Here is a 144179-nt window from a genome sequence, read left to right as displayed (position 1 = left end):
TGGCCTAGTGCTTGTGTGATGGAGAGCAACCTATTTTTCATTTATATGGACATCGTGATCACTGGTTTGGTTGCCAGGAAGACTGGAGATGCAACTCTCACGCATCTGCTCAAAGCTGTGGGTTTTATTTACCATTTTCTAAGATACTTATATGGATTCTAACAGCATCAGTATTATAACAGCACTGTATATCTCTGGAAGAGTGCTAGCCAGGAGTACAGATGAGTTCCCAGCCGCTCCGTGCATGCACCATCTCGGCCGTTGCAGTGGAAGAAGTCACACCAACAGGAACTGTCCAGGCAAGCGGTTTCCAGCCTTGTCCATAACAGCCATGTTGGTAGGCTAACATCATCAGCGACCATTTTCCTGCACCAGAGAAGCAAGAGGCTCACGTACTCAACAGCTGTTTTAAACATCTACATAAGGCAATCACGCTTAGCTTAGGCATGCATCCTGTCAGATTGCCCAAGTCTTTGTCAAATGGAACTCTTGACAAAGAAGGGTGCCAGCCAGAAGAGGAAGAGAAGCTGTATTCCAAGATCAGAGCTATTGTATAGATCGGGTGTCACCTTAGGTTTCAATTTGACTTTCTATTGTCCCTTTTTAGATAAATTTGAGTAGATTATGTTAATCCCCTCCACTCAGGACTCACTCATTTCTTGCCCAAACTGTCACTTCTGGAGCCTCCCCTTTTCTAAGGTAATGTACCATGTGTTATAGCATCATGTCCCACCTGACCCAGTGTCATAATCCCTGGACCTCCTACCCCCTAAGGGTTCAAGGTAGTCCTTATAACTTCTGACCCATGCCCCCACACGTGTGTCTCTGACAGTACCCCTACCCTGCTGTTTAAATACACCCCCAATACCTGATCAGTTGAGGGCCATCTCCCCCATTCCCTTTTTTGTCGCCATTGTAGCCTTCCTCGAAGACTACGATAGGTAATTATCACCCTGTTTGTCTACCCATGTGTTTACCCATCTATTTAAATCCTGTTTTTCATATAGCTGTATGTATGTTGTATGATTTTATTCTCTTGTATGTTTGCTTGTATTTTATAATAACCCCCCCTATTATTATTAGACCAAATCTCCTCGTTATTAAGAGGGTAACTCTCAAAGAAGACGCCTTCTGTATAAAAAGGTTTTACATCTCGCTAAAAGGCTGATTGCCCACCAATCCAAATTCCCCAAACCTCTTTTGAGGGCAATTTGCCTAACACTAGGGGGGGCAACAGTGCTTGGGGGGGTTTCTAGTGTCCTGATTCCACTGATGGACCTCCTGATGGCACTTGGGTTTCGTTGGCCACTGCGTGATAGAGACCAATTCTCCACTAGGCTTGTTCTGGTGTCGGAGCTCTTCCCCCAACCCCCGACACTTCCGTCTGATTTTGGACAAGCTGCCCCAGGGCTGTGACTTGTCCCACCTCTTTCCCGTGGCAAGCAAGATCCTCTGAAAACCAGTTTCTGCTTGCCCCAGGAAAGATGTGAGGCACGTTGCAGCGTTGGGGCAGCTTGTTCAAAATCAGATGGAAGAGTAGGGGGGAAAAGAGCTCTGATGCTGGAACAAGCCTAGTGGGGAATTTGTCAGAGTGTTGGACTGGATGGGTTACTGGCCTGATCCAACATGGTATCTCTTATGTCAGCCTCCTGTTTACTTCCTTTGGGGGGGGGGGGAATTATTTGTTTTGTCTTCACATCATTATCCCAGATAATCAGCAATGGCACTGAAAGCAAGAGAAATGACACCATGAAGTTATGTAGCCGATTGAGTATGGCTACATTGCATTATAACATCACAAAGACAATTCAGGTTAGGAAGCCTTGTCTTCATTCAAAATGGGCAGGGAATCATGGCTGCAGTCTGAATGTCTGGAAAAACATTGGAGAATGTCATTGCTGTAATTAAATGATACAGATTCTTTCTTGCCTTCCATTTTTATTTATTTATTTATTTATTTATTTATTTATTTATTTATTTATTTATTTATTTATTTATTTATTTATTTCCTGCCCTTCCCACCGAGGTGGCTCAGGGCGGCTTACAACATATAAAACTTACATAGGTTTGGCTTAAAAACAATTACATGGCAACAGTTAAAACAATAAATTAATAAAACATAGGACATAAAAACCAGCGGTCTGTCAGAATGCACTCTAGCTCCATCCAAAAATTCTCAGTGTCAATTAGTTATAGGCCAGCCGGAAGAGGACTGTCTTGCAGGCCCTGTGGAACTGCCCTAGGTCCCACAGAGCCCTCACCTCTTCCGGCAGCTGGTTCCACCAGTAAGGTGCCATTACCAAGAAGGCCCAATCCCTGGTGGATTTCAGACGGGCCTCCTTTGGCCCGGGGATTACTAGCAGGTTTTGCGAACCCGATCTCAGTACTCTCTGGGGAACATGTGGGGAGAGACGGTCCCTAAGGTAGGCAGGTCCTAGGCCATATAGGGCTTTAAAGGTAATGACCAGCACCTTGTACCGGACTCGGAATATTATTGGCAGCAAGTGCAGATCCCGAAGCCCTGGCCGAATGTGCTCCCATCTTGGGAGCCCTAATAACAGCCGGGCAGCGGCATTCTGCACTAACTGCAATTTCCAGGTTTGGCACAAGGGCAGCCCCATGTAGAGGGCATTACAGTAGTCCAACCTTGAGGTGACCGTAGCATGAATCACCGTTGCTAGGTCATCGTGCTCCAGGAAAGGAGCCAGCTGCCTCGCCCGCCTAAGATGAAAAAATGCAGACTTGGCAGTGGTTGCTATCTGAGCCTCCATTGTTACAATAATGGCAACATCTTCCTGCCTCCTTAAGACCTCTCCCTGCCTGATATTACATTTGGTGTCTATCCCCCAATTTATAAGGAGTGAAAGTTTTAACCCATTTTCAAGGCTATACCCATATGTATTATTGCCTCACAGTGCATCCCAGACTTACCCAGGCCTCCTGACAGACAGTGGGATCCCAGCCATGACTGTAGGAACATAGAAGGCAACCCCGTTGCTGGCACAGTCCTGCCTGAGGACTGGTGACACTGGATGACATCAGAGGCAGAAATGACAACTGGGGTGAGGAAAGTCTGGGCTGATCTGGCCAGAGCAGTGGAGGGGAACCTGCAGCTCAGTAAATGGCCAGACTCTCAGCTGTCATAACCACTGCCAGCCAGAGAGGTAGGTGAGCCTAGAGAAGGCATTTCCTGACAGGTATCATGTCCCAGTTGACATGCCTCCACTGAGGGTAGGCTTGGGAATCTAGAAGAGGGCTTAGAGTCAGGGAGAGACTTTTGGGAGGTCCATATAAAAAGTACCCACACAGGCCAAGAAGGAGAAAGGACCTGGTTTTGACCAGAAAGAGGCTGGTGTACATAGAGAACAGGAGGAACAAAGTGAAACAATCCCCTCCTCTCTCAGATCTGAGGCCTGGAGGGCCCTCCATTTCACAAGTAGTGATGACCAAGGGAAAGGCTCAGGGGTGCCTCACATGCTTACAGTGGGTAGACGTGTTTGCCACATATGTTCCCCATATTGGCTTGGCTCCGACCTGAATAGGCCATTGATTGGAATAGTATAAAACAGCTTCATGTTTCAGGTTTTTATCAAGTAATTTAAGACTGAGTCATTCATTCTTCCTTCCCACCCACCCCATCCTTCACAGAAAAACTTTCTAAAATTATTAAAAGAATCAATACATCCACTTTCCTCCAGAGTTGGGTTGTTTTTTTTTTTTAAAAAAAATCAGTTTTGCAATGAGAATGATCTCTCTGCATGACCTAATATGTGCCTGGTTCATGAAAACTCTTAAATGGCATTTAGCCTGCTAAAGTTCTCTCTCCTCCCTCCCTCCATTACACCAGTATTTCAGGAAAGAAGATTCCACTGCCCTCACCAGGCAGACTGAAAAGGAACAGTGGCCTGTAAAGGTTTCATTTTAGATAAGACATGATGAAGTTTAATGGAGTATACCATCAGAAAAAAACTTAAGGGGACTTGCTTTTTAACTCACAGGGCAATCCTAAGAAGAGGTATTCCTGTCTTAGTCTATCTGATGTCAACGGTTTATGCTGAAGTTACTCTGCATATAATTATATTGCTCAATAGTTGGATTGTTTTGAATTTGCTTTGGATGTTGCTTTTTGCTCTGTCTAGAATTAGTCTTTACGCCAAAATTCAAATTATAATACCCAAAAGAGATTGGCCAAATAGGCCGTCAGTCTATCCACTTGCACTTGCTTGAATGAACATCTCAAAACAGGTACAAATTAAAATAGGAGCTAGAGAAGGAAGAGGGAAAAATGCATACATATCATTTGGCTCCTCTGCAGACACACTGTCCTCCTTCAATAACCCTTTCACACCTTCATTATCCTGTAGTCCAGTCTTTTCCCCAGCTATTTTTCTTTTCTGATATATTTAAAGAAATTTTATTATTTCTTTTAATGAATTTAACAAATCTTCTGTATGAGTGTGTGTGCATGTGTGCACACATGTGCATGCCTCATTCTCAACTTTAGGGCTTGTCCTACATCAGGGGTGGCCAAACTGCAGATCAGGAGCCACTTGCGGCTCTTTCACACAAAATGTGCAGCTCCTGGAGGTCTGGGAGGAGCTCAATGCAGGCTTATTCTCATGTAAGTGTTCTTAACATCAGGACCTCAGTCAGTCTCTGAATGCTGGCCTTTAGGTAGGCAATTATTTCTGCAGTGCGTAAATCAGGGAAGGAGGGGGAAATAGGCAGGCTTGCAGGCTCTTCTTCTCCACCACAGAGGTTGCCTGAAGACCTAGTGAGAGGAAAGAGAGCTCAAAAACTGAGGGAGCCACTGGAAGGAGGGATGGAATTAAGAGGGCAGAGCAGGATTCTCCCTTAGTTTCATAGCTCTTTTAGGAGCTGTATTTACTAACCTTGGTGTCAAGTCAAAGAGAGATGCATAATGATGCAAATGGTGGTCAGTGATTTATATAGTACATGTGTGTTTCCTTCTCCCACAGGTGCCCCCAAAATTTATTTATTTATTTATTTATTTATTTATTTATTTATTTATTTATTTATTTATTTATTTATTTATATCCCGCCCTCTCTGCAAGCAGACTCAGGGCGGCTCACAACATTATACAATACAATACAAAAATAATTCCCCACCTTTCCCTATGCTGATTTTATGGGGACTGTTATTCCCATCTTCCTTTCAACCCCACTGGCATGTGCAAGTGGCGCTTGAAGGGGCATGTGCTGTCTTATTTCCTACTGTGCACTCCTCCATGCTGAAAATGGGAGATTGCTACCAAGGGCTTGTAGTGTTGCTAAGGCCTCTGGGATAATTTCCCAGCTAGGAGATCTGCTCAGAGTGAAGCATTGGAATGCATGATTCTTACATTTCCTCCCCAACCTGCTAGTCAGGGATCAGCTGTGAGGCCTCATACCCTAGCAGTTGAAGGTCAGAGGCAGGCCTTCTTGGAACCCAGCCTCTAGCTACTGGGATCCTAGCAACTACCTAGCCATGACATCCCCTGACTGTCAACTGATTTGTACTTTGCCAGAGTTTTTGTTTTTCACATTTGGAAACATGACACTGATGACTGTCTTGTCAAGATCAGTACTGTCTACTTTGACTGGCAGCAGCTCTTCACAATCTCAGTGGAGATCTTCTCCATCACTTCCTGCCAGAGACTGAACATGAGACCTCCTAGGTGCCAAGTAAATGGCAAGTAGTGTGTGTGTGTTTGTGTGTGATAGAGAGATAATTTCCACATGTTAAAGGAATCCTTATTGGCTTTTACATCTTCCTTCCTGCTGATTGTTAACCAGGCAGGCATCCTCTTGGAACTTGTTTGTACATTTCCTAATCTATGATGTACATTCTACCTTAGCTCCTATTATAGTGGTTTTAAATAACCCTCAAGCATGCTGAACCCTCCTTAGTCAGCTGTGTAAATGTCTGGCAAGAGTTTGAGATTAGCAGTATGTACTAATACTCCTGCCATTAAGCCAGACAGCCTGACTGTCACAGATGCATTGGTTTCCTAGTGAGAAAATAAAACAGAGCTGAAGTACACAAAAGACTTCAATATGAGGTGGAGTGTCACTACTGTTGCTATGAAGTAAAGAAGACAATTGCAATATATCAAGGGCTTGAGTGTGACTTTTCCTTTCATGCAGAGAATGGACTGATTTGTTCTTCCCAATCAATGGAAATGTCTTGTGGTCTCCAGAAGAGATTGCTCTGTTTGGTCCATTACTCACTGATATCTGTTTGCTGTGTTCAGACATAAGTGACAGGGTTAAACTCATCTTCTGTAGTGTCCACAATTTATGAAAAGATAATCAAGCTCTTAGGAAATGAGGTGGTGCAAGCATTTTGTTTCAGGGAAAACGTTTCTATGTCAGCATGGATGCAGCTTGAAATGTGTTTCATACAGATCTGGGGACTATTTTATCCCATGTTCTGCAGCAATAGAACAAAGTTAGATTTAAATGGCACCTTTAAGATCAACCCTGAATAAAACTTTGTTGGTCTTAAAGGTGCCATTGGAATCTAACTTTGTTCTATAGTTCAGTTGTGCAAGTTGTGAGATAGCAAGTTGCCTGTTGGTTACCACCAGGCCTGGATAATCCTTCCTCCATCAGGGGATGGAGCAGGGCTCCTTACAGGGCTCTTTTGGCCTCCCAGTCCGCTCGTGTTCACCTACTTTTGATTGACAGAAACCAAGGTAACCTTGCCTAGCAACCTACAAAAATGGCTGCAGATCTCAGAACATAATAATAATAACTTTATAATAATAACTTTATATTTCTATCCCGCCCTCCCCGCCAAGGCAGGCTCAGGGCGGCTCACAACATAAAAATACATTATACATCGAGTTATACTTATAAAATCATGGTTAAAACAAATTACAGATTATATTAAAATTAACATTAACAATATGGTGCTATAAACATTAGATCTTCAATAGAATTCAGTAACTAAAAGGATTTTCAACAGCACTTCCTAGCTTGTCGTTAGTTGAAGGCTATTTTGAAGAGGTGGGTCTTACAGGCCCTACGGAATTGATCTAAGCATCGTAGGGCCCGTACCTCCTCTGGGAGTTGATTCCACAGCAGTGGAGCTGCAATAGAGAAGGCCCGATCCCGGGTAGCTTTCAATCTGGCCTCCCTTGGCCCAGGGATATTCAGCTGGTTTTTTCCAGCTTACCTCAGTGCTCTCTGGGGCTCATATGGGGAGAGATGGTCCCTCAGGTAGGCAGGTCCTCGACCATATAGGGCTTTAAAGGTGATAACCAGCACTTTGTAACGAACTCGGTATACCACTGGCAGCCAGTGCAGTCCGCGTAGTCCCGGCTGTATGTGCTCCCACCTTGGGAACCCCAACAACAGCCTAGCCGCCGCATTCTGCACCAGCTGCAGCTGCCGAGTTCGGCACAAGGGCAGCCCCATGTAGAGGGCGTTGCAGTAATCCAGTCTCGAGGTGACCGTAGCATGGATCACCATTGCTAGGTCACGGCGCTCCAGGAAGGGGGCCAACTGCTTCACCCGTCGAAGATGAAAGAACGCGGACTTGGCAGCAGCCGCTATCTGTGCCTCCATTGATAATGAAGGCTCCAGAAGAACCCCCAAGCTATCAGAAGAACCCCCAAGCTATCAGAAGCACATTTATTTCTTAAATGGAAATAATGTTTCCATTATTTGGGCAGTTTTAATCTAATATATTTTATCTAGATTTCAAACTTTTCTGCAAATCAGAGTCTTTCTTTATTTGGTATAGAAATCCTCCATGTCTATCTCTTATCGCCAATGTATAGATTTTTTGATCCATCCTCTATGCCACATGTCAAAATTAAATATATGGCAGTGGCAAGGAGGAGACCCACAAAGACTTTGTGTGTGTGGGGGGGTCTAATTTTCCTCTCCCAGTGTATTTCTTCTTCTCCTTCCTTGAAAGCCCCCCAGCCTCTCACCTTTTTATGCTTCCTTCTTTCCTTCTCACCCACCAGCCAACCTACCTTTATCAGCCCCTCACCTTCAACTTTCCCTTCTCTCCCTTTTGGCATCCTGCCTCTGGCCCAGTTGCATGGTGCCAACCCAACCTCAATTGGGGCCAATTTGTGTAGTGCCAGCCAAGCTGGGATAGGGTTACCAGGTCTCCCACCATAGTGGGCGATCTCCCACTGGAAACCCTCACTTCCTGCTACTGCTCCATTAGCTGGCAGAAGAAAAAATAATTAAAAAATTGTCAATGGCATGACAGCATGAAACATGAAAGTGATGCCACATTGCTGTAGAAATAGCTGGAAGCCCCATGGTTTTATTATAGAGTTTCCAGAAATTCAGAGTTGCACAACATCACTTTCCCCTGGAAGTGCTATCACACCATCACACCTACAGCACCCCACCCCAGATCCCCATCCAGACTCCTGCTGGATGCCAGTCATTGACTGGTAACACTAGATTGAGCCCAGTTGTATGACAGCCCAAGTAGCCTCAACTTTCTCATTTCTATGCGCCAACCAATCAGCCTTTTATCTGCCACCCATCTATATTTATTATTTATTTACTTCAATTATCTCCCATCTTTCCCTCAATGGAGACCCAAAGCAGCTTACATCATTCTCCTCTCCTCCACTTTATCCTCACAACAACTCTGTGAAGTAGATTAGGCTGTGTGCTACTGGCCTAAAGTCACCCAGTGAGCTTCCATGGGAGCATCGGGATTTGCATGTGGGTTTCGCAAATCCTAATCTAAAACTCTAACCATGGCACCACAATGGCTTTTATGGAGTAGCTGCTGTTGAAGAGTAGCAAGCTGCTGGGCCTAGGTGCGTCATGGAAATCATACAGTAGCAAGTCACCTGGTGTTTGTTCCTGGGCTTGGCTCTAATGAATCATCCCTCATAAATCAAAGGAAAACCCTGGAAAAGGGCCCTGCCCCCACACGTTGGAATTTCCTGACAGAAACCAAGGTTTGAAGAAGAGGAGATTAGATTTATACCCTGTCTTCACTCAGTCTCAGAGCAGCTTACAATCTCCTTCCCTTCCTCTTTGCACAACAGACACCCTGCGAGGTAGGTGGGGCTGAGAGAGCTCCAAGATAACTGCTCTGAGAGAATTGTGACTGGCCCAAGGTCACTCGGCAGCCGCATGTGGAGGTGCAAAGAAATCAAACCTATTTCTCCCAGATTAAAGTCCCTAATAAGAACATAAGAACATAAGAGAAGCCATGTTAGATCAGGCCAATGGCCCATCCAGTCCAACATTCTGTGTCACACAGCGGCCAAATATATATATATATACACACACACACACACTGTGGCTAATAGCCACTGAACTTAACCATTATACCAAACTGGAAATATTGTTGTGGTTGCCTAGCAACAGTCACTATTTGTTTCTCAAAGCTATGTTATCATTTTGAAGGGTTTTAATCCTTTACTGGTAGGTTTTTTTTAAAATTCAGATTTTGCTGCAAGCCTATGGGCTTTTCTCAGGTGTGTAAAAAGATATGTCTTTCCTGTCCATGACCCCAGCATCTGGATTTAAGTATCTACAGATAAGGCCATGTTAACAGAGATACTGAGTATGTGTATTAAATGTAAGCAAGTAATTTCCCTCCTCATGTGTCCTATTTTTCTAAGAAATAGCAGTCTTACAGCAAGCAATAGAGATGGAGACTCTGGTCTTCAGTACCATGATATAATCCCACCCCCCATGGAAAAATTCACAAGGCTTATCACCTAAAGATGTAACAGAATTCCAGAATGACACATGATGGGAAAATAAACCCAGGAAAACAATAAAGACAGAAAAGTGTTAGTCCTTCCTTCTTTAAATGTTGTCCTTATCAGAAAACTACCTTGAATGTTCCTTCCACTGTGTACCTATATACACTTTTATGGACTAACAATGGAAATGTCAAAATCAGGAAGTCAATCCAGAAATGGATGGTTGTATCAGTCACTGTCCTAATGTTTTATTTCTAATATTATTTTTTTCTGTATTTAACTGTTCAGCAGCATGGCATGAAGACTGTGAGCCATGGATCATGCCTGTGGCCATGCCCAGGCTTTGAAATACTCCACATGGGAAGGGAGACAAAATGTTCCTACTTGCTCTTCTACATCCAGCTGCTATGTTCCCTCAAACCCTCGCCCTATTATCCTTTGAATGGTTTTATGACTATTACAAATGCTTTACTAATGACTGACTAACTTTGCAGTTAGTTTAGTTTATTTATCTGGTGCATCACATTTGATATTTTAAAAACCCTTCCATTGTTTTCTTTTTGATTCAATAAAAGAAAAGAAATAAAAATGAATGACTATACAGCTGTGCCACAGTTAGTACATGAGGTAAATCCACCCCAAACCATTATGTCTGGAAGTGGTGCAAGGAGAAAGGAGTACCCTAGATGTGGTGATGAATTTGTTAATAGTTTATATTTGCACCAACTCATAACCTCATCAATCCTAGGGCTGTCAAGAAGTATAAAGCCATATACCTCATACTTGTTTCCCCCCAAGTACATTTTAACTTCTGTCTCTGGATGACATAAATACTTTTGTGTGTGTATATGAAGTTTGCCTCCTTCATAGATTCTAAAGCAGAACTGCTTTGCATGTTGTCTCCAGCTGGCATTTGCTAGGCTTAGTTCTTTTAATCTGCCAATACTAAATCAGCTTGCATTCTTGCACAATGGTTAAGAAACTCAGGTCTGCCAATAAAGAGTTTAATTTCCTTCCATATTGATTCATTAGGTTTCTTCATACACCAGTAATAAAACTCAGAACTCAAAATCTGGAGAAAGGGCCTGCATCCCAAGATCGTGTCTCATATGTACCAAGCCATCATTTTGGGTTCACAGAAGTTTGCTCTCTGGTGTTTGCTGTAAGAATGGTAAATCCTATGTCAAATATTCAGAATAGGCCAGGCCAAAAATGCAAAAGGACAGTGAAATAGAGGAAAAAATGGTTTTCAGAGATCTGTGTTTATCTTTAAACAATTCATTTGCTTGTCACCAAATTGATGCTGCCAGTGTGTGATTCTCTATTTGATTTATATTCCATGAAGACAATCTCTAAAAAAAACACAACTCTGGTGTTCTTTTGCCTTTACATAAAACTCAGGATAGTTTGAAATGTTATCAAATATCCATAAAGCAGGACTGCAATTTTATCATTTATTGTATTTTATTAAACTGTTATAACGTCACTTTTGCACAATGGTAGGGGCTTGACTTTGATAGCCCAGATTAGCCAGATCTGGTAAACAAGGTTGGCCCTGGCTAGACTTTGAATGGGAAGCCACCAAGGAATACCAGGGTAATGATGCGGAGGCTGGCAATGGTGAAATGGTTCCTTTTCTGGAAGGATTCTCTTTCCTCCAAGGAAAAGAGCTTGTGAAGTCTGAAAAAGCTATTTCTGCTATCCAGAGAAATTTCCTCAGCCTTCTCTGTTCAGCTCCAAACCCAAGTGCTTTCTTTTTCTTTCATCAGGCTCAGATCCACAAGGAAAAATTGTTCCTTTTGATCTCAATACAGGCAGATGGCATGTGATACAATTCCAGCAAGGAATAGCCAGTGGGCATCATAAATTAAGACAGTGTTGGTAGAGTTGCCAACCTTCAGGTCCCACTATTAAAACTGATCTCTAGGCAACAGAGATCAGTTCACCTGGAGAAAATGGCCATTTTGGAAGGTGGACTCTATACCATTATACTCCATTGAAGTTCTTCTCTTCCTCAAACCCAACTTTCCTCAGGGTCCACCCCCAAAATCTCCAAGTATTTCCCAAGTCAGAGCTGGCAGCCCTAAGTATCATCCACACTGGAAAACAGAGTATACAGAAGCCTAAGGAAAGGGAGGTGCTTTGTCCAACAGGAGAACATGGGTTGAATCCAACTAGATTTTTTGCTAGCGAAAGAGGGAGGAAGTATACCCCAAGATCTATAGTGTTGGGGGTGAAGTCATAGGAACTGCATGGGTAAAATCTATGTGAGATGGGGACTGCAGAATGGAGGGGATTTACATGAGATTGAGTCAAATTGTCTGGATTGGCCTCATTGTCTGGCACCTGATGCAGGGCCAGACTCTTGCGAGTGCCCCCCCAAGACCACACCAGCAATTGACTCTGGGAGCCACAAGGAAGAGACTGGTCTTTGTCCTCCCCCACAATCAAGCTGCAGATGCCTTGGCCTTGATGTGTCTCCTGGGCAGGAGCCCGGGCAAGAGGTGAATGCCACCGCCAAAGGAGGAAAATCTAGGGAAAGCCAACCCACTGGCGCAAGCAGAGAGGAACTGGGGAACACCTGTGTTGTCCTTGGCTTGACCTGGGTGTGCATGGTGCGGAAACACCTGGGGAGGGGAATGGAAGCCACCTGGGGGCACAGAGAGGAGGCACTGGGTATATAGAATGGGCGAGGAGCCCCAGCCAAGGAGGAACTATGCAACACTCACTAGCTGAGGGAGCCCAGTCATGGATGAGCCCAGAAAGAGGTGACTGGAGTGAGTTAGTGCAGAGAGAGGAGGAGAAATGGTGATTTAACCACCTCCCTCTCTACTAGTGAGACCAGAGGGGATGCCTCACTGTTCCTTGGTTAGATTCCCTCATCCTGGATTATGGACAACCTTCAGGGCTACCCCAGAGGGCCCTGGTCATGACACTCTTGTTTGCAACAATTCTGTTTAGTGATATTAGAATCACTTTAATGCAAAAATGAAGAGCAAGTTGGGCCAGTCTACACAACTTCTCAATATTGTTTGTTTTTCCTTAAGAGCCCTCCAGTGCTATTAAAACAAGCTACAGCCTGAGTAAAGCTGGGTGATATTGCTGGCATTAACTCATGCTTTGCTTTCCTAATCTTTTTTGTTGCCACTTCTGTCAAAAAAGCAGAGATGCAGAAAGGGTGAATTCTAGCTGAAAAGCCCATTTTCATTGCTAAAGCAAGTATTATCCTTTAGGTCAAGGATTGTCTGAATCAATAACACCAGTCTCATTGGACTCATATAAATGGTGACTCAGTTAATCTAATCCAGCAGCACATCATCTGGAAAAAAATGCAATATTCAACACCCTCACCTTGTCTGATTTTAAGGAGTGATTATTAGTAAATTAATGACTCTTGGTTTACCATTGTGCCTGTAGAACTTTATGCACTGGCAATTTTTAAGGCATTTGTATATAGTGCTGCTTATCAAGTACTTTTTGATACCCATATATTTACTTTCAAGAGCCATTTGGAAAATATTAATGAGAATAGCTGCTTATACAGAAATTTTTAAGCCACTTATTCCATTTCCAATTAAGAAATGCATTTCAAAGGTGGTGAAAACTGATTAGAAAAACCTGCAACACAGCTCCTTTGTAACACAAGATAATTTATCTCAGAGAGAATCCTAAATTTAAAAATAGACATTGTTTACCATGCAGATAGTAGTTAATAAAATTTAAGATTTTTTTTGCCTATACAGACAGATTTTTAATAAATGCTCTCATCAGTAAAATATAACATTTCAATAGCAAACAACATATTATGTGGTCCTTGATGCACAAACATTACAACTGGGGGAAATATAGTATACAAAGTATGTCACAAAATTGTTGCAAGAATTCTTACATCAGCCTTTCAAGGTAGGTAAGCATCAGTATGCCTGTAATCTCACTAGTAGGAAATGGTAATCTCACTAGTGGTTAGATTTGGGTAGGAAATGGTGAAATAGAATTGTGTTAGGTATCTGAGCAACTGTTAACATCTAAGTTTTCTCTTATGGAGACTTGAATGGAATATGCAGCATTTGAAATTAAACCACTGAAGATCTCTCTCTCCCTCCCCCTCTCCCTCCCCCCCCCTCTCCCTCTATCTATCTATCTATCTATCTATCTATCTATCTATCTATCTATCTATCTATCTATCTATCTATCTATCTATCTATCTATCTATCTATCATCTCCAAAGGCACAGAATAAAAGCTCTCCTCCAGTGTAAAAGCCTTCCTCTGACACAAGCCTTCAGTAGAATGCTCTTTCACTGGAGGAATGTGCCACTTCTAGTGGAATGAATCTGCAGGATCCAAACCGTTTAGTATTATGGTAATATCTAAACAGAGCCCCGTGGCGCAGAGTGGTAAAGCTGCAGTACTGCAGTCCTAAGCTCTGCTCACAACCTGAGTTTGATCCCAGTGGAAACTGGGTTCAGGTAGCTGGCTCGAGGTTGACACAGCCTTCATCCTTCTGAGGTCAGTAAAATGAGTACCCAGCTTGCTGAGGGAAAGTGTAGATGACCGGGGAAGGCAATGGCAAACCACCCTGTAAAAAGTCTGCTGTGATAATGTTGTGAAAGCAACGTAACCCCAGAGTTGGAAACAATGACTACCTTTACCTTTTATAAGAGCCCTGTGGCACAGAGTGGTAAAGCTGCAGTACTGCAGTCCTAAACTCTGCTCACGACCTGAGTTCGATCCTGGTGGAAACTGGGTTCAGGTAGCCAGTTCGAGGTTGACTCAGCCTTCCATCCTTCCGAGGTTGGTAAAATGAGTACCCAGCTTTCTGGGGGGAAGTGTAGATGACTGGAGAAGGCAATGGCAAACCACCCCATAAAAAAATCTGCCATGAAAACATTGTGAAAGCAATGTCACTCCAGAGTTGGAAACGATTGCTTCTTGCACAGGGGATTACCTTTACCTTTAATCTCTAATACTGCAGATATTATTTCAAGATTCTTCACTAAATTAAGGGAATGGGAGAAAGATTCACTTCAATGATATGAGGCACCTATCTAATAGGATCAAGACAAAGAATAGTAATTTAGCAGATTTATACAAAACTGACACAGAAAGATGTTAGCAAAAGATGAGGCCATTAATTAACTTACATAGCAAAGCAAAGCCAGCAGTACAACTTCATTCCATGTTAGAAAAAAAATGTGAAACAAAACAACACTACCTAGAACATGAGATTACACAGAGATGATTGAAGAACTATGGATGAAATGAATAAACCCAATGAGATATATCTAGAGTCACGCTTGATTTTGCTTAAAAACAGTTTTATTACTTTAAATTTTGCCCTCTAATGCATACAACATGGTCCCATTTTATCCCCATAACACATCCAGTGAAGTAGGTTAGGCTGCCAGAGAGGAGGAGAGAGGGACAGTGACCCCAGTATTTGAATCCTGGCCCTACTATGGTTCTCTGATCAGTACACCACACTGGATAAGATTTGCTAGTGATGATGAAACAATTTTGGTTAGCAATTCCACTCAGTACAAAAATCAAGGTAAATTCAAGGATCCCATTTATACAAAATATATTTCAGAATTTCATGAGATGTGACTTCCGGGGAGGAAAATGGCGAGCTGAGTTGTCTCTCGTAACGGGAGCAAGCTGAAGGTCTTGTTCGGGGTAGTGGAGGGCAAACTAAAGCCCACTGCCTACCTTTCTCAGTGAGAGAAAGGTCCAAGACTTGCACTAAAAACTTTAGAAGAGATTTACCTTGGCTGAAAAGGAGCTTTGGAGAAGGGTCCTTTGAGGCTTTGAGGAGTCTCAGAAGTTTGCAAAATTATCGTCTGCAAGATCTCTCAGAGCCATTGATTTGGCATAAGCTCGTCACGATCCTAACCTTCTGGGACATTTTTAAACAACTAAAGTCTTGGAAGACCAGTGGAACTTGGATAAACAGAGGAAAAAAGGTACAGAAACTCTTCTTTCACTCCGGAGCTATTTACAGACTAAAGAGACGTTTTAAAGGTGGAAATAAGGGGAAAATATAAAACTTGCAAGTAGAAGAAGGGAAGGGTGAAGTTTGGACTATTTTGACATAAAAGACAGTGTTAAAAACTGCTAAAAATTGAAGAGAAATCATTGTTGTGTCTACTTACGATTTGTGGAATGTAAACAACCATACTGCGCAGGAATATACTGGAACAGTCCTCTAACTCTACTGAGCAAGACAGGAAGTGCGTCAAGCAATCTATAAGGTTGAAGGTGACAGAGACAGGAAGCAGTAAAGAAAAAAGCCTACTCTACATCATAGAGAAACATCGGCAGCCATTGCTGGGAGGTCCAATTTAAAACATCGTTTTAAAAAGATTTGGGACTTTAAAAAGTGACAGAAACGACAGGGAAAAGGGTAAGAAGATAAGAACTATTGACTACATTATTGGTGGGCTCCTGGGGTGATTTTAAAAGGGGAAAAAAAATCTTTAAAAGGAGAAAAAATCGCGGCCGCCATTTTGGATTTCTTAAAGACTTTTTTGTTAAATATCTTTGCTTTGGGGGCTCAGAAACCAGCGAAATTGGACTTGCTGGAAAGGGCAAGCCCTGCTCTATTGAACCTGACTGTCAGATTTTAAATTGGTGAGGTCAAAAATTTCGTCATTTTTTTAAAGGGGAAAAATTCTTCAAAAATTTATATCTGGGCCTGGGAAGCTCAGAAGAAAACAGAACAAAGTTTAATTGAGAGAGAAAATTTAGACCTTCTGAACTTGGTAGTCAAACTTGCAAATTGTGCGACGGAAATTTTTGGTATTTTAATTGCATCCCCCTTGCTCTTTGCTTAAATGTCAGAGCCCAGGCAGCCCCGAACAAGAGCCCTTTCATTAGATAAAATGCAAGACCAAATGGAGGCTATGGAAGCCAGGATTATGAAAGGAGTTAAGAAAATGATGGAAGAGTTGAAGGAAGAACTTACTACAGTGATTAAAAAAGAAGTGGATGACCTCAAAAACCAAATTGGGAAAATAGACAAGAAAGTACAGGAGGTGGAGGAGAAAGTTAAAATACATGATACCACCTTGCTGAAAGTACAAGAAAAAGTGACGATTCACGACTGCAAATTAATGGAAAATCAGCTACGTTTGAGAGGAGTACCTGAGGAAGAGAATGATGATTTGAAAGGATATATAACAAACATAATCGCAGAATTCTTAGAAGAAGACCCTGATAAGACTAAAAGCATGTATGATCACATGTATAGAGTCAACTCGCTATATGCCAAAAAAAATAACTTACCAAGAGATGTGGTTGTAAGATTCATGACAAAGGAAATGGTGGGAAGGATTATGAAGAGAAACTTTGAACAATCATTGATAGTAAGAGGTAGCAGAGTGAGAATTATGAAGGAGCTACCGAAAGAAGTGATAAATGACAGGAGAACATATAAAAAGTTGACAGAAAAATTGAAAGACAATGGCACAAGGTATAGATGGATAATCCCCGAGCGTGTGAGCTTTGAACTTCAGGGGAAGAGAGTCACGATCACAAATGCCTGAGAACTGAGGAGATTTTTTGAAGAAAATAAAGAATTTGCACTATGATGGATTACAAACTATTGTCTTGGAATGTTAATGGACTAAATTCACCACAAAAAAGAAGGGCAACTTTTCATTGGATTAAAAAGCAAAATTGTAATATAATTTGTTTGCAAGAAGTCCACATTAAACAAAAGGATTATAAATTTTTATGGAACAAACAATTGGGAAGGGAATTTTTTTCGTTAGCTGACCAGAAAAAAAGGGGAGTAGTTTTTTATATTAAACAAGACCTGGAGCCAAAATTGGTATTTAAAGATAAGGATGGAAGATTTGTAGCAGTGGAAATAACATCAAATGGGAAAAAAACGCTGTTATTGGGACTATATGCACCTAATGGTGCAAAAGATGTTTTTTTTAAAGACATTACACAACAACTAGATGAGTTGACCTACGATCAAATACTCTTAATGGGAGATTTTAATGGAACAGTTGAGAACTCATTGGATAGATCCGGAGGGAAAAAAAATAGTGGAAAAGAAGGAAAATTGCCAAAGTCTTTTTTTGAATTAGTAAAACAGGAAAATTTGGAGGACATATGGAGAAAGTTTAACCCTGAAGTGCGGGACTATACTTTTTTTTCTGCAAGACATAAGACATTTTCTAGAATTGACATGCTATGGGGAACCAGAGATTTAGGCCTCATAACAAGAAAGATAGAGATTTTGCCTAAAATTGGCACTGACCATAACCCAATAATGTGGATTACAAAACTGTCCAAAAGATTGAGAAGATGGAGATTGAATGAAGACTTGCTACAGAACAAAGAAACAGTGACTTTCCTAGGAAAAGAAACTAAAGAATTTTTCCAAGTGAATGATAAAGAAGATATCGATTTTCAGACGGTCTGGGATGCTTATAAAGCAGTAATGAGAGGGTTGCTGATTACTTTGAACAATAAAGATAAAAGGGAAAAAGAAAAACAACTACTGGATATTCAAAATGAAATAAAGAAAAAAGAAGGAGAGCTGAGGAAAAGACCAGGGAAAAAGAAAATTCTAAGGGAAATTTCAATATTGCAAACTCAACTAAGACATTTATTAAACAAAGAAGTAGAATGGAATTTGAAAAGGCTCCAGCAAAAATCGTTTGAAGGAGCAAATAAGACGGGGAAATACTTGGCGTGGCAGCTGAAAAAAAAGAGGGAAAATAAAATAATTAATAGAATTGTGATAGATGAAAGAGACGTAGTTACTCAAGAGGGAATAAAAAGAGAATTTTTTAAGTATTATGCCAAGCTGTTTAAAGGTGCTGAAGTAAAGAGAAAAAAGATAGATGAATATCTACAGAAAATAAAAATTGAGCCATTAACTGAGAATATGAGAAAAATTTTGAATGACCCAATTGAAAAAATAGAAATTGAGGCAGCAATCAACGTGATGAAAAATGATAAAGCTCCCGGGCCAGACGGTTATACAGCCAAGTATTTTAAAATGTTTAAAGATGAATTAATACCAAAATTACAGAAGCTGATGAATGCAATAAGAGTCAAAGGGAAGGTACCAAATACATGGAAAGAAGCTGTTATTTCTTTGATACCTAAAGAAGAAAGAGATGTTACAAATGTGAAAAATTACAGACCAATTTCACTTTTGAACAATGATTATAAAATATTTACAAGAATTCTGGCAGAACGTCTTAAGCAATATTTGATAAATTTTATAAAAGAGGACCAAGCCGGTTTTCTTCCCAAAAGACAAATAAGAGACAATATTAGAACTGTTGTAAATATTGTAGAATATTATGAAAGACATCCAGAAAAGGAAGTAGCGCTATTCTTTGCGGATGCAGAAAAAGCATTTGACAATTTAAATTGGGACTTTATGTTTGCAGTGATGGAAAAAATGGAGCTTGGAGAAAGTTTTATAAGAATGATAAAGGCAATATATTCTGAACAAAGTGCAAGGCTGTGCATCAACGCAGATCTTACAGATGAAATGAAAATTAGTAAAGGTACCAGACAAGGCTGCCCGCTTTCGCCATTGCTGTTTATAATGACTCTTGAAATTTTACTAATGCAGATTCAAGAAGAAAAAGATTTAGAAGGACTACAAATAAAAGGATTTACCTATAAATACAGAGCATTTGCAGATGATATAATGTTTATAAATGAAAATCCTTTACAAGTTACACCTTTGTTGTTAATGAGAATACAAGAGTTTGGGGAGTTGGCGGGACTTTATATAAACAAAGAAAAATCAAAAATCTTATGTAAGAATATGCAGAAAAATAGACAACAAGAACTACAAAGACTAACGGGTTGTGAAGTTACCTCTAAGGTAAAATACCTAGGGGTAGAGATAACAATGAAAAATATTGATTTGTTTAAGAACAATTATGAAAAGCTATGGCGTAAAATAGAAGAAGATATGCTAAAGTGGAACAAGCTCAATTTGTCACTGTTGGGTAGAATAGCTGCAGTAAAAATGAATATTTTACCAAGGATTATGTATCTGTTTCAAACCATCCCCATTGTGAAAGATGCTAAGCAATTTGATAAATGGCGAAGAAAAATTTCGGAATTCGTGTGGGCCGGGAGGAAACCTAGAATTAAAATGAAAGTCCTGATAGATGCGAAAGAGAGAGGTGGATTCCAATTACCAGATTTGAAACTGTATCATGAAGCAATTTGTTTAGTATGGTTAAAAGAATGGATAACGTTATTAAATAAAAAACTTCTAATGTTAGAAGGCCATGGAAAAAAATTCGGCTGGCATGCATATTTGTACTATGGAAAAAAGAAGATGGACGGTCTTTTCTCTCACCATTATATAAGGAGTAGCTTATTAAATGTGTGGATAAAGTACAAGAAATATGGTGATGAGAGGAGACCTTTATGGATAGTGCCGGCTGAAGTGATAAAGTTAACGGCCAAAACAGTCAAGGAAAAACAACTATCATACAACCAGTTACTAAAAATACAAAGCGGGAAAATAGAATTGAAAACTGCAGAAGAACTAAACTATAAATATGATTGGTTTCAAATGCAACAAATAAAAAGTTTGATGGAGAATGATATCAAAGCTGAAGGAATAAGGAAAGAACAAACAGAAATGGAAAGAGTTCTGCTTGGAGATAATGAGAAATTAATTTCAAAAGTGTACAAATTACTTTTACAATGGGCTACAGAAGATGAAGTAGTGAAATCTCAAATGATAAAATGGGCAATTAATGTAAATAAAGAAATAAAGATGGAATCTTGGGAATATCTGTGGAAAAATTCCATGAAACTCGCAACATGTCATAGTATTAAAGAGAACTGTTTTAAGATGATGTATAGATGGTATATGACTCCAAAAAAATTAGCAAAGATGAACAATAAGATGCCAGATAGGTGCTGGAAATGTAAAAAGCATGAAGGTTCTTTCTACCATATGTGGTGGACTTGTGAAAGAGCTAAAATGTTTTGGCAAATGATTCAACAAGAGATATCTAAGATCCTGGGATATGAATTCAATAAAGAGGCAGAGACTTTTCTGCTGGGATTACAAATGGAAAAATTTCCAAAAGAAGATAGAACATTAATATGGTACTTGCTATCAGCTGCTAGGACATTGTATGCGCAGTTGTGGAAGCAAGAAAAAATACCAGAAAAATGGGACTGGATTATGAAAGTTATGTCATGGAGTGAAATGGACAAATTAACAAGAAAATTAAGAGACTGTGATTTAGAACTTTTTAACCAAGAGTGGAAGAAATTCAGAAGATATGTAGAGAAAGAGTGGAAAATAAAAGGACATTGGACAATTTTTGAGGATTAAGATTTTTAAGATAACAATACAACTCTTGAAGGGGGTTCTTCTTCCCTATGTTTCTTTTTTGTTTTGTTTTTTTTCTTGATAGTTAAGGGTACCTTTAATATCTGTTTTTTTTAAAGAAAATAACACTGGCGGGGGTCAAGTAATTGGGGGAGGGGTGGGAGAAAGTAAGATGTGGGGTAGAATGATGGTCTTTTTCTTAATATATATTAAGCTTTTTATAAGTTGTAGTTATAGTTCTACTACCATATGTTACTAATAAAATTGTTTATTCAGAATTTCATGAGATGTTACAAGATTTTTATTTTAACACATTTTTTTCACTAGGTGGCAGTTAGTTCTTCCTTCATTAGATACACATCAGATTTACAAGAGCCATCTAGATGGCTAAAAGAGGAACTTTCCTAAAAAAGACATGTAGTACAAAACGTAGACAAAATCTTGCAAAATTCCTGTGGTTTGTGATTCTATTCAAAATATTTTAGGCTCACCTTTCTCCTAACCCATGTATATTACATCCGGTATATTATCAACTGAGTCGATTTCTAGATCTATTACTGCATTTTTTTTCACCCAAGCTAGAGAAGAAAACATAAAAAGACCCAAATATGATAATTCAGCATCAACAGAAATATTCCTGGAGATCATCCATGACTCATGGTGAGCATTCTATGAGTGAAAAACAGTCATGAGATCTTTGTACACAGCTGATCTCAAGAAGAACATGTCTTGAAATTACGAGTAATATTTCTCTGAAGGAGACAGAAAAACATCAAGAAGAAAATAGATTCAACTGAGGTCCTCTGGATTTCTATATATGTATGTTTTCCAAAGATTGTATCTCCACAGACCCAAAGAAAATACTGGCAGTTCAAGCAACAAAAGGACCAAGCAATGTAAATGAGATTAAAAGCCTGCTGGGACTAATTAATCGTGTCTCAAGACACAGACAGTATTAAGAGACAGTATTCATCCCAGACTGTTCCATATTCAGACAGAGCCACTATGATAGTTAAGCCAGCAAAATGTAGACTGGGAATGGGAGGAAAAGCTTAGAGAAAGATTAACCAGCACAGCAGACTTTCTGAGGTAATTACAGATGCCAGCCCAGTTGTACTGGAAGTCATATTGATGGCAAATGATTATATCACAGTACAAGCAAGTAGAATGCAAGCAGAGACTCACAAATATGAAGAGAAGCCAAGATGTTTCCAAAATTCTCCTCTTTCAAATTTCTCTATGGAAAATGGCATTCTGAATTGCTTTGTCTTGTGTTTGAAGTGGAACTAATGCATTAGGAATTTACCATTATTCTTTTTCATTTCCAAATTTTGTATAGTGCTATGCATGTGCAAATTGCTACAGTTCCATTTTTACAGTTGATATAGAATCTTCCCCCCCTCTTCAGTTACCAGTGTGCGTATGCATGTTGATAAAATACTGTGCAAAGCTAGCTGAATATTATTGTGCATATCAAGAGTCCTTCGGTGTGGACTTTTCACCCATGCAGCAGAGCATATGTGCACATCAATGAAAGAATTAAAATAATCTTCTTGATGTAATCAAATATAATCACAGCAAGTGATTTACCAATATGCATGCATACCTTGGTAACAGTGATTCAAATGAACAGAAGGAACCAACGGCTGTGACAAATTTGCTCCTATTCTGGAATTAATTATAGACATCCTCCTTGTTAATCCAGAGCTAAAGGAAAACAATAGTGAAAAGCCATTCATCTATAAAAAGAAACCTTTTCAGTTGTGAGGTACAGGTTTGCCTCATTCAGTATTCTAGAAATTGCCTTTTCAACAATCCAAATTCTACCTCACTTGTGAAAACAGAGAGTGCCAGTGAGGGGAAGCTCACCTCCTCCCTCAGTAGCTGATTCCACTGTCAAAACTCTTGCTGTAAAAAAGTTGTTCCTAATATCCAATTGATACTTTCTCACCCTTAATTTAAACCCATTTTTACAAGTCCTCTCCTCTGCTGCCAACCAGAACAGCTCTCTACCCTCCTCTAAGTGACAGCCCTTCAAACACTTATAGAGAGCAATCATGCTTATATAGAGAAAAAACAAAACATACAAGAAAAGGGAGAGGGAGATCAGTCTGACAAAATACTACTAGGCCCAGTTCATCATCTTGAGAGCCAGTTTGGTGTAGTGGTTAAGTGTGTGGACTCTTATCTGGGAGAACTGGGTTTGATTCCCCACTCCTCCACTTGCAGCTGTTGGAATGGCCTTGGGTTAGGCATAGCTTTAGCAGAAGTTATCCTTGAAAGGGCAGCTGCTGTGAGAGTCCTTTTAGCCCCACCCACCTCACAGGGTGTCTGTTGTGGGGGAGGAAGATAAAGGAGATTGTGAGCCACTCTGAGATTCGGAGTGGAGGGCGGGATATAAATCCAATATCATCTTCTTCTTTTTCTTCTTCCTGGTAGTCTTGCTTGAATGAAAGTTGCAGAATTACCCTCTAGCTCTTATTCTGACTAGAGACAAAAACCACAATGCCCTTCTCTTTTTATCTGTAGTCTCTAAGCACCTGGCAATTAGATGGGGGAAACAAGTTTTCCATGCCTGTGCTTTGATAGATAAATAAATAAATAAATAAATTCCACTAATTGTGGCATTATTTGTAGGTGGGAGGGGGTACAAGCTGTTCAGTGGCCCTTATGTCTCTTATTAGACACCAGAGTGTTCATCTCTTATCAGAAGTTTCAGGACAATAGATACTAACATTATTGCTTCAACTTTATACCTTTATCATGAAATACAAATAAGGGAAAGGGAATCCAAGCCACAAGGGACTAGTCAACCACTCCAATACTGCTGCATCATTTTAATTGTAAGCCATCTCAAGCAGGACTCTGAAGAGGCATTGTAGAAATTTCAGAAATAAATAAAACTGTTTCCAATATAATTTAGCAGAAGTGTTTGTTGATTCAGTTGCTACAAATGCCATCCTTAAATCAGTACCAGTCAAGAAAATCAAATATGAACTTTATAGAAAATAATAGCCATTGCACGAAAGAGAAGATGATGGACAACAGTGAACCAGAACAACACAGAGAATCTTTTATAAAGTTTGTAGATGAAACAAAAATGCAAGGGCCCAAGGGGTAGCCATGTTATTTTGCTGCAGCCAAAATAACAAAGAGTTTGTGCTTTGTAAAGAGTCTGCAACACACCTATGTCTACTGAGCTTTCTGTAACAACTCCCTGCTTTGTTTGTGTGTATCTGTTCTTCTGCCTGCTGAACAGAAGGCTTCATGCCTCTAACAAAGTGAGCGTTTCTCAGAAGCTTATGTCACAATAAATTAGTGAGTCTTAAAAGTGCCACTAGACTCTTGGTTGCTCAGATAGCTCAAATCACTTTGAAGGAAGTCAAAGTAGTCATCTACAAGCTCGACAAAAATACACAGTGTTGCTTACCCATAGTAGAAATCATCATAAAGGCAAAAATTGCTATAAAAATAAACCTTGTTTGCACTGATGGCTGAAATGGCACAGATATAGCAGAGACAGTAATGACAGTATTAACCAAAAGACTGTGATCAGATAATAAAATAATAATATTACACATAATAATAAAATAACAATAAAAGATTACACATGAATATAGTGGCATCTTTAAGTGAATCACACACAATCATAAACATCCTCATACCTGAGCTAAATTACCTAACCCATATTACTAATAGATATTGTCATTCTTAACACCTACCTGCACATCACAAGTAGCACTGAAATCAGAAGTTGGTGCTTCCTGGATGAGCAGCTCTGTTATCCATTGAAAAACTGTATTCCTCCCCCCCCCCATCCCCATATGAAGGTTTGGAAGATAGCTTTTTGCATGTTTCATGGGAAGTATAAGAACAGGAGGTAAAAGTCATTTCTACTTCCTGTTTCAGTGTTTGTCCTAATATACACCCACTTCCTCAGGTTACTCTGTATCTCAGTGGCAATGTTTTGTGCTGTATGGTCTAAATCCATCCCCTGTGCATGGAAACAGAACCACTTTGTAGCCCAATGGCAGGACTGTCCCCTCCAGGGGCCTGGGCCGTGTCCCAACAGTCCAAACAGAGAGGTTCTCTGATTGCCACCAGTGAGTGGTGAGGGAGAGGTAGCCATGCTGCTGGCTAATCAAGAAGTCTGCCATGAAGTACATGGTTCTGCCTTGCACTCTGGAGAACTCTGGACAGCTGAGCCTTGACCATCACCACTGTGGAGCAGTGTGCAGTGGGCAAGACTTGTCGGTTCATAGTCTTCCATGAGGAGATGGAATACAAGGGAGCCGGGTCATCTTGCCCATGAGGTGAGTGACTGCTTCCTGGGCCCTCCACATATCCCTTTTGAGTGGCACTGTTGGTGTCCCTGGGGGAATGACCTCTCAGAGGGTGGCCTTCCTTGATGTCCCACCCATGCGGGAAGTCTTTCTTGGAGGGGCCTCCTGCTTCCCCTCCTCTTCTCCCTGCTGAGAGGGAGTGGTCCTAGTCTTCCTCCCACTGTTTGCCACTCTTTCCTTTGGCCAACACAAAAGAGGAAGCCATGTAATAATGGGAGCAAAAGCAAAAGCTCACAGCAAACTGCTGTAAATTGTATAATGTATTTACAAAAATACTCAATAAAGTGCTAGAAATCTGAATTTCAGGAGTGATCTGAAAACACCAGCTTTTTTGCATGACTTGAAGCAAGTTATTGATCATATCAATTGTCTCAGCACCACGCACCTGATGAAGCCCCTCTAGGAAATGGCTTGGTAGTGCCAGCTAGCTGTCACACTTATTTAATTTGGGACAACTGGACTGGTTCCATCATAATTCTACATGAGCAAAGAGACAGAACAAGGCTCTAATGGATTACAATTAGCTCTTATGTGGACCATTACTCTAGCTACAGGATTATGCCTGCATCATAATGTGGACTTGATACATGAGCATGTTAGTTTGGGTCTGCACAGAGTGTCTTTAGGCTATCATTGTACAGTTTTGGTTGACATATTTTGTAAGAATTTCAGAATATTCAGATTTATAGCACTTTATTGAGAATTTTGTAAATTGTTGTTGTTCAGTCGCACAGTCAAGTCCGACTCTTTGCGACCCCATGGACAAAGTCATGCCAGGCCATCCTGTCTTCCACCACCCTCCGAACTCTGCTCAAATTTATGTTTGTTACATCAGTAACAGTCCAGCCATCTCATCTTTTGTCGTCCCCTTCTGCTTTTGCCCTCTGTCTTTCCTAGCATCAGGATCTTCTCCAGGGAGTGCTCCCTTCTCATTTGGTGGCCAAAGTATTTGAGCTTCAGCTTCAGCCTCTGACCTTCCAGGGAACAGTCTGGGTTGATTTCCCTTAGGACTGACTGATTTGATCTTCTTGCAGTCCAAGGGACTCTTGGTTTAAACAATTTTATTAATAACATATGTCTGTTTATAAACAATGTCTGTTTATATCATTACTATCCCTAACCCATATGATATATTCTAATCCCCCCTCCCTCCGTTACTAGATTCCCGCTGAAGTTATATACTTGAGTTCACTTATAAAAGTACCCTTAACAAATCAAAGTTCAATTTCTCCCTTTTCTCATATTATTAAAAAATTGTCCAATTTTTTTTACATTCCACTCTTTCTCTATATATCCTCTAAATTTCTTCCACTCCCTTTTAAACACTTCCAAATCATAGTCTCTTAAAGTTCTTGTTAGTTTGTCCATCTCACTCCACAATAAAACTTTCACGATCCAGTCCATTTCTCTGGTATTTTTTCTTGCTTCCACAACTGCGCACAGAGTGTCCTAGCACCTGAGAGCAAGTACCAAATTAGTGTTCTATCTTCTTTTGGAAATTTTTCCATTTGTAATCCCAACAGAAAAGTCTCTGCAACTTTCTTAAAATCATATCCCAAAATTTTAGATATTTCTTGTTGTATCATCTGCCAAAACTTTTTCGCTTTTCCACAAGTCCACCACATATGATAAAAAGAACCTTCATGTTTCTTACATTTCCAACATCTGTTCGACATCTTTTTACTCATCTTTGCCAGTTTTTTCTGAGTCATATACCACCTATACATCATCTTGAAACAGTTCTCTTTAATGCTCTGACATGTTGATATTCTCATAGAGTTCTTCCAAAGATATTCCCATGTATCCATCTGTATTTCCTTATTTACATTAATTGCCCATTTAATCATTTGAGATTTTACTACTTCTTCTTCTGTAGACCATTTCAACAGTAATGTATATATTTTCGATATTAATTTTTCATTATCTCCAAACAGAACCTTTTCCAATTCCGTTTGCTCATGTCTAATTCCATCAGATTTAATATCATTGTCCATCAAACTTTTTTTGTTGTTGCATTTGAAACCAGTCATACTTGTTGTTTAGCTCTTCGGCAGATTTTAATTCAACTTTATCACCTTGGATCTTTAGCAGTTGATTATATGACAACCCTCTCTCTTTATCAGATTCAACTGTTATTTTTATTACTTCTGCTGGAACTATCCATAACGTCTTTCTTTCATCACCATATTTCTTGTATTTTATCCGTGTATTTAACAAGTTGTTTCTAATACAATGGTGAGAAAAAAGACCATCCATCTTTTTTTCCCATGGTACATATAAGCATGCCAGCCGAATTTATTTCCATGAGCTTCTAACAATAAAAGCTTTTTATTTAACAGCATCATCCAATCCTTTATCCACGTCAAACAAAGCGCATCATGATATAATCTTAAATCTGGAAGCTGAAATCCTCCCCTCTCTTTAGCATCCGTTAAAATTTTCATCTTAATCCTTGGTTTTTTCCCAGCCCATACAAATTCTGAGATCTTCCTTTGCCATTTATTAAATTGTTTACTATCTTTCACAATCGGAATAATTTGGAACAAATACATTATTCTTGGCAAAATGTTCATCTTAATTGCAGCAATCCTACCCAACAAAGACAGATTAAGTCTATTCCATTTCATCATATCTTCATCCATTTTATGCCATAACTTTTCATAGTTGTTTTTGTACAAATCAATATTCTTCATTGTTATTTCTAGACCTAAATATTTAACTTTAGAAGTGACTTCACATCCCATCAAATTCTGCAATTCTTTCTGTTTATTTAGTTGCATATTTTTACATAAAAATTTCGATTTCTCTTTATTTATATAGAGTCCTGCCATTTCTCCATATTCTTTTATCTTAGCTAGCAACAAAGGTGCCACTTGTTTTGGATTTTCAGTTATAAACACAATATCGTCTGCAAATGCTCTATATTTATAAGAAAATCCTCTAATTTTCAATCCTTCTATCTCTTTGTCGTCTTGTATTTGCATTAGCAGAATTTCAAGAGTCATTATAAACAACAATGGTGAAAGCAGACATCCTTGTCGTATACCTTTGCTCACCTTCATTTCATTTGTAAGGTCTGCATTTATACACAATTTTGCGTGTTGATCCATATATATTGCTTTTGTCATTCTTATAAAATGCTCTCCCAGATTTATTTTTTCCATTACTGCAAACATAAAGTCCCAATTCAGATTATCAAAGGCTTTTTCTGCATCTACAAAAAATAACGCCGCCTCTTTTTCTGGATGTTTCTCATAATATTCTACAATATTTACAACAGTTCTTACATTGTCTCTTATTTGCCTTTTAGGGAGAAATCCCGCTTGATCTTCCTTTATAAAATTAATCAAATATTGCTTGAGTCATTCTGCCAAGATTCTTGTATATATCTTATAGTCATTGTTTAATAATGAAATTGGTCTATAGTTCTTTACATTTGTGACATCTCTATCTTCCTTGGGAATCAACGAGATTACAGCTTCTTTCCAAGTATTTGGAATTTTCCCTTTTATTCTTATCATGTTCATCAATTTTTGCAATTTTGGTACCATCTCATCTTTAAGAGTTTTATAAAATTTAGTTGTATATCCATCCAGCCCAGGAGCCTTACCTACTTTCATTACATTTATTGCTGCTTCAATTTTAATTTTTTCTATTGGATCATTCAAAATCTTTTTCATATACTCAGTCAAGGGTGCTATTTTAATATTTCGTAAATACTCTTCCTTTTTTTCTTTTCACACCTTTGAATAAATTTGCATAATATTTAAAAATTCTCTTTTAATTCCTTCTTGGTCTAATATCTCTTTTCCACTAGCCACGATTTTATTAATAATTTTATTTTCTTTCTTTTTCTTCAGTTGCCAAGCTAAATACTTCCCAGTTTTATTCGCACCTTCAAACGATTTTTGTTGCAAACTTTTTAAATTTCATTCTAATTCTTTATTCAACAAATATCTTACTTGAGCTTGTAATATAGTAATTTCCCTTATTAATTTCTTTTTCCCTGGTCTTTTTCTTAGTTCCCCTTCTTTTTTCTTTATTTCATTTTGAATGTCCAACATCTGCTTTTTTTTGCCCTCTTATCTTTATTATTCAATGTAATCAATAGTCCTCTCATTACTGTTTTGTAAGTATCCCAAACCGTCTGGAATTCTATATCATCAGTATCATTTATTTGGAAAAAAGCTATAGTTTCTTTTTCTAGAAATGTCACAATATCTTTATCTTGTAACAAATCCTCATTTATTCTCCATCTTCTTGTTTTCTTTTGCAATTTTGCAGCCCAAAATATTGGATTATGATCTGTACATATCTTTGGTAGAATCTCAACTTTTCTAGTTATGAGGCCCAAACTTTTAGAGCCCCATAGCATATCAGTTCTAGAAAAAGTATTATGTCTTGCTGAAAAGAAAGTATAGTCTCTTACTTCAGGGTTAAATTTTCTCCAAATATCCTCCAAAAGTTCTTGTTTAACCAACTCAAAAAATGATTTTGACAGTTTCCCTTCTTTATTATTGCTCTTTTGGCCAGACCTATCTATATTGTTTTGTATTGTTCCATTGAAATCACCCATCATCAAGATCTGGTCATAGGACACTTCATCCAACTGTCGATTAATGTCTTTAAAAAAAATCTTTTGCTCCATTAGGTGCATATAGTCCTAGTAACAATGTTTTCTTTGTATCCATCAACACTTCCACTGCTATATATCTTCCATCTTTATCTTTAAATACCAATTTTGGTTCTAATTGTTTTTTAATGTAAAAGACCACACCCCTTTTCTTTTGATCCGCCAATGAAAAAAATTCCAACCCCAATTATTTGTTCCACAAAAATTTGTAATCCTTTTGTTGTATATGAACTTTCTGTAAACAAATTATATTACGTTTTTATTTTTTAATCCAATGAAATGTTGCTTTTCATTTTTGTGGTGAATTTAGTCCATTCATATTCCAAGATAATAACTTGTAATCCATTATGATGCAAAGTCTTTATTCTCTTCAAAAAAACTACGCATCTCTTGCTCATTCCTTATTGTAATCCTTCTTCCACGTTGCTCAAAACCAAAACCTTCAGGTATTATCCATCTATATCTCGTTCCCTCTGCACGTAGCTTCTCTGTTAATTTCTTCCTGTCGTTTATCACTTGTCTTGGCAGCTCTTTCATTATTTTGACTCTGCTCCCTTCCACTATCAGAGCCTTTTGAAAAATTTTATTCAGAATTTTCCTGCCATGTCTTTTGTCCTTAGTTTTATAACTATATCTCTTGGTAAACCTTTATCTTTTGCATATGATGAATTAACTCTATAAATACTGTTAAACATGTTTCTGGACCTTTCAGGATCTTCCTCTAAATAGTCAGCAATTATTTTCACCAGGGCGTGGTCACACGTACCATTAGTGATGACACAGCTCCGTCTGGCTGACGGATTAAATGTGTTCATTCAGATATCCACATCTGTCAATTGAGAGTGATCCGGGGTCATCCAGGCTTGCTACGCATGAATGGCGCATTAATTTGATAGCACGGAAAGTCCGGCCCTTTTTCAAAACAGTGGCACAGGATCGGCTTTTTGTTGTTTGGACAGCTCATGCGTGATGCTGCCTCTCACCTTGTTTTTTCAAAGAAAGCCCCAGCAGACATGCGCATTGCCAGATCATCCGGGAATCTGAGGTGACGCTTCTGCTTCTCCAATCAACACAGGATCGGAGGGGGGGGGATCGTTATCCCGCTATTCAGAACAGGAAAAAATTCTTTTTTTTTCAATGTGGAGGATTTCAAGATATCATTGTCACTGCCAATTTCTAGGAAAATAATTCCTGGCAGTTCCGTGGTTTGAATCGGCAACGTTAATTCTGGAAACTTTTGCTCTTCCCCTCTGCCTCTGAAGAAAGTTTTGATTTCCCAGCTCCAAACAGTTGGGCACATGTTCAATGGACCCCCTCCCCTCCCAGAAATCACCATCTGATTACACATGCTCCAAGAAAGGAGCGTGATAGTATTGGATGTCTGATCGCGCACAACAGAATGAATCGCATTCTTGGATGCTCGTCTGAACTGCCCTGCATCGAATCAATATTCAGCAGTTCAGATTTAAGCGCTATACACCCGCTTTTAATGGTACGTGTGACCGCGCCCATAGTCCATTAAATCAGTTCCCCCCCCCCTTCAGACACACTTGAGTTTCCATTAATCTGCAGTCATGTACTGTAACCTTCTCTTGAAGCTTTAATAAGGTGGAAGCATGTACATCAACTTTCTCTTCAACATCCTTCACTCTGTTTGTAACTATACCCAATTCATTTTTAAAATCTTCAACTTCTTTTTTAAGGTCTCCAATATTCTTCTTAAGCTCTTTTTTACAAGCTGTTAACATCTTCTCCACACCCTTCATGATTCTGGCCTCCATGGTATCAAACTGACTTTGCATTTTATCCAAAGTTCTTGCACGAGTTTGTCTTTCTTCTGACATAAAAAAAACCCTTCAAAAAATCCAAAGACTCCAATTCTAAATCCAACACCAAATCTAGTAGCTTAGAACTTGCTCTTTAAAATAAGACTAATTTCGCCCCTCTCTGACCTTCCTGGGCTGAAATATTGATTTTTAAGTTTTTGGAAATTTTCCCTTCTTCAAAATGGCGATCGTAATTTCTCTATGGTTAAAATTCCTAGCAAAGGCCTTCTTCTTGCTCCTCGCACCTTCAGCTTTTACTTCCTGGTTCACTAAGCCCAGCTCACGTCCTCCAAATATCATGGTCTTTAGAATGCTTGTTGTATTGATTGCAAGTGCAGAGCCATAACACCGAAGCATACGCCAGTGACCTCAAGTACTCAAAACAACTCTCTTCTTTCCCAGATTCTATCAAAGTCTTAAGTTTAACAGAGTTTTTTTGATGTTGAGTTTCAAGCCTACTTTTGTGCTCTCCTCTTTCACCCTCAACAAGAGGTTCTTTAGGTCCTCCTCACTTTCTGCCATTATAGTGTCATCTGCATATCTGAGGTTGTTGATGTTTTTCCTGACAATCTTAATTCCAGTTTCTGCTTCATCCAGGCCAGCATTCCACATGATGTACTCTGCATATAAATTAAATAAGCAGGGTGACAATATACATCCTTGTTGAACTCCTTTTCCTATTCTAAACCAATCAGTTGTTCCATATCCCATTCTGACAGTTGCTTCTTGACCCTTATGCAGGTGTCTCAGGAGACATGTGAGGTGGTCTGGTACTTCCATCTCTTTAAGGACTTGCCACAGTTTGTTGTGATCCACACAATCAAAGGCTTTAGTGTAGTCAATGAAACAGAAATAGATGTTTTTCTGATACTCTCGTGCTTTCTCCATAATCCAGCGAATGTTGGCAATTTGATCTCTAGTTCCTCTACCTCTACGAAACTCAGCTTGAACTTCTGGAAGTTTCCGATCTACATACTGCTGAAGCCTAGCTTGTAGGATCTTTAACATGACCTTGCTGACATGTGAAATGAGTGCAATGGTGTGATAGTTTGAACATTCCTTGGCATTACCCTTCTTTGGGATTGGAATATAAACTGATCTTTTCCAATCCTGTGGCCACTGTTGTGTTTTCCAAATTTGTTGACATAATGTGTGCATCACTTTAACAGCATCATCTTTTAGGACTTTGAAAAGCTCAACTGGGATACCATCATCTCTGCTCACTTTGTTGTTAGTAATGCTTTTTAAAGCTCATTTGACTTCACACTCCAGGATGTCTGGCTCAAGGTCATTGATTTTACTGTCATGGTTGTCCGGGACATTGAGATCCTTTTTGTATAATACTTCTGTGTATTCTTGCCACCTCTTCCTGATCTCTTCTGCTTCTGTTAGGTCCCTACCATTTCTGTCCTTTATCATGTCCATCTTTGCACAAAACATTCCCTTGATTTCTCCAGTTTTCTTGCATCGATCTCTTGTCCTTCCCATTCTATTATTTTCCTCTATTGCTTTGCATTGTTTCTTCAGGAAGGCCTCCTTATCTCTCCTTGCTGTTCTCTGGAAATCTGCATTCAGTGGGTGAATCTTTCCTTTTCACCTTTGCCTTTCCCTTTCCTTCTTTCCTCAGCTATTTGTAAAGCCTCATCAGACAGCCACTTTGCTTTCTTGCATTTCTTTTTCTTTGGGATGGTGCTGATTGCTGCCTTCTGTACAATGTCATAAACCTCCATCCATAGTTCTTCAGGCACTCTGTCTATCAACTCTAGTTCCTTAAACCTATGCTTCACCTCCACTGTATATTCATAAGGGAAGTGATCAAAGTCAAACCTGAATGGCCTAATGGCTTCCCCAGTTTTCTTCAGTTTAAGCCTGAATTTTGCAATGAGTAGCTCATGATCTGATCTGCAGTCAGCTCCAGGTCTTGTTTTTGCTGACTGTTGACATTATACAATTTACAGCAGTTTGCCATGAGCTTTTGCTTTTACTCTTTTCTTTGGCAGCAACATAGTTGAGTGCACTCTTTGAGGAGGATGGAGAAGGACAAGTGTTGGGGGTTTACACCCTGCCACACAGGAATCACTAGAGAGGGTTCAGAAATGTTTCCAAACTGGGCTGGAAATGGGGCCTCAGGATTAGAGAAGGTGGAAGGCACAGCTGCTTTCTGCCACGGGGCTGGGAACAGAGTTGCCATTCTCCAGGTCTGGGTGGGGAATCCACCTTTTTTGTGGTTTTGGGAAAACTCTGCCACCAAATGGTGAAATTATCATGCAATGTTCCCAACATGACATTGTCATGCAGAAGTGATGTCATCACATTGGTGATGTCACAGTGAAGCTCTGGTTTTGGGACAAAAACTATAGTTTGATGCCGATTTTACCATAGAGTTCTGCCCCAAAACAAGGGTGTCACCCCCAACATCACTGATGTGATGATGACATCATTACTGGGTGATGTCAGCATATTGCATGGAGTCCTGCCCATTCCTGGAATGCCCCCCAAATTTCCCCACCAGCACAATTAGGGGACCTGGCAACCCTAGCTAGGAGGGGCCATGGAGGGGTATACTCAAGCTGGTAGCAGCAACAGGAAGTTGGGATGTAGAAAGGGAGGATGCATCCCCGCTCCCCTCTGAATCACTGTTGTCAGAGTCCTCCTCTCTAAAAAGTGGTAACAGCTGCCAGTGTCTGGGCAGTGCAAACAACTCTTTTTCCTCTGTGGAGACCTATAGGAACAGATTAGAGGAAGGAGATTCTGAGACCCCTGGTGATTCCCTGCTAGCTCTGGTGGGCTGGCAGGATGGATTTGGTACCCAGGGAAGGGGGCCTGTGGTACAGATGGGGTAGAGAATTTCTTCCCCCGCCCAACAATGAGCACCCTTTGCATCCACTTTCACCCTCATGGCACACAAAAGTGTTCATAGTCAGGAAGGGTAGGGGTATAAATGTAGGCAGCCCTGTCAGCTCAACATGTGTTTCCATTCCATTGCTACATAGAAGAATACGCCCCAATTGATGGGTGTGCTCTAAACCTCTGTGTTTCAGCCTTGGGGAAATTGTGAGAATTGTGGCATGCTTCCCCTGCTAGTGTTATGTGGGAACCAAGCTTTGGTGGGTCTGCAAGCTATGCTTGCCTTGCTTCCAGTAACTGGGGAGGGTGTTCTGCCCAGATTAAGCTTTCCTTTGAATTTGGTGTCACTGGCTTGTTCCTGAGCTGTTCCATAGACTCCTGTAATTGTCTTTACCAGAGAAAGCACTGGGGAGACCTTTTGGGAGGTCTGTAATAGGACCTCAGAAATGTAATCTGACCCCAACTTGAAGAGATTATAGAGGAGTGGGTGGCAGGGTGAAGTTTCCCCCCAAAAGCACTTGCCTGGGGGCACCTTCATTAGGGGGGTGGGCATAATTCAGACCCTCTAAATCCAATCTGAACACACCTTGGCTGAGAAGTAGAGGATCATCAGTGGGAGGTTCCTTGTGAGTTTGATGTCTCTAGTTCACACAGGGTCCATTCTGTATACACCTGAAGCTCCTGAACCTGTGCTTGTCATTTCCCCACAAAGCACTTTCCTGAGGGCACCTTCTTTGCATGGCCATAACTTGGATCCCATAAATTCAATCATCACTAAACTTGTAGGGCAGGTAGAAAAGAGTCATCTGGAGATCTCCTGTATGTTTGGGGGCTCTAGCATTCTGGGGGGGCGGGATGTTCAACCACATCATGAACCTCACAAACGGAACCATTTCATCTGGTGCCTAAAAGTTCATGACATCTTGTGGCTCACTAAACCAAGCACACCATGAACCAAGAACAACATGAACCATTAACTGAAACAAACCATATTTTCCCAATTCATATCCATCTCTAATGATAAATGCCATTGATGTGAGAAAAGATCACCTCTAATGTGATTAAATGATATGGTAAATGGTGGTAAATGCACCTTGAGGTTACCAATCCCCATAGTGGAGATAGTGCCAAATTTCATGAAGAACTGCTTTGATTTTTTAAAAAAAGCCCTCCAGTATTTAGTATGGATTTTGTCCATATGGGACAAAACTGCCAACCATGCCAACAAATTTTTATAGAATTATAAAACCAATGTCTGGTTTTACAGCATTTATTTATAAATGGTTTATAAATGGCATACAAAATGCTGAGGGTCACCATGGACCACTGACAAAAGATTCCCCCTGCCCCACATAGCACACAATCCTAAATGGAACAAATGAAAGTCAAGTGCTTTCTTGCTACATAGGAGCATAAGCTGTGACTTCAAGTCAAGCAAAGGGTTAAAGTGAGTGATTTTAGATCCCTAGAGAGCCTTCTAGCCATCATGTGGGCTGTTTCTTTAGTCTCACATGGAAGCAAAATGAGGGTGGTAAGTTGCCTGGCTTCTTGGGTGTCCTAGAGCAGCCTAGTCATGAAGAATTTGGAACTTTGTGTTTTCGCCTCTTGACAGCTCTCTGTATAAAGGATGTGAAACTGGTGTAACAGTGGCATAAAAATGCCAGATAAGAAACCAACAAATTGGGAGCTCCAGCATAGAAAATGAGTAAAGCAAAGTGGTGGTGGAAGAGCCTCTTCCATCAGAGCCAGGAAAGTGCTGAAGGAAAGTACCATCATTAGCTGAGCAGAGTGGAGTTTACAGCCTACTGTCCCCAAAGAGCCCTAGTTCTCTAAAGGAGACTGCTCCATCCAAGCTCCGCAGAACAAAAGCCGCATTCTGAGTGCTGAATGTAAAGTCACACCCTTATGAGTAGTCCATTACAGGTAGTGGGATTACCTACAAGTAAGCAATCTCAGAACTGCAGCCCCAAAACTCATTTAAGCAAACAGCACGCCACAAGGTAAGTTTATCACCTGTGACTTCAGTGCCTAATTAGTTATTTTCTGTGCATTTTGATTGAGCCTCCTATTCACAGGCGTGTTGCTCTACAATTACTTCGAAACAGAAAGGTGAATTTAGATAACATTAAACTGTGTCTAGACTTGAAGTCCTAATGTAGTAAATTATATGCGAGTGTCAGAGTGACTCAGAGAATCAATAGTCTTTTACAAACACATTCCAAGTTTGGCCTTCAGCAGACAATATGCTGCATTTACACATTTTTAATAGAAAAATGAACACTGGAAATAAAAAGAGAACAATTATTTTACCAGCTTTCAATTCTTTTTTCAGGGTTGTGAGCATAAGAAAAACACAGCTAATTCTCTCCAGAGTGATTTATTGTGGTTGTGTGTATTGTATGTGTGTGTATGTGAGAGAGAACTGTCCATAGTGAGGGCTCAGTTTTACACAGAAGCATCCTATCACAACAAAACTGAGGTTAAACATTTTCATGAGGGAATAGAAATTGAGCTAGAATCCGATACTTGTCCCCCTTCTTTTCATTGTCCTCATTTCTTACATATGAACAGAATGTGAGTCTATCAAGAAAAGCTGGCTTAACTCAAAGGCTGATTATATGTAAAAATACATGTATTTATTGCAGAAACATTTATAAACATATAAGAACCCAACTAAAGCCTCATAACATACTAAAAGTCTGGACTTTTTTGAGCAGGAACGCACAGGAACACAGTTCCAGCTGGCTTGGCCAGGGCTCCAGCTTAAAAAAAGAAGATCTCCGGCAGAGGGAAGGCACTAAGTAGCCACATGCTCCCAGGCCACATGCTCCACTTCCCACTCCACTACATGTGGATCTCTCTCTCCAGCCATGTTGGTGGTGGGGGGGGACAAGGTCTCTCATTGGGCTGTGTGAGAACACACATCCATGAAATGCAGCTGATGGCACCAGGACCAGATCTACATGTTTTTTGAAGGGCAAAATTATAAAATGATGCTCCCTTATGGGCCAATTCTATCTTATGGGGCCATAGAATAGAATGAACTCCAGACCCAATTTGGTGCCCCCCCCCTCCGATGGTGCCCAGGGCAAGCGCCCCCTCTGCTCCCCCTAGATCTAGTGCATTGGCAAAGATATGAGAGATCCACTTTCAACCCCTGGAGTCTACAAAATACCCTGCTCCTGTGGTGCAGTCTACATTGGCACTACCCAACGCAGTATCAACACCTGCCTCACTGAACACAAGAGACACTGTCGTTTGTTTCAGACAGAAAAATCAGCTGTAGCTGAACATGCACTTCAAGAAGGAGACCACGTCATCCACTCTGAAAGAACTGAAGTCCTTTCTACAGCCTCACATTATCATACCCGCCTGAACAGAGAAGCTATTGAGATTTACAAACACCAGCACAACTTTAACAGAAAGGAAGAAGGCATTTCCATCCACCAATCTTGGTATCCAGCTCTGCAAAACACCCTACGGACTATAAATTGCAGAAATTCACAGAACAACCAGCATATTCCACAGAACAATCAGTACAGTCAACAACCATCTTCCTTATCTTCACACCCCTTCCAACCCTCCCAGCAATTAACACAGAACAATGGTCACATTCAACAGCCAGTTTCCTTATCACTACCCTTCCAGGAAGCCCCACCAAACAATGGGCACATCCACAAACCTATTGCCCTTTCACCACACCCCCTCCAGCCTAGAAATAGCAGCTCTCCAGCAGCCCTGGCCTCACTCAATGCACAGCAGCCAAGAAGGTCAGAGCGCCTGCTCCGGCTGCAACGCCACTGAGGATGTTCTCCACAGCTGAGAACAAAACGTCTGGAAGAAAAACTTTCTCCAGTAGAACACGGTACTTGAGCCCGAAAGATTCTACAAACTCTAATGATGTTACCAGCCGTGAAAACCTGAAATCTTTGACAAAAGCTTATACCTTGAATAGAATGTTGTTGATCTTAAAGCTGCCACTGGACTCAAACTTTGTTTTGTAATTTGTATGTCTTTATTTGCAAAATTATATTGAACATTCTTTTATTATCTGATAGAATATCTCAAAGCATTCTTAGCAGGCCTCAGATTCAGTGGGAGCTCACAGGAGCACAGCTCCTGAACCTTTCTGAGAATTCCACCTCCTCCTTCTGAGAGTTCCACCTCCTTGTCCATTGAATAGTAGGTGCAGCTGCATAACAATCCCTGGATGAGCTCCCCCACTTATTTTTCTACAAAACGACCCCTGATTCTTAGTAAGATGAGTTGACTTGTGTCTCCACTCCAAGGATAATATCACTCAAATTGGGTTTAATAAGTATAATTACTTTGAAAGGCAGAGTGTTACCATTTGACACCAGAGGATGAGTGTGAAGACAGATAGATTACTGGTGTGTTCTCCGCTCATCTTTTGGAGACTAGGCTTATCAGTGGAGAAGGGTTTTGCACTGGAACAGGCAAAACAGCATACTGAATGTAAAATGAAAGAGACAATGATGTAGGAAGTATAGCACTGGAGGAAAAGTAGCATTTAAAAGGAAGATAGGGCTGATTTTGGACTAGGCCCATACTTAGGAAGGAAGTTTTGCCTGTTCATTGTGGGTGTATGTCAAAATGTTTTCCCATTAGTATCTCCTAAGGGAATGCTAGTTTAGAGGATTCCCCAATGAACGCATGAGGTTCTCCTGATGAACACATGAAGCTGCCTTATAGAAGCTATGTTCAAAAGTTAAAGTGAACTCATGTACAATACGTATACAGTATACATGTTCTTTGTTTACACATGTGCTGAGTAATTCCCATGTTACATTCATCACACATGTAGCTGAACATGTGATTTAAACCTAACATTTATGCAGGCAGTGGTCCTTGGTTTCATTTGTAAAGTGAATGTACGTTGGTCACTTCTTATAAACAGATATGCACATGCAGAATGTATGTGCATTCACTGGGACATGTGAACAGGGCTAATAACCCAGACCATTGTCTATCAAAGACAATATTACCTACTCTAATTGGTGGTGGTTGCATCTAGGGCCTATCACATCATCTACTACTGGAACCTTTTAGTTAGAGATGCTAAAGATTAGAACTTGGGGCCTTCTGTGTGTAAGGCAGGTGCTCTATCATTCAGCCACATTCCCTCCCCAACTTTTGATGCAGCTTTGTGGAGAGTATCAGACGGGCTTTTATATGAAAGTAGTAGCTAAAAAAAAAAAGCCACGTGGCACAGTGTGGTAAAGCTGCAGTACTGCAGTCCAAACTCTCTGCTCACAACCTGAGTTTGATCCCGGCAGAAGCTGGGTTCAGGTAGCTGGCTCCAGGTTGACTCAGCCTTCCATCCTTCCAAGGTTGGTAAAATGAGTACCCAGCTTGCTGGGGGGGGGAATGTAAATGACTGGGGAAGCCAATGGCAAACCACCCTGTAAAAAGTCTGCCATGCGACATCAGAAACAATTGGTGCTTGCACAGGGGACTACCTTTACCTTTTTTTTAGTAGCTAAAAAAGCAATTGTGCACATGCACAAGAACATTTAGGTCCCAGACTAGAGTTTGTATTCTTTTAGCAGCCGGTACATGCTATGCAATGGTTTAAGTTAATATCACTTTATTTCTATGAGCTGGGTTATTTTATAGGAACATGTACCTTTGTGGGAAACTGTCAATGCATAAATTGCTGCCCTGTTGAGATTTCTTGGCAGTGTAATACAAAGTGACATCCGGTACCTAGCAGATGAATTCCAAAAATCACATCAAATAACATTCAGGTTCAAACTTGACTAACACTTCCTGGAACCTGCAGAAAATATCAAAATCATATGGATATTTTTTGATCACCAGGAGGTTGCATGGTATTTATAAAATCACCATGAAGGATTTTTCTCCTCCTTTGTTTTTGTTTTTAAATTCCCATTTGTGCAGACCTGCAAGAACCAAACTGCTGCACCTGCTATTGGATTCATGAAATCTGCATACCTGAGGCAATGATGTCAAATTGGCAGAGATGGAAATAGCTGTGATTTTGTGGAAAATTTACAGCTGTGTTGTATACTGGGCCTGTTTTCATAAGTGGTTTTAAAGCATGATAAATGCAAAAACTACTTGGTAGGTAAACCATCCTATGACTCATTTTCAGACTGGAAAACATAGAAATCCCTATCTAAAGCTGCAATCCACTGCCCCCTGCCCCCCCCCCAAAAAAACACCTGTCTTGTCTCTAACTTCTAATATGAGAAATACAGGTATGTTAGGCAATGTTAACACAGCTAGTAAGTGTGTAATTATTTGTATAACTAATGTATGGAATTGTGTTGTTAGCCGCCCTGAGCCTGCTTCGGCGGGGAGGGCGGGATATAAATAAAAATTGTTGTTGTTGTTATTGTCGTTGTAATGTAAGGGTAAAATGTGATTTATTTATTCTTTTTATATATTTCTATGCTGCACTCTTCAATAATTTCTCTAGGAAGTTTCCAATAAACTGGCATAAAAAGTGTAACAAGTTGTAACATAGTACAAAACCTGGTGCCATCAGGATGAACTCTTCCATAATACTAGAACCCAGTGTCATCCATGGAAGCTGAAGTGCTGGAGATTCAGGACAGACACAAGAAGGTGTTTCTTCACACAGTGCATTGTAAAATTGTGAATCTCACTGTCACAGGATGTGGACATGGTTACTAACTTTGAAGGCTTTGAAAGAGGAGTGTGGAGCATGGGGTTATCCATGGCTACTAGTCATGATGGATATCCACTCACTCCAGCACCAGAGGCAATATGCCTCTTTCTACCAGTTGCTGGCAGGGGTGTCCCTAGACTGTCTGGCACCCTAGGCTAACTTCTAGTGCCCCCCCCTGCACTGATAATGTCACCAAGCCACATGGGGGTGCCCAATCTGGCATCCTCAGAAGGCTGGCACCCTAGGCAATCACCTAGTTTGCCTAGTGGTAAAGTCGGCCCTGGTTAATGGGCAGCAAAGATAGGATGATGCTGTCACAAGCATCCTGATTGGAGCTTCCTAATGGCATTGGTTGGCCACTGTATGGACAAAATGCTGGTGGGCCTTTGGTCTGATGCAGCCTGGCTCTTCTTATGTTCTAATGTTCAAAAGATCAAAAATGATAAAGGAGCCAAATCAGTCTACAATTTAGAGGTGCCTGCAAGAATAGAAGAGGCTATGTCTATGTTTGCCAACTCCAGATTAGGAAATTTCTGGAGATCTGGGGGGTGGAGCCCATGGAGGATGAGGTTCGGGGAGGAGAAGAACCTTGGTGTAATATAATGCCATATAGTCCATCCTCTAAATAACCTATTTTCTTCAGAGGACATGATCTTCATAGTCCAGGAGATCTCTCATTTGGTTTTAACCTCCTCCCACCCCTGCACACAACTTAAAAGCATGAAAAAGTATGGGGAAAGAGATGAGGATCTAGAATACTGGCAGATGAGAGAGTTGGTGATGGTGATGAAGAAGAAGACATCTTGGAAATGCCTTGTTTTTCTCCAGGAATTCTCCCTAAAGGCTTGGAAATATCCAATCTTCCACCTGTCACCAATTATGCACACTTAAAAAGCAATAATATCTCTCAGTGTTTCACACACATACTACAATATCCAAACACACAAGCCACATCAAAATTCTTCTCTATTGCATGTATCCCAGAAACACCTTCTCACTTCAAATGCATCTCATCATTACTGAGGTGTGGGCAATCCAGCATTTATTAGCTGTCTAATAGTTTTGCATTGGGTTTTTGCAAAACTGTGCATTGGCTACCAATTCAAACTGAGTAGCACACATTAGTTTCTTTAGTGGCTACTTAGATGCACAGTGAGACCCAGGATTGTATTAAAACAGATAATTTATTGGTGACTGATTTATATTATTTGTGATTGATTTGATATCTCTATTTGCAACCAGCAAACAAGAGTAAGAGCTGAGCAAGTGAGTGTTTGAGCACCTCTACAGACATCCACCTTCAATCCAAAGGAAGGTGCAAGGTATGCATGCAGAACTGCTTCAAGACAGGTGAAATCCTGCTGTCAGTTGTTGGTGGTGAAGAGGTGTGTATGAAACTCAACTGAACATGACACTTTACTAAGGAACAGCTGAGTGGTAGAATTTTACCATTTTTGAAAGGCTTCCATGCAAGCAGTTCAAAGGATTGAATCAGAGAGGTGTACTGTATGTACAGGGCATATTGATGCAGATCATTTTCCGTCCAGTATGTGTATGGCAGCCTGCTTCAACATGATTCGGTCACTAGTGGAAACAGACTGATCATCCACAGCAGGAGGATAACATTATATGAAGAATTTAGGGGAGAGAAAGGTCAAAGGCCTTTATTTTACCAATATCTTCAAGTCAGAGCATTTGTTGATGAATGTTTACAACAAATCAATGGATTAAGACATCTGTCAGAAATATGTTTATGGAGGCCAGTCAGCAAAACAACAATATCTGTCACATGGCATTCAAGATGATACAGATAGATCCATGTGGGCAGCCATGTTGTTCTGAAGCAGTAGAACAAAGCAGGAGTCAAGGCTCACCTTTAAGACAAATAAAGTTTTATTTAGAATGCAAGCTTTCATGTACTAGAAGCACACTTCATCAGACAATAGTATGGAATGGCAAGCAGTCCTAAATATAGAGAAAGTGGTCAGTGAGTTAGTATGGAAAGTCATGGAAATATTTTGTAGCAGATTAAAAGAATCACAAGTTGGAGTCTGGTGTTTGTTACTTTGTGGTGACTGGGCTAAAACAACAACGAAGGGCAATATAAGTCAGAATAGCAGATTGATGTCTATGTCATTAAATATCCTGGCTGTGAAGTGCAATGATACAGAGTAACAAAGAACAGCTTAGAATTTAATGACATAGGATACTTAGACATGATGAGTCAGTTCAAAAGTGGGAAGCTATGTTTCAAACACCCAGTAGGTTTCTGTTGAGTTGAAATCCAAAGAAAGTTCATTGTAAAACAATTTGCATGGGGCATTCCTTTCTGAGACCCAGATGGCTCAGGATAGCTGGATCTTGTTGCATATCAGAAGCTAAGCAGGGGTGGCTCGGGTTAGTATTTAGATGTTAGACCAGATCACCAAGACATTCCAAGGTTGCTATGCATACATAGACAATGGCAAACCACCCTTTGAAGTCTCTTGCCTTGAAAACTCTCCATGCTGTTGTAATTCAATTGCAACTTGACAGCACTTTAAATGCACACAATCCTTGCTGGAAAATATAAATAGGATTTATGAAGCTTAATTTTTATGGATATTAGAACTGTGGATTTGTATAGGCTTGGTGAGAATGCTCTATAGTTGTCATAGATTGGGAGATGCTCCTCAGAATAGCACATACAACTGAATATTTGCTCAGAAGCCCTTGGGGGGAAATGGGGGGAAATATGTATACAAGAAAGGAAAACTACAGAAGAAACATTTTCATTCAGAAAGAACTTCAATAAAACAAAGTTTATGGCCTATAGGAAGAAAACAACAACACAAAAATCCAGCAATACACTGATTAAGTCTTCAATGTTACATAACTTGTGAACTTACATAAAATGTTAATCGAAGCAGATAGGTACAACATTATTGTGTCGATTTTTTTTTTTTTTTTTAAAAATAGTTGCTTGGATCCAACTACTGTCATCACAAGCCTTGCTTGGATCAAGAGTAGCATTTCCATAGGTGCCTGGATTTCTACCTGTAGAGTATCACTTTCTCACCTCCCCATCTCCCATGGCCATCCCAAATGTCCCCCCACCATGCTGCTCCAGGAACAGCATCAAAGGAGCATTAGAGATACCAGTGTGTATGGGTGTGAGAAAGTGATGTTCTGTAAACAGAAATTCTTGCACCAATGGAAAGGCTGCTATGGATCCAAGCCCCCCCTTCATAATGACCTCTGTTTCTGGGTCCTCTAGTTTTCAGGTGCGTGAGCAGAAGTAAACATACACAAGTTTGGATTCATCTAAGCCAATATACTCATTGCCTAATATACAGTACCTGTTCATTTCATTTGCTTTCGTACAATAAGCTTGCCATGGAAACAGAGCTTTATATTGGACAGGTCTAACTAACTCACAAAACTTTAAAAGACTAATTTTTAAAATAATTCCTATGGTATATCAAAGTATCAAGTATCCTGAAAATGTCTTTGTGTCGGTTAACAGCATAGGACACCCTCGAGATTTTCATTGCTTGAATTGCAGTAGTATATGTACATTTTAAGAGAGATTATTTGGAAAGGTTTTGCGTGGTTACTTTGGCAGCAACTGTACATGAATTTAGTTAGATAAGATCAGCACTGATCAATTTATAGACAGACTTTTAAGGTCAGTCTATGTATTTGGATATAGAAGCTGGGACTGACTTTCAGGTGCCTGTAGCATCTCAGGACACAATAGTCTTCTGCAGTCTTTCTTGCATTACAAAATATATTCATATGAGAGTGTACATCTGGTGTATGAAACTGTAAAATGAGATGGATTTAGAAGATATACAGTTGGCTCTCTGAGGGTGGTTTAAAAGCTTTTAGTTCTCTTCTATTTGTTGTTTTTGGTATTCTACTGGGTATCATTAAGGAAAGCTGTGAGAGGTTTGTGGTTTAGCCCTGTGCAGCAATTTGGTAGCTGCTATTTGAACAGCAAACATCAGAAAGATAGGAAATTGAACACTTCTTCAGTATTCCTTGAAATTGAACACTCCTTCAAGATTCCTTAATGTGAGGGAAAGTCTATGTTTGGTTCTATTGAAAAGGTTTCACATTCCCTCACCACTTCACCAAGGATAAATTCACACAACTAAATTTGCATTTTGAATAGATCTACACTAGAACATGATGAATGCAGCATGCATAGCCAAATGGTGAGCTGCATGTGTTATGAAGAATCACATGACTACTTGACCAAGGTGCCTGGGGGCCATTCCTGGGGTTGATCTCAGGGCTGCTGTAAGTGCATGGGTTTGTGGGAGGAGCTTCTCCCTCCTTTCTGCTGCCACCACCTACCATTCCTGGATTACATCTATTATTAACAGCTTTCAAATTATGTATTTTTTTTCACTGCTCTAAAACGTGATAATAACAAAGTACCGAACTGTGTAAAAATTAAATCAGCTTAGTTTAAAATGTTTGACATTTGTAACTCACTTAAATTCATGATTAAGGATTAATATGGGAAGGCAGTTAGCATGGTATAACCCCATCTCATCAGCTAAGCAGGGTTGGTCCTTGGATGGGAGACCACCAGATGAAGATAGAAGAAGATGATATTGGATTTCTATCCCGCCCTCCACTCCAAAGAGTCTCAGAGCGGCTCACAATCTCCTTTACCTTCCTCCCCCACAACAAACACCCTGTGAGGTGGGTGGGGCTGGAGAGGGCTCTCACAGCAGCTGCCCTTTCAAGGACAACCTCTGCCAGAGCTCTGGCTGACCCAAGGCCATGCCAGCAGGTGCAAGTGGAGGAGTGGGGAATCAAACCCGGTTCTCCCAGATAAGAGTCCGCACACTTAACCACTACACCAAACTGGCTCTCCTGTGCTGCAGAGGAAAGCAATGACAAACCACCTCTGCCTTTCACATCAAAAATTGGCACTGCAATAATGTAAACAGCTGTGGCCAAACTTGTATAATGTATAAACTTAATATGGAAGTGTCAGTTCATACAAATAGTGTTTGCATAAGAACACCACCTGCCCTGAGCATCAGTTTGCCAATCACATCACTATTTGTTTATATAAAACATCTACATTTCTGATGTGACAACAGGAATGATCACATGAGAGATTTGGCCTGACCTAGCCACACCTAACCCCTGGATCAAACAGTCACGATCACATGCACACGTGTGGCTCCCAAGCTGCAGTTGTCCTAACCCTGTCTCCAGATGCCTTCCATTCAGATTAGAAAACCACCAGGATCTTTCCAGTAGCTTCCCCTTGAGTCATATTCAGCTCAGATATTCAGTTGCTGTCTGATCACCCTGGCACGACTCATAAATGGAAGAGAAGTGTGATCGCACCAAGCCGTATCTGCCGTGTCTGGTTCCCCCCCCCCCCCAACCCTGCTCTGAAGAGTGCTCGTGTGCTTCTCTGCTTGAGTGCACGCATCAGGGGACTTTTTAAAAAAACCAAGCCATTCTGCAGCAGGTCCATGGTTGAGGCGCACTAGCAGTGTGAATGGCCAACCACGGATTGCTGTCATGATCCTGCTGCTTCAGTGGTGGCTGTTTGATCACTGGGAAATGGACCTAACTCAAGAGGCTTTTTTGGAGCCAAGATAATACCATGACAATGTCCCAGTGTGATCCCAGCCAACATCTAGTCAAAGATTTAAAGTTGTAACATTCTGATGTTGGGATGTTTTGGGGGGTTTTTTTTTGGGGGGGGGGGTGCAATCAGAAGTGACTATCTCCATAAAATGGGCAGTGCCCCTAGCTCCTTCCACTTAAGATTTCTTCTGGCTCAAGACACATTTTGCAAGATGACTTTACAACTGAGCATGAAGAAAATTCCCCTTTGAGTCCTATGACTGTAACCACAGCAGGATATTTATTAGAGAGGGAATTATTTTTTCTTTTCGGAATATTGTAATTATTAGTGCATAAACATAGTGGGAGACCCAGTTTTGAATGCCCCTTCTGCTGTGGAAACTCACTGGGTGACCTCTGGCCAGTTGCACACTCTCAGGATGCGATCACACGAGAGATTTGGCCCAACCAAGCCATGCCTCCCCTCCAGATTTGATATGCATGATCACACGTGAACATCTGCCCGCAAGTTCCTCCTATCCTTACCTCATCTTAGGATAGGCTGGGACCAGATTAAATAGCTACCAAGAAATTCCTGGTAGCAAATCTTTAAAGCACATGCAGGGTGAATTTCCTGGCTGGTCTGAACAGCTGGGGTCCGTAATGCACGCGCCCTGCATGTGCAGGAGCAGTGAAAATACTCCTCTTGTGCGTTTGTAGCCCTTGCCTCTCTTGGCAGTAGGACATAGCACACATCAAAGAGCACCAGCTTTTCAAAGCCAGCATACTGCCACATCATATTCCCAGTGTGATCCCACCCTATGCCTCACCTACCTCATAAGGTTGTTGTGAGAACAACATAAACTGCTTTGGGTCCCATTAAAACAATATGAGCCTTTTAAAAAAATGCTTTTATTCATTTTATATGTTTCTGATGCGTTTTCCCATGCGTCCATGCAGTAGGTTCAGTGTCTCCAACACAGCCTATTTCCCCTATTTAAGGTAAATAATAATAGTAACAATAACAACAACTACTACTATTATTGTTATTATTATTATTTGCTGTCAACTCATAGATGACTTCTTACAGCAACCTCTTAGGAAGTTTTCAAGGCAAGAGATGAAGAAAGGTGGTTTGCCATCACCTGCCTTTGCATAACAACCCTTATCTTCCTTGGTGATCTCCTATCCAAGTAAAGCACCACATAATGGTTTTAAATTGTAACTGTATTTTATTGGTTTTAAATTGTAAATATAAATGTTGTTAGCTGCCCTGAGTCCACTCGCAGAGAGGGCGGGATAGAAATTTAAGGTAAATAAATAAATAAACTAAAGAGTGGCTGACCCTGCTTAGGTTCCGAGTTTCCTTAGCTTTGGTTAGTTAGGGCTATTCAAACTATTCCATTTAGGCTGTTTTCTGTGAAAGCCTGGATGTGCTTTTCCCATAGCAGCTCAATGCTTCTGGAACAGCCTCCCCGAAGCAGTCAAGGGGGCTTCCTATGCCTTTCTGGTGAGCTTGTAAAAGAGAACTGTTCTGCAGTCTGATTCTGGGCCAAAAGGAATATATGCCTAGAGTGTTTTTTAAATGATGAGGTTTACTCTATTTTATCTTTTGTTCAAATGTTTTACATTAAGTGATTTTATATGCATTTAATTATATTATATGCATTTATATTGCATTTAATTTTATTCTTACCTGCCTCAGGTCCTGATATGGTAAGGAGAAAGGCAGGCATATAAATGTAATATTCTAAATAAAAATCCATAGACAGTAAAATGCACTTACCTCCTAGGTTTAGTGACAGGTTCATAGAATTTCTGTTGGATATGATGAAATTCTATATTTCTCATTCATGCCTCTGAAGCCCCACCAAGCAACCTGGCAGCATTCCAACTGAGGAAGAATGACTACAGCCCAACAGGAAATAGAGTTGTTTAGTACAGTAATGGCACAGGAATGAGGGAGGGGGGACCCTTCTGTAAATGTAAAGTGCCATATATGAATGAGAGATTTCCTGGCTGGTTGCTTTAAAACAGCTCTAAAATAAATTGATTTCCCTACAGCCTATTCTGGGAAATGCTGTACAAGTTCCCTCTCTGTATATCCTAAGGTGTGGACTTGGGCTTAATAAGGATAAACATATTTGTGTGTGTGTATTTCATAGTGTGTACAGCAAGAAATGTCAGAAGGTGGCAAGCAAAAGCTATTTGCCATTCAGCCCCTATTTTACGCTATCAATTATTAAATAATCCCCCTGCGCATTTCCATCTTTGATAGCCTTGCGGTACGTGGAGCGAGTCAATGCCTAAGCTAATTGCAATAAGCAGGAGTGGTATTTAATGCACTGGACACTTTCAACCGCAGAGTAGTTCCAATTAGCGTTTGTAAGTGATGTGACAGCAGTTTGTAGAGCACCAAAATAGTCCCTCATTTGTCAAGTTGGTCTGAAGCTTATGGCAGCTTTCTGATCATCTCCCCAGCCACGGGACCTGAAAGCACCTTCAAAAAGCTTTCTCTCATTGATCTTTAGTCAGATGCCGACTGAAAGGCAGATGGTTTTGCCAGAAAGAAGTGTCAGGGCTCATGACAAGAAGACAGATAGGTGCTGCACCAGCATGAGAAATGTCACTTGCTTAATGAAAGGGGGCGGGGGTAACCTGTTGGTAAGTAGTGAGTAGGTACCTCTGGATACTCACCCTCACAATTAAGGCAGAGAAGTCTTGAGGAGGTGTGGTATTTAACCCTCCGAGACTTGTTATGAGCAACTTATCTGACCCCCAAATCAAATTAGACCTCCAATGAATTCTCACACTTTTAAAACAATGAAAAAAATGAGATGGTATTGAATGCAAACAAAAAAATGAAATATTGTCTGTAATGCAATCCTACATTTGACAGAGTTGCAAAAAATAGCAGTAGTTTGATAGCACCTGAATGACTTCACACGTTTTTATTCTAGCATAAACTTTTGTGGACTTTTATAACTTCTGGAAAGGGCTGTAACCCACAAAATCTCATGTTTGAGTAGAAACATGCCAGTTTTTAGGGTATCACAAGGCCCCTGTTTAGTTTTGCTGCAGCTAACTAACATGGTTACCCCTCAACAGGAATAGTATCTGGACTTTCTAATGACTCCAGTTTTAATTCATATCATTCTCATTCATGAACTTTCTCCAGAGAATTCGTCCCCTTCCCGGCCGGGCCGCTTCCGCGGCTTAGGCCGGAAGCCAGGTTTGCCTCCTCAGAAGAAAGGGAGGCTAAACAGCCTTCCCGGCCATCCGGGGCTTTCAGTGGGGTGGAGTGCTGGGGCTTTATAAGCCCCAGCCCTCCCCACAGAGCATGCAGTTGTTCTTGGTTTTCGGTCCACCCTCCCACCCAGTAGCAGTGCAGGTTTGGCTGGTTACCTGTTTCCTAGGGCCGGGTAGGAATTTTTTCACCTCCAACTAATTGGCCGGGTTTGGAGGTGTTTTTCACCTACCTTGCACTGCCCATTGGAGTATGGAGTTATTTGAAGGGTGGAGCCTAAGTTCAGTCACTTGGCAGGAGTTAGTGGGGCATGTTTATTAATATTGGTGAGCACCCAGGGTTCATCCCAGTTTTTGGGGAAGGTGGTGGGCTTAACTGGCAACTGGACTCTACAGTTCTCTGCTGGGGGTGTGCCCACCACAGGGATGCCCTCCCCTAGGAAGGCTCCTTTTGGGTAAGTAATGCCTAGCAAAGCGTATCCTTTGCTTGCCTGGGCTTAGTTTGCCCCCATGCCGTTTTGAATATGTTTAATAAAGTGGCCCTGTTTTATCCCAAATATTGTGTTGCCTCATAATTCCGACTGGGGGGGGGGCAAAATAAAAATGAATAATATAATGTAGAGTAGACAAATATAATAGCTACTTAACATGTATTGCCTTCACTCAAAGTTGCTATTCTGATATTAAAGGAGACTATTGCCCCCCCCCCAGTCGGAATGAAGAGGCTGACACAGTATGTTGGATAAACCGGGCTGCTTTATTGAACATAATTTGAACAAACTAGAATGGCAGGGGGTATAGGCCTAACAGGACAAGCCCTGGGGTCAGCCCCATGACCCCACCTTGTCCTGGGAGGGTGAGCCACCCTGCCCCCAGCACGAGCCCAATATATTATGGCTGATGCTGAGCCAGCCAGGCCCAAACTCCATCTCCACCTAGGCTAGCATGAATCCCTCTGGAAAGATCCGGCCTGGTGAAGCTTTGTCATGATCTGCACTTCCAGCATTGAACTGTAAAGCCCATCTGCTGTTCATACAGACCACCTGCACCAACTGGTGCTGAGTCATAGGTGCTCCCCTGTAAACATTGTAGCCCATACCTTATCCTGCCACCACCAATGCCAAGCCTCTGCTTAGGCATTAGCGCCCACCGGATGGCCCAGAGCCGACCGCAGCCCCTGCCTTAGATCATCCAAAAAGGCCTGGTTGCCAACTCCAATAAATTAACCCCATCCGGTCTATACAAGTCAACATTCTCGACCCGTATGGCCGGATGGGGAAGGAATATGCCTAAGCCCCCCTCTATAGCCTTCTGCAAGGCCCAGTTGGCTTTGCGTCTGGCACGTTCTATCCTCCCGGGGTACAGGGCAGACTGCCAGACCCTGCGTAGCAGAATTGCTGACCAAACAAAAATAACCCCTGGCCATCTCCGCTTAATGGCCTGAAGATCCTCCTTTACCTGCAAAGAAAGGGCCTTCCCTTTCATAAATCCAAGGTCATTACCACCAAGGTGGAAAAACAGGATGTACAGAGGAGGCACCCTCCTCCCTCAAAACAACAGTGGCATGATCCCTGGCCAACACAGACCACGGTGACCCAGCCACTCCACCGTCACCCACCCGCTGAGTCCCAACTGGGTGCCAACTGGCGATCTCCTGGCCTGGTGGGCAGCCCAGAACACCATACTGTGCCTGCAGATGAGGATCCGACGCCTCTCCCTACGAGCCACAGCACCTGAAAAACAGAAAAGTCACAACCCGGAAAAACATGGGGGGCAACGTAACTGCTAACCTGCCCCCACGCCCTCACTGAAAGACCAACGGGTGCACATATGATTTGTAGGCTGCTGACCACCACCGACCCATCTGCTGTATAACTGGGGGTGGTGGTGGTGTAACCCATCGCTGCTGCTGTGGATGTGGCTCCAATTCAGAACGAATGTGTTCCAAATGTGACACCCTCTATCCCCAACTCAGCAGTGCCCTGCCTGTCACCACCCAAAATTGATATTTTGTAAGGGGGGAACCCTCACTATGGGGAAACAAGGGGCCATCACCCTCCCCCCTGAGCAGTATATACTGCTCCAGGGCCTTGACTGGGCACAACTCTGCCGATACACATTGGCCGATCGTAATGACTATGCCCCTCTGATGCTGGTCCATTTTGGACCGCTGTACCGTCAGCCAAACCGGCCCCCCAACAAATTTCACTGGCACGCAGTGCCCAGTCAGAATTGTCCTTTTTCGACTGCACCACCAACTCGCTGATCCGAAGTACACCGACAAAGGCAACCAAAGAGGCCACGTGAAAAAAGGTGGCCTCAAAGGAAGACGACATACGTCAGGCCAACCCCTATAAAGCCCTTTCAGCACTGAAGAAGATATGGGCTATGGGCATTCTCTTGCCCAACCCTTCAGCATATTCCTAACTTTAAAATCGCCAGTGCCCTCAGAAAGGCTCTGCGCTTTACTAATAAAGGCAAGTGCTACCAATTGACTCCTAATTGACTTAAGTCCTAACCCTCTGTCTTTCTGGTGAATGCAAAACTGTATGATGTGTGCCACAGGGACCAGCCAGCTGTCCGGAATCCCAGCAGCACTCTTAAAAACCCGAAACTGCAGGTCTGCCCTTTCGTAGGCTTTTCGAGTACTCTGTGCCAATGCTAATCGAATTGCCTTACCAGCTTCAGCCTTCCAAGCTGCAAAAGTTCCTGTGGCATTTGCACTGGCTGTGGATCCGCTTCCGTAGCAAGCTGACGAAAACGCTCGATCTGTTGGCAAGATAGAGCATCTGCCACCCCATTGCACACTCCATGAACATGCTTTGCAAGAAATAGAATGTTCAACCGGAGGCATCTCAATGTAAATGCTTGCACCAAATTCATAACCAATGCTAATTTGGATGATAAGTAGTTGATAACATGCACAACAGCCATATTATCACACCAGAAATGGACCGTGTAATTGGCCAGCTTCTCCCCCCAAAGCCAAACGGCTACTACAATGGGAAAGAACTCCAAAAAGGTGAGGTCATGACAGAGCCCACTAGCCAACCACGCTGTGGGCCACTGCTCCGCGCACCAGTGTCCCCGAAAATATACTCCGAATCCGGTGGCACCCGCCGCATCCGAAGATATCTGGAGTTCTGCTTCAATCTTTAAGTCATCACACCAAAATGAAATCCCATTGAAGGATTCCAAAAATTCCTCCCACACCTCTAGGTCCCTCCGCATGCCTGCGGTCATTTGCACTCTATGGTGAGGGAGACGCAGGGGCCCCATGGCGTCACATAGCCGCCTCAAGAAGCCCCTCTCTGGAGCCACAACTTTGCACGCAAAGTTGAGATGCCCCACCAACTGCTGGAGTTCAAGCAGCAACATATTGCGCTGCCTCTTAAGAAAAGCTAATCGAACTCTAAGACCCCCCACTTTATCCGCAGGCAGCCATGAAGCTTGCTGCATGGTATCCAGCTCAATGCCTAAAAACGTAAGCACCAAGCTGGGGCCCTCTGTCTTTTTGTTTGCCAGTGGCACCCTGAGCTCCCGCGCCAGGCCCTCAAATGACCACAATAATCTGGCACATTGCCCAGACCCTGCAGGGCCAACGAAAAGGTAGTCATCCAGGCAGTGAACAGTATCACTTAACCCCAATCTGGCCCGAAGTGCACATTCCATAAAGGAACTAAACCACTCAAAAGCGGCACAGGACACTGAGCAACCCATGGGTAAGGCCCTGTCCATATAATACTTCCCTTCAAAGGTAAAGCCCAGCAGATCAAAATCCTCTGGGTGTACTGGCAAAAGCCGAAATGCCGACTTAATTTCACATTTTGCCATTTCAGCCCCCACACCACAACTCCGACCCACTTTGGCCACTTGATCAAATGAAGTGTACCTGACTGAACAGAGAACATCCAGAATGCAATCGTTCACTGATCCGCCCCTGGGGCAGGACAAGTGGTGTATCAAGCAGTATTCCCCTGGCGCTTTTTTAGGCACCACCCCCAAGGGGGATACCCGTAAAGTGGGTACTGGCGGAGCCTCAAAGGGACTGAGGACCCTCCCCTCCACACACTCCTTGGCTATTTTTGCCCTCACTACATGTTCCATCCCTACTACTGAACGGAGGTTAGAGGCCAAACAAGGTACTCTAGGTCCCTGGTACAGAATCTGAAATTCATAGATAAAGCCCTCCAGTAAATAAGCCCTATCAGCCACCAGGGGATAATTGCCCAGCAACCGCCTAAGTACCTTCAGTCGTCCCTTTTCCAGGCAGTTGCTGGTTACTCTCCCCCCCACCCCGGGGCGTTTGGCACCCGCCTTGGTTTTAGATTTACTGCAGGCTGAAAACGTGTGTGACCTCCCGCATAACAGGCACTCATGTTTAAATTTACAGGCCTTTCTGGAACACACGCCCTTGGATGTGAATTCCCAACATAGCAGCCGGGGTTGAACTGACTAGCCCGACGCACTGCAGGCACCTACACTACTCTGTTGTTTATGCACCAGATGCCCACTATCCGCCTTATCACCCATATTGGACTTCACTGGGGACATCAACTGCAGCCACAGCTGTTGATTAATCTGATCCCAAGGCAGCCCTGGGTTGACTACAGCTCTCATCCTGAAGGCCTCATTGTATTGCAACCAAGCCGCACCAACAAAATCTGTATATGCACGGTACGCTATGTTGCAATACTGAAAAAACGCTGCCACCCGAAAAGGCTGTGCCCTTGCTATCACACCCGCATATATCAAGAAACCTGGCAGCCAATTGGCCCAGGTCCTGTCTACCATTCTCCGCTTTAGCTTTTCCTTCTCCTTGTTGTCTAGGTCCTCCTTATCCTTCTTTTCCAGTTCTCTAAAGAGGAGACTGAAGACGTCCACATATTAACCCCTCAAGATCTTATCCCAGGTAGCCACCGACAGGTGATCACCCAAGGTCAATGCAGTGTCACCATACGGAAGCACTTGAAAAGGTATGGACCCATAAGGATTTGGGGGATAGCTCTACATACCCCACGGATAACCTGGCCACCCTCCGTGCTGCGGCAACTGTTGTTGCTCCCCCCACGGAAGCAACCCTGATGCTGCCTGTGAAGCAGAGGCACTTTGCGAAGCCACCGTAGCAGCTAATTGCAAAGAAGACTTTGCGGTGGAACCTGCACAACTCTGGCCTTGCAGCGATACAAAAGGTGCACCCCAAGCCCATGACGGCTCAGCTTGACACTGTTGTATCCCAGGCCCCAACTGCACTGGCATTGCTGCTGCTATACCTGATGTACTCGGGGCACTGTCAATTGTGTGGCCCCAAGGACCCCAAGGCCAAGTCTGAGGCTGGTTTTGAAATGGGGGCTTACCAACATCCACCGAGGGGGTGATCACCATTGCCGCAGCCGGGACTGTCTGCCTAACTTCCTCCACTGCTCCATGGGCCACGGGCTCCCCGCTGGGCAACTCTCCTATATCAGCGCCATCCTCCTGATTCGATTCCTGCCTCATGTCAACACCGACAGCCCTGACCTGTAAAGCAGAAAGACGGGCCAGAACCTCCTTCTCAAAAGTCAACCTGGCTGACCGTCCCATGCCCTGTGGTGCCCCTCCCATGTAGGAGCCCCTGAAGCACCTCTCTGCTGCTCCAAAACCTATAATTGACCAATAATGGCCTGCCTTAACTGGGCCTCCTCACCACCTTTGCCCGAGGGACTAGGTTGCTGACCCCGTTTCCTTGCAGGCCTAGTGGGCTGCTTCCTCTTTAAGGGGCCCTGACCCTTCTTGGGAGCCATATTAAATGACCCCAGGCCCCATTCTGTCAGGCGGCTAGTCCACAGACCCAATTGTATGGCAGACCCCTCCCAGAAGAAACCCAGGGGTTACCCCCAGCCTGCCTCTCTCTGTAACTAACCGCCCTAGAATGAAGAACGGTGGTTGGGGGGGTGGCAGCCCCCAACAACCCTGCTGTATACCTATCAATTGGGGGGGGAGGGGGGCCACAATCCCCAAGCCACATACTCTAGGCACTCCTGAGAAACTGGGGGGGGGGCTCTCCAGCCAAGCCCCATGACCTGCAGTCCCCTCCCCTGCTTCCTCGCTGTCCCATTGGTGGGCCCAGCCTCCACACACTACCTACAGCCCCACCAGCCGGCCTCCGATGTGGGCTGCCTACAGCCGCCACCACGTTTCACAAAGAGGTCCCCACCGAGCCCTCTGAACGCCCCGAGCAGCCTCACAGCCCGCCTGCTGCTTGCTTGCACCATCCCCGCTCCGTCCACGTGCCCTAGGCTCCGGCCCAGCCAAGAGACTCCTCAAATGCAGCTCTGTTCTCTGAAAGCCGCAAAAGAACTGTGCTGCACTGGGCAGGGCCAGGGCTTTTATAGTCCCAACTCCCCGCCCCTCAGCAGTTTCCAGGATGCCCGGGATGCCGGACCCAGCCTCCCCTCCTTCCGGGTTGGCAACAGTGGCCCCCAGCCTACCGCTGCCATTGCCAGCCCAGCTGTCAGGGGCCGACTTCTCCACATTTGGGTAATTTTGACCCCCGATGCCTTAGACATGTAATGTTAGGATGGCAAAATGCTCTTTTACAGAAACCTTCAAATTAAAAACCCCCACAGAATTGAGGATGTTGAAGTGACGTAGCAACTTCCCATTGATAGACTGAGAGACACAAGAAAAATTTACATATTTTTCTTGCTTATTACATCAACAGTGCCATCCTGCAGAGAGTTACTTCTAAGTCCTTTGGATTCAATGGGCTTAGAATGGTATCCCTATGTTTAGAATTGCATTGCAAATATAGTGAGGAGTTAGACAAAGCAGCAAATTCATTACACATATCCAGAATATTCACTATATTCATTTGCTATAGGGAGAAAATAAAGTATCTTGTGATACCTCGAAATCTAGTACAAACATATTGTAGATGAAGTTTCATGTGTTTAAAGCCCTTTTCATAACATACAGGAAGAGAAAATTTTTTTTACAAAGTGAAGAAAAAACTAGAGCTGTATCATAGCTCTGTGCTGCGCACAACGCAAAAGACAGCCACAGTGGATGTGACCCACACTGTAGTATACTATCAGAGCAATCCTGCATGCAGTTACTCCAGTTTGAACACATTGAAGCAATGGGCTGAGAGTGGAGTAACTCCACACAGGAATATATGAGATTCAGGCATAGGAATGCACTGTAAATATACTTTACAGGAAGAATCTGGTATCATGCACAGCAATTCAGTTCTTCTACATTGCAAGGAGCAATTGCTTTCTGATGAAAAGTAATATTTTGTATTTAAACCATTCAATTACATCTTTTATGGCTCCATCAGTATTTTTGGGGGGCAATGTCATTAGGGAAAAAAAGATGATTCATTTTTTGAGTTCTAGTGGTAATATAACTAAATAGAGATGGGAGTGGACATCACCCCTCACTAAGATGCCAATATGACAGGCATGGTTTTTTCATCCCAGCCTGTCATTTATTTAAGCAGTATCAGATCACTTTGAATTGAAGTCATTTGATGCTCCCATTCACTTCAGCAGAAGAGGCAATTCTTCAAGTGGACAAGCTGCATGTGACAGCAGTTCTTCTCATACATCACAGTTCATGCATATTGGGAGGCTGGCAACCACAAGTTGTCCTAGGCTCTCCCAACACACATAATTGCAAAGTTGCCTTAGAGGGAAAGCAACACTTAATTTTGTGTCAGGTGCTGTAACAACCTGCTCTGAAGATATCACCTAGCTCACAGCACTGATTTTGCCACTAGGGTTGCCAGCCTCCAAGTAAGGCCTGGAGAGCTCCTAGGGTTGCAACTCCATACAGATCAGTTTCCCTGGAGAAAATAGATGTTTGGGAGGGTTGACTATAGGCATTATACCCTGCTGGGATCTTTCCCCTTCTCAAAGCCTGCCCTCACCAGGCTGCACCTTCAAATGTTCAGGAATTTCCTACCCAGCATTGGCAGACAGATGGAAACCTTCATCATACCATTGTGGCCGCTTAGGAGAAAGTAATTTAAGAAGTGTGATGGGAGTAAGGTTTTATTATAACTATTATAATGCAAGAAGCTGATATAATTTAGTACACCTTCTGGTGATGCCAGGGGTCTGCGGCATATGCAAATGAGTTATGCAAATGAGTTGTGCTAATGAGCTTTGGCACCTCTTTTTCTACGAAATGACCCCTGATAACGGGTAGTGCGCATTCTTGATTATGTAAGTTTGTAACATTTGGAAAATGTAAACCTGTAGTTTGGCACTCATCTGAGGTTTGCAGTAATTATCCATTATAACCCAAAGAGATTTCAGACTACTCTATGTTGAGTGGAACAAACATAAGAGGAAGTGGAAGGTTGTGAAGGGAGGGAGGAAGTGCAAATTATGTATACTTCCTTTTATATATTTAGAATTCAGAAGCTGCCACTACTAGTCGTTCTACTAGACATTATGAAGAAGGTGTGGGAGGAGAAACTAAATGCACAGCTGTCACTTTGAGCAGTAGCTGTGTGTTTACCGTCATTGGCCTTAATTGTAGCTCAAAGTAATTGCCATGTGGCTTAAAGAAAATGAAAATTTCCAAACACAAAAGACAGATGACTCAGAATAGCAACTTCTGGAACAAGCGTGTTTTTTTTTGGGGGGGGGGGGAGGACTTCAGGATCACAAGCACAAATACAGGGATAAAGGGGTAAATATGCCTCCCATATTGTCTGACAGTCTGTCAGGGAGAAGAGTTGTATTTGAACACTCAGTCCTTAACATGATTTTAGAAGTGTAAAAAAGTCCTGTAACAGGTATTGTAACATGTATTCAAGGTGATTCTGACTGGTGTCAAGCAGAATAGTATGCAAATTGGAAACAAATTCTCAGTGTTTCCTCATCAGATTGTGGATTTTTCTTTCCCCCCCTATAAATACAATGCTAGGTTGTCGTGTTTTTTTACCTGCTAACATTCATGCAGCAATATAATGTAAATAGCATAGGCTAGCATGGGATGGGCTCCACCACTTCTTCAAAAGAATAGACATCAGAAGAACATGCAGAGGGGTTCTGAAGCTCTACATTTTACACCATGGGGAATTGGCAAGAAATCAGGTCAGGACGTGAGTTAGATGTAATACTGAGTAAGTGCTAACAAAGTAAAGCAAGGATAAGCCTTATTTCATTGCTGCTTACATGTTAAATTAGTGAACTGGTAAAGGGGTTAGATAACGGAGCTCATCCCGACTGGATTATTTTAAAGCCTTCACCTATGGGCTATCTTTTTCTCCCTTCTTCCATAATGTGGGAAACAACATCTGATATTTGAGCTCACAAGGCAAATCATCTATTTCTTCTATTCCATGATTTATGGATTCACAAAAGTGCTTGTACAAGCAGATGTGCAACACCAGGCAGGGTCAGTGCTAGGGTTTTTGGTGCCCTAGGCAAGCTGCCCATTAGCACCCTCCCCCTGAAATGTAAAAAACAGAGAATTGTAGGAGAAATGAAGAAACTTGAAACTATTTACATTTTTAATTTACAGTTTTTATTTTAAATTTTAATTTTTTTAAAAAATTGTGAGATTAAGCAATAAAAATTGTGAGAATACTACTTGATCCTTTTAGCTGGAGGTGCCAGGAACATGACCATTTCTATTTGATCCTTTTAGTTGGATGTGTCAGTGACAAGACCTTATGCATGCCAGAAAGATGCTCTACCACTGAGCTATGGTTCCCACTCCATGGCGCTGTTAAAGTAAAGTAGAAAGGATGAGTGGCAGCATACAACTTCAACAGGAGCCAGTTTTTAGAAACTGTAATTGGCTCTTCTTCAGCTTTTACAATTGGTTAATTTATCCCTGCCAGGCTCCGAGGAGCACACTGCGCAGGCGCCGTCCACTTTCGCATTTCCTGGGTCTATAACAGACCTGAGGAATAAGAAACTGCTGGGCAGTGTCTGAGCTCCATGGAGCCTACTTTCCATTGGGGAAGGAAGACTCCAAGGAGCACACATGCTGCGTGATAGAGATTTGTTTCAAAATCCTCAGCATCTTTCCTGATTACAATTCCCAGCATTCTTTGTTGCTGTTGTTCAGTCACACAGTCGAATCCGACTCTTTGCGACCCCATGGACAAAGTCACACCAGACCCTCCTATCTTCCATCATCTTCCGAAGTCTACTTAAATTCGTGTTAGTTACATCATTAACACTGTGCGGCCATCTCATCTTTTGCCATCCCCTTCTTTTGCCTTCTGTCTTTCCCAGCATCAGGCTCTTCTCCAGGGAGTGCTCCCTTCCCAGCTTTCTTACCAATAGCAATTTTATGCAAAATTCTATCAAGTTGCATCTGACGTATGGCAACTCCAACAAGGGGCTTTTAAAGAGACATTTCATAATGACCGAGGGTCAGAGTTGCCAACCACCAGGGGGTATCTGGTGATCCCCTGGCTTTACAGCTGATCTCCATGCTGCAGAGATCAGTTCCCCTGGAGAAAATGGCTGCTCTGGAAGATGGACTCAAAGGCATTCTATCCTGTGGAGGTCCCTCCCCACTCCAGGCTCTACCCCTCCCAGAATCTACAGGAATTTACCAACATGGAGATGGCAACCCTAAGGCCTAGTAATCAAGCATGCAGTTGTCTGGCCACAATGCCACATGTTGCACTGTGTAAATGTAAAATGGCTTGCATGATGGCAAGTAAATCCCCTGAACTGATCAAAAGAAATGCTCCAATTTAGCAAAAATAGAGGGTTCTGAACAAAGTAATTTTCAATGCTCATAATAATTTTTGCAAAGTTCTCAGCATTCCTGGTTGGAATAGGCAGCCATAGGGGCTCAAGACAATGGGTAGGTGGGTCTGTAAATGGCTTGTGATATCCATTTGTGTTAGCAGAGTCACATTCATTGGGAGGTTCCTCAAATACCTGAATCCACACGCACACATGGAACTGCCTTACTCTGAATCAGAGTATTAAGACTGGCAACAGCTCTCTTGGATAAAGGTCTTTCACATTATATACCACTTGATGTTTTTAAATGGGGATTCCAGGGATTGGAACCTTCTGCATGCCAAGCAGATGTTCTGCCACTGGACCACTGCCCTTAGCTAATCCATTATCTGCTGGTTTCCAAGCAGAGTTTCTCTGACCTCACAGTATCTCACTCACTACCAAGGACCAGAGATAGACAACACCTTTTTCTGCATCAATGCTTGAGTCACTAATGAGGCTTTGGCAGTTGCCCTCTCCACTTTGCACATCACGCAGTACCTGTAGTCACATAGCTGCTCCCATCAATTATGTGAAAACATATGGTGTGAAGGTGGGATGGACCTTTCTGAAAAGTGAAATGAAATGCCTGTCTTGCTGCTTCTGTTTTTCACTATTTATTTGTGCATGTTCCATGCATCAGATGAAACCTTTGTTGTCCCACTTTTTACAAAGTCCTTACACAGACAGCACTTCTCTCGCTATTCCCTTATTATTTCAGTGCTTGTTCTCTTAGCATCAGATTCTTTTTATTGACTTTTTGCTCTCTGATCTGTTGTTGTTTGTTCAGTTTTCTTCCCTCTCTCTGTAAGTCTTAGGATCCTTTTATCACCTAATGCCCCATGCTTTCATGCTCATTTCTCCCCCTCCCTAAACAATGTTTCTCCAATTTCTTTTGTAGCTATACCACTGTTATGAATATTAATGGCCTCCTATAAGGGCTATTATTTGTGGCAGAGAAGGCTGCCCTTTGATCTGTGGCTTTTTCTCCAGGATGTTAGTATGTCTGCAGCTACAGCTGGAGTTCCTTTTATCTTGCCATAAGACTCTTTCCCTCATTTCCATCTTTCCTTTTTATGCGGTGGAAGATCTTTAAATATTTTTCCCCCTTTATCAGGCAATCCTCCTAAGTCAGGCACTCATATAGTGATTTCTACTCTTTGCCTAGACTGTTTCTGTAGATTCCCTCAAGGCAAGAAACTATTCAGGTAGCAGCAGCGGTGTGTAATTTGTTTTGTACTGGAGAATTCCTGCCATGCCTATATGTATTTAGACCACAGGCAAACCAATAAAGTTGTCATAGAAACAAAGCATTTCATGAATAAATCAATCCATAACAAACTTGCAAACTTCAGAGGAACCACTGGGCTTTAACACTTTTATATCCACAAACTAATCATGTTTTATAATGAACAATACACACTATTGCATATGTCCATTTATTTTGTCCTGTTGTGCACCTTATAAATATGTTTTTTAACATTTATTTTTGTATGCTGTATAGGCATTGGTATAGTGCAATAAATGAAATCAAAATCTGGAATGATAACGCAGTGGCAAAAATTTTCAACACTTCTTTCTTGGGTGCATTTTTAGGGGGGAAAGAAGGGGCAGCATAGTTTGGGAGGAAACTGAGAACTCCTATTCTGCAACAGATTAAACAGCTGTATCATAACATCTTGCAGTCCATCTTGCTAACAATCTTGCATAGTCAAAGGAAGAAGAATTAATGTTATTGACCAGGATGAAGCTAAACTGACTCAAATTTTGCGTTTAATTCCATTTTGCCCCTCCCATGGTATATATTGTTCTGGAGGAGCAGCAATCTGAACTACAAAGGATGATCAGATTATATATATATGGTATTCACACATTATATCTAGACTTTTAAAGTTTTCTCCCTCCACTTTGGCTCAAGTGTGTGAACAAAGTCTTTAATCAACAAGACAGCAATAAACAACTTTCCCTGGAGAGAGAGATGCAAAGTTTCACAGCCAAAACCAAGAAGACTTTTTCTTAGGTTGTTAGTCATCTAGCCTCAGATTTCAGGGGGTACCTGAAGCAGGTCCTCCAAAGATATCCAAAATGGTCAGTTAGGTTCATATGGAATTAGATGATCCTTTAGATATATAAGCCATATAAGTCTAAAGGTCAATATCAGCACCTTGAATTGGGTACAGAAGCAAATTTAGAGCTAGTGTAGAAGGAACTAGACTGGTGTGATATGGTCCCTATGACCCACTCCAAACAGCATTCTGGCAACAGAATTCTGTATCACCAGAAGGTTCTGGACAGTCTTCTAGGGCAGTTCCTCCTACAGCCAAAACTGGTGAAAGGCACCATAGGCCTTTCACCTGTTTATGCTGCCACCTGTTTATCCAACAAGAGCATCATATTTAGAAGCACGCCCAAGCTATAGAACTTGCTCCTTTATGGTGAAATGCAACTCCACCCAGAACATGAGACATCCCGTTTTCCCTGCTACAAGTAGCACCTCCATTAAGTTTCAGCTTGTTAGCCATCATCCATCCCTAACCTGCCTCCTGGCACCTGTTCATGATTTTCACATCCCTGGGATCTGATGCGTATGAGAGATAGAACTGTGTCATTCACTGTGATATTCACATGTCAACTCAAATCTCTAGATAACCTCTCCCAGTGGCCTCTCATAGATGTTAAAAAGGAAGGGGGACAAGATGGAACCTTACGACATCCCATAGGCTAGAGGATAAGAGGTGGAGCAACAGTTCCCCAACATCACATTCTGAAATCTACCTTCTAGGTATGGCTGAAATCATAACAGAACAGTGGCTCCCAATTTCAACCCTGAAAGTTGGCACAGAAGGATACCTTCATCATTGGTATCAAAAGTTGCTAAGAAGTCCAGAATTAATAGGGTCACATTCTCCCATCCATCTCCCAGTAGAAGTCATCAGTGTGACTGAAGCCATAACCAGGTCTGAAACCAGACTGGAATGAATCCAAACAATCCACCTCATTCAGGAATCTTCTTCTTCTTAAATCACCTTGGTCAAGAATGGAATGTTTGAGACTGGATAGTATTTATTTAATATTCCTGGGGCTAGAGTGGGATGGGGTTTAGAAGTAGACACAGCAATACCCCCTTCAAGGTAGGGATGATCAACCACTGTCTCAGGGAGGCATTTATTGCATCCCAGAGCCAGTCTACCAGGCCTCCCACCCTGGCAGATTTAAGCAGCCAAGAAGGGTAAAAGTTTTGCAAGCAGATTTCAAGGACCCTATCCTCACTCTCAGACTGATAGGGTTGCCAACATCCAGATGGGTCCTGGAGTTCTCCTGGAATTACAACTGACCAGGGGTCATTTTGTAGAAAAAAAGATAGTGGAGCTCATCCAGGGATTGTTAGGCAGCTGCATCTACTATTCAATGGACAAAGTGAGGAGGAGGTGGAACTGTCAGAAAGGTTCAGGGACTGCGCTCCTGTGAGCTCCCGCTGAATCCGAGGCCTGCAACTGACTACAGAGATCAGCTCCCTTGGAGAAAATAGCTGTTTGGAAAAGTGGACTCTATGGCATTATACCTTGTTAAGCTTTGTCCCTCCCAAATCCCATCCACCCCAGATCTCAATAGTTTTCCAACCCAGAGTTGGCAACCCTAAAGTATGAGTAAGCTGAAATGTATTCCACAAACTTGGACAAGTCAGACCCTGAGGTGATCTGATCCTGTCACTGCTAATGGAAAATCCAATTTGGGATGGTTGCAAGAGATTTTAACTATGAAGTATCGAGTAAAATGATCACAGGCCACCTCCACCCAGAGGCCAAAACTCAATAGGCCCCTGAGCCAGAGTTCCACAGGTCTCACTGCAATTGTAATGTACACTTCTTCCAGGATGGGTTATATGAGCGTTATTTCATTTTACATTGTTGGTGACCCTGTGAAGCAGGTTTAGCTGAAATATAGGCCCATGGTCACATCTCATAAATGAACAGAGACCAGAAACCAGATCTGCAGCAGTCAGTACCATGCCTGGCAACCAGCAGATACTTGGAGGGAGGATATGTAGGGAAGCACAATGTCCTTTCCACCATGAATAACCTGCCTGGAAGTAACACAGGATAACTCTAGAAATCACCAGAAATTCAGTGATTCCTAGAACTACCTGACATCAGTCCTGGGTTTTTCCCAGAAGTGATGATGTTAGTGCTCACACAATGCTGACATTTTTTTTAAGAAATCCCACCACAGCTCCTAGCAGCAGGCAATGAAGACTGGCTGCACGAAGCAGTGGCCTGTTGCCATACTGGGAAGCCTGACAATCATAATAATTGCTTACAGAGTGAATTTTCACTAAATACTTACTTCGAAATGGGAGTAAATCTTGTTTCTAGTTTGCCTCAGAGTACTAGTCAGAAAACGCAGTTCAAATAGGCCTGCTTTAGGAAATCTAACTGGCTGTGTGGTAGGGTTGCCAGGTCCAACTAAAAAAATATCTGGGGATTTTGGGGGTGGAGCCAGGTGACTTTGGGGGTGGAGCCAGGAGCAAGGTTGTGACAAGCATGACTGGCTGGCAGTGGTAATAGGAGACCTCCCATGTCCTTTAAAATGTTGAAACAGCTCTGTGGGGCAGGTTTAATACTAGAAGACATAAAGGGTACAAGGTTTGCTGGTGGCACTGTACCTCATGCCCTTGTGGCAACTTTTATATGACTAAATTCTCTTCTAAAATGGCATCAGCTGTCACAGGTTAGACCCAAGTCTGCTGTACCATCAAGTCTAGCCCTTAGCTTCCATTGCAAATACCACTGGGGGCTTCTGAAGATAACCTTGGCCAGACTCCCCCAATTCATTTCATTTTTGGCACAGCAGAAGATCCCATCAATCTTCCTGAACTGGGTGTACAAATTTCATATGGCTAGCTTTATTTTCTGATGTGCCTTCTGAAGATAACAATGACTTTCAATAAATAAAGCACGGTGGTGGTGGTGGTGGTGATTTCTGCTGATTATGTGGTTCCAGTTCTCTTCATGTTTCGCACTGCAACTCCCATGACCTCCTAAAGCCACTAACCAGTTTTGAAACTTGTAGCTTCGTTTTCTGGGGAATTATACATGCTACAGATGCATGGCTAGATGGAAAGATGGATAGATCCTTTCACTATTATAGCAACAAAGGATTTCTTAGGAGAGATGTAGCGATACCAGTCTGCATCCATTTATTTGTTTATTTATTTATTGAGGGAATTGTAATGCAATCTCTCTAGAGTCCTGTTTGAAGCAGCTTACAAGTAAAACAGTCACCTCTCAAATTATAAAATATAAAAACAAATTAAATCATTTTTATATTTTCAGTTACATATCAGAAGTTCAGGTTTTGTATGATGCTGATCTTTTTTCAGCTTCTATGAACCAAAAAGGATATTACTGTTGTCTCTGACACAAAGTCCTTTCCAATCAAGGGGTGAAATTAAAGTATAGCATCTGAGATTCTCACTGTCTTGTTTCGAGGATGCTAAAGGACAGAGGTCTCAATGTTGACGGTGGCGCTAATGGCAGATGCCAGGGAGGAAGGTAGAGAGGGTTTAAAAATTTAGAGGAAAAGGAAATTTAAATCAAAATTGGGTTGCTAAAGTTTGAGAACTGTTATCATAGAGGAAAGTAATAGTTGATGCCCCAAGTTCTTCACCATGGTGTGTATTTAAAGTCATATGTCCTCTTGTAATTAGTTTCATCAGAGACTTACAGTAAAGCCTTTCCCCATCTGTGGTGGATAATGTCTTCCTCAAACAAGTCTTTCTGTTGGCTTTCATGATTCCTCATGCTGCCTGTCAAAAGACATTAGTGCTAACATGTGCTGCTAGGAACATAACTGCTTTCCATCGGTAGCACTTTGTTTTCCTTCATAATTAGTGGCCACTACTGACTAACCTTTCCACTAAAAAGGACATGGGAAGGGAAAGCATAGATGTAAGAACATTCCACACAGGATGGCCAAACAAAAGTATGATTAAAGCATTAATGATTTATCTTAAAGCAATATGTGACACACAGTGTATGTACCTTTCTCCTCATTTAAAACAAAATCCTCAGAAAGCTGCAATTTTAATGGCAAAATGGAGTGTGTGTAGAATGGCATAGTATAGCCCAATCGTCTCAGATCTCAGAAGCTAAGCAGGGTCAGTATTTGGATGGGAGACTACCAAGGAAAACTGCAGAGGAAGGAACTGGCTAACCAACTCTACTTAATCACTTGCCTTGAAAACACTGTGAGGTCACCATGTCAGCTGCAACTTGTTGGCACTTTATGCACACACACTATCATTTCCCTACTTAGAACCATTCCCTTCCCCCATACTATTTCAACTGTACAATTATGCATATCCATGCTTTCCTGCTTGAGAAAAAGCAGGAAGTCATGATGGGAGGAATTTTGAACTGAAGAACTGAGGGGAAAGTTTTAAACAACCACTTCCTCTCCCTTACTTCAGGCAGGCCTTTTCTCAAGACTGTAGCTCTCTGACTATGTTAGTGTGTTTTTTTAAAAGCAAAAACAGGGGAAAGATACATGCAATTGCCTGTCACGTGGAGTTTTTGCCTCAGAGGCTGATGTTAAGGGATGAAAGGTGGAATTACAGTAAATATAAAAACTGTTCAAACTTTAAATGGAACATGCCAGATGTGAAACAGCCTCTCAAAGTGCTAACATTTTGCCATTAATTATTAATAGAACCTGGCAGCTCATTTTACAATTTTGTTCTAATGACAAGATTCCTTTGGAGATAAATACAACGCTTGGCTTGAGCGACTTAAAGGCATTGTGTTTTTTAAGACTTGATCTGAAAACACACACACATATACTATCTATCTATCTATCTATCTATCTATCTATCTATCTATCTATCTATCTATCTATCTATCTATCTATCTATCTATCTATCTATCTATCTACCTACCTACCTACCTATCATCTGTGTGTGATTTACAAGAATACTGCAAAGTGATCACTGCAGGCAATTTGTCAACCAGCAACGGTTGTCACCACTCTTATTATCATTATTTGTGGCTCTGAGCAGGAATTCTCGTTTACTTTTGTTTTTTAATTGGAAATATCAGCATTGTTTCTTCATCCTTATGACTGAACACTAACTTAAGTTCATTTGATATTTTGCTAAACAGTATAATAAAAGGAATTGCTTCATAAGAGAAGCATAAGAGGCTTTTTTCTTCAACTAACAGTCATTCGCTTATGAGATTTTATGTCTAAATATCTAACTTTGGTCAGGCCAACACATCTGTGACCCACCAAGCCAAATGCATATATGCATAGTTGGCAGCCCTCTAGAGTTTCATTAACCCTCCTGTTTTTGCTCCTGAACAGAGAGACTGCAAAATCAGGAGCAGTTAAATAACTCTCTGGTATCTGACAGACAGGCAGCAGACAGAATCCATTGCCAGTGGGCTTCAATCAGCCTGATGGGTCACACTCACACATCGTAAAGATCTGACCTAGTGAAGACAAATTTGAAGAACTGAGAACATCTAAAACTTTGTTAGCTGGCATCTGTGTGTGTCAAGACCATTCTCCCCCTCCCAAATATTTTTGCTCAGCCTCTATATTGATTATTAATCAATAAGTCAGGTATTGGAGTCAGAACAAGCCTGAACTTCAGATGTGAACTCTCTAAGAAAGAAAAAAAGTAGACCACTTTTGATGGGCTTTGAAGCTGGCCTAAAGCAATAAATGTACCATATAGTTATTTTCATGGACAAGTCGCTATATTTTGAGATTGCTTGCCAGCAGAACTTGGCATTAGAAGCTAGTCCTCACTAAGGCTGTAAGTTAAATACCTGTTAAACCAGTTAGAGGAACAGAAGGGACTTGCATGGGATCATCTGGAGTTCAACTCGTATCTTCTTCATTAACTTGCTGTGTAAGCTTCATCAGATAAAGCCTGATCATGTCTTTTGAACCCTAGTTATTTGAAATTTATAGTTTTTTTGCTCAATAAGTGTCTGGAAATGGAACCTTGAACCGTTGGTTTGAAATTTTGGCTTGAAACATGGGTTTTTAATACTTTATTGCTGGTGAGGTCAAAGCACCATTAATTAAAAAAGTGCTGGCAGATATGTTTTGTTGTATGCATGTACAACAACATGCATACAAACAAAGAAATTTCAATTGAGCATGCTCAATGATGTAAGAAGGGGAGGTTTTAAGATGTCATAGTAGGGGAATAAATCTGATCTATAAAAATGTGATGTAACATTGCTAAGTTCAACTCTTGGACTGAAACACCTGCAATAAGGATTCCCTTTACTGAATAAATATTTTTTTTGTGTGTGCAAACTTGGCTTCCTGAGATATGATGTGACTTACTGGCCCAGCCACACTGCCTAAGGACCCTTTCCCTGGGATGCTGCCTTCACATGCATATGGAATGGAGGTTGTTGGTCCCCCCCCCACCAGTCGGAATAAAGAGGCTGACACAGTATGTTGGATAAACCAGGCCGCTTTATTAAAGATAACTTAATCAACTAGAACGGCAAGGGGTATAGGCCTAACAGGACAAGCCCTGGGGTCAACCACAGGACCCCGCCTTGTCTTTGGAGGGCAAGCCACCCTGCCCCCAGCACGATCCCAACATTCTGACTGGTGCTGAGTGGCCAGGCCCAAACTCCATTTCTCCCTCTGGAAAGATCTGCCCCAGTGAGGCTTTGCCGTGATCTGCACTCCCCTCATTGAGCCGTACAGCCCATCTGCAGTTCATACAGACCACCTGCACCTACTGGTGCAGGGCCATAGGTGCTCCCCTGAACAAACACTGTCGCCCATACCTCATCCTGCCACCGCCAAAGCCAAGCCTCTGCTCAGGCATTAGCACCCACCGGACAGCCCAGAGTCAACCGCAACCCCAGCCTAATCTCCTCCAAAAAGGCCCGGTTACCCAATTCAGATAAATGCACCCCATCCGGCCTATACAAGGCAGCATCCTCAACTCGTATGGCCAGATGAGGGAGGAATATCCCTAAGCCCCCCTCTGTAACTTTCTGCAAGGCCCTATTGGCCTGGCGTGCTCCATCCCAGCAGGGGAGAAAGCATACTGCCAGACTCTGCGTGGCAGAATTGCTGACCACACCAACAAAACTCCTGGCTATCTTCGCTTAATGGCCCGCATATCATCCCGTGCCTGCAACGAAAGGGCCTTCCCCTTCATGAACCCAAGGTCATTACCACCAAGGTGGATGACCAAAATGTGTGGAGGAAGCATACTCCTCTCCCGGAACAACAATGGCATGATCCCTGGTCAACGCAGACCGCAGCGACCCAGCCACTCCACAATTGCCCACTCACTTAGACCCAGCTGGGTGCCAACCGGCGATCTCCTGGCCTGGTGGGCAGCCCAGAAAATCATACTGTGCCCACAGATGAGGATTCAACGCCTCTCCCTACGAGCCACAGCACCTGAAAAACAGAAGAGTCACAACCCAGAAAAATACATGCCAACGGGCAACATGGCAACTACCTGCCCACCACCCCTGATCTCACTGAAAGGTCAACGGGTGAACATATGACCGGTAGGCAGCTGACCGCCAGCACCCCAACCAGTGTATGGCCCGAGGGGTGTAACCCATGGCCGCCGCAGTGGATGCGGCACCAATTCGGAACGAATGTGTAGCAAATTTAACACCCCCCCAACCCCAACTTCACCAGTCACTGCCCAAAATTGGTATTTAGTTAGGGGGGAACCCCCACTATGGTGAAACAAGGGGCCGTTGCCCTCTCTCCTGAGTGGTAAATACCGCTCCAATGCAGTGACAGGGCACAGCTCCAGTGAAGCACATTGCCCAATTACAATCACTGTGCCTCTCTTATGCTGGTCTGTCTTGGACCGCCTTACTGTCACCCGAGCTTGCCCCCCTTCAAATTTGATGAAAGTGCTCGATCTGTTGAGATAGAATGTCTGCCACCCCATTGCACACTCCCGGAACATGCCTTGCCAGGAACAGAATGTTCAAACGGAGGCATCGCAACATGAATGCCCGCACAAGATTCATGACCACTGGAGACTTGGATGACAGGGAGTTGACAACATGTACAACAGCCATGTTATCACACCAGAAATGGACTGTGTGATTGGCCAGCTGCTCTCCCCAAAGCCAAACTGCCACTACAATGGGAAAGAACTCCAAAAAGGTAAGGTCCTGACAGAGACCACTGGCCAACCACGCCGCAGGCCACTGCTCAGCGCACCAGTGTCTCTGGAAATATACCCTGAAACCAGTGGCACCCGCTGCATCAGAGGAAATCTGAAGCTCCACTTCTATCCTCAATTCCTCCCGCCAAAATGAAATCCCATTAAAGGATTCCAAAAATTCTTCCCACACCTCCAGGTCCTTACGCATACCTGTGGTCATCCGATCTCTATGATGAGGAAGCCGCAGAGACCCCATGGTGTCACATAGCCACCTCAAGAAGGCCCTGCCAGGCACAACAACCTTGCATGCAAAGTTGAGGTGCCCCACTAACTGCTGCAGCTCCAAAAGTGACACCTTGCGCTGCCCCTTAAGAGAAGCTAAACGATCCCTTCCACTTTATCTGCAGGCAGCCGTGAAGCTTGCCAAATAGTGTCCAGCTCAATGCCTAAAAAGGTAATCACCGAGCTGGGCCTCTCAGTTTTTTCGTGAGCCAATGGGACCCCTAGCTCCCCTGCCAGGTCCTCAAATGACCGTAATAACCTGGTGCATTGCCCCGACCCCGCCAGGCCCACGAAAAGGTAGTCATCCAGGTAATGCACCGTGCTGTTTAACCCAGACTTAATCCTAAATGCCCATTCCAGAAAGGAACTAAAACGCTCAAAAGCAGCGCAAGATACCGAGCATCCCATGGGTAGGGCCCTATCCATGAAATATTTCCCTTCAAAGGAGAAACCCAGGAGCTCAAAATCTTCTGGGTGTACTGGCAACAGGCGAAATGCTGACTTAATGTCACATTTTGCCATTTCAGCCCCCCACACCACAACCCCGTACCACTTTGACCGCTTGGTCAAAGAAAGTATACCTGACCGAACACAGAGAGTCCGAGATAGAATCATTCACTGAGCTGCCCCTGGGGTATGACAAGTGGTGTATCAAACAATATTCCCCTGGTGCCTTTTTTGGCACAACCCCTAAGAGAGACACCCTTAACGTAGGCACTGGTGGAGCATCAAAGGGGCCAAGAACCCTCCCCTCTGAACACTCCTTGGCTATTTTTGCCCTAACCACGTGTTCCATCCCAACCACCGAACGAAGGTTGGGTGCCATACAAGGAACTCTAGCTCCCTTATATGGAATCTTAAAACCAAAGCAAAATCCCTCCAGTAAATAGACCCTGTCGGCGACCAAGGGATAATTACCCAACCACCGTCTAAGTACCTTCAGACGTATGGGGATGGGTCCCTTTTCCAGGCGGCTGCAGATTGCTCCCACCACTGGGGTGCTAGGCATTCCCCTTAGTTTTTGACCTGTTGCAAGCTGAGAAGGCATGTGACCCCCCGCATAGCGGGCACTCATGTTTAAATTTATAGGCTTTTCTAGCATACACGCCCTTGGAGGTGAATTCCCAGCATAGCAGCTGGGGTTGAACCGACTGGCCCGCTGTACTGCGGGCACCTACCGTATTCTGCTGCCTGTGCACCAAATGCCCACTATCCACCCTATCACCTGTATTGGGCTTTGCCGGGGACATCAGCTGCAGCCAGAGCTGCTGATTAATTTGATCCCAGGGAAGACCAGGATTGACTGCAGCCCTCATTCTGAAGGCCTCGTCATATTGCAACCACGCCGCCCCAACGAAGTTCGTATATGCACGGTGCACTATATCACAATACTGAAAAAGGGCTGCAGCCCGTAAAGGTTGCGCCCTTGCTATTACCCCAGCATAAATCAGGAAACCTGGCAGCCAATTGGCCCAAGTCCTGTCCACCTTTCTACGCTTCAGGTTCTCCTTCTCCTTGTCATCTAGCTCCTATTTGTCTTTCTTTTCTAGCTCTCTAAATAGGAGACTGAAAACGTCCACATATTCACCCCTCAGTATTTTTTCCCGGGTGGCCATTGCCAAATGATCACCCAAGAGCAATGCGGTGTCACCATATGGCAAGACTTGACCCATAAGGATTCAGTAGATAATGCCACACACCCCAAGGGAGACCCAGCCATGCCCCTTGTTGCAGCAGCTGCTGCTGCCCACCCCACGGCAGCATGCACAGTGCGGACTGTGAGGTAGATGCGCCCTGCGACACTGGCGTAGCCACTGACTGCAAAGGGGGCTGCAAGGCAGAACCCACCGTATTCTGGCTTTGAAACGTGGCAAAAGGTGCACCCCAAGCCCAAGAAGGTCCCACCTGACTGCATTGCCCAGAAGGGTCCAGCTGCCCAGCCGGCGACCCCGCCATATACGGCGTATTAGGGATAGCCGATGGCTGGGAGAGGCCCCATGGCCAAGTCGGAGGCTGCTGTTGCAATGGGAACTTACCCGCCACCCCCGAAGGGGTAACAGCAACTGCCACCACCGGGGTTGTCTCCACCACCGCCCCTCCTGCGCCAGGGTCCACAGGCTCCCCGCTGGGGGCCTCTCTCGTGTCCACCTCTGCTTCCTGATCCGATACCTGCTGCATATCAGAGCCGACAACCACGCCCTGTAACGCAGAGAGACGAGCCAACACCTCCTTTTAAAACATCAACCTGAATGAATGGCCAGTTGCCCTACAGTGCCCTTCCCATGTGGGAGCCCCCACAGCACCCCTCTGTTGCTCCAAGGCAGCCAGTTGTCCAATGATGGCCTGCCATAACTGGGCCTCCTCACCCAGTGGCCTCGATTCCTGCCCTCTCTTCTTAGCAAGCTGTTTTCCCTTGGAGGGGCCTTGTCCCTTCGTGGGAGCCATCCTAGCCACCCCTCCCTTACTAACTACCCCTGCTTTCCAAAAAAACCCACTAGAAACCTAGCACCTACGCTTATCACCCTACTAGGGTTGCCAATCCCCAGGTGGGGGCAGGGGATCCCCCATTTGGAGGCCCTCCCCCTGCTTCAGGGTCATCAGAAAGTGGGGGGAGGGGAGGGAAATGTCTGCTGGGAACTCTATTATTCCCTATGGAGATTTATTCCCATAGAAAATCATGGAGAATTGATCCGCAGGTATCTGGGGAGACTGTTTTTTGGGATAGAGGCACCAAGTTTTCAGTATAGCATCTAGTACCTCTCTCCAAAATACCCCCCAAGTTTCAAAACGATTGGACCATGGGGTCCAATTCTATGAGCCCCCAAAGAAGGTGCCCCTATCCTTCATTATTTCCTATGGAAGGAAGGCATTGAAAAGGTGTGCCGTCCCTTTAAATGTGATGGCCAGAACTCCCTTTGGAGTTCAATTATGCTTGTCACAGGCTTGATCTTGGCTCCACCCCTAATGTCACCTGGCTTTACCCCCAAAGTCTTCTGGCTCCACCCCAAAGTCCCCAGATATTTCTTGAATTGGACTTGGCAACCCCACGCCCTACCCCTGGGCAACCAACACTCTCAGGTGAAGATAGAAAAGCCTGAGCTGCTACCCAAACCCAGCTTCCCCCGGGATGGACCCAGGTCGTGAGCAGAGTCCAACGCTGCAACACTAACGTCTCACCACTCAGTGCCACAGAGCTGCTGCACACGTTCCCCTTTTTTTGGGAGGGGGCAGTCACAAAGACTAAAGCCCCAACTATCCTATTAAATGCAAGGGGGGCAGGTGTGAGCCCACACTCCTGCCCCAACAAGGGGGGCAGCAAGCCGACGGCCTGGCACTCGCACCTCCCAAAAGCACTCCCTCTCCCTGCAAAACAAAGCCCCAACTTGCTGTCTGCTGGGCAAACCAGCGCTCTGAGCACACTGCTAGCACTCCGAGCACACTGCGCCTCCACGCATCCTTCTAAAGGCCTCGCAAGCGCTACCGCGCCCAAACTCAAGCCACGCGATCACAAGCGTCAGAGCTGCTCTCCCTCTGAGAGCCGAATTTCCACTGCGCAGAGCTGGGCGGGGCCGGGGCCTTTGTAGCCCCGACGCCACACCCAACAGCCTACCTGTATGTCGGGAAACGACGGGGGCCAGCCTTCCCTCCTTTCGGGAGGGCAAGAACGGCCCCCAGCCTCTAGCCAGCAAAGCTGGTCTGGCTGGGAAGGCGTCGGTTTATTTGATATACCACTTGACAAAATGTTTACTCTGCGCTATAGATACCTCATCAATGCACCCTCTCTGATCCCTAGCAAATGCCACACCATTCACCATACTGATATGTCTGGGAGGGAGAGGAACACTGCCAAGCTCACTCCCCTGCCTGTTGCATGCTCATAAGCACTGATGAGAAGGCCCAGGAGATGACACAGAAGCTGCAATGGGAAGATGCAGAAACTACCAGGGCCTGGCTGCAATAGAAGAAGAAAAAGGAGAAGGAGAAGAATTGCAGATTTATACCCCATCCTTCTCCCTGAATCAGATACTCAGAGCGGCTTACAATCTCCTATATCTTCTCCCCCCACACCAAACACCCTGTGAGGTGGGTGGGGCTGAGAGGGCTCTCACAGTAGCTGCCCTTTCAAGGACAACCTCTGCCAGAGCTATGGCTGACCCAAGGCCATTCCAGCAGGTGCAAGTGGAGGAGTGGGGAATCAGACCCGGTTCTCCCAGATAAGAGTCCGCACACTTAAACACTACACCAAACTGGCTCTCTATAAGAGGTCTCTATAGGCGGTCACCATAGCTGGGGGCAGAGCTGTGCTAAGCTGTGGTCAGCTGGGAAGAGATGTCTAGTCAACATGGGAAGAGATGTCTAGTCAACATGGAGGGTGGAGCATGGCATAGGCTGTCAAGTGACCCCTGGATGGAACAGCCATGGGCTCAAAGGGCATGTCCTGTTCCCCTCCATTCTGAGGCCTCAGGATAATGTGAATCTCATGCAGTACCCTTCCTGTTTAAGGAAAGTCCAACTGGTTAGCAGCACAACCCCGGGTGCAATATGAGCTGAGCACAGGGGCCTTTTGTGCCAGTGTCTGGACATGGGACTGTCATTGGGCAGTAGTGCATGCTAGTTAACTAAGTAATCTGGATAACCAACTGCCCCATAACAAAGCTGCTGCAGCATTTCTTCTCTCCAGTCCTCCAGTAAATCTCACAAAAGCAGTTTTGCACTGGGGAGAGTCTATGGTCTGGCTGATGAGATCTAGCAGTGCCTTTATAGGTCACCTGGGCACTGGTAGGTGCACTGATTTGCAAATAAATAAGGGAAAAATGAAGCACATTTTGTTCCATTCACCTGAAGACTGAAATGAACGGTGAAAGCAAAGAATGAAAGAAAACCATTCGTGCATCCACTGAATCTTTCTGCAGTTTCCCTCCTCCTCTTTCCCTCTTTCTTCCTCCTCATCTAACCATTCTTCTTCCTTTCTTCCTGTTTTCCCTTGCCTGCCCAGACAAACTCACTATGCTGTAGGCTTGGGCTATTGTATTCAGCTTCTGCCTTCAGAGGGAATCTCTCTTTACTTTCCTATTCATTTCAGATACTTTTCTCAACATGTATGAAATACGATACCCTGAATACCATGAGAAATGTAGCTCTCAGATACTTTGGGGGGAAGTGCCCAAGGTACCAATGTTTAGGGAGCACACGGTAGCCTTCTTCCAGGTTAAGAAGACCTCATCTGTTTTAAGCAGCTCTTCCAACAATGGATAATAGGCACAAATAGCAATTATTGTGTATAGCCAAAGGTCATTGTGATCAAAGACAAAGACTGGACTGAGCTTCAGTTTATTGGCCCTCAATTAGGGTTGCCACCCTCCAGGTAGTAGCTGGAGATCTTCTGAGATTACAACTGATCTCCAGACAACAGATCATCTGGAGAAAATGGCCATTTTGAAGGTGGATTTTTGGCATTATATCCCAATGAAGTCCCCCCACCTTCCTCAGGCTTCACCCCCAAAATCTGCAGGTATTTCCAAACCTGGAGCTGGCAACCCTAGACCTCATACATTTCCATGCTGCTGTTGGGATCTTCATATTGTTGGATGCTTTTCCCTCCACAAGTCTGGACTTGTGTTGGAATCTGTTAGAGAGGGAGCATGAAACACACCCATACTTCTCACTGATATTAGTCTTTGATCATACTTGCTGTTTTTAGTCTGCCTGCTCTTCCTTAGGACAAATCAAACACTAATCATCTGGGGCAACCAAGCTGTATAGGTTAGGCCGTTCACCTTTGGCAAGGCTGTGTCACACTGACTGTCTTCTTTTGGAGCATGAGTTCACATCACTTCTTCAATCTATTTTGTTTTATTTCTTATATAACAGATCAAAAATTTGTATGCAGGAGGGCTCCTTTCCTCAGCAGGGATGTACCTTTCCTTGCAAGAGTACATAGATAGAATGCATCTGGATTCATTAGCGCTATATAGTAGGAACGAGGTATTTTTATTCCATGGCTAAAATTAGAGAAAGTTGAAAATGTTTTCTATTGGAACTGCCTTCAAGAAGGTATCACTGTATGGATGAAAAGACCCAGAAGACCATCAGATTTTGTATTATCTGTAAGAAGCTAAGCAAGGCTGATCCTGGCAAGTACAAGGAATATCACGGCAGGACCAAAGAGGCAGGTAAGCAAGCCACCTCTCTGAAGCATCCAGGTCCCACTATGGGTCACCAGAAGTCAGCCATACCTTCCAGGCATGTGTGCGCGCACACACACACACAATACCACATACCCACAAAGATTTGGTACTACCTGTCCATAGACAGATGCCCAAATGTTAGTTGCCCATTAATTTACCCAAGTAATCCCGATCACAGCATGTAATGAGAAACTGTCTATAAAAGGTGAACCACAACAAGATGTCTCTAAATATAATGGATTGGAGTCCATGAAAATAAACAAGAGGAGTTCATGTAAAGGATTGTCCCCTCTCTTCCTTTTTTCTGCAGCCTCCTACATCTCCCCCAGTTTCTCCAGTTAGTTGGAACACCCCCAGGAACAGAATGGGTGCTGTACCAAGGACAGTAACTTGGGGGAGGATCAGAAGAAACTACCCTCTTCTCTTGTGTATCAGCTTTTCCTCAGACAGAGCAAGTACTTGTGCAAGAGGCAAATTTCTGCTATTTCTCCCTTCTTGATGCATCTCCCATTGCTGAGTGGCACCCAGATCCTCTGGAGAAGCCTTCCATGGGGGTGCAGGATGCTGGAGGGGAGAAATCTGTTCTGTGTTCAGTGGGTGCAGCCCTATCATTTCTGAAAACTCAAGCAAGTGAACCCAGCAGCTTACTATGGGGAACATAATTGTGCACTGCACATAGTGTCATATTATGAAGAAACTGCTTCTTTAGTGACAAATGTTGTAGCAGGCACTGAATATTAAGTTAAATTGCAAACTCCCCACATGGAGGGTTTCCCTTGGCTGCTAAGGGCCCAAGCGAACTATTTTCTGTTCCAGTTATTTTCTTGTATGGTAAGCCTTTTTTTTTTATGATGGATCAGTGTATAAGCGGTCGCATTTATTCAGCATCATTCACTACAAATGGAGTGATTTGTCAAAGTAAGAATTACAGGGTGTTTGGTTTCCTACCTAAAATATACTCTTTTTAAAAGTGCCAGTTATGTGGTTTATATAGAAGAGGGATTATTTCCTGACCTTTCAGGTCTGAACACTGCCCCCGACACCCTCATGGTAATTTCATATAACGGATTCACTGCAGCACATTTACTGTGACAGCATATTCTATTGAAATTAAAGAGCAAAAATATGAAGTTTCAGCTGCTGTGCTGCTTGGCCAGCTGCCTGGAAAACAAGCAAGATTCCGGGTGAATGCAGACATCCATTTACCAAGTGGTAATTCACCACGGTGTGCATATAATCAATTGGGAAGCTGGTCGTTTGTATTACCCACAAAAGCACTGAGGCAAGTGTGACCACATACATCCTTGATCAGAAATCTAGGCAGTAGGGAAATGGTAACATGCTCTTCACCACTTGGCAGGACAATACAGATGGCTGGCTTCCCAAGTGGTTCCATGCATATTGTGGTAATTTATAAGGATATGTGGGAGGGAGTTTACTCATCACAATTCCAACCAAATCACACCCTGTTTTAAAAAAATACAGTGAGCATTTGCAATGGGAACAAAATTATTTCCTTCATTTGAACCTTTTTGGAAGCCCTGGGCTCTATGCTTCTGGAACCTTCATGGCCCAATTTCATTTCCCAGAGTTTCAGAAGGGATGATGGCAAGAAAGAAAGAGTATGCCTCAGGGTCAGCAGATATGTGCATGGCAGAACAGTCCTGACAGAAAGTTCCTACAGAACAGAAGCTTCCCAGTTGGCATTTTGGCACACGACGTTTCCCTTTTCTGACAATCATTACAGAGAGCTTTCAGAGGGCTTTGAGAATTGACTGACTCTGTAGAAGCCAATACACAATTTTCCTTTGCTGCTACTAAACTAGTTCAATTGCTTTACCCTGAATAAAAAGAAAAAAATCTTTACATTGCTATCCTACCTATCTTCCAAGAATATCAGAGCAGTATACGTGGTTCTTCCCCACACACACACCAGCTGGAGGAAATTAGACACACAGAAAACTTTGCATCAAATGTGTTTGCAGGTGAACATTTCCTTTTCCGACAGTTGTGTCTTACCCAAAAATCAAACTTCAGACTGGTTCATTTCACCCACAAATTTTGCACCCAACTCAAGCACCAAGTTAGCTCTGTGACTGTGCAGTAGCTGTGGTTTACAGAGTTTTGTTTCTTTATACTTTGCAGCTGCTTCGGAAATCTATTCCCCCCGCATTCATTCAAGTAATTAAAGCATGTGAAGACTGCCTGACATAGCACCCCTTGCTCATAATAACACTGGATGCCTGGGAAATGCTGGGGCTTCTTCAGATTATTTCTATGTGATTGTGATCATGCTGAAGAATTATCCCCATGTAGGGACATTCACAATTCAGAGGAGGAAACAGGGGACATATGAGTCAGCTGCACAAGACTGGGCTTGGCAGAGGTGCAAGCCTTTGATAAGAGCCAAAGAACTTGTGGCTTATGACTTTTCACTTGTGGCTTGGTATAGGGCATGCCAGCAGAATCAGCACCAGCATGGAATGACTTCAGAAGTCATCACCTGTTTGAAGACTACAGTCTTGGTTTAGATTGAATATGTCCTGTGTGTTTTAAGAGGAAGCCACTTTGACACCCCCAGTGGAGGAGAAAAGCAAGGTACAAATATTTAAATAAATAAGTAAAAAAAAATCAAAGAGGGCATTCTTGTGCATCCCCCCTTGCAATGTGTAGACAGAACTATGAATATCCTAAGCATTTGTAGGAGAAGTGAAATGAATTTGCTCACACAATTTTTCCTAACATTCTACAAATTGTGTGTTAAATCTTCTCTGAATGATGCAGAGTTCAATATTTGGCAGCTGAAAATTCATGAAGTGATAGCATTTGTGCCTGCCAAAATACTCAAAAGATAGCAATGTCTGATAGTATCACCCTAAGGAAAGCTATACCCTTCTATGTCCATTGAAGTCAATGGGCTTAGAGGGTATAACTGCTTAGGATGACATTGTTGATGAGGTCCATGGCAGAGTGAAGTTCCCAACAGTTCTACTTGTCTTGATTGCTGGATGGACACAGGAAAGTGGTTCATTTCATTTGCTAATAAACATCTGACTATGTTTTGCCTCCTTCGGTTTCAGTTTGTCAAAATGGCTTCTTCCAGACACTACCAAGCTTCAGGCAAACATTGCAAAGTGAGGTATCAGCAAAGATCCTAAATTGCTTCTTCATCAGAACACTCTGCCTACACATCAAGGGAATCAAAAAAGTGTGGATGAATCTGAGACAACAAAGCAGAATGGGAAAGGCTCAGTAGCAAGAAGTCCACTATTGCCAGCCAGGTTATATCCCAAACATAGGTCTACTTTCCAAGAAGAAAAAAAAAAGAATGCTGAGAAGTTTGCTTTAAAAAAATCAGTGTCTGAAAGTGATATTTGAAATGTCTGTGGGTGTTTGTTAGTTAGTTTATTTTGGGGGGGGGGGGGTGTTGCTGAGCCAACCCTTTTATTTGATCACCTCACCTGAAAGACGCATATGGCAGCCACCTAGGCTTTATTGTAATCTTTCCCAAAACTTTGTAGGAAAGCAGATCAGATCAGAGGGAACCTCCGGGAGGTGCACAAATATACCATAATGCTCTGGGGAAGTGAAGTGGAAAACCCACTTCCCAATAGCATTAAACCCAGGGCAGGTAACCCTTGTGGAAATGACTAAGATTTCAAAGATGGATGGATTAAGGGGAATGGAACTCTGTGTGCACAGGAGATTCCAGCTTCTGAGTAGAGACTGGGAAAGTTTATGAGGCAAGCTGTTTTAAGACAAAGATTTCTCAGGATATTTTATAGGCTCTGTGTAATTTGATACAGGCCAGTGCAGAATAAAGAGGGATGGTCAAAGTTTATTTTTGTGGATCTAATATTGTAGTTGTAAGTGGTTTATTCTGCAGCAGGATTTATGCTGGGCATACAAGACTTTCAAGCTAGGTTTTTCCACTCATTTAAGAAGCTATAGTACTAAGTGTTTTACATTGTGCCTGTACAGAAGAGAACCACACACACACACAGAGATATCTCATATTATTTCTAACTTTTTAATACAAGATCCTTTGAGTAACCTGTAGAAATAGAACCCAAACAGAGAGGGACTTTGTTAAATGTAAGTAATGTAAGGAAGCTGTGAAATTATATGACTTCCCCCTCAAAAGCTCAAATAATGAAAATAAAAATAGGGTTGCCAACTTCCCAGGGTGGCCTAGAGATCTCCAGCAATCACCATTGGTCTGCAGATGACGAGTTCACTTCCCTTGGGGAAAAAAGTTGCTTTGGAGACTGAATTCTATGATATTATACCCCATTGAGGCCTCTCCCCTCTCCAAACTCTGGCCTCCCCAAGCTAATCTCCTGAGTCTGCAGGAAAATCCCAAGGCATATTTGGAAACCCTAAAATATGTATGTTCTCATGTGAATTTCAAGATCTGACTTCTGTATGCAAAAGAGAAGTTATTTGGGGGAGAGGAAATTAGAACTGAAAAGGTAAGTAAGCCCCACCTGATTAAATCCTTTCCCCATCCCAATTTCAATATAGAGATCTAATGCTTGTCAAAAGCCTAGTCAGATTTAGAAACACAGGCAATGTATTTGATTGCTCAATTATATAATTATTAAGAGGCTGGGAGGCTGTACATACTTGGGAAGAAAGTGCCAAGGGATAACTTCAATCCCTGCTTTAATTCTCCCTTCTGAGGTCCAACAGCAATCATCAGAAGAGGTTCTGCAGATAGAAAGAGAAACTAAACTTCAGCGGGCATTAGTCAGACTAAAAGCTTTTTCAGATAATTCACTCAGACCTACCAGAGAAGTTGATTACTTCAAATGGAAAATTCAAGGAAAAGAGCTAGTGGAAGACCACAGCATCCCAGAACGTTTCAAGAGAGGGAAAGGAATTGAAAGCTTGATATCCTCCCCCAAACCTCCCAGGAGGCAGGAAGGGAAATTATAAAGAGTGCCCTGAATTTCTAGAGGATGTTTTATGATAGTATAATGTTTCTATTAGAGCTGAGTTCTCATTAGACCCACCCATCGTGTTATTAAGGAACATCTATCATCATATTGGAGCAGATTACATGCCTCTGTAAAAAAATTTGAGATCAAAGAAGTAAAAGATACCAAACTTGATAGCTGTATAAAAGAACACTTCTTCAGAGGAAGGTGGCATGACTCTTCATCAACTGCCCTCAGGACTGAAAGTTTAGAATCTGGTAGCAGGCCAATGAATAATTCTTACGTTATACAATGTTATCGCTAGAAAGAGACTGGAAAGCCAAGTATTTGGAATGGAAAGAAGGGCTGGCCAGACTAAAGATGACTGGATAGAAATCAGATGACCTTCTACATTTCAGGAATGTAGGTACAAAAAGGTACATATGAGAGGTACTATGTTTGAACTATGAAGAGTTGGGACATTTCAAGAGGGACATTAGCAGTCTGCCTAATCCCACCCTTGTGTTCCAAAAAGATTCATAGCTGTAGAAGTGTAAATCCCCAAGATGGTGGTAAATCTTGTATGTGTAGATCAATGCATAGATACCTATTCAAATTGTGTATACTTTACCATATCCTCACAAATTCAAGCAGTTAACAAAGCACCAAAGGTTGCAGGGCACAGACATCACAAGTGTCCACCAGATTTAAGCCAACACACAATTAAACACAACCCAATACAAAAAATAAGTTACATAGATTTAAAATATATTAATAGAAATTGCAGTGCCAAACAGTATTCCTAACTACAACCAATACCTGACATGTCAGAGTTCACATTCAGAAACAGAAAGGCAAAAAGAAAGTGATCTTGAAAGGGAAGTAGCAATTTATTTTCCCCAGAAGATTTTGTATGCTACCCAGAATGCTTATGGATTCCAGAAAAGGAACCAGAAGCTTCAGTGCTTTTAGATGATATTGACATGGTAGCCAGCTTGGGGGGAGGGTTAGCAGCTCTTCCACATATGTACAAAATCACAAAAGAGAAATATATTGTGCTGTGATAATTTCCCCTCCCCTGTGATTAGTAAGGTGCAAAAAGTGCAACCCTTCAGGAGATGGGCTTCAGCGAGAACTTTATTCATATAGTTAATTCTTTGTATGCCTCACCCAAAGCACTGCTATCTATTAATAATCAACATTCTTTTGATTTTGGGCTATCTAGGGGCACCCGACAAGGTTGTCCTCTTTCACCTCTGTTCTTTGCTTTGGCTATAGAACCTTTTGCCAACCTGATTCTCCAATGCCCAGATCTCCAAGGTATTCAAGTTGCAAATGCACCCTTTAAGATATCATTATTTGCAGATGACATAGTAATTTATTTGTCTGACCCTGTGAAATCTTTGCAGGTGTTACAAAAATTGCTTTTTGACTTCCTGCTGGTTTCAGGCTTAAAAATCAACCATAGTAAGTCCTTGATTTATCCCATTAAGCTTACCCTTGAGGACAAGCAGGAAATAGGCATTGTATGTCCCTATCAATAGGTAAAGTCATCATGGACCTATTTGGGTATTAAGGTCCCGATTGACATTTCAAACATAGTTACAGTTAATTATATGGAGGTAGTCACTAATATTTCTAAACTTTTAAAACAATGGAACTCAAAGCAATTATCATGGCTGGAACGTTTGAATGTGATTAAGACTTTTATTTTCCCAAAATTTTTATATTTGTTTAGAGCTTTACCCATTCATTTATCACACAGTATGATTAGTAGGTGGCAAACCCTACTGAATGATTTTGTATGGAGCTATAAGAAACCAAGGGTTGCTTTCTCAACTCTCTGCCATCATTCCGACAGAGGTGGCCTAGCTTACCCAAATTTATATTTATTTTATTCAGCTACGGTACTTTCAGGCTTTTTAAAAGCAGTTTATGCTAAAGATACTCCAGACTGGGTGATAATAGAAGAACAACATTTAACCCCACTGAAATACCATGAATATATGTGGATGGAAAGGTCATCTAGACCAAGCTGGCTGTTACAGAGCCCCTTTTTGAAAGCAATAGTGAGTATATGGGATAACAATCGCAAGAGATTGGCCCCTCCTATCTCTTTAATTGCAACCTTTTTGAGGCAGCCCTGGTTTGCTCCAGTGGCAAAACAGGACTCTTACGGTTTTTGGAGCAGAAACTCAATAAATTTTTTGTTTCAATTAATCGTTGGGAGCTCAATTTTGTCGATGGTTGAACTGGGAAAGAAACTAAATTGCCTTCCTCCTTGGTTTGAGTATATTCAGCTAACACATCTTTTAAATTCCCCAATGTTGTTAGCAGCTAAATTACATCCTAAAACTGACTTTGAAAGATTGGTGATGAATTTTAACCAAAACAGTAAACATACTATCTCTAAATTGTATCACATGTTTTTGTTAGATCATTTTAGACAGCTGCCTTCTATGTTGTACGTTGGCATAGAGATTGTGATATGATTCTTGATGCAGACCATTGGGATTCTATATGGTCATCAGAAGCTTTTAACACCAATTCACTTAATACTCTGCAGTTAAATTATAAAATACTTTTAAGGTGGTATTATACTCCTATACGTTTAGCACGTATTTTACCAGACTGTTCCCCTTTGTGTTGGAGAGGGTGTGGCCAGAAAGCTTCTTTTTTCCATTGTTGGTGGGAATGTGAGAAGGTCGTAAGCTTCTGGAAATGTATTATCCAAAAGGTGTCAGAAATTACGGGTATTTGCATTCCATATACTCCAGATTCCATATTATTGTATAACTGGTTAGACTCGAAAATTCCATCTAGGCATCGCTTATTGTTGGTAACTCTGCTGACAGCAGCGAAATCTGTCATAGCTACCACATGGAAAAGCCTTAATTATTTAAGTGTTGATCAATGGTTTCCCAAAATTTGGGACCATATGGCCATGGAAAAAATAGCATCAGGTCTTAATTCTATAGATCCCTACATGGCCCATGAAAAGTTTATTGCAAAATGGTTTCCAATAATTGAAAAATTAGGCAACGATCCTTGCTATGTAAATTCGCTCTTGAAATGTGAGAGTTATAAATTTCTGTTACTATTGTAAATATGGTTAGCTTTGGGCAGGCCTTTTGGTTTTAATTTGAAATATCTGGTTATAATTTGTCTATCAGTTTCTGAGGATATATGTACACTTTTTTAGAATAAAATTTTAAAAAAGTAAGGTGCAAGAAGTGGACCTCAGCAGCAACAGTGGAGATGGCATTTGCAATGTCTCAACATATCAAAGAAAAATGTTTACCCATTGTCACAATCAGGAAAGACATTTACTTTCATGGTAGGGATCAATTTCTTTACTGGGGTTTAAAAAACAAACAAACCCTGACACTATTAGGTGCCAAAGTGTCAACACATTGCCATAAACAGGGGTTGTTTTGTAGAAAAATAGGTGGCAGAGCTCATTAGCATAATTCATCAGCAAATGCCACCCCCCCCCCCTCAGCCAAAAGCAACCTGATGTAAGAAAGGAGAGCCCTGGGTGAGAAAAGCCTCGCTTGCCTGGGGCTCTCCTAGGCCTCCCTCCCCCGCAGTCAAAAGGCCAGCAAGCCACCTGCCATCCAAAATTGCATAAGAAGTGAGAAAGGGTGATGTGGGCTCCTGGGGGCAAAGCCTCTGGTGGCTGGCTAGCTGGCTGCCAGCTTTTCTAATCCAGGGATTGTTATGAAGCTGCACCTATTATTCAATGGAGAAGGTAGGTGGGGAGGAAAAGGGGGAACCCTCAAAAAGGTTCAGGAGCTATGCTCCTGTGAGCGCCTGCTGAATCCGAGGCCTGGTCATAAAATTGTTTTCACCAAACCCATTTGGTCCCTGGCCGTTTAGAATTATGCCCAAAGTTTCACCAACATACTCATTTTCCAGAGAAGGATGGAATGAGTAATGTAAGGACAAACTTAATGAAAGTAATTTAATTTCTTGATGATTTCATTATGTTTTTCAGCCACTCCAGAAGTACATGAAGAATGTCATTCAAAAGTTTTGAGAAGACTCCAAGATTGTGGTTCGAAACTTTCACTTCTCAAACTTCAGTGAAATACTCTTTTCGTGTAATATCTGCCAAAGGTTATAACCAGACTATAGACTCAATCACCAGCCATCTAGCCAGAGTCCTATTACAATTTCAGAACTTCACAGATTTGTAAAATATGCAACGTATCAGAGAAGGTTCTGCAGAAGTTTTGGGAAGCCACTATGTATCCTTTTGTCTGACAGTAGATGGCCCAGCAAGCAATACCTTGCATTTAGATGGGATCCAGCATATCAAGAAACTTCTGAAATACGCCCCGATCTGGCTGGCCCAAGCTCAGTCTCATCAGATCTTGGAAGCTAAGCAGGGCCAACCATGGAAAGTACTTGGAAGGGAGACCTCCAAGGAATACCAGGAACAGGAGGCAGAGGCAAGCAATATCAAGCTGCCTCTCTTAAAATATCCTAGCTCCACTAGGGGTCACCATGACTTCTAGGCATGCAAGCACATACATACACATAACAAAAGGTAGTCCCCTGTGCAAGCACCTGTCGTTTTTCAACTCTGGGGTGACGTTGCTTTCACAATGTTTTCACAGCAGACTTTTTACAGGGTGGTTTGCCATTGCCTTCCCCCATCATCTACACTTTCCCTCAAGCAAGCTGGGTACTCATTTTACCAACCTCGGAAGGATGGAAGTCTGAGTCAACCTGGAGCTGGCTACCTGAACCAGCTTCTTCTGGGATCGAACTCAGGTTGTGAGCAGAGGGCTCCAACACTGCAGCTTCACCACTCTGCACCATGGGGCTCTTTATACATACACATACAATACTAAAAAAGAGAGAAACTTTTGAAACTCAAAATGTATCCTGATCACTACACTAGGATTAATATTTGCAGACTGGAGACTGCCATACTTTCTGCACACAAATGCTAGTAGCACTGAATTAGTAGCTGCCTTATACCAAGAACAAAACAGAAACCTTTACTAAACTTGTAACAGCAGATGTTAGCAGAGGATTAAATCACAGAAAACCCAACAACACATCTCACGTTAGACTTTCTGGCTTTGAAACGGCAGACTGAAATTTAAAGTGATAACAGATAGTAAACGCACTCATGTATGAGTTAACTTTAGAGAAGTTAGATGCAGATGGACATAAATGGATAGAAGTGCTGTCTTTTAAAAGTTTCTGGCAAAGCAAATGTAAATGCAGATGTTCTGTCAAGGAGACAGCATGGTGCGATAATGGAGGATTAAAAAGGGGGATAAAACAGATAGACAAAATTGCTAAAATGCTTCCAGAATTCAACAGGATCCTACAGAGTGGAAGGTGATATAATGAGGTCTACAAAGTATTGCAGGAACTCTTAGATGAAAGCAGTGGTCATCAGCAAGGCAAAATATTTCGCAATTCTTTTAATAAAAACCATCAGCCATGAGACAAAGACCTTTAATTAACAATGCACACATTTTCCAAATTGGAAGAAACTGGGAAGAAGAAATAAGTACATAGCTCCTGTAGCAGAGTTTCAGGAAAGGCATCCCTATGTTGGATGAAAAGGATAAACAGTGTGATATGCAATTGTACCTGAGAGAGTTGTCCAGTTTTAAAAAATGTAATGTTTTATACCAGAAGGTGAAAGTAGGGCAAGGATTAAAGATGCAGGTAATACTTCATATCCAAAGGAAGGGGACTTTAGAGGGAATGCATAATAAGGGGTGATAATAGACGAGCAGTTTAAGCTGTCCCGGGAATCAGAGGCAGGCAGATCAAAAAAGCGCATACACAAGCACACATCTGCCTGCTGTCCCCATCCTGCACACAGCCCATCCAGGACTGGATTGAAGCCGCCTCAGAAAGGCACCACTTACAAAGTGGTGCCTAAATTCTGAAGCAGCTCAGAAGTACTTCGCCGGCCATTTGGATGACTGAGAAACACCCAGGAAGTAGCTGAGAGGCGCATGAGCACTCTGGAAGCTCCTCCAGAGCACATGCAGTCTGTCCCTGTTCCAGAGGTGGACTGCAGGCCATCTGGAGGCTCCCAGCTGTTCCTTTTCTGGCCAGCTTACTTCTGGAGCGGCTTGATGCCACCCTGAGCCAGCCATCTGTTGTCAGCCAAGGTGTACCATTTTGAATGCTGGTAGAGTCCAATGACCAACAAAAGGTGCCAATGATCAACAAAAGAGTCCAATGACCAACAAAATAAAACTTTGTTGTATTGCTTCTGATCAACATGGTCACCTACCTGGATCTATGTTGAATGCTGTTTAGAATTGGCTAGAGACAAATGAACATTACATTAAGCAACAAGCTTAAATGGAAAGAACTGCTAAACTTATCAACATGTTCTGATGGAATTGGTTTCTTGATTCTTGAACCATATTATTCTGTGTCTCAGTTGTCAGTGATAATATCACCAAATGCATACATGCTTACCCTGCCTAGGATCAAACAATAAGAAAAGTGAAAGTTACACTGGGTGAGAATTTCATTAGTCACAGTGAGGTCCTCCCCCTCTTATGCAATGCTATAAGAGAGAAGTAAATGTTATGCACTTTAGATAGAAATACATTGCATCCATATGGAATCACTTCCTCCCAAATTTGATGTAATTATCAAGACTTGAGGCCTGGTGAAATAAGGAAATTCAGGCAGAGATTAGAAAGAAACTATAGGTGAGTCTACAATCATTTCAGGAGCCAACCACTTAGCAGGGGAGTTAAAATTAAGTCAAGACCCCCAGATTGTTGAGGGATGCAATGAAACATATCTTTTACAAAGGTACAATTGCCCTCCCAGATGTAAGGAAGAGTCGGACACAAGGGTTTGGGTACTAAAGGGCCACTTTATTTGTTTATTACAATACCACAAGGGCTATAACATAACAGGCAGCACGGCAGGGCCAGGGGACGAAATACTCCTCCCCTGCTGCATGATGGGCGAGCCACCCAGCCCCTAGGTCTGGCCAAAATGCATGGCTCGTACCCAGGCAGCCTTGCGAAGGGTATGCCCTGGAGTTCCAACCCCCAACCGCATGGCTAGTGGACAAATCAATCCATGCAAACCCAAGGCAGTCCGCTTCATCACTCAACCATCCCGCACGGTCCAGGAATGATTTAGTGGGACCCCTTGCCCCCAAAAATGGGGTGCTACAGGTGCTCACCGAGCTGCATAATGGAAGTTTAGGCCAAAACCCAGCCAACCTAAAAGTGACCAACCTATTTAACTAGCCACACCCCAGCCAATTCCACAATCCCTTCTACAAGCAGTGTGAGGTAGGCGAAAAACACCACTTCCTACAGCCAAAACAGAAGTGGCAAAAAAATTCCTACCTGATCCCCAAAAACTGAGTAACTATCGCCCACACTGCATCAAGGGCAGGAGGGAGGGCCGAGCACGAGCAAAGACTGCGAGGAGGGAGCGGAGCCCACCTCTAGACGTGCCTGCTCAGCCCCCACCTCAGCTGATGCCCAGTCCGCTCCTCCTCCTTGTGAGGAGGCAAAACGGCCCCCAGAAGCAAGGCTGTGGAGCCCGCTTCTGGTTGGGAGGTGCATTGCCTGAAACTGTAATAGTTACAGAAATAATAAGAAACCCATAGGAAAAGTAGAACTAAAAATCAGTCAGTTAAGTTCAAAGCTAATGTATTTAATTCTGCAACTATCTTAGAGGTAAGAGAGCCACAGCTGTTACTGGTTTAACATCTTTATGCAAAGTACGATGCAACAAGGGCGTAAGCCGCGTAACAGCATTTTAAGCTTGGAATTTTTAGGATCAGCTTTTAGGACTAAACAGAGGAGAAGATAACACCATTATCAGAAATGAACAGATCATGGCAGAATGGGGGTATATACTGAAACTCTACTTGTATAGGAAATTTCAGTTTAGCAGTGGCTGGGGAAAGTTAATGAGGCAAACTATCTCCAGATATAGATTTCTCGGGATAGTTCGCAGCCTTTCTACAACTTCACACAGCCCAGTCTGGAGAACAGAAGGATTTTCAGAGTTTATTTTTGTACAGATTATATTGTGCATTTTCTCTTAATGTGTTTTGTTCTGCAACAGGATTTTATGCTGGGTCTACAAGACTTCCAGCCCAGATTTTCATATTATTTAGGAGGCCATGCCAACAAGCAGCAGTTTCATTCTGTGGATAGTACAAAAAGGAATTGTTATAGAATTATACTATAATTCATACCTTTGTGTATTTATAAATACATTTACTGTTGTTTGATTCCAGAACATTTTTATAATTACCTCTTCTTTGATATAAGACCCTGAGAACATCCTGCAGAATACATATATTACTAGATGTTATAGATACTTTGAGGGTTGTCGAAATGTGTAGCCTATGTGTGCACAGAATGATGTAAGGAGAGTGAGGGAACAACAGGGTTTTTTTTAGTTGTGTACTTTGTTTAACAACTTTAAGATGGAAAAATACATCGATATTTGTGTGACCTGGGATACACTTGAGGTAGAAAAGTATAAGCTGTTTTTTAAAGAAAAGTTATTTTAGAAAACATTTTATACATATATTTGAGGTTTTCAGAGCAATGATGGTTTTAACTAGAAAACAAAAAGCTTGTTTAAATTGCCACCAATGAAGCTGCAGCAAAACTCAGAGAAGGTGCCGCCAATGAAGCTACAGCAAACAACCTGGACTTGTATAATCTATAGAACTGGATAAACAGCTTGTACTTGATCCAGATGTATGTTTAGCAGATAACCAATCATTAAACCTTAAAACCTTATTAAATTAGTTTGGAGATTCTGGAGAAATAGAGCGCACTCAGGATTCAAAAGGGGTGTTTCAGCAGGAAATGGAAGAGAATGTAATCCAGAACAGGACTTTAAAATTGTGTCTGACAATCAAAAATCCTATCAAGAATAATTAATAGCACCTCAGATGGTCCCCTTCCCTCTGAGGAAGGGAGATATGCTATCAATACTCAGGAACAGTTTCTCAGAGTAGGGCATCTGAATCCAGCAGACCAGAAAATGAAAGTTTACATAACAAAAATAAAGAAATGGGCAAACATAAAACAAGAACAATGGGCTAATCCATGGTTTATTTGAACCATCTGGATTGTTTTACTGAATGATTGATTGATCGTGCCATTTCTGAAACAACTTGGTGTCCTTGGCTGCTACCTATCTTTTCCTACCAATACTTGTGTACCTTTAACTGCTGTCCAACAGGCAGAAATCCAATAGATAACTGCCTCTCCATGCTAGGAACAGCTTCCCCAATTGCATTTCTGCCATGGAATTATTAAAAGCCTTTTACCTTTTAAAGTCTTGTTTTAACAAGACAAATCAAGGTTTCCCATTATTCAGAAAATAGATTTGCATTTTTAGCAGCACTCAACATGGGGCGGGGGAGAGAGACTTATTTTAGAATTTTAATTAAGGCTACAATCCTAAACATAGGAGAGAGACTTATTTTAGAATTTTAATTAAGGCTACAATCCTAAACATATTTGTTTGGATATAAACCATGCTGAAATGAGTGTTGTTTGCTTTTGAATAAAGATGTAAGATTTAAGGCAAAGGCTAGGGGCCCTTAATGAATGATGGCAAAATCGTGCTTCCCAAGGGCAGTAGCTAAGGGAGAAATGAAGGTAAAGAAGCTGTAGAGTGGAGCTAGTCAACCTGTCAATTGAGGTCTCAGAATGAAGAAGAAACTAAATAGTTTTCTGTTTGGAGAAGCGTAATATGTAAGCTGGAACTCCTCCCCCCACCCAACAAAGGATGATTTAGAATTTCTGATCCCTGCTGTTCATTTCCTGACTCCCCCCTTGTGCAAACAGAAACTCTGATTATGTTGTCAAAGACTTTCACGGCCAGAGTCCATTGGCTGTTGTAGATTTTCCAGGCTGTGTGGCCATGGTCTTGGCATTGTGAGACCTGACGTTTCGCCAGCAACTGTGACTGGCATCCTCAGAGAGAGAACTCCAGTTTTCTGGGTTACACCTCTGAGGATGCCAGTCACAGTTGCTAGCGAAACGTCAGGTCTCACAATGCCAAGACCATGGCCACACAGCCCAGAAAATCAACAGCAGCCAAGAAACTCTGATTCCTTAGTTTTGCATCATTTTCTGTTTCTTTGGACCAAATTTTTCAAGAAAAAGATTACATATTTCCAACATCATTTCTGCATCAGTAAATCAGCATGATATATTATACAGACATTATCCAAATAAATGATATACACTATGTTTAAATACTGTATAAATTAGGCATATATCCTATACAGTGTGCATGTACAATATACATGAATCTACAAAACCAATTCTTGCCATTAGTCACTCTGAATCTATCACAAGGGCAGGTTATAAATATTTCAGATAAATACAACAGATGGCCAAGAAGCAATACCAGTTTATAAAAATATTAAGGACTATAAACAGAAATGAAATAGATCCATGGGAAGAATATATGCCACCTTAGAGACTGCTATGCCCCCTTGCTCACCCAAACACTTTTTTGGGGTGTCCCCTCTAGACAGGGGCCACTAATTAGGCAAAATCCATGACCTAGCCCTGTTAGACCATAAAACCAGACGCACAGATTGCCATTGAAGAAAAGGATACTAAACAGAAAACAGCTTTTAGGAGATAAAACCTGGCTAGAGCCCAAAGCTGACCATTTGAAAACCTCACACAGTCAGAACTCCAGTTTATTGTACTGTGTTAAGATGTGGAAAATGGATTTGAAAAGCATATCTGCACATAATAAAGACAATTCTAAACAGGCAGCTCCCTTATCTCTCTGAATGTACTGCGGTCTGTCTGGATAAAAATTTAATAATCCAAGCAGCTCAGAGTAGTGCTGCAGATTAAGATGGCATAAATACCTGTAAAAATTTGACAAGCTTTATATTTCAAAGCCTATTTGGAGATTGTGTCTGCAAATTCTCACAATGGATGAGGACATGGGCACTTTGGCAAGGGAAGAAGAGGCAAGGGAGGATTAGCAACAGATCGAGCAGGGTTCTAGTTTGACATGATCCCCAACCAGACCTTCCCCAGAATACATTATTTAACTTTATGCTATCTCAAAAATGAGAGTTATATGTGACTTTTCCCCTGCTAATGGAAATATTTATCTGCACAAGAATGCAACACACATAGTCATAATACATTTTTCATCTATGGTTAGTGAATAATGTTATTGCAATAGGTATCATAAAAATTTGTCTAATCTCAAGTATCAAAAATTAGCCCCTTAATTACACTCTACTAACTGAATTGATAAATTTGGGGATTAGCTCACAGCATGGTCTCTCATAAACCAGGTACTCTTCATAACAGTATTTTTGTGGTAGCTATCAACTCTGTGGAGCTATCCCATTTTATCTTCTTTAGTAGATTAGAGTGAAAGATAGAGATAGTCTATTTAAATGATCTACTGATTGTGGGGAAATTTCTATTTGCAACACACACACTGCTCTTGTTTGTTTTGAAGAGTTACCATGTGCATTTGGCATTTGTAGTTGGTAGCTTGCCACTTCAAGAATTCTGTGTTGTTATTGAATTATCCCTGGCCTCACCCGGATTGCCAAGGCTAGCCTGATCTCATCAGATATTGAAAGCTAAGTGGGTTTGGCCCTGCTTAATATTTGGTTGGAAGAACACCAAGGAAGTCCATGGTCATGACGCAGAGGCAGATAATAGCAAACCACCTCTAAATGTCTCTTGTCTTGAAAGGTACCTGTGACTTCGTGACAAAAAAATGCATGATATTTTTAGCTTGTGGCATTCTAAACATTTAGATTATGCTCACAAGAATCAAGCTTTTTCACATCTTCTGCCACAGAGTTCTTATTCCAAATCTTTTGAGAAAATGGAGACTATCTAGTGAAGTATGCCCATGAGCTTTATTTTTAAAAACACAAATGCAGATTAATGTTAACAATCAACACATGTGGCAAATACGCATACCAGACATTATTTCACAATCAGTAATGTGGTAAGCTCTATCATTTAGACTTAGCCATAGTGACCAACCAGTGAGCATCATGCCTGAGCATGAATTTGAATCGAGGCCTCCCTGGCTGAATTTCACACTGGCTTTCATAAGAGTTCATTCGTACCACACAAGGATGAATTTCTATTCAACAATCCTGGTATCTATGATGTTAGCACAATATCCCATACACATAGTGCCATATCAAAAGTTTCCTCCATGCTTCCCACATGGTTGATATAACTTGTCAACCATATCTGTCCTGTCTCCCCCAGAATGGCCAGAAGTTACGGGATGCCAATCAGTTACAACCTTCATACTGCAGAAGAAGAAGCCTCTAAATCTCATACAATGAACACTCCATACAGTTTTCAGCAGTTAAAAGGCCCATTTCATGAGTGATTCCATAGCCTCAATAAATCAATCTCTTTGCTTTAAAATGTTTGAGTGACACTTTCTATATTGGTAACTTCATCTATTCTGGTGAAATAGAAAGTATATTTCTTTGGCCTCTTAAAAAGTCTGCAGTTCTTAGCTGGATTGTTGTGTTTGATCAGCTCCTCAATTATTTGCTCATTCGAGGTCAGCATCTTCAGTGAATAAGATTTTCTTGATTAGAAACTGAGCTGCAAAGTTATTTCCGTTGAGAATCTAAGAATTTGTCAATGAATATATTGTTACAATTCTGGTAGTCTGAGAATAGCTGAACATATTCATCCCAGCTGTTAGATTTAGCTCCAGTGTATCTTTTTGTGTTTTTGCTCCTTAATTATTAGGATAAAGGATGGGTCAAATTAAAAGCTTGTTTCAAATCACTTATATTATGTTAAAATCTCTTGTAGAAATACACTACAGAAATAACTATCTAGTTCTTTCTTACTTGTCCCCAATATTTCAAGACCTGAGGCCTTTTTGTCATCATTCCATTTTTGGTGTTTGGTGCAGACAGAAAGTTGCTGCTTCAGTGCAAAGACAGTGCTGGAGTGGAGACAGTGAGAGAATACAATCTTACTCAGATTTCCAGCGCTATCCTCAGTGGAGCTGCATATTTCTTGGTCAATTCATTTTACTTAACCTAGAAAGATGTAACTCCACTTAGGATTGCATCTACCCCAATGTGTATGTAACTATGTGCTAAACTCATCATCTGTACACTCTTAAAATCTGACATCAGGAATTACAAAACTGAGAAACCTGTCGGAGAACACTTTAACCTTCCAGAACATTCAATGGGTGACCTCAAAATAGCTATTTTACTGCAAAGGAACTTCAAGAACAGAATGGAGAGAGCAATTGCTGAATTACAAATTGTTATGAAACTTGGAATAAACACCTCCCCAGGACTGAACAGGGATATTGGATTTTTATCTCATTACATATGCTGAACCCATTCTCACTGAGTATAGCTATATATCCACAGTATTCCAATATATTTCTCTTTTAGAATAGTGTATCAGAATAATGTTTTTTTGTATTGACATACTCAAATAAGGGATATTGGCTGTTTATCAAATTACATATAACAGGGGTAGCCAATGGTAGCTATCCAGATGTTTTTTTGCCTACAGCTCTCATCAGCCCCAGCCATTGGCCATGCTGGCTGGGGCTGATGGAAGTTGTAGGCAAAAAAAAAAAAACATCCGGAGAGCTACCATTGGCCACCCCTGACATATACTAAACCCATTTTCACATATATTCTAATGTATTCTTTTTTTTCTAATGGCAAACTAGAATGATGTTTATAATGTAGAATGATGTCTATAATGTATGTTACACGTTAAAAAGTAAATTAGGTGGAAAGGAACATCACCAGGAAAAAACATGTCCTCTTGTTTAACCTAAGCTTGTAGCAATAGAGCCATTAACAGGCAACTTTTATTACCTTTTATTGGTTACCCAAGCAAATGCTATCCAGACCAAATGTTCTTGCAGTTTGTTTATCTCACTATTTTGACATCAGATCTGAACTTTGTAACACTTTGCATTCTTAACCACTGCCCACCAGTGGTATGTAGTTCTGCTCACTGTACCTCATTCCATTGTCTGCATGAATATGAAACCTTACATTCTGAATAAAACTTTGTAAGTCTTAAAGGTGCTATTGGACTCCTACTTTGTTCTATTGCTTCAGACCAACACGGCTGCCCACCTGGAATTATCTTTTCAGTGTGGGAGATGCTGCAGCATGGCTCCTTCTTACACTGTCAGGGTAATATCAGAGACCATGGGGATGGAACATATCTTGCAGTTCTTCACCATGGAAGGGTTGCCCCAGTTTGGGGGATGGGCACCACTGATGTAGGAAGGAGCCAGACAATAGGTTTCTTCCACACAAATCATACAAAAAGCTAACATTATCCAAGCAGAATGAACAGAGTCATGTGTGGCTCCCATGCTGCCAACTTAATATGAGAATGCAGCCTGAGATTTCATATCATTTTACTTCTCTCTTTTCTCCTAAATGTAAGGAGTCAGTAGAAACAGAAATGGCAACAATTCCTTTGTAGTGCATTGAATCAGCGATTTGAGCTTCAGCCATATCAGACCCTTGGCCTTTTATGCATAGGCAGCAGCATGGAGGAGAACTGAGTGAGAAAAGTGCATAGAAGATTGGTCGGCAGAGTGATGTTGTACAAAATGACCAGACTGAGCCAGAGAGCAGTCAGAAAGAGTGGCAGAAAGCATGATGCCCTTGGTCTCTACACATGCACACTGACAGCAAGTCCTTTAATTTTTTTTTTAAATGTCACATGCTTGCAGGTAAAACTGGGACTCACTTGAGTGTCTTGGAACCAAGGGCTTAAAATTCCTACATTGGATATCTTGCTTACCAAATTAATAAATGTGTATTCTGCTCTCTTTTAAGTTGGTCAATATATTTCTATATGCATTCAAAAAGAATCCTTGTCTTAACAAAAGGTACTTATGATGGTGGTGATTAATAGTAACAGTAATAAAAACAACAATAATACTTCACCCTTTAGAATGTTTTAAGCCCTCCACATATATCATCTCAGTAATCCTTATAGCAATTGTCTAAGGTAAGTGTTCTGTACTATTATCCTCATATTGCTGATGGAGAGAGGTGGCTAAAAAATAATAGCTTGCCTAATGATAAGGTACTGTCATTGGCAAAAGGCTATGGCAGAGTACATGCGTTGCATGCAGAAGGTCCTAGGTTCATGCCTGGAAGGATCTCAGACAACTGCAATTAGGAAAGACTTTTCTCTGCTGGCAATCTTGGACAGCTGCTGCCAGTCAGAGGAGACAATACAGAGCTAGATTGGACAATACCATAGTATGTTATAATGCAGCTTCATATGACAGGTATGGTGGCTGGAGTTATAGGTACTCCTGACAAAAATAATCCTATGCTGTACGAATGCAAGGGTGAATGCCCCCCAGCTCCCTTCTGTCTCCATCTCCATTTTTTTTATATATGATGCTAGTCCAGAAGTTTATTCTGATGCACAATTTGCACATGTAAAACATCCATACTGATCTGAAGATCTAAGAGGCTGCATCCATGTATTAGGGAACAGCTCATAAAATATGTGTTTATTCATTGCATGACACACCACCCACCCCTGTGTGGTGTTATTTTTAGTTGTTGGTTTTAAGGAGTTGGTTGCTGGCATGTTTCTTTAAATTATCCTTCAAGGTTGTCCTTGAAAGGGCAGCTGCTGTGAGAGCTCACCCCCACCCACCTCACATGATGTCTGTTGTGAGATGAGATGATATAGGAGATTGTAAGCCACTCTGAGTCTCTGATTCAGAGAGAAGGGCGGGATATAAATCTGCAATTCTTCTTCTTTAAATGCTGGAAATTTTGGTTAGAGCTTTGTGAGTCAAGGTAGCCATAACTGTCTATGAAAAACTACTCCTTTCGGTTACACAGGGTGGGGGCATCCTCTTGAGGGTTATTTTAAACTGGCACTGCATATAATATGCTGTCTGTTTGGAGTGCTGACCAGTAAACAACTCAGCCCATCAGAATTTGAATGACTAAAGATAAATTTCACATTGCTAACCTTTCCTGCTGTGTTCCTAACCTTGCAGAGTGACTAGGAATGGGGAAAATATCTGGTTGCTGTGCATAACAAAAGGAAGCAGCACACTCTTTCCCCTTGAAAGAATAATAACTGTTCCTTTCTGGGGCAAAAATTGGAATCTGTGAAGTGCTTTTCACACTATACAAATATCTGCAATAAGTACTTTGTTTGTACATACATTTCTCTCTTTTTCAATAGGTTCAATAAAGAGCAAGAACACATGAATTCTTGACAAATGGTTATCCTTTTTTCCCTGTCTCTCTCATTCTCACACACAAAATGCACACATACACTCCTTTTTCTTCGTTGTCATGGTATATAAAACTGTCCCTGTCATTAATCTATTAATGCAGCTGACAGCCCTGTGAGACAAGGAAGTATTTATGGGGTTTATTAAGTTCACAAATACAAATACCACCTTGGAAATCCTTAAAACAATGTTTAAAGTAGATCAATATTCTTATCCCCTTATTGCATTCTTATAAGGGGACTCGTGGATACACATAGTAGCTCACCTGCTCTGTGTTACATCAAAAGCACCAGCACTCATAAGGGTTAGCTCCTTTCCCCCCCAAAGGTCTCCTGTGCATAATAGTGGCATGACAGACAGGATATCAACAAATACAGTTTCCCTAAAATGGAAATGCTATGATGCAACAGCTGCACTTCTGAAATACCTGCCCATTGGGAACAAAGATGCATAAACATGCTGCGATGGACTGCACTTTTAAAAGCTTAGAATTGCTGTACAAACAGGTAAAGGGCTGTGAAAGTTTAATTCTTCACAGAAGCAGAGAACCTTGAGTGACAGGCTGTTCCAATAAAATTCACTGGTTAGCATCAGCTGAGCAGAGAGATACTCTGGAACTGGATACTGAACAGACTTCAGTCTGATATCAGTCCTAGCTGAGAAGAGTTGAGTATTGACAGTCTTGGAATTCAACCCTGATGGAGAGCATTTTAACACAGACAGGAAAATAGGGGAAAGTTGGCAAGGATGAATGGGTAGTTATATGGAGACTTCCATTTGGCTGAAGAAAGGGAATAGATATTCTAGTGAGAGGAGAATTGCCTTACCCAGTCAAACAGGGAGTTAGCTCCAAAAAGTGAAGAGACCCCTGTTCTGGTGTGGTTAGAAAACTGCCTTTAGAGTTCTGAGGCATGCCACCATGGCAGTGCAACTCAGTGAATGAAGGCATTTAAAGAGATGTATATGCCTTCTCTTCACTTGCCAAGGCACACCACCACCATGGTGCAACTCAGCAAGTGAAGGGACCCTGACCTTGAGCTGCCATCACAGTCTTCCTGCCTGTTTTCCCTCCATGATGAGTCCTAGGACCATCCAGTAGAGATATACCTCAAAAACCACTCCCTGAATCAACCTGCAACTGTAGTCAGATGAGGAACCTTGCTTCATATGCCCCCTTGTGAGACACTAGAACTGTGACAGAGAGAAGCAGGTCTTTTAGCTTTTACCCATAAACCCGGGGTCCCGAAATTTTTTGAGCCCTGTGAGTACCTTTGGAATTCTAGCACAAGATGGTGGCCCAACCACAAACTGTCTACAACAGGAGGCAGAGCCAACAACACAGCAGATGCCAAATCAGGTAAAGTCACACACGTGAAGGAAGTCCAAGTGCTGGAGGAAAAAGGGTTCTGTTTTAAAAAACACTGAAAAAGAGGAATGAGAGATAATAAAACCAACCCTGTGGTGGCTGCTGCCACTGAAACAATGTTATTTTAATCTGCTTAGCCAATCAGATCTCCAACAGCCAGAAGTCCTGCTGGGTAAATGCCCCACATGGCCCTACCATTGCGGTCATTATCCCCTGAAATCCCAGTTCTCCTCCAGGACTCTGAACCAAACATAGTGATTATAGCCTCAAGTAAATACAAGTGATTGTCAGCCAGTCAGAGCAAATGAAACTTTACAGCCGTGGTCACACTCACCATTAAATCCATCCCTAACCCGTCGCTATTATACCCCGCAGCTTTTTTACAACAAATTTCCTGATCAGACATCCCTCCATCCTTCGGTTCTAAGCAGCGTTGGTTCCGTCATTGGTTGATCAGAGGTCTCAACCGGACCTCATTTTTTGAGATGGCATTCCACACTCGCGCAAACGCAGTACCGTGGGATATCATGCTTGGCTTTTTTTAAAAAAAAAAAAGGTGCCAGCAAAGGTGAGTGATCTACCCCCCACCCACCCAATTTAAACACCCAGCCAGGGAGGGGAAGCCCCAGAATTCTCTTTGCTGTCTCTCTGCCTGGTGGGGAGACAGCAAAGGTGGGTGATCTTCCTCCCCCCCATTTAAACACCCCGCCATGGTGTTTAAATTGCAAGGAGCACAGCAAAGGTGGGTCATCTTCCTCCCCCCTTTTTACATGGGACTGGGTAAAAGCTGGAATGGGCCAGAACAGGCCGGAATGGGCATCAAACAACGTAGATTGTCACAAAAAATGACCACCCCACCAGAGTGTTTAAATGGGGGGGAGCACAGGAACTCTCTTTGCCGTCTCTCCGCCTAGCGGGGAGAAGACAAAGGTGGGTAATCTGCCTTTTCCTCACATTTAAACGCCTCACCTGGGTGTTTAAAGGGGGGGTGGGAAGCCCGGGAACTGCCTTTGCCATCTCCTTGCCTGGCAGGGAGACAGCAAAGGTGGGCGATCTGCCTCCCCCCCCCATTTAGGAAAGGTCCCCTGTGCAAGCACCAGTCATTTTCGACTCTGGGGTGATGCTGCTTTCACAAAGTTTCACGGCAGACCTTTTACAGGGTGGTTTGCCATTGCCTTCCCCGGTCATTACACTTTCTCCCCAGCAAGCTGGGTACTCATTTTACTGACCTCGGAAGGTTGGAAGGCTGAGTCAACAATTGCTGGCGCAATGATATCATTTGGAGTGGGCTCTTGCAAGGAAGCTTGCAGGGAAGCAGATGTGCGCTTGCGACGAGTTGGCTACAATGGAGCGTTCAAACTTAGAAAGTACATGCGAGAGTCATAGGAAGCGTTCTTGGTCCGGATTTAATGTAATATCAAAAAAGTCTGCATCCCAGTCGTGGCAGTGCAGACACAAACCAGCCAACAACCATTGCCAGATGCTGATGTTTGGACAACTGCATAAAATCCGACATGCATCTGGCTTTCATCCATGCCCATCTCATCAGTTTATGTGCGTCTGACCTCGGCCTACAAGATGGGACAGGCTGAGCAAGTCTCAGTTTAAAAGGGGAGAGAAACAACTCTCCTCAGACAGGGAATTTGAGGAATTGGATAAGAGTGTCAGTCTAGGCAGGATTTTTATTTGGTTCTTAGGTAGGATTTGGCTAGGCTTGGGGAGAACTCAATTTTTAGGTGATAAATAAACGCCCTGGTAAAAGCTAGAAGCACCAGATCTACCCGGGCATTTTCTGAGAACCAGAGACTCTAAGGTGAAAGTGGGAACCTACAATTTTGAATGAACCTACATTTTGGTAACCAGATCTAGTAAACCCTCTAGCCTGAGGCAAGTGTTCTGAGGAGAAGAATGTTCTGGAGACTCTTTCCTCAGTGTTTATTTATTGTGTACAGTTAGCTATTTACAAAATATCCAGTCCCTTGGGGACAAGGTAATAACTGCTGAGTTGCAGTTGATTTATCAATTTAAACTAAAACATTCCACATGTAATGCTTGCTCTGTTGGCCACATTTTTTTCCTGTTACGTTGTTTTGGCTTCACTCATGCCTTTTCAGCCCAGCTGAATAAAGGTGGACTAAAATTTAGCTCATAAAAACATAGTTATAAAAGTGTCTGAAAAAGAGACCCGTGGGGGCATGCTGTTTACACTCTACCAAGACGTTTTCATAAACTTATGTCACCCATCCTCATAAATGAGAGCAGTTGATGATTCAAATTCAAAGAGGGAGGGGCTGTTTTAAAAAAAGCAATAAGATACTGGGGACATGCCACCAAAGTGACTTTCCAATGCAAGTTACTGGCATCCCTACCATAACATTTGACAGTACCCACCATAGTTGCCTGGTGTAGACTTTCCCAGTGGGCCCACACCCATTGTCATTCTCACTATAGCCTGGGTCTGAGCTCAGTGACCCCGACAGTGCTGCCAGTACTATAGAGTCACTTTTACACAGTTTGCTCCCAGCTGCCAGAAATCCTTAAGGGGGTGACCCACTAGGGATTTCCCTGGTAAATTAAAAGATGAGTCAATTTCTGGTGTATGTGGAGTTTCATAACATAGTGGCCTGGATTCACAGACTGAATGTTTTAAATATTACAGCAGGAAAGGAGAACAGTTGGTAATGGGAGGCCCTTTTCAGTGGTATTGCTATAGCAATAGTTATAAGTGTTCTAGACCCTATCTACATCTGGAATAACTTAACCATTCTCAGTCTTGCTCTATTGCTGCTGCTTTAGTTTTTATAATCTGCTATCACTGCAGCCCACCACTGATAGTAGTTGCCATGAAAAAAGATTAATAACCCTAAAGAGCTTATTGTCTACCATCTTGTGGATCACTGTGACACTGCACAATATAGCTAGACTTTATCTTGTAGCTGCATTGTGAAACACCCTGATTTTCTCATACAATGCCAAAGAGCTTAGCTGTATGCAAGTCTTATACAGGACTCTTACAGAAGGAGCTCTGGGATGGGGCTTCACACATCATTAAGGATGACTGGCAGGTTCATTTCAAATAAGCCATAAAAGAGAAGGATTTCAGTCTACAAAATCTTCAGGCTCCTCATGCAGTATTCAAATATCTTAATGTCAGAACTGCACAAATACTCCACAGAGCCAGAGTCTCAGCACATAAGCACAGATATTACATATAGCTTGAAAGGGTCAAGATTGCCATGCATTTTTTTGCAGTTTTGTTAAGTCACAGCACACATTTTCAATGGGTTGACAATAAGAAAGTTTAACGTCTACTTTAAGCAAAGTGCTTATTTCCCCCCTGGCTTTGCATATTGCCATGGAAGAAAGAAGTGCTATAATCTATACTTATCACTATATTCTTGCTCCCTTATTTTGAGAACATTTCATTGGAGCCTAATATTATAATTCTATCCATGGTGAGAAAGGGGTATTTGTTTCTTTGTAAAACAAAGAGAATTAAGATATTTAGTTTTTCACACACACATACACTTCACACACACGAACAAACATACTATATACCAGACTAATGTTTCCCCGCACCCATGGGCACCATGTCACCAACCAGCATTTCCGTTAGTGCCCAATGAGGCAGTCACCCCCAAATTTCCCTCTAAGCTGTGCTAAAGTGCACTGGTGCATGCCTTTTTATCCCATAGCACATTAATTTTTGGGTTAGCACAGGGCAGACAACTATGTTCCCCCCTCATTGCAGCATGGTGGCTATGGCCAGGGTGGCAGCAGTGTGGCAGCTGGGTTGGAGCCTGGTGCTGGTGGACTGGGCACTGGTGATAGTGTAGCTGTACCAGGTGGACTTTCTCCAGGGCCAGCCACCCTCCTTCCCTCCCAGGCTATGTGGAAAGGTCAGGGTGTAGCAGGTGTGCCTGGCTTGGTGTCATTCCTCCCCACCTTAAAGCTGCCTGACTCCTTCTTCCTCTGCCATCCTGCCTTCTCCCACTGCACTTTACAGATGCTCCCTGCTTGGGTGCTTTGCTTGCTGGCTTGGGTATTTAGCTGTGAATGTGGCTGCAGGACACAGGTAAGAGAGGGATGGTCTGGTGAGAGGGGGGAACTCCTCCTTCCTTCACAGCTCCTCAGCCTTTGTCTGCCACTCTCCGTGAAAGCAGTGGATTGTTCTCATCTGTACCAAGGAGGTAGCACTAGAAAAGAGGGCACAGATGCAATCCCTTGCTTGGATTGAGAGTTGCACAATCAGGGAAAGGCTCTATCAAAAGCCTGGGCTTATACTCCAGGGGGTGGAGTACCCTTTGTTTGGTTTCATCTTCAGCAAAGAAAACCTGCAGGCAAATGCTACTGCAGTCCTTCAGTACTTACTCCACCCACTCAAAGCCAAAACTGAGGACTGGGGAGTCATGGGGAAGGGAGGAAAAGGTGGAAATGCCAATGCAACCTTTTGTAAACCATCAAGGGCCAAAGCAGTCTTTTGACTCAGTGGCTCTCAACATGCTGGAGCTTACTTGGGTGTCACCAGGCTCTTTGGGGGGCTTTTGTCTTTCTGGTTAATTTGCAGTCTCTTCTTTTTTTGCATCCCTGGGCACTGCACCAGAAGATACAAAGATCTTATCTTTGAGTGGCATATATTTGATGCATCTCTAACTGGCAAAATAAACATGTGACATCTCAATCATTTTACTATTACAGTGATAGCCTCCCTAAAAAGCAAGACTTCATTATTCCCCATCTGAAATTCTGACAGCAATGCTGATTCTGTGAATTTAGGCAGATCATGAGAAGGCGAGCAGGAAGGACTGCATCAGTGTTTAGTTCTCGTGCCCCCTTCTTACACACCCAGGGTAATACTGATTGTCACTTTGGGGTCAGAGGCCTCAATTTCTATGTCTATGGACAGTTGGGGGGGGGGGGAACAGAAGCAAAAAGAGAGCAGCCCCCAAGAAGTGCCCTCCAAAGAACTTGCATGCCTTTTATTTATGTATGTACTAGTAATAAGGCCCATTGTGAAGAAAAAATACAATGGGCTCTGTTTTTGTCGTCATGCTCCCCCTGCACACATACCTCCCCCCCCCTTATTCTTTCTTCCTGGCATTCTGGACCTGTTTTCAGGGCTTTGAGCCACCACAGACATGGGGACACACATACACATATGTGGAGGGGCAAATGGAAAGTTGGTGTCTGTTTCATCTGGAGGGTGGATGGGAAAACAGCAAGGGTGAGGAGGTGAGTGAAAGCCAAGGTTGTGGTGGAGGGGGGGGGGGTCTTCAAAGCAGAGTCTGCCAGACCCAGGTTTTTGCTGTGGAAGCTGACTGGGTGATTTTGGGCCAGTTACAGACTTTCAAACTAACCTAACTTACAAGGTTGTACACATCAAAGTGGGGAGAGGAGAATGATGTAAGCTGCTTCTGTCTCCTCCCCACCAGTGTGAAGAAAGGTTGTCCTTTTCCTATGTAGAAGCTTCAGGGAGAGGGAAAGCAATGGAAAGCTGACATCAGCTCCCCTTCAGGTGGTGGTGGGGAAGTGCATACCTTGCTGTCTTCCACCCACCCAAGTGAAGGTATGCACTTCCCCACCACCACCTGAAGGGGAGCTGTTGTCTGTCATCTGGAGAGCAGTTGTAATTCTGAATGATCTCCAGCCCTCACCTAGAGATTGGCAACAGTGGTTTCCAGGAAGAAATGGCGTTGTATCTGTCTGAGGTCTCATCCCTCCTCAAACCCCACCCCTTAAATCTCCAGGAATTTCTTAAACTAGAGTTGGTAACCGTATCTCCTTTCCTTTAGCTGTCCTTCTTTCAGCTTTCCATTGCCTTCCCTCTCCTTGAAGCTTCTAATTTTGAGAATGGATTCTATGCCATGGTACCTGACTGAGGTTCCACCCTTTCTCAAACTCACCTCCTCCAGGCCCCGCCCACCAAATCTTTAGGAATTTCCCAACCTGGAGTTGGCAACTGCTAATTCATATTGGCTGTCATACTGCTGCTGCACAGGAGCAGGAAAATAAAGAACAAAGCTTCTGTGCATTAAGTTGCTTACAGTGACTTGAAGTTTGGAGACTTGACTTGCTAGGCATTCATACCCCTGTATCTGAAATTGACTACTTGAAGCTTGAAGAAGCAATTGTGAAACAAGGCAATACTCCTGTGGTAGCTACATCTTCCAATAAAAATTGAGGATCAAGCCAACACATTCAGCTTTTTATTATATCTAAGATACCCTTCTTTTCTCCCTAGTGGGGGCCCAATACAACACTCCTCTCTTCTGAGCTGTTCTTACAACAACCCTGCAAGGTATGTTAGGCTGAGAAATAGTGCATGTGACTGGCCCCCAACGTCATGCAGCAAATTAAAATACTGGATTAATCTTTTCAGAACAAAAATAATTTTCATCCTGAAAGTTTTACATTCACAGGTCAAGATGGGGAGCCGTGTTAGTATGTTTGCACCAATAGGAAAGAGCAAGAGTCCAATAGCACCATATATACTAACAAAGTCAGAACTGTTTAAACAAGCTTTTAACATTTAATGGAGGCGTCTAGTACTTCATCACCCCATAGCATTTAATATCTTAACCCGACCCGAACAGAAATGTAAGGCATTCAATAACATCTAATAACATCACTGTAAACAGCGCTAATCAAGAATTGATAAGAACGCCATCTAGGGACTGAAACTGTATATGTTTGAGATGTTTTAATAACTTCTTGTGATTTTATTGAAATAATTTAAGTATATGTTGTTTTGTTGTTAGCCGCCCTGAGCCTGTCAGGGGAGGGCAGGATATAAATATAATAATATCACTAAATAAAATTTGTGACAGAGTTTGAGTTTTCATGAGTTGCTGCTCTAGTCACTGCAATGACTCACAAAAACTCAACCCCTGCCACAAATTTGTTAGTCTTTATGGAGCTACTGGACTCTTGCTCTTTTATATATTCATAGGTTTCATTCATCTGTGTCAGCCTCCCCCTAACCCACCAGCATGGTTTGAAAGAAGGATGAAATAAACCCCCAAAAGAGATGAATGAAAGAGTGTATTTAAAGGGGTAGATGTGTCCCTTTGAATTGGGGAGGGGGGAGAGCTGAGAAGGATTGCAGATCAGCCTAAAAGAGGATGATGGAAGGAGTGGAGCGGAGACAGCTGTGCAAAGAAGCAGGTAGGTGGTATGCTGTGAACCTTGGCTAGACAGGAAAGCTGCGTGTGAGGTTTGGAGAGGAGGAGAGCTCTGCTTCTGCTAGGCACAACCCCAGTTACTTTGATGTCCACATGAGCTGCAGCTCAGGATCTCACATGTGTGCCCCTAAACCTCTTGAAACATCCCAAAGGTTACTGGTACCTAGCTCTGCTTTACCAGGTCCTTAAAAGGATTAGTCCCTCACCTCTGGATTTCCCATGCGGTTAGGCCAGCCCTGACTACCCCCTCCTTGCCCAGTTTGGGTTGACATGGGCTGAGGGGGTTGGTTCAGATTCTATCCATTTTTTTTTTTTTAGTTTTAGTTGGACAGGTTGCTGTTAGAGGGGGTGTGGTAGCTAGGAGATGGAAGCATTTGGGGGCCTATGTCTATTGCAATAGGCAAATGTAGTGGGGAAATTGCTTACAACTTAAATGCTAGTAGCTCTTTGGCTCATGAAGTAGAATTTTTGCTCACTGTAGCTTAGAGGGAACATTACCCCATCCCACACACACAAAAAAAATCTCCAAAGGATGCCAGCAGGCTCAACAATGCTGGGAATCCCTGCTTTAGACTAATGCACTAATGGTGTTTTTCCAAATTTATGAAGACTTCATCAACAGCTAGGAAGCTGGTATTTGACAAGCACAGCCCAGGACACAGTAGTTAAATACAGCATTTTGTGCTAGCTAGTTAATATCTGGGAGTTGAACTTTTTGTTTCACATTAGCAGAAAATGAGCCAACTGAAGGATGTTGAAATGGGCATTCCATTTCATACTCTGGACTCACATTTAGAGAAGGGAAGGCTCACATTTGCCCTGGCAGCCAGGAATGTAACTATTCTCTATAGCCCTGTCAAGTTCATATATTTGTAGCACAGATTACTGCTATCTAAAGACAAATTCTAGTGAAAAGGGTTGCCATGGTGAGAATATGGATTTAGCGATTCATTGTCTATTGTGAAGGGGCCACATGACTGCTTCACTATACCTTCAATTTGTAACTTAAACTATATTCACCAAGTCACTGCAGAGTTTCCCCAAATGTATTGCATAATAGAAGGGTGATAGGAAGTCTATTTCAGATTTCACCAGATTTTCACAGAACATATCCATGAGAATGAATGCTTGTGGGAGAGGGGTAGGGGCATTGCATCAGGGAGTTCCACTTCTGATGTATTTACTAAAAAATATTAATGGTATGTGTAGTAATGTATATAAGCAGGAATCTCTTGGCATGATTTACCCTGAAAACGCTATCACAGGAAGCATCTTCCACAAGTGCACCATGTAGGCCTTTTATGTATTTTTAAGTGGATACTTGAACATTGTAGTGGAACTTGCTTTCCCCGTTTCATTCCATCTCTGTGGATGTATTGTCTGACTTGAAAACATGCCCAAAAACATGACTGACAAAGTTGTGGAAGATAGGTAGCAACTGGGAAAACTTAACGTTTAGGAAACCTTATCTTTTAGTATTGATTTTCTCATTAAGGAGCCTCTGATAAGCTCCCAAGGAACTCCAGTATTCCCTGATTCACAGTCTGAAAGTCTCTTCTGTGGTTCTATTACCCTTTTCTCACACCTACACTTAACACTTAATTGGGTTATACTTAAAATAGGGTTGCCAGCTCTGTGTTGGGAAATTCCTGAAGATTTGGGTGTGAAGCCTGTGAAAGGTGGGACTTGGGAAGAGAAGGACCTCAACAGGACATACCATGGAATCCACCCTCAAAAGCAGCCATTTTCTCTAGAGTAGTAGTCTTTAAAGTCTGGAGATGAGTTGTAATTCCAGGAGATCTGCAGGCATCACCTGGAGGTTGGCATGAGGTACCCAATCCCTTCAATTTATTTCTGTATTAGGGGTGGGCATGGACCAAAAAATTGAAGCTTGTATGAGTCCATAGTTTGTGGGTTTCCTGGAGCACAGAGCACAAACTATCACGGATGTTGGCCATTAAATGGGATCTGTAGGTCCATGGTTTTGGGATGTCTTAGAATGCCCCCCCACAGGCTAGAGATGGCAGACTCACAACAAGTCTCCAGCTGACTCTCCTCTACCTGCCTTCCAAGTTGTGTGCAGATTGGCTTTGGGGAGGGAAGATCCTAGGGTCCAATGCGCAAAAGGAGAAGGAGTCTATCATATGTCCCCCCGAACCTAGAGGCATCAAAGTCACAGCAGACCCTGGGATGTCCCTCTACTGGCCCTTCAAGTGGCATGCAGATTGGCATCGGATGAGGGGGGAAAGATCCTAAGGTCCAAAATAGAAAAGGGGATGGAGGCCCAACCAAAAGCTAAAAAAAGGTAGTCCCCTGTGCAAGCACCAGTCGTTTCCGACTCTGGGGTGACATTGCTTTCACAATGTTTTCACAGCAGACTTTTTATGAGGTGTTTTGCCGTTTCCTTCCCCAGTCATCTATACTTTCCCCCCAGCAAGCTGGGTACTCATTTTTCCGACCTTGGAAGGATGGAAGGCTGAGTCAACCTGGAGCCAGCTACCTGAACCCAGCTTTCACCGGGTTTGAACTCAGGTCATGAGCAGGGAGCTCAGACTGCAGTACTGCAGCTTTACCACTCTGTTCCACGGGGCTAGAGACATGAAAATCACAGCAGACCTCCCCCAGATGCCCCTGTACCTGACATCCAAGTTGTGTGTAGATTGACTTGCAGGGGGGAGATCTTATGGTCCAATGTACAAAAGGGGAAGGAGTCTGTCAAGTGCACACTGGAGGCATGAAAGTTGCAATGGACATCCCTGGGAGCCCCTCAGGGGGATGGGGGAAAGATCTTATGGTCTAATGTGCAAAAGGCGAAGGACTCTGTCAAATGTCTCCCTATGCATTTCCCCCAGCTGCCTGACAATTAACATCTCAGCGCCAGGTTGTCTGGCCCACAGATTGATCCCATGGACCAAATGGACTGCCTGGAAAAATGTATAATCTCTGGGCAGTCCACTGAAAAGCATGACCGCACAGACTAGACAAACAGTCCATGCCTCCCCCCACGCTGACCATAACGGATTTTAATCTGTAGTTCAGTCCATGACCATCCCTAGTCTGTATTTCATGCAATGTTGTTTTCTTGGTTTATTTTCTACAGCTAACTAAAACGAGATTATTCTTTTTCTGCTTATAAGAATTTCCTTCATTTTGAAACACAGAAAAATGAAACTTCTTCTTGACTTTGAGTACAAAAAAGTCCATTTTGTAAATAAGAGCAAAAATCTGTTCTGTATTACCTTTGCCAATTGTTCTGTTTGAGCAGTTGGGGAATTTTGACACATAAGCTTTCATTGGTGTGACCAAGGAAAATTGGAAGTCTACCACCTAGGAAACATTTCATTAGGAGAAAAAACACCACCAAATGCCATATAGATTTCATACAGTGTGTATCATGACCTGTATCATTTCTAACACCGTTTATAGTCCTACCCACTACTGGATAAAGCTTCAGTTCAATGATCTAAGTCAAATCATTTTGGTTCCTTTTAGCTGGAATGTATCAGCCTTAAATTCAAGCTTAAGCCTCTATATAGATAGGCTAAGGTAGCCTATTAGCAAGCATAGCCATCTGGTTGACTGGGGAGCTGGTTATGAACTGGAAGAGTTTGGTTCAAGACTGTCCTCTGATATGGATTACACTACTTAGCTCAGGCAAGCTACCTACCTGACAGGACCGTTTTGTGTGCAAGCTACAACGAAGCTTGTATAAGGCACTGCAAATTAAACTATTATATTATTATAATATAATGTGTTTAATTTATAAGGCTCTTTACAAGCTGCACTCCATGTAATAGTTGCCATATGAAGCCATTTGAAGCAATCTCCACTTGGCAGTTATAATGTAAACGTACCCTGAGATTTGGATAAGGAATCATTCTACTATTTTCGGTTCCGATTAGCTTCAAACTAACCACATTTAGGTTTTGCAGGTGGCTGTTTTTCACTGCAGGGGTGAAAGGGGTTCATCCAGCTCTGGTTCCAGGAACTTTTTGAAATTTGGAAAGGTATCGCTTCGGGTTGGAGTCAGCTATAATCTGCAGCTGCACTTGGCAAAGTATTCCCGAACACCCATTGTGCAGTGTTGTTCAGCAGATCTATTCAGTCCCTTGCCACTGTTTTTATACACAGTTTAAAGATACTTATGTGAGTGCAAAGCCATAACTAGGAGGCTGTGAAAGCAGAGAAGTTATTAAGTAACTGTGAAGTGATGCTATAAACACTATCAAGATGGCGTGGTAGAGTGGTGGAAGAGCGTTGGCAATGGATTGTTAATGGAATGGGGGGGGGGGGCCTCTGCTTGCATTCCCAGCATAAATGACCCACAACGGCAGAAGAAAGAGATTAGCAGGCTGGTCTAGCCTGAAGCGTACAGCTAAAACACAGCACTCAGGTGTTTCTCGAGGGAGCCAAGAAGTGAGTGTCAGCGTTGCATGCTGTGATGTACAACTCATGAGGGAAAATTCCTTTCCCCCTCCTCCCCCCCTCCCACATCTCCTTTTAAAGTAATTATTTTACATAAAGGGATTGTTCTTTGTTTCCTCTTAGGAGGTAAGTGCTGTGATAATATGAAGGAAACCTTGCTGGGTAGCAAGAGAAAGACAATCAATCAGAACCTGTTACAAAGCACTCCCCCCCCTCCCCAGCAGGGTAAATTAGTAACCTTGCTGGCTTGAGCTTTCTCACTGGAAATATGTGCAGAAGGATCTCCAATGCCCTCCAATGTTCCATGTTAAATCTGCTTGCCAAAATGCAAGTCCAGACAGCCAATTCAGTAACACAATGAGACCACAGGTGGGCAGGAAAAAATGCTTAATTGTAACATTTAAGCATGTGACTAATGGCCAATTCACAATCTACATTTTTCATCCAATTGAGCAGTTTCTGGCTTTTCCTAGTGTGCATGTTTGTCCAAGCAAATTTAATGTGTGGATCACACAACCTGTGGCTGCACTGAGCCACAATTTCCACAACTGCAGAATCTGAGGAAAATGCTGCTCTCACACCTGTGTATCTGCACAAACATTTTCTCATGTTAATGGAGGCCAGGGCTGCTTTTCGGCAGGAAAAGGATCCTAAAACTTTTTGGTGGATCTGATTAAGAACCATAATGAATGTCTGCTAAAAATATCCCAAAGCAGATGATAAGAATGGGTCAGGTTCCTCCTGGTTAAAATTGTTAAATGGTTTGATGCATAGTTGTGTATTTTTCAGGCAGATTTAGTGGAACAATGATTTCTTAACAAATTTTGATTGAGAAAAAAGAATGATGTCAAAATCTACCCCCACCTCAACTACATGTGCTGAGTGTGAGTGTGCAAGTAGCTTCGCTGATAAAAAGAAAGCTGCAGTCCCGTAAGTGGATCCCAAACCACATCAGTAACATCTGGATGAAGGAATGATATGGAATGGATAGATAAGATGGAAAGTTACTATCTCACTAATGCACATCTTGAGCCAGCAGCAGTAACTTAGCTATTTGTCCATCTCATACAATTCCAGTAATACATTACATTTCAAACTTCTTACATTTGTGGCATAACTTCCCCCCTCTGGAATAAAAAAAAATTGGAGGCATGCTTCACTCTTACATTTAAAACAAGACATATTTGCTCAGTCAGATCCCTGAACAATGAACAGAATATCACTGTGGGAATAGAGAGAAACAGGAATTCCCCGATGGAGTTATGGAGGAATCCAACAAGCTAGTTGTCTAGAAGGGAAGGTCTTACCCCTGATTGGGCAAAGGAGAGAACAGGATGAATTCCTTCATCAAGGAATTCCAGTGTGTCTCTATTCTTTCCCTTAGGGTGACGTCACTACATATATATTGGGAGAGAGTAAGAGACAGGATCAATGATAGTAAATACATCCAACATGGTGGCTTAATGTTTCAGGCCACATTTAGGTTCTGATATATTAGTGTCCCCCAATGATTAAGAATGGGAATCAAATATGGACACTGCATTCAGCTCTCTCCTGTTTTCTGACTATGTTGATGAGTTCTGAAGTGTATTTAGGTAAACCCAATTAGACAATTTAATTTCCAGGCCAAAAAATAGAAAACCCTTGCATGACTCTCTGGCATCTAGAATATCCAGAGGTTCATGGGCCTATAAAGTTCTCCTTCTCTTTTTTTTCTGCTGCAAATTTTAGCCACTTTCATTCTTAAATTATGAATTATTCTCCCTTTGATGCCCACTATTATGTTTATGACCTTTTCAAGGGTGATTTTGAAGGAATGCCACTCAGCCAATGTGCTGAGCTGCTCCCAGAAGTGCAATGAAATGAGTGTGAGATATTTTTTTTTTTTGCACTGTCACCAAAGCTCTCTTATTGGATCTTCAATTCCCTTGCTTAAAATATTCCAAGGATAAAGTGATAGAAAGCACAGAACCATCTTATTTTATGTCACCTCAGATGCTTCGAGGGAAGCAACGCTTGCTAAATCTTTTGGAATAAAACAGTTTCAGAAGCAATATAATGAAATGAAATAAAAGAGCTATAGATCACTAATCCTCTAGGTCTTGATATAGTGGTTGCTCCATTCAATAAGTTTGGACAAGCGGATTTGTAATTTTTTTTTTTAAGCACATCCTCCCAGTGTTACATATATAAAAGCCTCATACTCTGAATACTGACGTATACCACTCTATATCCTATTGTCTGCCTCCAGTGGTTAATTTCCATATAGATTGATTCAAGGTCCAAACTACCAGGCATGTTTTAACCCTAATCCTATTAGTTTATCTCAAGATGCGTGAGGCTTGTTCTAGGAACCTAGATTCCCCACTACCCTGGGGCAGACAGTTCAAGTTGATCTACTTTTAACATAAATCAGAATCCTCCTGGCCTTGGAAATCAAGTAATACCATAAAGCCAGTCCTCTGCTGGTGCCTTCTATAAAGATCCAAGATGTACAGCATCAACACTTCTTCAGTCTGTCATCTAGTTCCTGAGTGGTACTGAATGTTGTGACTATGATATTTGATTTGAAAACCCCAGGATGTCAAATGGGTTATCTCTGATTGGGATAACACTGCAGTCATCTTTTTCTTTACGTATACTAATGCCAACAGTATTGCTGAATGGATAGAAATATTATTAGACATGCTCAAGCACACCCTGGTTTCAGCTCTTGTTCTGCTTGCCAGTTGAGAGCTGATTGCTGAATTTGCATTGACCAGTTCAGCTGTTTATGATCAGCTCAACACTGGCAAGTTACTTCCCATTTATCCAAAAAATTTAGTGCAGTACATCTGGCATATTTCACACTTGTGTATTCTCACACAACCCAATGGAAATCCTAGTCCCCCTCCATAGACCTATCATTGCTGCAAGTCACTTAGCAGCCAATAATCAGGGCTGGCGCATGGGAGTCAGTGGGGTAGGTGGAAGCCTAGGGCACTACCTCTCCTGGGGACGCCACTAGGCGTCCCCTTACCCATGCAGAGCGCTCCTCCGAGCCTGCCTTGAAGGCAGGATCAGAGGAGCGCTGCGCAATGCACTAAGCTCTTTCCAAGGAAGTGTCCAAAGAGTGCACTATTTTAGCAGCGCCTTTTAAACAGAGGCAATGCTGATTCTGTCAGTTAGGCAGAACTGAGAAGGAGGGCAGGAAGGGTTGCATCAGAGCTTAGTTCTGATGGCCTTTTGTTACATGCACAGGGAAATACTGATTTACACTTTGGGGTCAGTCAGCAATTTTTCTCCAGGCCAGTTTAGCGAGGGATTCTGGAGGTTTTTTCCATCTTCTGGACATGCAGCAAGGGTCACTGGGGATGTATATGTGGAAGGGAGGTATTTGTGAAGTTCCTGCATTGTTCAGGGTGTTGAACTAGATGACTCTGTGATTTCATTCCATTTTACACCATTTCCATACCATCATATGTCATAGATCACTTTTACACTACTAAGGCACAATAGGCATCCGTTTTCTCAATATGGCAAATATACCTGTGATAGGTACGGAAGTAATGTTTAGCTGGAAACACTTTTGATTTAATTTCAACCTGTTGGTTCTGGTCTGACCTTCTGGGGCAACAGAAAACAATTCTGCACCATTTTCTATATGTAGGGTTGCCAAGTCTAATTCAAGAAATATCTGGGGACTTTGGAGATGAAGCCAGGAGACTGGGGATGGAACCAGGAGACATTGGGGGCGGAGCCAAGAGCGAGGTTGTGACAAGCACAATTGAACTCCAAAGGGAGTTCTGGCCATTACATTTAAAGGGCCTGCACACCTTTTAAATGCCTTTCCTTCATTGGAAATAATGGATAAGGGCAACTTCTTTTGGGCTCATAGAATTGGACTGCCTGGTTCAATCCTTTTGAAACTTTGAGGGTTTTTGAGGAGAGGCACTGAATGCTATGCTGAAAATTTGGTGCCTCTACCTGAAAAAACAGCCCCCCAGAGCCCCAGATACTTGCAGATCAATGTTTCTTTTCTTTTTTTCATTATACCCCGGGAATCAGTCTCCACAGGGAACAATGGAGTGCCCAGCCAGATATTCCCCCCCCCTGCTTTCTGATGACCATGAAGCAAGGGGGGGGCTCCCAATGAGGGTATCCCCTGCCCCAACCTGGAGATTGGCAACCCTATCTATTTGACAGCCCTTCAAGTACTTGAAGATGGTGATCATATCACTTCTCAATCCTCTCCTCTCAAGACCAAACATCCCCAGCTCCTTCAACCTTTCCTCATAGGACTTGGTCTCTCAGCATCTTTGTTGCCCTCCTCTGGACACATTCCAGCTTGTCTACAGCCTTCTTAAATTGTGGTGCTCAAAACTGAACACAGTGCTCCAGGTGAGGCCTAACCAGAGCAGAGTAAAGCAATACCATCACTTCATGTGATCTGGGCAGTATACTTCTATTGATGCAGCCTAAAATTGCATTTGCCTTTTTAGCCACCACATCACACTGCTGACTCATGTTCAGTGTATGGTCCACCAAGACTCCTAGATCCTTTTCACACATACTACTGCCAAGTCTCCCCTATCCTATAGTTATGCATTTGATTTTTCCTACCTAAATGCAGAACTTTACATTTATTCACAATAAAATTCTTTGAAATTGAATTGAATGAAATAATCATACCCACCAGTAACCATATATCAGGAAAATGGGGGAGGGGGGAATCGCAACAAATGAAAAAAGAAATGAAAGGGGTATATTTGTGAACTGAGGAAAGACATTAAGGGCTCAGATCATGGCATAACATGAACGTGGAGGAATTTTAATGAAGCCCACAAGCCCTTGACTAGAGAAAGGGAGGCTAAATTTGCTTTTACTAGAAATAGCTATAAGGGCTATTATTAGAGGTGGTGGTCCCAATTCTATCACTAATCACTAATTCTGCTTGTCCAGAAAGAAGAGTTTCCACTCCACTTGATTCTTCAACTGTATGGTTTGACAGAGTGTGTGCAACCACTAAAGCAACTCTGCGAAAAAATTATCATAATTTCCGCCAATCTGGGGCCTCAACTCTGTCCCCTGAATATTTCTAATTCAGGAGCCTTTTACACCAATTAATTAAGGACAAGAGACATGACTATATTCAAAATCAATGGGAGCAGCTGTACCAAGCCACAACTCTAAATAATTCCAAGAAATTTTGGGCCATAGTCTTGGGGGCCTTTCAGCCAAATGATCCCTCAATACCTGTCATCTCACCTCATATATGGTTCCAACTCAAAATCATATCAAGGGGGACATGCAGTCCTGTCTATAGGTTCTGAAAAAACAGCAAATCAGATTTTGCCAAATCCGCCTTGCCACATTTCATACAGAGACAGGGAAACAGTAAAATAAATTCAGCTCATTATAAGATTCAGTGCTACAGCTGAATGAATTCCTTTTTTATTTTATTTATTTATTCGGGATTTGTATCCCGCCCTTCCCACCAGTGGCTCAGGGCGGCTTCCAACAATTAATCAAACATAAATTTAACAATTTTAAGTATAAAACAATTAAATAATTAACATTTAAACATTAAAAACCAGTAACATTCAATTCATAAAACAATTCAGCTTAAAACCAATAACATGTCATTTTATGTAAACAGATGGCTGGCCAGTTACGTCAAGTTTTTATCCCAGCTAGGTGTAAGCTAGCCGGAAGAGGGTCGTCTTACAGGCCCTGCGGAATTGAGCCAAGTCCCGCAGGGCCCTCACCTCTTCCGGCAGCTGATTCCACCAAGTGGGGGCCATAACGGAGAAAGCCCTTTCTCTGGTGACTTTCAAGCGGGCTTCTTTTGGCCCGGGGATAGAGAGGAGATTTTGTGTTCCTGACCTCAGTGCTCTCTGGGGAACATGTGGGGAGAGACGGTCCTTCAGGTAGGCAGGTCCCAGGCCATATAGGGCTTTAAAGGTAATAACCAGCACCTTGTACCGGACTCGGTACATCACTGGAAGCCAGTGCAGAGTCCGAAGACCCGGCCGAATGTGTCCCCACTTTGGGAGACCCAATAACAGCCGGGCCGCGGCATTCTGCACCAGCTGCAGTTTCCGAGTCCGGGACAGGGGCAGCCCCATGTAGAGGGCATTGCAGTAGTCCAACCTCGAGGTGACCGTAGCATGGATCACTGTTGCTAGGTCGTCACGCTCCAGGAAGGGGGCCAGCTGCCTTGCCCGCCTAAGATGAAAAAATGCGGACTTGGCAGCGGCTGCTATCTGAGCCTCCATCTTTAAGGAAGGCTCCAACAGCACCCCCAAGCTCCTGACTCTGTCCGCCGCCATCAGCGGCGCACCGTCAAAAGCTGGCAGGGGAATCCCCCCCCCCGGGCCGCGGCGACCCAAGCAAAGGACCTCTGTCTTCGTTGGATTTAGCTTCAGCCCACTCAGTCTGAGCCACTCAGCCACGGCCCGTAATGCCCGGTCAAGATTTTCCGGGGTGCAGACCGGCCGGCCGTCCATCAGTAGGTAGAGCTGGGTGTCATCAGCATACTGGTGACACCCCAGCCCATACCTTCGGGCAATCTGGGCAAGAGGCCGCATGTAGATATTGAATAACATCGGGGAGAGAACCGCCCCCTGGGGCACACCACAATCAAGTGTGCGCCTCTGGGATAGCTCCCCCCCTATTGCGACCTTTTGTCCCCGACCTTCCAGGAAAGAGGAAAGCCACTGTAAGGCCAACCCCTGAATCCCCGCGTCGGCGAGGCGGCACGTCAGTAGCCAATGGTCGACCGTGTCGAACGCCGCCGACAGGTCTAACAACATCAGCACCGCCGAGCCACCCCGATCCAGATGCCGTTGAAGGTCATCTACTAGGGCAACCAACACTGTCTCCATCCCGTGTCCCGGGCGAAAGCCGGACTGAAATGTTGCCTACACCTGTGGGAAGACTACCAAAAACTACCATATAGGAAACAGCTGTCCCTAATTATCCTTGATAAACTCTGCCCTATCTCTAGAATTTGCAGAAAATTTATAGAAGATATGCACATGCAGGAAAGAACTGAAGAAAAATATAGCGTGCTTCCAGATAGAAAAGAAGCAGGAATATAGGAGCTTAGTAGTATTTGAAGCAAAGTTGATAGCCATCAGGGATATGTATTTCTGACTGACAGGAAGTGCATATTTTATAATCCTATCATGGGTTTAAGTATTCATATAAAAAGGAGGAAGGTTGTTGTAATAATGGATATTAAGCTCCTTAATACTTTGTTTTCCCCTGTTCACATAATGATTCATACCTCTTGCTATGTTTATTAAAATACTTGTAAAAATAATGAGTGAACCATAGGGTCAGATGGTATACCCACAGTTAACTAGTCCAACATCTAGCTAGTGAGAGGACTCAAATCTTTGAAGGTGGAAGAAACTCAAGCAGCTGTTCATTGATGAGTAATTAAACTCTTAAATCTAAAGCACACTGGCAACTGTCGGGTTGGGAGGTTTTCTGGAGGGGTTGTGTTGGGGACAGCACTATTAACATAACTTTTCAAAAAAGAGGGAAAGTAGACATTCCCTGTGTGTAGAAATGCATTCTTCATTGGAAGGAAAACTTCACCTTGAGTTTTAAAAATGTTCTCTCTCTCTCTCTCTCTTGGCAGAATGCTGGTGGGGAAAAAGCCTAATCTCCCAAGGCTTTAGAAATGCAGTTGGCAGGACTAGCTGAGTACAATGAGACAGTCAAGTCACACACACACAAACCTCACTACCTAAAAAGGTGACACCTAGCAGGAAACAGAGTTTTGGAGGATGAAAACCTCAGAGAAGTCTTTTCCTGAAAACTTCCTGATCTGCCTTCCAAGTGGGTGAGCAAACAGAGATGTTAAAACTTCTTGGCAAGAGGAGGAGGCAGTCATGTGCCAGCCAGCTACCTCCTCCTCTGAGGATGAGAAAACAGAAGAGTCTGGTGGAATGCCCACCTGAATAGCTAGCAGAACCAGAAAAAGATGTATCAGGCAACAAGGATTGCTCATTCTGGATGGAAATGAAAGAAATAGGACAAAGCTCAGAGTGCCAGTCACCACCTATATCTCCTGAGTGTAGGAAAAGTTAGGAACATTTGACAGCTCTGGGGGAATGAAGGAGTACCTGGCTAATTGCTCAATGATGGTCAGCCTAGTTTCTGAAGCAGATTTGTAACAGAAACAAAAGTCACAAGTCAGTGAGAAGTGACACCTTTCCTTCAGGGATGAGGCAGCTAATTAGGCTAATAAAAGGAAGATGCCAACCAAGGTTTGGCATGGAAGCAACTCTGTGAGCTGATTACTCACCTTGCTGCCTTGAATTCTGTTCTATTAACTTGTGCTTGTTTTCCAGCTAGGAACCTGGACCCTGTCTTCTGCCTTGAATTCCAAGCCTTGACCCTGAACTCCTCCCTGTTTCCCTAGATCTGTGATTGGAACCTTTGGCCTTCTGATTCTATGCCAATCTGGTGACTTTGCTCTTATCTCTTACCTTGAATAGTTGTGTTTGCATTCATGTCTCCTGGAAGCCCTGAGTACAGTAAAAGGTGTCAGGCTCTGCCCTGCACATGACATTTGTTTGCTTGATTATAACTGTGTGCATTCTGGAGTTCAGTAAACACCATGCTTGCCCTTGAATGTGTCATAGCCACTTTGGAAGATGAATATGAAATTATACCCTACTAAAGTTGTTCCCTTCCCAAAATCCCACCCTCCTCAGGCTCCACATCTGACATTTCCAGATATTTTTCAACCCAGAACTGGCTAGCTGAGGGTATGTGCGTGGGCATTTCTTTTTAATAAACAATTTATCATTTTTAAAGTTGGTTGTGATTCTCTGTACCACATAGATCTTGACTGTTCAAGACACACTGTTAGAAAAGGAATAACAGGAGAAGGGGACAGACAGTCCACTGGCAAGTGGCTATTCCCCCAGTGTTACCCATGTGTAGTGAGATGTCCTTGTTGTTACCAGATGCTCAGCAGCAAGAGACACAGGCATGAGGTGAGACCTTAGAACAGAAATATAGGGAAGGAAAACTAGGAGTCCTGGAACTCTCAGGAGAGAATTCTTATAAAGGCCAGGAGGTTGCAGTGGGTGAACAGACAGAGGAAGACAAATGCCCCTCAAGATGTTGGGAAAGCCATAAGGGAGCATATGCTAGGAAGAAACCTTGAATGGCCACTGGTGCCCAGATAGGGCTGGCAGGTCCAACTCAGAAAATACCTGGGGACTTTGGGGGTGGAGTCATGAGACTTTCCCATTCCCTAAAATAAATAAATAAATAAAAATACAACAGTGCAGTTCCCCTGAATATAGTTTCATTTCCTCACCCCCCCCCCCCCAGCAGCTGGCTACACTTCCACTAAATGCAAGTGAACACACCTCCACACACTAACAAAGCAGTCAAAATAAATACAGTTTGCAAGTACACACATTTGTGATCTCACTTGGGCAATTTACTCAATGGAGCTGCTGAATGTAACCATCACTGTATTTCAAGCAACTTCTTCATGCTAACAGGAAAACAAAAGCAGAGTAGCCTAGGGGTAGATTTTTCCTCCAAACAAACAGAGGAACTCTGCTGGCTTCTCTTCCTTTCACACACTCTACGAGAAGACCCATATGGCTCTGCCTACTCCCCCCACCCATTCATCTTTCCTCTTGGTCTCCCATCCAAGCACTAACCACAGGTTTTAAAGGCACATACACAGTCCGAAACACAGGCAGTTTACAGGTTTCTTCTAAGCCTGCCCAGATATAAAGGCATATGGTGGTTGTTGAGCCAGGGCTTCCCCCCACTGTCCAGCTGGCTGGTGGTGGGGAGGAGCCTGCAAAACCAAGGAATCCCCTGCCCACACCTGGCTACTGGCAGGCCTATGCCTAGATGTCCTGGAGGACGAATGGAATAGAGCCTGCAGATCAGAGTGGGGCTGTTCTTCATACCCTGAAAACTACAGCTTCTACAAATAATGGATTTTAATGCCAAAATATGACCACAAATGTTGGCACAGCTTTTGTGTAATCATATTTTCCTGCAGCTTAAAATATTGTGTAATTTCCTGAAGATGAATGAATACTTTTAAATCTGGCAGTTTCTTCTGTTTCTAGCCTGGTTTTTCCTTTGATTTTTTTTACTGTTAACAGATAAACTTACATTTTTTGGACATGGATTTGGACTGAAATATAAAAGAAAGTTGTGTTTATTATTTGATGCCATGTGAACTCTTATTCAGCATTTTTAGGCATAACTCCCCTCCCCACTGTTGCCAGCGTGAGCATTAACCTTCTCTTTTATCTGTGACAGCATAATAATATTGTCATGCATGAAATCTGAAACACATAGTTATGGCAGGAAATATTTGATCATAATGTCAGTCTTGGTCATTGCTAATTGAATTACAGTTTTTCAGTGTTTTACATTTCAGTTTGCTTTCCCAAGCTGACAGCAATTCAACTCCAGTCCAGAAGGCTTCAACATCAAGGCCAATTGCACAAATGTCTTCAGCAGATTAGCTGAACTTCAAATCAGGAATATATTGTTCCACATTGGACACAAAATAATTGGTACCCTAGAATTAAAATATAGATGGATGAGGTAGAAGCTGATTATTCAGCATGTGTAGGCCAGATGTGAAAAGAAGCCATCATGTGTGTGGGAAATTCCCACTTGCTGTTTTGAGATCCTGAAAATGAACTCCAAATCCTGATTCTCAAGGCCCAAGTCTGAGTCCTAACAACCTCTGGTCAAATCTCCATCCTCCTACTTCTCGTCTTGTCAGACTACGTTTTCCATCAGTCTGTGCTTCCTATTCTGCTATACTTCCCACTACTGTACCATAACATCATACTGTCAAGATGTACCCTCAAGATGTTGGGAAAGCCATGAGGGAGCATATGCTAGGAGGAAGCCTTGGATGGCCACTGTTGCCCAGATCATGGTGCTCTTTTGTCATGGTGCTCTGAGCTTTGGAAGTGAGGCATGACAAAAACCATTTCACTAAACACCTTCCTAGATTGTTATGGCTCCTTTCTAACCAACAGCTAAAGCCTCACCTTTCAATAAGAGAGCTGGGCAAACATAAGTTACTTTAAAATAGTTACACCTTAACCTTTCCAATACTTTTAAATAGGAACAATAGATCCCATCCTGGGAAGCATTTGTAGCCTTATAAGAGCTGAAGCTGTCCAACCATTACTGAGCTCAAAATGGCCTGATATGTTCTCATTGCACAGTCTATTTTCCATATTTTTTAAAGTTGCTGAGCATGCCTAATTATGTGATATCAGAGTGCTTTATTATCTTTTATGTGATTAGAACCCTAGGATTATGTACCAAGTAGCCAAATTCTGTGTGTTGATACTTAGGGTATGGAAACTGTATTGTAAATTTTATTAGATTGTGTTTTATTGTATAAATGTTGTTTATTGTGTAAACTGTAAAATTGATTATTTATCTGTCCATATGACCATAATAATAACTGAAGAAGAAAACAGAATGCTGGTAGACCCAAGATGTGGGAACTTCAGAAGAAAGCCTCACTGTGTTCTATAGACCTTACATAGTTTTGCAGTTCAATGTGCCTTTCTTCAGACTTCCAAGACTTGATGTTTATTTCAAACCCAGAATGCAATGTCCTTGCCTCACAGGATGCAAAAGAAATGTCTAGAAACAAACTGTGAAAATAAGTGTGAAAAACATGAAAGCATTTTTAAACTTTTTAAGTGTGATTTTTTTTTTGAACAAAGTGACTATAATAAATATACAAAATGCAAACTATAGATGAATATAGAATCAGAACATAGAATCAGACTATAGAATCAGAACAACCTGAATCAGCAGGAACTCATTTGCATATTATACCACACCCCTTAACACCAAGCCAGCCGAAACTGTGTTTGTGCTCAAAAAAAGCCCTGCTCCCTTAACCAAATTATAAAACTGCTCATTAGGAAAAAATAGGAGGTTTCAATATAGAGCAAGAGTTCAAAAATTTTTCTAACGCAGTCTTTGCTTCCTCATGAGGAATACTAATATATAATGGTCACATCTACAGATACTAAAAGGAGGTTTTCCATCCTCCAGTTCTCCCAGAATTACAATTGATTTCCAGATGACCAGTTCATCTGTAGAAAATGGCTGCTTTGGAAGGTGGACTCTATGAAGTCCACCCCCCTTCCCAAACCACACCCCTAAGGCTTACACAACATAATCTCCATGAACTTCTCAACCTAAAGTTTGCAATGCTGTTCATCAGCCATGATTACTTGTGAAGTGAGCCCTGGATCTTCTTGCTTATCAGCTGCCAAACAACTTTGTAATGGCTGTGTTGGTGGAGTTCCATTCATTCTGCCTTATAAGTGCTTCTACATGTTAGTTTTTCCCCACAGTTATGAATACTTAGATGAGATAATTAAATGACATGTGAGGCACAAGGTAGTATGACTCCCCAAAAGATATGAAAAATTATGCAAGTGCAAAATAGCCTCAACAATAACACAAACACCAAGGAGAAAGACTCTTTAAAAAAAACAAGTGTTTTATAATCACGGGCTGACTGATTTGCTTACTGTTTATTTAGATAATTGGCTGTTGAGTAGTATGCAATTATGACAGATCTGTGGGGGAGGGGGAGAACAGGACTCCCATCAGACTGTGTGAGAATGCACATGTGTGAAATACCATCAGTTGTTTTGTACTATTTGAATAAATGAAAGGTAACTTGACAAGTAGGCTCAAGCAGTTCACAGACAGTTGGACTATCAAACAAAATGCTGTCCCCCTGCTCATAGCTGGTGAGGAAAACATGAGCCAGGCTGGCATATGTTCAGTCAGCCATAGTTCTTACAATTTCTGAGGTACGTAATAAAGGATTTAAATTACAAGTGTTAATAGTGCTTCCATTGTGGTGATTGCTATTATTGATGTCACAATCTTTGTACTTTAAAAAAAACAAACACATCCACATCACAGGTTTATATAGGCTTAACTACTTTGGCTTCCTTTCATGGAACTCCAGAGAAATAAATGGGATTCTAAGTAAGCCTCAGTAATAGGATATTCCCATCTGATTCAAAACAAAACTTCAGTGCCCAAATTTCCATGGAGAAAGCCATGATAATTAAATCTATTGAAAGCCTGTTTAACTTTTGTGCACGTAAGCCCTTGTTGAGTGTCAGCAGTGTCTGTGGCACTTTCCTACAGGCTTCATTAAGAGAAGAGCATTTGGCAACAAAGGGAATATTGACAGAACCAGATGTACTAACTATACCTAATATTATACTGTTTAGTTCTGAAATTTTTGCATGGTACATGAAAATTGTGTATATTTATATCTCAGCTGCAAAAACTCAACTGTTATTCAGGCATTCTTCTCACAATCTCCACAAAGTGTGTCGTAGGTGGAATAAATTGGCTACTGTATAACACTGGAAGGCATTCAGAGATCTCTTGCAAAACAAACATTCAATCAAAAATGTAGTGACTTCAGAAGCCACTGACTTTCTGGGTAATCCTTCTGTTCCAAAGGAATATCTTCAATATATTTATTTCTATGAAAGTCCACAGAGCTCATAATCCAAAGATTTCTTCATGCAATTTTCATTAGACTATCAAAATCTCAAGTTTTTCAGACAATATATTACAGGAAGGCAGTCCGATGCAGTGATAAGCAGCAGAATGGAAGCCCATAAAAATATCCTGGTTTGAAACCAAACCAACAACAGGAGCAGCTAATGGTGAATATCTGTCACTAAAACATATTGAATTATCATGTTTATTGGATCATGAAATCTGTAGTTTACATTCACTGTTTAGAGAAGTATCCAAAGATACCCAAGGGAATGCATATCCAGTAGACTACTGGAATGTGTGATAATTCTATTCATTAACAGTAATTCAGAAAACTAAGGTAGTGCAATAGTTAAAGTGTTGGCCTGAAGACAGCCAGTTTGATGTAGTTGTTAAGTGTGTGGACTCTTATCTGGGAGAACTGGGTTTGATTCCACATTCCTACACCTGCACCTGCTGGAATGGCCTTGGGTTAGCCATATCTCTCATAGGAGTTGTCCTTGAAAGGGCAGCCGCTGTAAGAGCTCTCTCAGCCCCACCTACATCACAGGGTGTCTGTTGTGGGGGAAGAAGATAAAGGAGATTGTAAACTGCTCTGAGACTCTGATTCAGAGAGAAGGGCAGGATATAAATCTGTGATCTTCTTCTGAGTGTCGGCCAAATTCAAATCCCTGCTTTGTCATTCAACTTGCTGGGTGGCCTTGGGTCAGGCACTTTCAGTCTAATCCACCTTTTAGGGTTGGTGTGATGATAAAATGGGGAAGCGAGAATCATAAATCCCACTCTGAGATGCTCGGAAGGAGGGCAGGAAAACTGTACTTGATGGGGCTGGATGGAAATAGTCTGAGGGTGTGACCTGCCCTAGCCCAGCCTGCACCTGGGAAAAAGACAAGTCTTCTTCTGAGAATTCTTCTTCCCAGGTATAGGCTGGGCTACATCAGGTCTTGACACTGGCAGGAGATGCACATGCTATAAGCCCTGCCTCCCAGCACAGAAAAAAAATAAATTATAATAACAAATGAAGTAATTTGTATTTATTTTAATTACAAATTGAATAGTTTTATAATTTGCTTTAATGATACTCCAGCATCAGCTGCCTGAGATGAGCTACTTTACTCTGCCTAATGGATGGACCTGTCCAAAATCAATAAATATTCATAAGAGAAATTATGTTGTTGTTAGTAAGTATGCTAAGGGCTCTTTCAGACACACACAAAGTTTGCACAGGCTCTTTCCCACATAGAATGTCCCACAAGTAATCCCTTGCGTATATCTGTTTTTCCACTGTGTATATCTGCTTTCAATCTGATCTGGACTAGCTGCAATATAGGAAATGGGCATGTGAGTTAATGACATGTGTGAAAATAAGTACAATTGGAATTTATCCCTTTTTGACTCATACACAGGAGATGCACATTGTGCAAAGTGACCCTAACAGTTTGAGAACTGAATGCCATTCATAGGGGGAGGCAGCAACTCAACTGGTCATTTTGAGGGAGTTAGAAAATTGAGTGAGGTATGATGTGGTCTTAATGTTATAATCAGGGCTTTTTTGTAGCAGGAACTCCTTTGCACATTAGGCCACACACCCCTGATGTAGCCAATCCTCCTGGAACTTATAGTAGGCCCTGTAATAAGAACCCTGTAAGCTCCAGGAGGGTTAGCTACATGAGGGATGTGTGGCCTAATATGCAAAGGAGTTCCTACTACAAAAAAAGCCCAGGTTATAATGGTTATACCTATTATACCTATTGGGCAAATGAGTTCAGACTAAAGGCTCATACCTGAGGTTTCCACTCACTAAATATGTCTGGCCACTTCCCTGTTTTCTGTAGCCCTGAACTTCTTTAAAATCTGCTACAAAGGTTTGGGGAACCTTTGTAAATGGAAGAGGGGCACAGTTGGAGGAGTGGCTTCTTGAGTAGAAAATAGGGATTAATTTTGTCATTTGTTGCTCATGAACAGAAGTTTGTGATGGTTTGACTGTCATGAACTTCCATGAACTTTGAGAGTGATTCGTGGATGGAGCGTGGGTGGTTACTGGATGGAGCAAAAAGAAGGGGTTTAAAGTGACTCCTCACTGCTTAGTTGTTTGGGGCTGTTTTCTGCAATCCCTTTAAACTTTAAAAAGACTGCAAAAAACAGCCTGAAAAACAGCTACATGGCAGAGGGGCACTCCCTGCTACTCAGCTCTTTGGGCTATCTTCTGCAGTCCTCATGAACATTAAAAGGACTGCAGAAGACAGCCTGAAAAATAGCTGCATGATGAGGAGGCACTCCCCGCTGTGCAGTGCTTTCAGGTTGTCTGCTGTAGTCTCTTTAAAGTTTAAAGAGAAATCTGTGGAAATCACACCTCCCCCATTGTGTGAGAAGTGCAAGGGCACTTTAACATTCCATGCAGTGTGCATCTGAGCATATTCAGAATTTGTTTTCTTGTGATGCCACAGTTTTTAAAAAATCTAAGAAATGGTGGCTTTGAGAAGAGTAGCTAAGTGTTGAGGACAAATGTTAATTGTGGTGAGTGGCACACTTGGGGTGGGGGAGCATCAAGGCTATTTTACTTCTACTGTTTTACTGTAACAAAATGAAACAGAAACTATTAAAAAATTACCTGACTGACAATCAGTGATACCTTTTGTTCGTTCAGTTGCAAAATTTTATTGCAAGTCATTCATTATCTCAGAGAAGGCACCTATGTCAAGATATGGGCAATACGAAAATGAATTTAAATGTAATTGATTGACAAGGAGACAGTCCTAAACTACATGCATATACACATACATGAACTTTCTTTTCATAATCACTAACTATAGTATGTGGGAGCTGGATATAGTTAGGTACACTTGTTCTTTTCTTAAAGGTGGGAAAATCTCATAAAAAGGGAGAAATACTGTTGGGGGCATCTGGTAGAATGTGCCTTCCTTTTAATTTATAACACAATCCACCAGCCTTGTTTGGACCAAGTGAAATATGTGCATCTAGATCAGAAGCCAGATAATTAGTACTGTGAGGGGTTTTTTTCCTTCACATTTCACAGAAGCATCTGCTGTTGACCACAGTCTGAAGGCTGACGCACCTCTTGTGCTTGGCTGGCTGGCTGGCTGGTTATTGTTGTTTTAACCCAGATTGTGCTAGAAAAAAGTTGAACAATTTGTCTGAATCATTTCTCATAAGTACAAATGGTAATTTGACTTGTCTCCAGCCAGCCGACACTTGAAAGTTATACAGTGATGGGACACACAACAGTTTGTACTTGTAACTGAATGCTGACAGTCACATGCATAGTGACACATACTGACCTGAGAAGCATGTTACATTAGATTAATATCCAGTGGCTATATTTTTTAACATATATATATCCAATGACTAGGGGATTTTTAAAAAAAATATTAGCATGCAACATAAGATCATGAACAGAAAGTTTTGCAGTAAAAAGTTCCCACATTAATACTTGCTCTTAGAAGGTCAATGTATACAGTGAGGATAATATGTATGTGTGTGTATGTATATAATATGTGTGTATACATATTCATAGAGTTGGAGGTATTATTTGCAACTTTCAGTGACACAGGAGAGTACACAGATCTTCATGATTTGTCTCTCATGGAAAACAGCAGTAGATTCATTATATGAGCAGAGATAGCATCACCAACCTACAAGCCCCATGAAACTGGGCAAATGGATGCAGCGGGTGCAGCTAATCTGATGCTCTTGTCTATACCCTGAGAAATCTTCATAGTCATATATACAGCGACTAGGTACCTGGTGATTGATACAGTGTGATAAGAACCAGATTTTTTTATTTGATTAGGCTGCATTGCTGGAAGACTGAAAGAGGTATCATTTTCCTGCCTACCCATCCTCCAAGGAGCTGGGCACATGCTTCTCTATCACATTCCGCCTTAATACTATATTTATCACACAGATTCTTCCTACTTGCCCATCTGGCATATAGATACTGTTTCCAAATTTGTTCTCCTTAATGTTCCAAAGCCTATTTGACTGGAGATGTTTCCATAAAGAGGCAGAGTTTGATATACAGAACCGACATCCCGTCTGTGTGCCATGCTGTTTTCCAATCAGAAAAAGCAACATCAACCTGCAGTGCTTGTTGATCTGCTTTTCTGACTAGGTGCACCCAAGTCACCTATATCGGCACCTGTAACATAGCTGCACAGCCAGAACACACATTTCTGCTGTTAATTCTAGCCTTTGTACAATGAAATCCATTCCATGTGTTTTAAGACTGAATGGGGCCATTTAGGTGGATCATATGCTCTGACCTTTTGCACAAAATGGGCTATGTGGAACCTTGCATGCTGATTCCTGCATATAGCCCATTATCAAGAAATGACTGAACTAGAGTATCCTTTTTAGTACAGAATCCAAAACTCCACCTGCTTTCGTTGTAATCTGTACCTTGAGCATATCATGTGTTCTGGGCTTGGCAATAAAGTTAATGGACTAAGTCATCTCCTATAGAGTAACAATCACTAGACTGGAAAGTCTGTAAATTTGGCTTTGTAGAGTTTTCAGCAACTATTCTATTATGAAGGAAACACAAGATATTCTTTACCTAAGGCCAGATTTAGGAATTTTGGAGAACTAGACAAGATATTTAGATAATACTTTTGACCTTTCTGCATTGCAGATTGATGAGCTTGTGGCTTTAGCAGCTTATTAATTTTCTTTAGCCCCAGTGAACCAAAACTGGGCTCCCCCTATGATCTATATAAGCCCTCTAACCACCTGTACATGCTGAGGTCACTAGTTTGTGCCCTTGTTTTCTTTCAGTGAGGCCGAGCCTCTGGATCCTGATGTTTTCTATTGTTCTCCAGCCACATACTGCTCACAAGCAGTTCAGAGTGCCTTGGATATTTCATTTGACCAGTAATTATAATTGACTGCTCCTTGCCTTCATAGATGGTATCATACCCTGATTCTTCAATGCTTTCTTCATGCACTGCTGTTCCTGGTTAGCAGTGATGCATAATCCAAGGGGTATGCTGGAATGGGAGAGTCTCCTCCACTGACTTCTCAGGAAAAGTGCTGCACATTGCATCATGGATCCCAGAAACTGTTACCAAACAATATTCAAAGCCTTAACTTCATACAGGAAGGCTTTCTATATGTTCTCAGAAAATGTCTGAGGAACAGCACAAAAGAAAAATGTCACAAGATGGTGGTCTTTCATTGTCAGATGAATTCCCATCCCTATATATGTGTAGACTGAGAGGACATTGCCAAAGATAAGGCTCTTCCCTGTTATCGACCCATCACCTTTGAAAATGGACAGCATATTATTGTGACTTAGGCCTAGTCAGTGCTGGAAAGTATCTTGGGCCTGCATGTATGGGAGTGCCTGATATATGTGTGAAGGTAGGAGCAGGCATTATTTTAGATTCACTTAATAATTTGCAGCATGGCTATCATGTTAGATTGGAATTATGGAGTCTGAGAACTGGGGTACTTCTTGGACAATTTAAATACAGCTTCCAGAAGAAGCAACATTTACTCTAGAGAGCAACATTTACTCCAGAGAGAAAATGTACCAGGGCATACCATTTATTTATTTGTTTATTTATTTATCGCATTTATATCCCACCCTCCCTGCCGAAGCAGACTCAAGGCTAGGGTGGCCAGACCGTCCCGGTCTCCCGGGACATTCCCGGATCTGGCCACCCAATCCCGGATCCCGGGCTCCCTATACCGGGACCATTAAAGGTCCCGGTTTAGGCAGCCCAGGAGCCGGTGGGCCGCGGGCGCGGGCGGGGAAGGCGGGGAGTGAGGGAGGGAGCGTCCCTGCGCCTGCGCAGGGCCCCTGCGCACGCGCAGGGACGCTCCCTCCCTCACTCCCCGCCTTCCCCGCCCGCGCGCGGGGCCGGCAGCGGTGGGGGAGGCCTCTCCGCGGCCTCCGCTGGTCGCTGGGGGCCTTCCAGAGTGTCTGGAAGGCCCCCAGCGACCAGCGGAGGCCGCGGGGAGGCCGCGGAGCACCCGGCGCTGGTCCGGGAAGGCCTTCCAGAGCCTCTGGAAGGCCTTCCCGGGCCAGCGCCGGCCAGCGAAGGCCTCCCCGCGGCCTCCGCTGGTCGCTGGGGGCCTTCCAGAGTGTCTGGAAGGCCCCCAGCGACCAGCGGAGGCCGCGGGGAGGCCGCGGAGCACCCGGCGCTGGTCCGGGAAGGCCTTCCAGAGCCTCTGGAAGGCCTTCCCGGACCAGCGCCGGCCAGCGAAGGCCTCCCCGCGGCCTCCGCTGGTCGCTGGGGGCCTTCCAGAGTGTCTGGAAGGCCCCCAGCGACCAGCGGAGGCCGCGGGGAGGCCGCGGAGCACCCGGCGCTGGTCCGGGAAGGCCTTCCAGAGCCTCTGGAAGGCCTTCCCGGGCCAGCGCCGGCCAAGGAAGGCCTCTCCGACGCCTCCCTGGCCTCGCCGCCGCCCCCGCCGCTGGACTCGCCGCCGCCGCTGGACTCGCCACCGCCGCCCGACCCGCCGCCGCCGCCCGACTCGCCGCCGACCGCCACCGCAGGTAAGGGGGCCGAAAGCGGGGGGGGGGCGGCCTTCCTTTCTTCCCTCCCTCTTCCCTTCTTTCCTTTCTTCCTCCCTTCCTTCCCTCCCTTCCTTCCCTCCCTCCCTTCCCTTCCTTCCTTCCCTCCCTCCCTCCTCCCTTCCTTCCTTTCTTTCTTCCTTCCCTCCCTCCCTTCCTTCCTTCCTTCCTTCCTTCCTTCCTTCCTTCCTTCCTTCCTTCCTCCCTTCCCTTCCCTTCCCTCCTCCCTTCCCTCCTCCCTTCCCTTCCCTTCCCTCCTCCCTTCCCTCCTCCCTTCCTTCCCTCCCTCCTCCCCTCCCTCCTCCCTCCCTTCCTTTCTTTCTTCCTTCCCTCCCTTCCCTTCCTTCCTTCCTTCCTTCCTTCCTTCCTTCCTTCCTTCCTTCCTTCCTTCCTTCCTTCCTTCCTTCCTTCCTTCCTTCCTTCCTTCCTTCCTCCCTTCCCTTCCCTTCCCTTCCCTTCCCTTCCCTTCCCTTTCCTTCCCTTCCCTTCCCTTCCATTCCCTCCTCCCTTCCCTCCTCCCTTCCTTCCCTCCTTATGTTCTTATGTGGCGCAGAGTGTTGGACTGGAGGGGCCACTGGCCTGATGCAACAGGGCTTCTCTTATGTGACACAGAGTGTTGGACTGGATGGGCCACTGGCCTGATCCAACAGGGCTTCTGTTATGTTCTTATGTGACGCAGAGTGTTGGACTGGATGGGCCACTGGCCTGATCCAACAGGGCTTCTGTTATGTTCTTATGTGACGCAGAGTGTTGGACTGGATGGGCCACTGGCCTGATCCAACAGGGCTTCTGTTATGTTCTTATGTGACGCAGAGTGTTGGACTGGATGGGCCACTGGCCTGATCCAACAGGGCTTCTCTTATGTTCTTATGTGACGCAGAGTGTTGGACTGGATGGGCCACTGGCCTGATCCAACAGGGCTTCTCTTATGTTCTTATGTGACGCAGAGTGTTGGACTGGATGGGCCACTGGCCTGATCCAACAGGGCTTCTGTTATGTTCTTATGTGACAATACTGACTTTGGTGGACCCAAGCACTGATTCAGTGTAAGGGAGCTTTGTGTTTGTGACTGGAGTGGACAATACTGACTTTGGTGGACCCAAGCACTGATTCAGTGTAAGGGAGCTTTGTGTTTGTGTCTTCTGGTGCAATTTTGTTCTCAGATCCTGTATTTACTTCATCAGTATATGGGATAAGGCACTTTCTCAACTGTGCTGCATAATGCAGCCTATTTATTTTGTCCTGTTGGCTCTGTTGGCTCTATCTGCGCCACCTTCATCACTTTCGGGGTGTGGATCCCCCAGTGGGGTGGGCTCCCGACTCCCTCTGCCGGCTGTTTCTGATAGCCCTGCGCCCCCTCTTTCATTTGATATGTGTCCCGTGCGGGTGCCACCCTCCTGCCGGGAGATGCCGCAAAATGAGCCCCCTTGAGGCTTATGGCGGCAGGGCTCGGGGGAAGCAAGCTAGACTGCTGTTCTTTTGAGGGGTTATAGAGTGTTTCGAGCCCCTCCCTGTGGCATCGGTCCCATCGTTGTGGGACCCAGGGGGCCGGCGCAGCGGCCCGCTGAAGCAGCCTGTCAGTCACTTCCGCATCTCGACCTGTGTTATTAGTGACAGGCTGCTTCGGCAGGCTGCTGCGCCGGCCCCCTGGGTCCCACGACGATGGGACCAATGCCACAGGGAGGGGCTCGAAACACTCTATAACCCCTCAAAAGAACAGCAGTCTAGCTTGCTTCCCCCGAGCCCTGCCGCCATAAGCCTCAAGGGGGCTCATTTTGCGGCATCTCCCGGCAGGAGGGTGGCACCCGCACGGGACACATATCAAATGAAAGAGGGGGCGCAGGGCTATCAGAAACAGCCGGCGGAGGGAGTCGGGAGCCCACCCCACTGGGGGATCCACACCCCGAAAGTGATGAAGGTGGCGCAGATAGAGCCAACAGAGCCAACAGGACAAAATAAATAGGCTGCATTATGCAGCACAGTTGAGAAAGTGCCTTATCCCATATACTGATGAAGTATATACAGGATTTGAGAACAAAATTGTTTCCGGCGGTGATATTTGGGGGATTTTTGGGGACGTCACAGGAAGTGCTGTGAAGTCACTTCCTGTTTCCGGCAGTGGCATTTGGGGGAAATGATGCCATTTGGGGGAAATGATGTCACAGGAAGTGATGTCACTTCCTGCTTCCGGCAGGTGGCGCGGGGGAAATGATGTCACAGGAAGTGATGTCACTTCCCGTTTCCGGCAGGTAGCCCGGGGGAAATGATGTCACAGGAAGTGATGTCACTTCCTGTTTCCGGCGGTGGTATGACGTCGCCGGAAGTGACGTCGCCGGAAGTGACGTCACTCCTGCCTTCCCCCCCCCCCCAAGGTGTCCCTGGCTGGCCTTCAGACATTATGGCCACCCTACTCAAGGCGGCTCACAACAATTAAACACCAAACAATAAAACAGTGAGCAAACAATTAAAATTAACAATCAATTACCAGTTAAACAATTAAAACAATTTTTGGTGCTAGAGTTGGTACCATACATTCAGCGATGTTCGGCGATGTTGGGCATCTACTTATACTGTAGTTCAATTAAAGGCAAGTCAAAATAGAGCTGTTTTGCAGGCCTTGCGGAACTGGGCAAGGTCCCGCAAGGTCATTACATCTTCTGGGAGTTGGTTCCACCAGTGGGGGGCAGCAATTGAGAAGGCTCTTTCTCTGGTAGCCTTCAGTCTCGCCTCCCTCGGCCCAGGGATTGACAGTAAATTCTGCGATCCAGATCTAAGTACCCTCTGGGGAACATGTGGGGAGAGATGGTCCCTAAGGTAGACAGGTCCTCTGCAATATAGGGCTTTAGAGGTGATAACCAGCACATTTAAATTTACCATGGCTAATTTCTGTTCTAATCAGATAGTCCCAAGGTCAGGGCTGACAATTATCCAGATTCTGAGCTTGCCACCTGGTGCCCATTTGGCCCTTAGTTGGCCCAGATTTTTTGCTTTCTTTTTGTTTTTGAAGTAGTTGCCAGGAGCAGAAATGAAGCTATTGGTAGACAACATGACACTCAATGTGTTTGATCTGCATACTTAGGAAACAATGAGAGCAATTCTAAACAGGTCTACTGAGAATAGAGTTGCCAAGTCCTACATTGGCTTCAGTGGGGGAATTATCTCTCGCACAAAAGGTGTGTGTGGTTGTGATGATGCCATTTGGAAGTGATGCCATTGTGCTGGGCACATCATACTGGGGATGCTCTAGGATTCAGGTAAAACTCTATAGAGTTTTTACCCAAATGCTAGAGCATCCTTCACACAACATTGCGGAGAGAACGGGATAGAAATCTAAAGTAATAAATAAATAAACATGCCTGGCATGATGATATCACTTGGCATCATCACGCCAGGCACATTGCATGGTGACAGAGCTCTTTGGGGGCAGGAATCCCCCCAGTGGCCTGCTCCATGCCAGCAGGTTGGGGGACCCTAAACTGGGGAAAACCCAATCCCCAGTGGGAGCTTGGCAGCTCTAACTGAGAATCCTATTCAAGTATATCCAGCTGGGCTTACTACCAGGAAAGTGTTCTTAGGATGGCACAAGTTAGGGTGTTCTGATTTGGGAGACTGGAATATGCTAGTCATACTTCGCTGCCTGAAGCAGAAAAGTGAAATGCCACATCTGTCTTCTCACAAATTATAATAGGAGGCCCTTTGTTAGGAATTTCTCCTGTGCAAGCATCTTTGGAATGAATGGAATTTGCCCAGAGCTTCTCTCTCCTCCATCTTTGGCAGCTGCCTCGTTTTACCTTATGGTAAGGACACATCTGCACACATGCTCTGAGAAGTGAACCAAAAAGCCAAGGCAGCAACTGCAACATCAGCAATATGACTTGAGGGAGGGAAGGCCAAAAGATGATGAGTGGAAGGAAAAAGTCGCAAAAGCAGAGGACAGTGCTGCTGAGCATTAGAAACGTGTTCAAATATTAACTCATAACAAAGGAACCTAGACCACCTTTTAATGTAATATAATTACAGTGAATCTGAATTTTTAAAAGTAACAATAGCCAGCAATATTATTTAATATTTGGATTCCTTTGTTATTCTGGCACCAGCCTACCTCTTTTCCAGTTCAGGTTAAAGGAGATAAAGTAGAAGAAGAGGAGATTGGATTTATACCCCACCCTTCACTTGGAGTTTCAGAGCAGATTAAAATTTCCTTTCCCTTCCCCTCCCCACAGCAGATACCCTGTGAGGTAGGTGGGGCTGAAAGAGCTCTTTCAAGAGCTACTCTTGAAATAACAGCACTGAGAGAACTAAAGACTGATCCAAACTCATGTCATGTGAAAGAGTGGGGAATTAAACCTGGTTCTCTCAGATTAGAGTCTGAACTCTTAACCACTATACCAAAACAGCTCTCAAATTGGTTCAATATGCAATACTAAATGGATTTTTAAAATAAATTGATATTTTTTAAAAAAAATGTTCATACCCCTACTGAACGAAGGTGAAAAAAAGTGTACCTCTTGCCATGTGAAAATATCAATTGTTGCCTTTGCCAAAATTTTTCTCCATGTCCATAATTCAAGAACTAGATAAATTTGGGGTTATTAGCCAAGTGAGACCATATTGCATCAAATACATTCCAGTGTCCTCTTCATCCCATTGAAGAGAATTAAGAATTCCCTGGGCTCTTCTTGATACTGGACTACAGCTATGCAAAAGCATCCAATAAAAAGCTTCAGGAGAAACACTATAGTAAACCATAGTATAATCTACACACACACACACACAGGCTACTTTTATATGTGACTTGTATTGTTTTAGTACATTTGGAGTGACAGCCTCTAGGTTAGGGTTACCAATTCTGGGTTGGGAAATAACTGAAGATTCTGGGGATGGAGACTGGGAAGGGTGAGGTTTGAGGATAAAAGGGACCTCAGTGAGATACAGTGCCATAGAGTCTACCCTCCAAAGCAGTCATTTAATCCAGGAAATTGAATTTAATAGTGGGAGATCTCCAGGCCCCACCTGGAGGTTGGCAAACCCACTTAAGTGGGCCCAGTGTTGTCCTGGAATTATAACTGATTTCCTATCTCTTTTGGAGGTAATGGCAGCTTCAAGATGGCAAACTCTATGGCATTATACCCCACTGAATTCCCTCCCCAAACTCTACCTCCCCAGAAATTTGCAAAACTGGATTTAGCAGTTTCCGGAACTATGGTCTATACCAGGGGTGTCAAACTCATTTGTTACAAGGGCCGGATCTGACATAAATGAGACCTTGTCAGGCCGGGCCATGTAGGGCCGGGCCATGTGTGTACCTGTTTAAGATTAGATAGCAAAGATATAAACTTTATAAAGGACACAAACACAAAGATTTTTTTTAAAAAAAAAACATTAACACTCATTGTTTTTAAAGGTGCTTTCTTTGTATTTCTCCCATGGGATCCAGGGAACTGGGCAAAGGAAGCTCTGGTTCTTTCCTGCCTTCCCCAGGGGGCCAGGAGGGGGAGGAGCCTCAGCTAATAGAAGGAAGAGAGACTTGAGTCAGTAACCCTGCCATGCGATTGTGATAGCCTGGCAAAGCAAGCTCTTCCTCCCCCCCTTTCCTCCACAAAGGAGGAGCCTCAGCCAATGGAGAAAATAAAGGTACGACTGAGCAAGCCTTGCAAAGCAAGCTGTTATACAGAAGGAAGCAAGAGAGAGGGAGAAGGCAGATGATAGCCAGTTGCTCATGGGCCTGATAGGAGCCCTCTGGGGGCCTGATTTGGTCCCTGGACCAGATGTTTGAAACCCCTGGTCTATACATTCTTGCCACAAGAACACTGGTTAAAAGTCCAAAAGTGACAAATATAGACTGACAGTGCAGTCTAAAGCATTACACCCTTCTAAACTCATTCCTTCAATGGGCTGAGATTGGTGTAACTGAGCTGAGGATCTGGGAAATGACTAGATAACAGGCCTGCACAATGTGTGATCCGCCAAGCAGGCCACTGATCCAGTGTTGTCTTTTGTTACTGTGCAGTAAAATCACAAGTATGTGTGAGAGCAATGACGTGCAGGTCCCAATATAGTACCTGTTGTGGCAGCATCCTATAAGAAAAGATACAAGCGAAGGTATGAGTAGGGTTGCCAAGTCCAATTCAAGAAATATCTGGGGACTTTGGGGGTGGAGCCAGGAAACATTGGGGGCGGAGCCAAGAGCAAGGGTGTGACAAGCATAATTGAACTTCAAGGGAGTTCTGGCCATCACATTTAAAGGGACTGCACATCTTTTTAAATGCCTTCCTTCCATAGGAAATAATGAAGGATAGGGGCACCTTCTTTTGGGGCTCATAGAATTGGACCCTCTGGTCCAATCTTTTTGAAACTTGGGAGGTATTTTGAGGAGAGGCACTAGATGCTATATTGAAAATTTGTTGCCTCTATCTCAAAACACAGCCCCCACAGAGCCCCCAATACCTGCAGATCAATTCCCCATCATTCCCTATGGGAATCGTTTATGGAGGTACATGATGGCTGCGGGGGCGGGGCTTCCCCCGCCAGCCAGCTGGCTGGGGGAGGGGGGAAGCCTGTAAAACCGGGGGATCCCCCTCTGGGACTAGGGATTGGGAAGCCTAGGTATGAGTGTTCTCGTAGTTCCCCCTCTATAACATACTGCACCTATTCCTACAACACTTTTCCCTTTCCTCCCTAATTCTCCAGGTTAGCTCTTGTAAATGTTTGCTGTGTGCATCCTTGTTTTATTTTGTTTTCTTTTTGTTTCAATAAAGACCTTTCTCATGAATAACAGCCTGGTTATTTCTGAGAGTTTTCATAGGGTCAGATCCCTGTATACGTATGTGGAGATCCCAGCTATCCGTCTCTCACTCCATCTCCAAGCTAATTTCCCCAAACTAAGCAGAGACTGCCTATTTTGGGTAACACATTGTAGCAGCACGCTATAAGAAAAGATAATGGCGAAGATATGGGTGTTCTTTCAGCTCCCCCTTTATAACATACTACAGAACAGTGTTGTTTGGAATTGATCCTAGTATAGCATTTGCAGAGCACAATTGTAATTGCCAGTTAGAGGAAGTGGGAGACAATGGGATGAACTTCTGCTTGTCACAGCACAGGGCATGACTCCAAATGGGCAGGTAGCTCTGTGGATGCATGCTGTCTTTCATCCCTGAAGTCCACCTTGTGATAGTACTGGTATCCATGTGCAACAGATATTGTTGTGCACTGAACTGGAAGATAATAAATTGGTCTGAGATTATGATTTACAGAAGGGTGCTTGGAACTCCTTGAACCAGGAGGGGAAGAAAATGGTGCCGGTACAAGCTATCAACCTCACAATTGTTTGCTTCCCGCCTCTCTCTGGAGGGCAATTTCTTCTGAGATGTAGCTTGTTTCTTGTCTCGTCATCTGGAAATACACAAATCGGTAGAACTGTGGTTAATTACCAAAATGGCTGAGCCACACATTTTAAGCTGTCAGATTCCTCCCCCCATTGATGTTTTCCTCTAAAAGGATTTTTTTTTCCCTAAGCGATAAAATAACTCACATTAATGCAGACAGCAGACAGAATACTTCCATGATTATTTCCAGTTGTTTTAAAAGATGGCTTATTTAAAATGCATTACTTTCTGAGTCTTCATGCCAACTTGAGTGTGTGTGTGTATGCGCGCATGTATGCATATGGGGAGAAGAGTTACAGTTTTTCAAACAATCAAAATGATTTTATATGTAGCAATAACAGAACAAGAAATAATAGCTAAAACAGACTTTCTGATGGTAAGGCCTTCTCAATAGCCTCTTCTTCTTATGGCCTCTAGCAGACTGCAAAAATCTACCCCTCTCTATTGTGTAAATCATTTACTGCTGGACAAGTACAGCCAAAAATGTACTAGCAATAAATATTTGCAATTCAGTTTGCTTTGCCTCTGTGCTGAACTGACTTGCCAGTAATAGTACACAGCCACTCCTGTCTCTAAGACTGCTGTGAGGACTTTCCTTCTTCTTACAGATTAATTTTTCACTTCCTTGGCACTTGCCCTAATTGGAATCATTTCTCCCCAAACAACTGGAATTTTGGGGGACATCCTGGGACATTGTGGCCAGTCTACCAGTGGTATATATTTTAAACAATTTTGTTCTGTGCTGTTTAACCAATACACTCTCCCAAGACAGTTTATAAACCACAACACAAAGCTTCTGGATTTGTTTCAAAGGCAGCCCCACATAATGCACAACCATCATCTTCTATATGTTAACCATGGTCAAATCTCATTTTTCAAGGAAGAAGATGCGCCACAACTCCAAGCTGGCTCTCTTTTTGTCATCTCTACTATTCCTTTCTATGATCTGTTAATACACAGATATTAAACCTTTCGTCAGGGAGCTCTACCTTTCCCTTCTCAGTGGTTTACTTTAAGCATTATAATAAATATATAATGTCAGTCATCATCATCAACTTTAGTGTCAAGAAATGGGTCAAGTTTCAAACAAAAAATAATATTGTAGTCTAGGGTAACCTGTCTTGCATTACCTCTGATTAGCCATCTGAATCCTGATATCTTTTGGGAGGAAGGAAGGAAATGGCTTAAAAATGCATTTCACTTTCAGCAGTGGAAGGATTGAAACATGCACTTAAAAAAAGAAGCATGAGCTTTTTACAGTATGAGCCATAATGAAAGCAGAAATTCTAGCAGTAAGGCATTCTAGAGCTGCCAAAGTTCACCCAAGGAGAGTCCTGATGATTATAAAACTAGTTTCCAATGAGTTGCAGTAGACTGATGTCTCTAGGTAACTAGCTTTTTCCATCTGTGCTCTCTTGAAGCACTGCACAAGTATGGTTGACATATACCATAGAAGTAATGTAGTACATAGGTTTCTTATGTACCAAATAAATGGTGCAAAAGCAACTCCATCAACCCTGTTTATTCCAGTGGCTCCATAAAACAGAATGCATTAAAAAGAACAGTATTCACCAAATACATTTTTAAAACTTGTATTTATTCTATTGTCTTGGTACTTGGAGCTTTTTTAAAGTTAAGTATACACTCTTTAAGTTCAGAGTGTATACCCACTTCCCAGTATACAAGCCCCCTCAGTGCTCTTCCAGTTATAAATCAGACCAATTTTGTCAAACTTTACTGTGATGTCAAAGCATGCAAGTTCCAAAACAAAGTGAAATTTAACTGCAATTGTTTCCAGAAATAGCAGTCACAGACTTAAGCTATTGATGGTTATGGAAAAATTGTTGTTGCAGAATTATTATGACAAATGTTCCTGTGAGATGCTATTCACTAGCATGAAACGAGGAAGAGAGATAATGAGATGAAATGAGAAGATGAACTTCACACTTAAAGAGGTTATTAAGGGTCTAAACTGAAATTAACAATTCTATAAATATTCCTATCAGCGTTATACCATCAATTAACAAATAGCTATTAAGATAACAAGGTTGCATCAGAAAATATTGCCAACTGGATTCAAAGACTCATATAGATTCTTATTAACTTGTACAATATTATTTATAATTATCACAGTATGGCTGTTTGCTGTTCTTACTCTGGAGTAGGCACATTTGACCAGGATTAAGAGGGATTGATTCTTTCTCCAGTTAGTATTTTATAGACCAAAACCACAGACTGAGAGCTGCTTTGAATGTCTACACTTAATGGATTTGAAGTCGGTGGTTCTAAGAAGAGTGTTAAGTCTGCTTCTGCTGCATAGTAAACCATCCTATCAACCCAAAACAAGCCAAAGTATTTTCAGTTCTTGGCATCACATTTAATCACAGTTGTATTGGTAAAGATGACATAATATTGATGACTTCAAAATTAAAATAACATTTCAAAACCACAGCCCTTCCTCTTTGGGTCTTCTTGGAATCTAGCAAGATTACCCATTCTCACAAGAGTTCATACACTTTTTGAGTGCCCTTTCCACAGCACAGACTGTCCGGAAGCCACAATAGAATGTAATAGAATGGTGTGGCCTCATTCTAAGAAGAGTGGTCGTTCTAGAATGTAATAGAATGCTGTGGTAATAGAATGCCATTCTATTGGTAATAGAATGCCACTCCAGAATAGAATGCCATTCTGGAGTGAGCTGTGGGGACCAGAGAACTCCAGACTTGTTCTATCTTCACAGGCTCCCCAGTCACTTCTGGGCCCAATTCAAGGTGCTAGAACTGATCTTTAGAGTCCTATGCTGCTTGGGGCATGCATACTTGAAGGGCAGCCTGCTCTGTATAAACCTACCTAATCATTCTGGTCATCTTCAAGGTTCCTGGTTTGGATGCCCCTGCCATCTGTGGCTAGGATGGCAACATGAGAAAGGACCTTCTCAGCCACAGTGCCCAAACTTTGAAATCCCTTTCCAGTGAGATTGTGTGAGGGTACCCTTCATCTAATATTTTCTTCTGCCAAGGGGTGAAGACTTTTTTTTGTTTGCTATTCCCTCTCTAACATCCTCCTTCTTGTGTGGACAAAGAGAAGGAGGTTTTAGTAGTTTTCAGGGTGAGAGAGGACCAGTGTGCTTTGGCCAAGGAAGCCAAAGAGGAAGGGCTGTGGTTTCACAATGTTTTAATTCTGAAATCATCAATATTATGTCATCATCCCAAATACTGCTGTATTGTAATTAGGTGCCAAGAAAATACGTTGGCTAAAAGACATCTCTAGCTTGCTGTACTATTTTTAAAGAGGGATGGGGGGGGTGTTAAGGAGAACTATCTCCAGTTAGGTATTGGTAGTGGCAACAGTGGAGAGATGGTGGCGGCTGCCATCACTGTCTCAGGCTGCAAAACATCTAATCCATCATGGGGAGTAAACATTTTAACCAAAATGTTGTTGAAGCAGCTTTGAGGGGTCATTGTTATATTACCCTGAAACCACATCTTCCTTTAAATTCAGTTTTAGTAGCAAAGGTTATTTAAAGTTCATTTGTAAGCATGAACAGTCTCTTCACTCTTCTTCCATATTGAGCACTTACAACTGTGAACCATCTTTTTGTTTTAAAGTTCTAAAATGGCTGGCATATCTGTTCCAGTGGTTATGTTGTTATCAGAGGTACTAATGTTCCTGTTGGTCTGATAATGTAAGTGCTAAAAAGTAGATCCAGTCAAACAGGAGTGCAGTTGAACTTGATTAATCATGCAAAGTAACAAAAAAAGTTTAATTAATGGTATATTTTTTTAAATGCTGTCTTTCATAGCTGTTTGTTGGGAAGACAGAGGCATGCACAGGAAACACTCGTTCTAATTATTCCTGCAAGCAGGAGCTATTGGTGCAAGGTCAGAGAATAGGCAAGTGTGTGAATCAGCAGGATCCAGCTGCAGTGAGAATGATCATTTGAATAAAAGCAGTTATGTTATTTATTTATTTTTTTGCCTTGGACTGTGGGCTGTTCAATGTTCTGGTTGACTGTAACACAATCAGTCTGTTCTCTGGTGTATATCCACTTCCTGCTGACTAAGGGCAACATGCATCTTCTGCCATTTATTAAAATGAACATTCTTTTTAAAAAAAAAAAATGCCAGGGTAATTTTCTCTGAAAGATGGCCAGCTCAGTGGCAGTAATGACATTATTAAAAGTGTTTTGTGTTTTTGTTTAAAACAAACTGTCAGGTATTGCATGCTGTAAAGCCAGTACAAACAATTCTTCGGTTTTCTTGGATGATCATGCTGCCCCACCCAGGGTGATCTGCCTGCAGCTTTTGGAAGAGATGAGACAAGCGGCATTTTAGGCCCATATGTACTATGCTATAGTAATCTGAGTTGGTTTCGGGGGGGGGGGGGGGGCTTGAGCCAAACAACTTTGCCTCACTGTTTTACTACCTTCCTTTTATTGTCTTATCACAGCTAGTGGTGGTGGGGGGATAACAGGTGAACTGACACCAACAATATTGGTCTGAGCCAAATGTTCTCTGCAGCACTGGCAGAACTGTTGGGGCTTATCTCAGCTTGCTCCTGGCTGCCTATGGCTCTCTGGGAAACTTCTCCTGTGAGTTAAATGGCCAATCTGCCCCAAGCAGGAACAAGCCCTCCCCTTCCTTTGGAAACTGTTGCCAAACAGCATCACTTCCCCAAAGCAACAAAACTGTTCCTCCTGTCCAACTATAGCCATTTTTTGTTTGCATTCATTATACTTTCTCAAAATATTAAAAGGTTCAACAAACGTTGAAGATTCAACAAACGCATGGTGGGGAGGGGGGGCTTTTGTTCAATTGCTGCTTGTCACTAGTCCTCCAAAGGAGAAAGGCACAATGCTTTTTATAAGAGAGTATGTACAGTATGCATCCAGTTGCTGACAGCCTCACAGTCAT

Source organism: Heteronotia binoei, chromosome 2, assembly GCF_032191835.1.
Source record: "Heteronotia binoei isolate CCM8104 ecotype False Entrance Well chromosome 2, APGP_CSIRO_Hbin_v1, whole genome shotgun sequence".
Classification (NCBI taxonomy): Eukaryota; Metazoa; Chordata; class Lepidosauria; order Squamata; family Gekkonidae; genus Heteronotia; species Heteronotia binoei.
Note: the sequence above shows the minus strand (reverse complement) of the source record.